This window comes from Erythrolamprus reginae, chromosome 1 (genome assembly GCF_031021105.1).
Source record: "Erythrolamprus reginae isolate rEryReg1 chromosome 1, rEryReg1.hap1, whole genome shotgun sequence".
Classification (NCBI taxonomy): domain Eukaryota; kingdom Metazoa; phylum Chordata; class Lepidosauria; order Squamata; family Dipsadidae; genus Erythrolamprus; species Erythrolamprus reginae.
The window spans coordinates 15,490,223-15,634,401 of NC_091950.1; the positions used below are offsets into that span (position 1 = coordinate 15,490,223).

General features: G+C 44.3%; 1 protein-coding gene across 9 annotated transcripts; it reads right to left on the minus strand.

Annotated features, from left to right (window-relative positions):
* Positions 1-43,412: 43,412 nt before the first annotated feature.
* On the minus strand, positions 43,413-116,113 carry MIDN (midnolin). 9 transcript variants are annotated; one of them, XM_070745222.1, is made up of 9 exons: positions 115,691-115,774; positions 90,342-90,405; positions 89,442-89,668; positions 85,885-85,972; positions 85,685-85,747; positions 69,354-69,809; positions 67,317-67,449; positions 65,418-65,696; positions 43,413-48,163 (listed from the first exon to the last, which is right to left on the minus strand). In XM_070745222.1, exons 3-9 carry the CDS (start codon positions 89,657-89,659, stop codon positions 47,901-47,903), a joined length of 1,500 nt encoding a protein of 499 aa, XP_070601323.1. In that variant the 5' UTR covers positions 89,660-89,668; positions 90,342-90,405; positions 115,691-115,774; the 3' UTR covers positions 43,413-47,900. The 9 variants fall into 9 exon arrangements, with proteins under 9 accessions (XP_070601323.1, XP_070601342.1, XP_070601362.1 ...); XM_070745241.1 differs by having other exon boundaries at positions 90,297-90,405; XM_070745261.1 differs by lacking the exons at positions 90,342-90,405; positions 115,691-115,774 and adding an exon at positions 115,781-116,113.
* Positions 116,114-144,179: the final 28,066 nt, after the last annotated feature.

The window sequence follows — 144,179 nt, forward strand, 5'->3', positions numbered from 1 at the left end:
ACCACTTTTGTAGCCCGTCTTTGGACCCGTTCAATTTTGTCAATATCTTTTTGTAGGTGAGGTCTCCAGAACTGGACACAGTACTCCAAATGTGGTCTCACCAGCATTCTATATAGCGGGATCATAATCTCCCTCTTCCTGTTTGTTATACCTCTAGCTATGCAGCCAAGCATCCTACTTGCTTTCCCTTCCCTATTATTATTTATTTGTTCCAATCTCCTGATTTTGTCCCCACAGAGATTTTTAATTTTATTTATTTCTTTATTTTGTCCAATACACAATACATATAGAAGAGAATAGACATGAGGTAATATATATAAAGAAAAATATAAAATAGAGGAGAAGATATATGAAAGGAAGAAAAGATAAAGGAGATAAAGGAAAGACAATTGGACAAGGGACGGAGGGCACACTAGTGCACTTATGCACGCCCCTTACTGACCTCTTAGGAACCTGGAGAGGTCAATCATGGATAGTCTAAGGGAGAAATGTTGGGGGTTAGGGATTGACACTATTGAGTCTGGTAATGAGTTCCATGCTTCGACAACTCGATTGCTAAAGTCCTATTTTTTACAGTCAAGTTTGTAGCGGTTAATATTAAGTTTGAATCTGTTGCGGGCTCTTGTGTTGTTGCGGTTGAAGCTGAAGTAGTTATTGACAGGTAGGACGTTGCAGCATATGATTTTGTGGGCAATACTTAAATCGTGTTTTAGGCATCGTAGTTCTAAGCTTTCTAGACCCAGGATTGTTAGTCTATTTTCGTAGGGTATTCTGTTTCGAGTGGAGGAGTGAAGGGCTCTTCTGGTGAAATATTTTTGGACGTTTTCAAGGGTGTTGATGTCCGAGATGTGGTATGGGTTCCAGACAGATGAGCTTTATTCTAGGATGGGTCTGGCAAAAGTTTTGTAGGTCCGGACGGTTGGCACATTTCTGTACTAGAATGCGGCGTTTCTTCACTTTGGCAACTTTTAAGACGCCCGGACATGGGATAGAAAAGGGGGATAAGGCAGCAAGTGTTGTATTGCCTCTGTACAAATCGATGGCAAGACCACACTTGTGTACAGTTCTGGTCACCGCACCTCAAGAAGGATATAATGGAACTGGAAAAGGTGCAAAAAAGGGCAACAAGAGTGATAAAGGAAATGGAGCCCCTCCCTTATGAAACCAGGTTGCAACGCCTTGGTCTCTTCAGACTTGAAAGACGGCGTTTAAGGGCTGACTTGATTGAAGTGTATAAAATCATGCATGGGATAGAAAAGGTGGATAGAGAAAAATTGTTTTCTCTATCACACAATACTAGGACGAGGGGGCCCTCCCTGAAGGTCATAGGTAAGAAAGCAAGGACAAATCAAGGGAAATATTTCTTCACCCACAGGGTCCTTAGTTGATGGAATTCCCTTCCAGAAGAGGTCATGACAGCTGTCAGCCTTGATAGCTTCAAGGCAGGATTAGACAGATTCATGGATGCCAAGTGTATCGGTGGTCATTGAAACAGATGTGCCGCCTCTATATTGGTTGAGGCAGGCAGGCTTCCCTTGAGTACCATTTGTTGGGGGTCAGGGGAAAAGGGAGGGTCTTGCCTTCTCTCTCTGCTCAAGATCCCCATGGACAATTGGTGGGCCCCTGTGGGACACAGGATGCTGGACTCGATGGGCTTTGGCCCGATTCAGCATGGCTCTTCTTAGGGATGGCGAACCGTTTTTGGTTCGCGTGCCAAAAGGGTGTGTGTTTGTGTGTGCGCTAGCATGTGTGCACATGCCCACTGCCCTTCCCTCCCCCACATGTACACACACCCCCGCTGACCCCCCAAGCAGGTGCACAGGCCTTACTGAAAGCTGGTAGGTGAAAAAAAATACCCAAACGGGCAAACCAGAAGGTTGGGAAAACATACTTCTGGCTTGCCATTGTGCTGTTTTTTGCACACAGGAGTGTATGAGGAAGCTTCCTGAAGTTCCAGAGTGTGAAAAACAGGCAAACAGGAAATTCGGAAAACGCACTTCCGGTTTGCTGGTGTGCTGTTTTTTCACACTCAGGGAAGATTCTTGAAGTTCCAGAGTGCAAAAATATAACACAACCTTCATCATGTATTTTATTATGTGTATACCCACTAAAACCCTCATTGTGTATTGGACAAAATCAATCAATCAATAAAAATAAATAACAAACAATGGGCAAACCCGAAATTTATCCATCCTAAGATAAAATACAGGAAATAGTATAAGGGCAGACTAGATGGACCAGGAGGTCTTTTTCTGCCGCCAATCTTCTATGTTTCTAAGACCACAACTGGGACCAGAATTTCCACTGCTGAGCAAGGCTGACTTCGGTCATTTTACCTGAGTCCTCGAACTGAGATTTATTCTGGTAGTCCTTGACCTATGACTACTATTGGAACCTGGCTTCCCATGGTTTAACAATAAAAGCCCTACATGGCCTCGGGCCAGATTACTTGCCTTCTGTCGACACAGTTCAAGGCGGCATTAACAGAGGGGTAGAATCAAGATCACGCGAAGTGCTAGTGCCACTTTATAAGGCCTTGGTAAGGCCACACTTAGAATACTGCAGCCAGTTTTGGTCGCCACAATGAAAAAAGGATGTTGAGACTCTAGAAAGGGTGCAGAGAAGAGCAACAATGATGATTAGGGGACTGGAGGCTAAAACATATGAAGAGCGGTTGCAGGAACTGGGCATGGCTGGTTTAATGAAAAGAAGGACTAAGGGAGACATGATAGCAGTCTTCCAATATCTCAGGGGTTCCACAAAGAAGAAGGAGTCAAGCTATTTTCCAAAGCACCTGAGGGTAGAACAAGAAGCAATGGGTGGAAACTAAACAAGGAGAGAAGTAACTTATAACTAAGGAGAAATTTCCTGCGAAATTAATAATAATAATAATAATAATAATAATAATAATAATAATAATTTATTGGATTTGTATGCCGCCCCTCTCCGTAGACTCGGGGCGGCTAACAACAATAATAAACACGACATGTATAATCCAATAATAAAAACAACTACAAACCCCTATTATAAAACCAGACATACACACAAACATACCATGCATAACTTGTAATGGCCTAGGGGGAAGAGCTATCTCAACTCCCCCATGGCTGGCGGTATAAATGAGTCTTGAGTAGTTTACGAAAGACAGGGAGGGTGGGGGCAGTTCTAATCTCCGGGGGAGTTGGTTCCAGAGGGCCGGGGCCGCCGCAGAGAAGGCTCTTCCCCTGGGGCCCGCCAAACGACATTGTTTAGTCGATGGGACCCGGAGAAGGCCAACTCTGTGGGATCTTATCGGTCGCTGGGAATTGTGCGGTAGCAGGCGGTTCCGGAGGTAATCTGGTCCATTCATTAACCAGTGGAACAGCTTGCCTCCAGAAGTTGTGAATGCTCCAACATTGGAAGTTTTTGAGAGGAAGTTGGATAACCATTTGTCTGAAGTAGTTTCCTGCATAAGGGGGGGGGGGGGTTTGGACTAGAAGACCTCCAAGGTCCCTTCCACCTTTGTTATTCTATTCTATACTAAATGAGAAAAAACAGAAACCCAGAACGACAATGGGGTTCCTTCATTTGATCTTTCTTGTAAACCACTTAGGTGTCTTCACTATTCAGTAAACTTTCATAGTGTATTATCTTCGCTTCGGTGCATCCCCTTCGCTGCCCTTTATGTATTGTTCCAGTGCCCATTTTCTTCTTCAACTGTCTGGTGTACTTGTAACATTCCACACCCACCTATGTTCCTTGGTATGTAGACTGTTGCTGCGTGGATGAAGGGCATGATTCATTGTCATCATTTTTCCGGTTTTCCTATCCAGGGCTTTTAGTTCTGCTTGAGTCCAGTCCACTGTTCCGGTGGATGTATCGTATAAGTGGAATTCCTCCAGTGTTAATTGCCTTGATGGCATTTCCTCCACTGAATTTGGATGGTAAGATCTTCAGCCTCGCGATGTGTTCGTTTCTAATCATCTTCTTGGCTTCAATCTGTCTACTGCTCATCTGTCTGGAACCCATACCACATCTCAGACATCAACAGCCTTGAAAATGTCCAAAGATATTTCACCAGAAGAGCCCTTCACTCCTCCACTCGAAACAGAATATCCTACGAAAATAGACTAACAATCCTGGGCCTAGAAAGCCTAGAACTACGGCGCCCTAAAACACGATTTGAGTATTGCCCACAAGATCATATGCTGCAACGTCCTACCGGTCAATGACTACTTCAGCTTCAATCGCAACAACACAAGAGCACGCAACACATTCAAACTTAATACGAACTGCTCAAAACTTGACTGTAAAAAATATGATTTCAACAATCGAGTTATCGAAGCGTGGAACTCATTGCCGGACTCAATTGTGTCAACCCCTAACCCCCAACATTTCTCCCTTAGACTCCCCCACGATTGACCTCTCCAGGTTCCTAAGAGGCCAGTAAGGGGCGTACATAAGTGCACAGGTGTGCCTTTCGTCCCCTGTCCAATTTCTTTCTTTCTTTCACCTATCATATATATTCTCTTCCTTTTATATATCATCTCCTGTAAGTTCACTTTTACCCCTTATATATATTACCACATGTCTATTTTTCTTCCTAAGTATTTGTGTATTGGATGAATGAATGAATGAATGAATGAATGAATGAATAAATGAATGAATAAATAAATAAATGTTGTCAGCTCGAAGGATGCTCAGGTATTTGTAGTCATGGTCATTATACAGATCTTCCTTGTAAAAAAGGAAATTCGATTCTGACTGGCTCAAGGTTGGCTCAGCTTTCCATCCTTCCAAGGTCAGTAAAACGAAGATCCCGATTGTTGTGGGCAATATGCTAAAAGCTATAAAATGAGGCAGGCTTCAAGCTGTCCTTATTCCACCATTGTAGTCCATGCAAATGTGAGAGGTCACTCCCACAATGATGACCACCAATTTTTCTCTATCAGCTGTTTTCGCCAATACTTGAAAGAAAAGATTGGTTTTCTCCCAAAAGGTTCCTTACATGACTGTGGGGAACAACAAATGACCATAAATTTAAGATGATTTCCAAGCAACTGGTTGTTTTGGGGAGTCCGTTGTAACATGGCTTACCAAGCGAGTTATCATCATCATCATTCACTTCATCATCATCATCATCAACATCATCATCATAACAGAGTTGGAAGGGGCCTTGGAGGTCTTCTAGTCCAACCCCCTGCTTAGGCGGGAAACCCCACCCTACGTCAGACAGATGGTTATCCAACATCTTCTTAAAAAGTTCCAGTGTTGGAGCATTCACAACCTCTGGAGGCAGGCTGTTCCACTGATCAACCGTTCTGACTGTCAGGAAATTTCTCCTTAGTTCTAAGTTATAATATAATAATAATAATTTATTAGATTTGTATGCCGCCCCTCTCCGTAAACTCGAAGCGGCTACATCTCTCCTTTAGTTTCCACCCATTGCTTCTTGTTCTACCCTCAGGTGCTTTGGAGAATAGGTTGACTCCCTCTTCTTTGTGGCAGCCTCTGAGATACTGGAAGGCTGCTATCACGTCTCCCCTGGTCCTTCTTTTCATTAAACTAGCCATGCCCAGTTCCTGCAACCGTTCTTCATATGTTTTAGCCTCCAGCCCCCTAATCATCTTTGTCGCTCTTCTTTGCACTCTTTCTAGAGTCTCAACATCCTTTTTGCATCGTGGCGACCAAAACTGAATGCGGTATTCCAAGTGTGGCCTTACCAAGGCCTTATAGAGGGGTATTAACACTTTCCATGATCTTGATTCTATCCCTCTGTTAATGCAGCCTAGAACTGCATTGGCTTTTTTGGCAGCTGCTGCACACGGCTGGCTCATATTTAAATGGTTGTCCACTCAGACTCCAAGATAATAATAATAAAAGTAATAATAATAATAATAATAATAATAATTTATTAGATTTGTATGCTGCCCCTCTCCGAAGACTCGGGCCAACATCCCTTTCATAGTTACTACTGTTGATCAATGTACCAGTGCATTTTGTTATTTTTGCCTAAATATAGAACCTTACTTATAAGTTGAAGCTGTAGCATAAAATGATGTGTTTTAGAAACATAGAAACATAGAAGATTGACAGCAGAAAAAGACCTCATGGTCCATCTAGTCTGCCCTTATACTATTTCCTGTATTTTATCTTAGGATGGATATATGTTTATCCCAGGCATGTTTAAATTCATTTACTGTAGATTTATCTACCACGTCTGCTAGAAGTTTGTTCCAAGGATCTACTACTCTTTCAGTAAAATAATATTTTCTCATGTTGCTTTTGATCTTTCCCCCAACTAACTTCAGATTGTGTCCCCTTGTTCTTGTGTTCACTTCCCTCCTGGAACTTATTTAACCCTTTAACATATTTAAATGTTTCAGTCATGTCCCCCTTTTCCAGACTATACAGATTGAGTTCATTAAGTCTTTCCTGATACGTTTTATGCTTAAGACCTTCTACCATTCTTGTAGCACGTCTTTGGGCCCGTTCAATTTTGTCAATATCTTTTTGTAGGTGAGGTCTCCAGAACTGAACACAGTACTCCAAATGTGGTCTCATCAGCATTCTATATAGCGGGATCATAATCTCCATAATTTTAAAGCCAGAGGTCTTGAAAGATGACAACTTTAAGAGTTGCGGGCTTCAACTCCCATAATTCTTGAGCTAGCTATGCTCGATTAATGTTAAAGAAAGAACTAAAACCTGAACTCTTTTTATTGGGTCTTACTATAGATAAATATAATAAGGGAACAATATATTTAATATATGACTGCTGCTAGATTGCACAAAAATGGGAAAACAACGAAATCCCCTCCGAGGAAAAGAGATTGTATAAAATATTATCTTGCGCAGAAGTGGAAAGACTCACAAAGGAACTAAAAGATAAAAATGAATCGGAGTATTTTGAAATCTGGGACAAATTATATTATTGGTGGGAATCAAAGAGGAATGTTGGGATTATGATTTAATAATACGTTGGAGGTGTGTATACTTTTCTATTACTAAATAAGGAAAATAGCTTTATGACTGTACATAAAAATATCTATATAGAGATAAATAATTGTATTTAGCAAGAGAAATAACTTGATAAAAATGTGTAAATTGGAATGTTGCATGCCTTTTGTTTGTTTGTTTGTTTATTCTTAATTGTACTATAAATAAAAAACTTTTTTAAAAGGGCATCTTAAAGTTGGCAAGTTTGAAGACCTCTGTTTAAAGCCTTAATGAAAAGTATGGATTTATAATGAATAAATCAGTCCAGATATTAGAAACATAGAAGACTGACGGCAGAAAAAGACCTCATGATCCATCTAGTCTGCCCTTATACTATTTTTTGTATTTTATCTTAGGATGGATATTGGATATATGTTTATCCCAGGCATGTTTAAATTCAGTTACTGTGGATTTACCAACCACGTCTGCTGGAAGTTTGTTCCAAGGATCTACTACTCTTTCAGTAAAATAATATTTTCTCATATTGCTTTTGATCTTTCCCCCAACTAATCTCAGATTGTGCCCCTTGTTCTTGTGTTCAGTTTCCTACCGTGTTTCCCCGATAGTAAGGCAGTGTCTTACTATCTTTTTACCCCCAAAAGCCCCACTGTGTCTTACTTTGGGGGTATGTCTTATATTGTCCTGGGCAATTTTTTAATTTCTTATTTTAAAATATGTAATAAATAAAATCTAGAAGTGGCAGAAGCGCGGGTGAGTGGAGGCGGGCAGGAAAGGCACGAACCGAGGGTTTTAAGCAGAAGGCGGGGGGCGGTTCAAGCAGCGTTCCGCCGTCGCCGCCGCTCCTGCGTCTTTCGCAGAAGTTCTTGAATGGTGGCGGCGGCCCTTGATCGCAGCCGATGAGGATCGGCTTTCTTCGCTTCTCCTGCTGCTTCCTTTGCTTTTCCGCTGCTGACTAAGGCGACGCCGGCCGGGCAATTGGAAGGTACCCGATAGCCCTTTTCGTCGCCTTTCCCGGCGGGGGAGAGCAAAGGCGGCGGCGGGAGTAGTGGAGGCGAGGCGGAGAAGAAAGAAGCGGCGGATAGCCGGCGAGGCGCCGGCTAGAGGGCTGGACCCCGCCGCCGCCTTTGCCTCTTGCCCGGCAGGAAAGGCGACGAAAAGGGCTATCGGGTCCCTTCCAATTGCCCGGCTGGCGTCGCCTTAGTCAGCAGCGGAAAAGCAAAGGAAGCAGCAGGAGAAGCGAAGAAAGCCGAACCTCATCGGCTGCGATCAAGGGCCGCCACCATCATTCAAGAACTTCGCTTCTCCTGCTGCTTCCTTTGCTTTTCCGCTGCTGACTAAGGCGACGCCGGCCGGGCAATTGGAAGGGACCCGATAGCCCCTTTCGTCGCCTTTCCCGGCGGCAAAGCGGCGGGGTCCAGCCCTCTAGTCGGCGCCTCGCCAGCTATCCGCCGCTTCTTTCTTCTCCGCCTTCTCCGCCTCGCCTCCAGTACTCCCGCCGCCGCCTTTGCTCTTCCCGCCGGGCAAGAGGCTGGGCGAGCAGGCCGAGGTGCTGGAACTGGGGGTGCCTGTCCTTGGCATGAACGGCGGGCAGGTGGCGCTCGGCACCCGGAATCCCGTCTTCTCGCCACCGCCCGAGCTCCCTCCGGAGCCTGCTGCCGCCGCCGCGCTTCCTCTGCCGGCCGAGGAGTCCTTATCCGCGCCGCGAACTGCTCCGACGCCTCCCTCGCTTTTAGTACCGTGTTTCCCCGAAAGTAAGACATATGTCTTACTTTCGGGGTATGGCTTATATTAGCCAACCCCCCTGAAACCCCCCATATGTCTTACAATCGGGGGGGTCTTACTATCGGGGAAACACGGTATTAAAAACACTTCTCTCCTGAACCTTATTTAACCCTTGAACATATTTAAATGTTTCGATCATGTCCCCCCTTTCTCTTCTGTCCTCCAGACTATACAGATGGAGTTCATGAAGTCTTTCCTGATACGTTTTATGCTGAAGACCTTCCACCATTCTTGTAGCCCGTCTTTGGACCTGTTCAATTTTGTCAATATCTTTTTGTAGGTGAGGTCTCCAGAACTGAACACAGTATTCCAAATGTGGTATCACCAGCGCTCTATACAGCGGGATCACAATCTCCCTCTTCCTGCTTGTTATACCTCTAGCTATGCAGCCAAGCATCCTCCTTGCTTTTCCTACCGCTTGACCACACTGCTCACCCATTTTGAGACTGTCAGAAAACACTACCCCTAAATCCTGCTCTTCTGAAGTTTTTGCTAACACAGAACTGCCAATACAAAAATATTGTCCTTCAAGGGGAGAAAACCCTAGCATTTTACAGTAATGGGCTGCTGCCCCCATGGGGAGGGGGGAGGGACACGCAGCGGGGTAGTAAGTTTATGCACTATTTATTGAAAATAGTTTTTTTAATTGTTCTCCTTTCTCCAGTACCTTAGTACAATGCTTACTTACTTTTAAAATAAGAAATAATCCAATAGTATGTTTTTACCCATAAACGTTTCAATCATTTTAATCATTATCTAGAACGGAACTTTTATAGCAATTAAAGAAAATTGAGCTACTTGCCTAATCTGTTATCATGCCGAACCTTATGGGTTCAGTACAAAACCTTAAAATGTTCCTGTGCTCCTGAACAAATAATGCTGTCTATTATTTGTCCTGTTTGTGCCTATTCAAATAATGGGACTCAATCGACCGAAAAAGAGTCCAAGCACTTATTTGAAAACTTATCTTGGTCGGTAAACCACTCCCACCCAGTCACATGACCTTTAAGCCACTCCTCTGGTCACATGATTGCCAAGCCACTCCTACCTGGTCACATGGCCGGCAAGCCACACCCACAAAATAAGCCACGCCCACCGCTTGGCAGTAAAAATTTTGCCAGCCCATCACTGGTATTTTACAATATCGGTTTTCGGAATTCTAGCTTTTACTGGGGCTTTTTGACATGATTTGACGTGACAACAGGACTGGCACATCTTTAAAAAAGGTGACAAAGTGATAGGCATGTCTGATTCTAATGGACTTGTACACACTCGGCGGCCTGTGGGAGAAAGAATCCGTGCCCTGCTTCTTGCACGCTTATGCCATGCTCAATGTAGAAAAAGCTTGGGGGTGGTTGGGTTGGGGGGTGACATCACTTTTTATTTATTTATTTATTTATTTTATTTATTTATTCATTTGTCCAATACACAAATACATAGGAAGAAAAATAGACATGTAGTAATATATATAAGGGTAAAGTGAACTTAGAGGAGAGGATATATGAAAGGAAGAGAATATATATGATATACAGTATGAGAGAAAGGAAAGACAATTGGACAGGGGACGAAAGGCACACCAGTGCACTTATGTACGCCCCTTACTGGCCTCTTAGGAACCTGGAGAGGTCAATCGTGGAGAGTCTAAGGGAGAAATGTTGGGGGTTAGGGGTTGACACAATTGAGTCCGGCAATGAGTTCCACGCTTCGATAACTCGATTGTTGAAATCATATTTTTTACAGTCACGTTTGGAGCGGTTCGTATTAAGTTTGAATCTGCTGCATGCTCTTGTGTTGTTGCGGTTGAAGCTGAAGTAGTCATTGACCGGTAGGACGTTGCAGCATATGATCTTGTGGGCAATACTCAAATCGTGTTTTAGGCGCCGTAGTTCTAGGCTTTCTAGGCCCAGGATTGTTAGTCTATTTTCGTAGGATATTCTGTTTCGAGTGGAGGAGTGAAGGGCTCTTCTTGAGGTCCTGAAGGACAGTGGAAAAAGCAGGGGGGGGGCAGTTGATTGGATTCTTGCACGCCGAGATGCCAACTGAGCCAGCAGCTTAAGAAGAAGAAAAAAAACCGAGAGAGAAAAAGTTTTGTGTGAACACTAGTGGGCGATTGTTAGGTGTCAAGGTGGGCGGCTGCTGGAACAGTTCTGTTCACACCATGTCTGTGTGTGTGTGTTTGTGTGTCTATGTCTGTGTGTTGAGGCCCTCCCCCCTCCTGCCCGCATGTGCTGTGCCACAACAGATGGCTGGCACGTAGGGAATGCCAGTTCAGGGCGTCTTTTGAAACAACCACAATAGTGTTCGGTCCAACAACTGACCTATTTTTGCCATGCTACGCCATCGTGGTCGGGCGGTAGGAAAAGCAAGTAGGACGCTTGGCTGCATAGCTAGAGGTATAACAAGCAGGAAGAGGGAGATTATGATCCCGCGCTATAGATTGCTGGTGAGACCACATTTGGAATACTGTGTTCAGTTCTTGAGACCTCACCATGTTTAAATTCAGTTACTGTGGATTTACCAACCACGTCTGCTGGAAGTTTGTTCCAAGGATCTACTACTCTTTCAGTAAAATAATATTTTCTCATGTTGCTTCTGATCTTTCCCCCAACTAACTTCAGATTGTGTCCCCTTGTTCTTGTGTTCACTTTCCTACTAAAAACACTTCCCTCCTGGACCTTATTTAACCCTTTAACATATTTAAATGTTTCAATCATGTCCCCCCTTTTCCTTCTGTCCTCCAGACTATACAGATTGAGTTCATGAAGTCTTTCCTGATACGTTTTATGCTTAAGACCTTCCACCATTCTTGTAGCTCGTCTTTGGACTCGTTCAATTTTGTCAATATCTTTTTGTAGGTGAGGTCTCCAGAACTGAACACAGTATTATTCCAAATGGGGTCTCACCAGCACTCTATATAGCGGGATCATAATCTCCCTCTTCCTGCTTGTTATACCTCTAGCTATGCAGCCAAGCATCCTACTTACTTTCCCTATTTATTTATATCCGAAAAACTCCCCACCAAAGTTGGAAGGGACCTTGGAGGTCTTCTAGTCCAACCCCCTGCTTGGGCAGGAGACGCTACACTACTTCAGACAAATGGTTATCCAACATCATCTTAAAACAATGATCACAAACCTATGGCATGGGTGCCAAAGGTGGCATAGGGAACTATATCTGCTGGTATACAAGCCATTTCTCTAGCTCAGCTCCAACATACATGTACATGCTGGTCAGTTCATTTTTGGCTCATACAGAGGCTATGAGAGGGCATTTTTGGCTTCCGGAGGGGATGGGAGAGGGCATTTTTGCCCTCTCCAGGCTCCAGGGAAGCCTCTAAAGCCTGGGGAGGGTGAAAAACAGGTCTACTGGGCCCATCAGAAGTTGGGAAATGGACCATTTCTAGCCTCCAGGGCGGCTTCGGGGAGAGGGGGAGGCTGTTTTCACTCTCCCCAGGCATTGAATTATGAGGATGGGCACTCACATGCACAATAGTGGTACACCATCACTGTTGTGGTTGGCTCTGGGCCAGCTCCTGCAACGGGGAATTTGGATGTTGGTTTAGGCCAATCTTCAGGTTTCCAGAGACTTGTCTTACTGCCATCAGCTTCGGACAGTGAGGATTCCTTGCCAAGGTCAGACACTGGGGAAGAAGAAGAATCAGATAAAGAGATGGATGCAGCCAGCCCATTAGTTAATGACCCCGTTAGTGGGTCATCGGACTCGGACTCGGAGGATCGGTGGATAGATGCCAGAATGCGCAGGCTCATGGCTTGAAGGGACCAACTGCGCGGGTATCGTCGGAGATAAGGGAGAACACCTGTGGCTGAGGCCATTAGGCTAATGGGGTTGCTGATAAATTACCAGCATTGCAGAGAGCGCATGTGGGAGTTTATCTGTTTGGACAAGGATAGTCGTGCTTGCTTTGTTCCTGGACTTTCACAGACTTTTTGGGATATTTCACAGCTAAGTAAATCTTGTGGACTGACTCGAAGAGGTTTGGCTGTGATGCTCTCGCAGCTGCTCTTATCTGCTCTGTTTGTTTTTGTCTCTCACAGCTTTCAAGGACTGTTATCTGTGTGTGAGCTAATTTGCTCAGTTTAAAGTTTGTGTGCACGGCTTTATTTTGGATAAACTGCTTTTCTGTTTACTATACAAGAGCGTGTGTGCTTGAATTTACATTTCTGACTTAATTGGGGCTCATAACGTGAAGCCCAGCATAGCACATCACTGTCTTAAAAGCTTCCAGGGTTGGAGCATTCACAACTTGTGGAGGCAAGATGTTCCACTGATTCATTCTTCTAACTGTTAGGAATTTTCTCCTTAGTTCTAAATTGCTTCTCTCCTTGTTTAGTTTCCACCCAATTTTTTCTTCTTCTACCCCCAGGTGCTTTGGAGTATAGGTTGACTTCCTCTTCTTTATGGCAACCCCTGAGATATTGGAACACTACTATCATGTCTCCCCTGATCCTTCTTTTCCTTAAACTTGACCTATCTAGTTCCTGCAACCATTCTTCATGTGTTTTAGCCTCCAGTCTCCTAATCACCTTTGTTGCTCTTCTCTGCACTCTTTCTAGAGTCTCAATATCCTTTTTACATTGTGGTGACCAAAACTAAATGCAGTATTTCAAGTGTGGCCTAATGTGTTCTATTAAAGTTTGTTACAAAATCAAAACCAGAAGCACACACAGATTGGCTGATTCAGCTGGGTTCAACAACCTCTTTATAAACATAATAACAGATGAATTTAAAATACCATTAGCAGAGTTCTTTTAATCTTCAAGCAGTTACAGGCAGGAGAGAACAATTAGTTTCATTTCAGAAGAGTACAGAGCGAAGAGTGAGCCACGCCCATCCCTAAGCTTCCCAGTTTCGATTCTCTGCGCAGACTCAGAAGTGGTTAGCTCCCATTGGCTGACTCAATCGCTAGGCCTATTCATTGGCTGACCTTGTTATCATTGGTTCTCCCAGTTCATGAATATTCTAACAAACCCCTTCAGGTTTATTTTTTTTTTAATTAAAAAGACCTGAATATAGAAAGATAGCATCTCAAGGGCCAAAGGAAGAGGCAGCGTAGGAAACTCAACCTTTTCTCCAAAGGAGCTGAAGGCAGGACAAGAAGCAATGGATGGAAACTAATCAAAGAGAGAAATTTCCTGACAGTGAATTAATCAATCAATCAGTGGAACGGCTTGCCTCCGGAAGTTATGGGTACTCCAACGAGGTTTTTAAAGAAGGGATAACAACCATTTTATAGGATCTTTTATAGGATCTCCGAGTCCTGGTTGGATAGTGCCTGGATTTTGCCTGAGCAGGTCTGATTTGCTTTTATAAAAAGTTTGGGCCAATCCCCAGGACACTAGGAGTTCTAGTCCCACTTTAGGCAGCTGGTTGGGTGATTTTGGTTGGTAACTCTTTTCCAGCGGAGCCGACCTCCCAGGGTTGTTGTCGTGGGGAAAATAGGAGAAGGAAGGGACATGGGACATGTTCACTGCTTTGAGTAACTTCTAAAAAAAAATAAAGTGGGATAGAAATAAATAAAAGCACTGTGCCTCGGTGGTGCAGTAGTTAAAGTGCAGCACTGCAAACTAGTTCTGCGGATCATGGGCTGCCAGCAGTTTGGCAGATCGAATCTCACCAGGCTCAAGGTTGACTCAGCCTTCCAGCCTTCCAAGGTAAAATGGGGACCCAGATTGTTGGGGGCAAAAGACTGACTCTCTGTAAGCCGCTTAGAGAGGGCTGTAAAGCACTGTGAAGCGGTACATAAGTCTAAATGCTATTGCTATTGCTAAAAATGATTTTTCTTGGGGGGGAGAGGAGAAAGAGAAAGAGATTCAAATTCAATGAAAACTGCTCAAAACACGACTGCAGAGAATACGACTTCAGCAACAGAGGGATCAATGCCTGGAATGTACTACCTGACACTGCGGTTTCTTCCCCAAACCCAAAAAACTTTCTTTCTTTTTCTTTCTTTCTTTTTTCTTTCTCTCTCTCCCTCCCTCTTTTTTTCTTTCTTTTCTTTCTTTCTCTTTTTCTCTCCTCCCTCCCTCTTTCTTTCTTTCCTTCTTCCCTTCCTTCCTTCCTCTCTCTCCTCCCTCCCTCCTTCCCTCTTTCTTTCTTTCTTTCTTTCCTTCCTTCTTCCCTTCCTTTCTCTCTCACTCCTCCCACCCTCCTTCCCTCTTTCTTTCTTTCTTTCCTTCCTTCCTTCTTCCCTTCCTTCTTTCCTTCCTTTCTCTCTCTCTCCTCCCTCCCTCCTTGCCTCATTCTTTCTTTCTTTCTTTCCTTCCTTCTTCCCTTCCTTCTTTCCTTCCTTTCTCTCTCTCTCCTCCCTCCCTCCTTCCCTCTTTCTTTCTTTCCTTCCTTCCTTTCTCTCTCTCTCTCTCCTCCCTCCTTCCCTCTTTCTTTCTTTCTTTCTTTCTTTCTGCCACCCTTCTCCTTGCAGTCTCAAGACATCTCACAATAGTAACTTTCCCCTTACATTGTCTACCATTGACCTCACCCCATTCCTAAGAGGTCTGTAAGGAGCGTGCATAAGCGCACCATCGTGCCTACCGTCCCTGTCTCCCTTTTCTATTGTCCTAATTTACCTGCACCTACTTTGCTTTGGTTTATGTTTACACCTTTACCTGCTATCTTGTACATGCTTTGATAAATAAATAAAATAAATAAAATAGACTGTGGGTGTGCTTGTGCCCTTGTGCATTGCCGCATAAGCAGAAAACATGCCTTGCCTTGGCATGCACATCCATGCTTGTCTAAGTCGGCCACCGAAACGCATCCCGCCCAAGGCCTCCTCCTCCTCCTCCTCCTAGCTTCCCTCAGCGTTCCTCTCCCCCTCCTCCAACCCCACAGCCAAATTTGGTGTAGGATAAAGGAGGCCCCGTAGGGTTTGTTCTCTTGGAAATGACGTCAAGAACCGACTGGGCAGGCCGAGAGTGGATCTCGCTGGGGCGGGGAAGTGCGCTCTCTGCAAACGGCTTCCTCCCTTTCACACTTTGTTCTGGCTTGTCAGTGTCCATGGCCCCACACATCTAACGGAGGAAGACCACTAGACAGCCTGTGCAAAGACTGCAATCCCTTTCCCCTCAGCCAAAGCCCACTGCAACAATATAGCCAATATAGCTTCAAGAATTGTAAACCTAATCCTACGTAGCTTCTGCTCTGGCAATCTCACACTACTTACCAGAGTTTACAAAACTTTTGCCAGACCCATCCTTGAATACAGCTCATCTGTTTGGAACCCATATCGCATCTCAGACATTAACACCCTTGAAAATGTCCAAAGATACTTCACCAGAAGAGCCCATCAATCCTCCACTCGAAACAGAATACCCTATGAGACTAGACTTTCAATCCTGGGCCTAGAAAGTTTAGAACTAAGACGCCTTAAACAAGATCTAAGTATTGCCCACAACAAGATCAAATGCTGCAAGGTCCTGCCTGTCGGCGACTACTTCAGCTTCAACCACAACAACACAAGAGCACACAACAGATTTAAACTTAATATTAACCGCTCCAAACTTGACTGTAAAAAATATGACTTCAGTAACCGAGTTGTCGAAGCGTGGAACTCATTACCGGATTCCATAGTGTCATCCCCAAACCCCCAACACTTTACCCTTAGATTATCTACGGTTGACCTATCCAGATTCCTAAGAGGTCAGTAAGGGGCGAGTACAAGTGCCCTAGAGTGCCTTCCGTCCCCTGTCCTATTGCTCTCCTATATCTCCTATACCTTTCTTCTATTCCTATATCTCTTCTATTCTTTCATTGATATGTTCTATTACTGTACCTTCTTTTCTATTCTTTCTTAGATATATTTTACTATGAGTATCTCCTCTATAACCTTCATCATGTATTTTACGATGTGTAAATAGATATATACCCACTAAAACCCTCATTGTGTATTGGACTAAATAAATAAACAAACAAACAAACAAACAAACCAAACGCGGTGCAATATTTTATTTGTTCGATTTTGGCGATTTGCTGGCTTTCTATGTTTTACTCTCCAGCCCCCTAATCATCCTGGTTGCTCTCCTCTGCACTTTCTCACGAGTTTCAATGTCTTTTTTTTTGTAGTGTGGTGACCAAAACTGGATGCAGTCCTCTTGATGTGGTCTAACTAAGATTTTATAGAATTGTATTAATACCTCCCTAATCATAGAAACATAGAAGACTGACGGCAGAAAAAGACCTCATGGTCCATCTAGTCTGCCCTTATACTATTTCCTGTATTTTATCTTAGGATGGATATATGTTTATCCCAGGCATGTTTAAATTCAGTTACTGTGGATTTACCAACCACGTCTGCTGGAAGTTTGTTCCAAGGATCTACTACTCTTTCAGTAAAATAATATTTTCTCATGTTGCTTCTGATCTTTCCCCCAACTAACTTCAGATTGTGTCCCCTTGTTCTTGTGTTCACTTTCCTATTAAAAACACTTCCCTCCTGAACCCTATTTAACCCTTTAACATATTTAAATGTTTCGATCATGTCCCCCCTTTTCCTTCTGTCCTCCAGACCAGTGTTTTTCAACCAGTGTGCCGCGAGACATGGTCAGGTGTGCCGCGAAGCTCAGCAAGAGAGAGAAAAAGAGAGAGAGAAAGAAAGCAAGAGAGAGAAAGAGTGAGAGAAAGCAAGAGAGAAAGAGAAAGAGAGAGTAAGCAAGCAAGCAAGAGAGAGAGAGAGAAAGAGAGGCAGGGAAGGAGGGAAGGAAGGAGGGAGAGATAGAAAGAGCAAAAAAGAGGAAGGAAGGAAGAGAGAAAGAGGGATGGAGAGAGAGAGGAAGGAAGGAAGAGAGAGAAAGAGGGAGAGAAATAGGGTGAAAGGGAGGAAGAGAGAGATATAATTTTTTTGTTTTTTTAGCCCCCCCACTTTTTTTTTATCCCCCCCACTCCCCTCCACTCAATGTGCCCCATGATTTTGTATATGTAAAAAATGTGCCGCAGCTCAAAAAAGGTTGAAAATCACTGCTCCAGACTATACAGATGGAGTTCACTGAGTCTTTCCTGATACGTTTTATACTTAAGACCTTCCACCATTCTTGTAGCCCGTCTTTGGACCCGTTCAATTTTGTCAATATCTTTTTGTAGGTGAGGTCTCCAGAACTGAACACAGTACTCCAAATGTGGTCTCACCAGCGCTCTATATAAGGGGGTCACAATCTCCCTCTTCCTGCTTGTTATACCTCTAGCTATGCAGCCAATCCTTGATTGTATCCATCTGTTGATGCAATTTAGCATTGCATTGGCTTTTTTGGCTGCAGCTGCACATTGCCGGCTCATATTTAGTTGGTTATCCACTAAGATTCCGGGATCCCTCTCACAGTCACTGCCATGGGGTGTGGTTTCACCCAATATATATGTACAGTATATCTTTGTTTTTTCTTACCTAGGTGCAGGATTTAACTTTTCTCTGCACTGTACTGAGGGGTTCCTCGGAGAGAGGCAGCATACAAGTCTAATAAATAATATTAAATAACTTTATTTGATTGGCCCCAGTGTTCACATCATGTGAGTGAAGATGATGATCTTAAAGTCTAAACTCAGTAGAGGAAATATTTTATTTATTTATTTTTTATTTATTTATTTTGTCCAATACACAATGAAGGTTTTAGTGGGTATATATCTATACACACATAGTAAAATACGTGATGAAGGTTATAGAGGAGATACTCATAGTAAAATATATCTAAGAAAGAATAGAAAAGAAGATATAGGAATAGAACATATCAATGAAAGGATAGAAGAAGAGATATAGGAATAGAAGAAAGGTATAGGAGATATAGGAGAGCAAAAGGACAGGGGATGGAAGGCACTCTAGTGCACTTGTACTCGCTCCTTACTGACCTCTTAGGAATCTGGATAGGTCAACTGTGGATAATCTAAGGGTAAAGTGTTGGGGGGTGGGGGATGACACTATGGAGTCCAGTAATGAGTTCCACGCTTCGACAACTCGGTGAGTGAAGTCATATTTTTTACAGTCAAGTTTGGAGCGGTTAATATTAAGTTTAAATCTGTTGTGTGCTCTTGTGTTGTTGTGGTTGAAGCTGAAGTAGTCGCCGACAGGCAGGACGTTGCAGCATATGATCTTGTGGGCAATACAGTACTTAGATCTTGTTTAAGGCTTCTTAGTTCTAGGCTTTCTAGGCCCAGGATTGAAAGTCTAGTCTCGTAGGGTATTCTGTTTCGAGTGGAGGAGTGAAGGGCTCTTCTGGTGAAGTATCTTTGGACATTTTCGAGGATGTTAATGACTGAGATGCAATATGGTTTCCAAACAGATGAGCTGTATTCGAGGATGGGTCAGGTGAAATGCTACCAGTTTGGGCCATTTTGGGTAGTAGCGGATGCTGGTGGTTTGGAGAACTGGTAGTGGTGGCTGTGGGAGGCTCCGCCCATTCACCCGGATATCGCCATTTTGTTTTTACCTCTGCGCATGAGCAAAGTGTTCTGCGCATGCACAGAGGGTGGAAAGGCATGCATTCAATGGTGGCGTTTCAATTCAGTTTCTGTGGATTTACCAACCATGTCTGCTGAAAGTTTGTTCCAAGCATCTAATACATTTTCAATAAAGTAATATTTTTTATTTTTTTATTTTTTTGTTTGTTTGTTTATTGGATTTGTATGCCACCCCTCTCCGCAGACTCAGGGCTGCTAACAACAGTGATAAAAAACAGCATGTAACAATCCAATACTAAACAACTAAAAAAAACCTTATTATAAAACCAAACATACATACAAACATTTTCTCATGTTGCTTCTGATCTTTCCTGCAACTAACCTCAGATTGTGCCCCTTGTTCTTGGGTTCACTTTCCTATTAAAAACACTTCTCTCCTGGACCTTATTTAACCCTTTAACATATTTCAATGTTTTGACCATGTCCCCCATTTCCCTTCTGTCCTCCAGACTATACAGACTGAGTTCATGAAGTCTTTCCTGATATGTTTTATGCTTAAGACCTTCCACCATTTTTGTCGCCCATCTTTGGTCCCGTTCAATTTTATCCATATCTTTTTGTAGGTGAGGTCTCCAGAACTGAACACAGCATGTAGGTAGGGCCCAAAGGTAACAGAAGGACCAGGGCCTGGAAGCTTTATAGATCAAGATCCAAATTTGAAATGAGGAATTTCCTAACCACGAAATGAACAGTCTAGGTTGGTCTGAGGATTATTGCTTGGGCAGGAAGGGAAGGTGTAGCTCATCTTTGGACCCGTTCAATTTTATCAATATCTTTTTGCAGGTGAGGTCTCCTGCGCATGTGGGTATCAAAAAGCACAAGATTATTCAACTCAAGTCATAAAAGAAACCGTTACTGCGATTTTTTTTAAATGTGAAAAAAACAGCAACAGCCACCCCACAGCAGCCTCCAAAAGGCTCGTTTTCACATCCGCTGCTCCTTTAACAACGGTTGCTGTTTTGTTTTTATTTTCTTGGAAGCGTGGAGGTTTCCGTCAGCCGAGCCTTTCAAGCAGATAGCAAAGAAAAAGCAAACTCATCTCGTAAGTAAACCAATGGTTTACACCACATGCAAGAGATAGCGGAGACATTTGCTGGCTCTCTTTTAAAAAAACTAGCAACCGCGCGAGCGATAGTGGGGCTCCCAAGACCTGCCCACATTTCAACATCACTCCGCGATCTGCACTGGTTGCCAATTGGTCTCTGGGCCCAATTCAAAGTGCTGGTTATTCAATTCAATTCAATTCAATTTATTAGATTTATATGCCGCCCCTCTCCGAAGACTCGGGGCGGCTCACAACAACAATAAAAACAATATTCTAGCGAAAACAAATCTAATATTAAAAAGCACATAAAACCCTATCATATTTAAAAAAGCAAACGACATACACATACCCAAACATAAATATAAAAAAGCCTGGGGGAAAGGTGTCTCAACTCCCCCATGCCTGGCGGTATAGATGGGTCTTGAGTTATGACCTATAAAGCCCTACATGGCTTAGGACCACATTATCTTTGGGGCCGTCTTCTGCCTCATGTATCCCAGCGGCCAGTTAGGTCCCACAGAGTCGGCCTTCTTCAGGTCCCGTCAGCCAGACAATGTCATCTGGCGGGGTCTATGGGAAGAGCCTTCTCTGTAGTGGCCCCGGCCCTCTGGAACGAAGTCCCTCTGGAGATATGTACCAACCCCTCCCTCCTGGTCTTTTGTGAAGCCTTAAAAACCTACCTCTGTCGGCGGGCATGGGGGCCGTGACTGATGAGACTGACTACAGCCAATAGTAGATATGATTGGAGTGGATGAATGTGTGTGAATGTACACGGGATCTTTTAAAATGTTTTTTTGTTAAATTTTCATAATTTTTATAGTTATTTAGATTTCTCGTACATTGTTTTTTAAAAAAAAATTAATAATGAAAAACAAACCAAAAATAAACCAAGAAACGCACCAAAAACATACAAGCATACAAATGTACTTACAAACATAAAACAAGCACAAAGTCAACCAATTTAATATTTAATATTCATTCATTCATTCATTCGATTTTTATGCCGCCCTTCTCCTTAGACTCAGGGCGGCTTACAACGTGTTAGCAATAGCACTTTTTCACAGAGCCAGCCTATTGCCACCACAATCCGGGTCCTCATTTGACCCACCTTGGAAGGATGGGAGGCTGAGTCAACCTTGAGCCGGGGATGAGATTTGAACCGCTGACCTACAGATCTAGCCAGCTTCAGTGGCCTGCAGTACTGCACTCTACCTGCTGCGCCACCCCAGCTCTTACTCTACTGTTTTCAACTACTGTATTCTTTCTTTTTTTAAAACATTAAATTCTTTTTTCTTTTCAATCCAGCTATATAATTTCCCCCATACATAATCATCTTTATTTTGTTTATTCTGTCATTCATATGTCAGTTTGCTTAATTTGGCACAATCTAGCATTTTCCTGATTACCATTTCTTCATTTGGTATACAGTATTTTGTTTTTTCCAGGTTTGGGAAAGCACCAATCTTGCTGATGTTAATATACACGTTATCAAATAGTAATCTTTCTTTCTGTGCTGTCCTGATATTAACATCAGCAACGCACAGGACAGTCCTCATATACAGTGGTACCTCTACTTAAAAACGCCTCTACTTAAGAACTTTTCTAGATAAGAACTGGGTGTTCAAGATTTTTTTTGCCTCTTCTCAAGAACCATTTTCTACTTAAGAACCTGAGTCCAGAAAAATTTCCCAGGAAATTTGAGAGCGTCACGAAGGCCCAGCCAGTGTCCTGCCATTCCCCCTTTAATCCCGGCCATCTCGGGCTTTTCTGGGCTGCCAGAGGAGCCTTTCGGTGGCGTTTAAGGAGGCTTTGGCAGTCCAGAGCGAACGGAGCGTTTTCCTTTCTCTGGCCGATTGGAGAGGGAATAAGACTATTACTCGTTTTTTAAAAAAATATTCTTTTCTATTTTCTGTTAATTTAACTATTTTTAATAATCAGCAATTCAGATTATTAAGTTATCTACAATTGGCTATAGAGAATGTATATAGTTAATATAGACCTGTACATAGTTAATACCACCATACAGACCTGTCGCGCACTCACCCGCTTCCGATCATGTTTTAATGTTTTTTTTTTCTTTTTAATTTTATGTTTGTATTGTTTTTGTATTGTTATTGTATATTTAGATATGTAAATAAAATTTATAATTTTAAAAAAAAGGAATAAACTTCGCCGCCTCAGAGTCCCTCTTTTTTTTTTTAAGCCTTAAAGTTTTGGATGTTTTTTATTCCCCTCCCCTTCTTCCTTCGACAGCAATTCTCCTCCTCTTCTTCTTCCTCCTCCTCCTCCTCCCACCCAAATTCTGAGCTTTTATTTCTTTCCTAATGGGTTTGCACACATTATTTGCTTTTACATTGATTCCTATGGGAAAAATGGCTTCTACTTACAAACTTTTCTACTTAACAACCTGGTCACGGAACGAATTAAGTTCTTAAGTAGAGGGACCGCCTTCTGCCACAAGAATCCCAGCAACCGGTTAGGTCCCACGGAGTTGGCTTTCTCCAGGTCCCGTCGACAAAACAACGTTGTCTGGCAGGACCCAGGGGAAGATCCTTCTCTGTGGCGGCCCCGACCCTCTGAAATCAACTCCCCCCCGGAGATTAGGACTGCCCCCACCCTCCTTGCCTTTCGTAAACTCCTCAAAACCCACCTTTGTCATCAGGCATGGGGAAATTGATTCCCCTGGGCCGTTCCAGCTTTATAGAAACATAGAAACATAGAAGTCTGACGGTAGAAAAAGACCTCATGGTCCATCTAGTCTGCCCTTATACTATTTTCTGTATTTTATCTTAGGATGGATATATGTTTATCCCAGGCATGTTTAAATTCAGTTACTGTGGATTTATCTAGCACATCTGCTGGAAGTTTGTTCCAAGGATCTACTACTCTTTCAGTAAAATAATATTTTCTCATGTTGCTTTTGATCTTTCCCCCATTAATTAATAATAATAATAATAATAATAATAATAATTATTATTATTATTATTATTATTATTATTATTATTATTATTATATAGAGCGCTAGTGAGACCACATTTGGAGTACTGTGTTCAGTTCTGGAGACCTCACCTACAAAAAGATATTGACAAAATTGAACGGGTCCAAAGACGGGCTACAAGAATGGTGGAAGGTCTTAAGTATAAAACGTATCAGGAAAGACTTAATGAACTCAATCTGTATAGTCTGGAAGACAGAAGGAAAAGGGGGGACATGATCGAAACATTTAAATATGTTAAAGGGTTAAATAAGGTTCAGGAGGGAAGTGTTTTTAATAGGAAAGTGAACACAAGAACAAAGGGACACAATCTGAAGTTAGTTGGGGGAAAGATCAAAGGCAACATGAGAAAATATTATTTTACTGAAAGAGTAGTAGATCCTTGGAACAAACTTCCAGCAGACGTGGTTGGTAAATCCACAGTAACCGAATTTAAACATGCCTGGGATAAACATATATCCATTGTAAGATAAAATACAGGAAATAGTATAAGGGCAGACTAGATGGACCATGAGGTCTTTTTCTGCCGTCAGTCTTCTATGTTTCTATGTTTCTATGTTTCTATTATTATTATTATTATTATTATTATTATTATTATTATTATTATTATTTATTAGATTTGTATGCTGCTTTGTGTATGGTATGTATGAAATGCATGATTGTCTTTTAAATTAAGGGATTTAAGGTGTTTTTAAGTAAAAAATAATGCACTTGGGGAAAAGGAATCCTCAATCTGAGTATTGTATTGGCAGTTCTGTGTTAGCAAAAACTTCAGAAGAGAAGGATTTAGGGGTAGTGATTTCTGACAGTCTCAAAATGGGTGAACAGTGCAGTCAGATGGTAGGGAAAGCAAGTAGGATGCTTGGCTGCATAACTAGAGGTATAACAAGCAGGACGAGGGAGATTGTGATCCCGCTATATAGAGCGCTGGTGAGATCACATTTGGAATACTGTGTTCAGTTCTGGAGACCTCACCTACAAAAAGGTATTGACAAAATTGAACGGGTCCAAAGATGGGCTACAAGAATGGTGGAAGGTCTTAAGCATAAAACGTATCAGGAAAAACTTAATGAACTCAATCTGTATAGTCTGGAGGACAGAAGAGAAAGGGGGGACATGATCGAAACATTTAAATATGTTAAAGGGTTAAATAAGGTTCAGGAGGGAAGTGTTTTTAATAGGAAAGTGAACACAAGAACAAGGGGACACAATCTGAAGTTAGTTGGGGGTAAGATCAAAAGCAACATGAGAAAATATTATTTTACTGAAAGAGTAGTAGATCCTTGGAACAAACTTCCAGCAGACGTGGTAGATAAATCCACAGTAACTGAATTTAAACATGCCTGGGATAAACATATATCCATCCTAAGATAAAATACAGAAAATAGTATAAGGGCAGACTAGATGGACCATGAGGTCTTTTTCTGCCATCAGTCTTCTATGTTTCTATTGGATTTGTACTGTTTCTTGTTGTGAGCCGCTCCGATTCTATGGAGAGGGGCGGCATACAAATCTAATAAATAAATAAATAAATAAATTGTTATACTTAATGTTCTCCACTGCCCTGAGTCGCCTCGAGAAGGGAGGCATAGAAATCTAATCAATAAAAATAAATAAATAATAAAATGTTGGCTCAGCCCGATTTCGGTCCTGCAGCTGAGAGCAGCGCACCTGTTGCAGATTTCAAGTGGGGCTTCCAACCTGCGTAGGACCGAGTTGTGTTTTGTGGGTGTGAGAATGCACGTGGGCGGATGTCGCTTCCTTTCGAAAAAGCAGAAGGAGGAACAGCCAGTAGCAAGAAAAGAGAGCAGGCATTTCTGTCAATGAGAGTGGGTGACACTCTCTCCTTCCCTCAAGCAGAGGTCAGGACCCCCACGCCACCTCCATAATAACGGGAACAAGGTATTGCCACATGTCGGAAGGAGTGAAGCAACAGGCCTTACCAGCGAAGCACACCAGCCATTTCAAAGAATACCGAGAACATCTGTAACTATAGAATGAAAGGTCATTTTGTACTTGGGCAAATGTATTGGTGTGAAAGGTGGACCATACTGAGCGCCAAAGAATGGAGGCCCTTGAACTCTGGTGCTGGAGAAGATTCATAGAAACATAGAAAAGATTGACGGCAGAAAAAGACCTTATGGTCCATCTAGTCTGCCCTTATACTATTTTTATTTTTATTTATTTATTTATTTTGTCCAATACACATTAATACACAATGAAGGTTATAGAGGTAGGAGAGGCTATAGGACAGGGGACGGAAGGCACTCTAGTGCGCTTATGTACGCCCCTTACTGACTTCTTAGGAATCTGGAGAGGTCAACAGTGGACAGTCTAAGGGTAAAATGTTGGGGGTTAGGGGATGATACTACGGAGTCCGGTAATGAGTTCCACGCTTCAACAACCCGATTACTGAAGTCATATTTTTTACAGTCACGTTTGGAGCGGTTAATGTTAAGCTTGAATCTGTTGTGTGCTCTTATGTTGTTATGGTTGAAGCTGAAGTAGTCATTGACAGGCAGGACATTGCAGCATATGAACTTGTGGGCAATACTTAGATCATGTTTAAGGCGTCTTAGTTCTAAGCTTTCTAGGCCCAGGATTGTAAGCCTAGTTTCATACGGTTTCTGTTACGGGAGGAGGAATGGAAAAGGCTCTGATGTTGGGAAAGATTGAAGGCAAAAAGGACAAGACAGGACAGGATTCTTAAGTAGCCAAGTGTGATTGGACACGCACAAGGAATCCAATGCGTGAGCTCTCATGCAGGACAACAAGTGAATAATCATGATCCTAATCATAAAATACAACCATAAATCATAAGATACAGCACTCAGTGACAGTCATAAGATACTAAATAAAGCAATCAGCATAAATCATAAGATACAAACAACAAGTTATAGTCATGCTAAAGGAACAGATAATAGGAAAGATGAGAAGGATAATAGTCACAATAATAATGGTGATTATTGGTTAGATCAGGGGTAGGCAAAGTTGGCTCTTCTATGACATGTGGACTTCAACTCCCAGAATTCCTGAGCCAAACAGGCTAGTTCAGGAATTCTGGGAGTTGAAGTCCACATGTCACAGAAGAGTCAACTTTGTCTACACTTGAGTTAGATGCAGTAATGGGTTGTAGTGGGAGAAGGAATGAAAGGAAAGGAAAGGAAAGGAAAGGAAAGGGAAGGAAGGAGGACAAAAGAGGAAGGAAGAAAGAAAGAAAAGGAAGGAAGAAGAAAGGAAGGAAGGAGAAGGAAGGAAAGGAAAGAAAGAAAAGAAAGAAAAAAGAAATAGGAAGAAGGATGAAAGAGGAGGAAAGAAAGATGAAAGGAAGGAAGGAAAGGAAAGAAAGAAAAAGGAAGAAGGACGAGAGAGCAAGAAAGAACAGAGGGAGGGAGGAAAGAAAGAAAGATGGAAGGAAGGAAGAAGGAAAGGAAGGAAAGAAAGAAAAAGGAAGGATGAAAGAGGAAGAAAGGAGGAAAGAAAGGAAGGAAGAAGAAAGTCGAGAAAGACCATTAAACCCAGAGTCCAGCATTATCCAACTACACCCCTGCCTCAGTTTGCTCTCTGATGCTCTTCCAGGGTTTCTTTGTGTGTCCCCCTCCCCCACGTTTCTGGCCCAACCTTTTGATAAATGCAAGGGAGAAAGCAGAAACAAACGAAACCCTTCAAATCCGCGCAGTGACGTCCTCAAGCGCTGACTGAGGCGATTCAAGAAGACAGGCCCAACAACCGCGCTGGCTTGCACGAAAAGGGGACAGTTTTGGTTTCCCCGCTCCGTCTGAGGACTTCCCGGCTCTGAACAGAAACCACCTTCCGGCCTCTACACGGGCCTTGGCGGCCGCAGATTCTGAAGGAACCGAAGTCACGAAAAGCATTTTTACTGTTGAGGGCCAATTGTTGCGGTGTGTGTGTGTGTGTGTCTGTCTGTCTGCTCATCTGATGGAGGCCAAATGAAGGGGGGAGGGTTGAAGACGAAAGAAAGAAAGATTTGCCAGCCAGCCAAGGTTTGTTTTGTGGTGACTGGATGCAAGCCCGAGAAACTTGTTGTCAGTTACTGTTTTGATAGTAATAAAAGCTGTGGGGTTCCTTCCCAGCAGTCGGAGGAAACTCAACAACCCTGCGGTTTTCCTTTCTCGCTTCTTTTTTTCTCTTTTAGAATGAAACACATGTGTGCCAGAAACAGAAGCTGTTTCCCCCCCTTCACCTTGGACTTGTGGAACTGCCTGCCACTAGAGCAGGGGTGGGCAATTAATTTTGCCAGGGGGCCGCATGAGAAATTGGGATGGTTTTAGAGGGCTGGACTAATATAATTACAGTAACTCATTTCTACCCAATACTGTATATTATTGGGAAGAACTGAGTTAATTATAATTATAAATTATAATTATAATATTATATATTATATATTATACTGTATATATAAAATTATATACTATATTATATTATATATTTTCCTTCCTCCCTCCCTCCATTTCTCCTTCCTTCCTTCCTTCCTTCCTTCCTTGTTCCCTCTATTTCTGTTTCCTTCCTTCCTCCCTCTCTCCATTTCTCCTTCCTTCCTTCCTTCCTTCCTTCCTTCCTTCCTTCCTTCCTTCCTTCCTTCCTTCCTTCCTTCCTCTCTCCATTACTCCTCCCTCCCTCCATTTCTCCTTCCTCCCTCCATTTCTCCTTCCTTCCTTCCTTCCTTGTTCCCTCCATTTCTCCTTTCTCCCTCCCTCCCTCCATTTCTCCTCCCTTCCTCCCTCCCTCCATTTCTCCTTCCTCCCTCCATTTCTCCTTCCGTCCTTCCTTCCGTCCTTCCTTCCTTCCTTGTTCCCTCCATTCCTCTTTCCTTCCTTCCTCCCTTCCTCTCTCCATTTCTCCTTCCTTCCTCCCTCCCTCCCTCCATTTCTCCTCCCTCCTTCCATTTCTCCTTCCTTCCTTCCTTCCTTCCTTCCTTCCTTGTTCCCTCCATTTCTCTTTCCTCCCTCCCTCCCTCTCTCCATTTCTCCTTCCTTCTTCCCTCCCTCCCTCCATTTCTCCTTCCTTCCTTCCTCCCTCATTTCTCCTTCCTGGCTGGACCAGCCTCTGCGGGCCGGTCACAGAGAGCGGGCAGGCCGCATGCGGCCCCCGGGCCACCACTTGCCCAGGTCTAGCCTAGAGAGTCAAGATAACTGAATTTCCAATCCCGCATGTAGTTACGGTAGGTGCAGTGACTCAGGGTCACACATTTATTTCTCTTTAATATTTTTTTTAATTTTTTTAATTGAAAACAAAACACAAACAAAAAAGACATATAAACGCAACAAGGTCAACGAGCTTAAAAAATAAATGGAATACTGTATACTAATAAACTCCAATGGAAGTGGAAGTGGCTATGGAAGTGGCTCCAATAAATTTAAAACAAAGAAGCCCAAACGGTACATCAACCAAACAGAACACATCCTAATCCCAGCGACCAGTTAGGTCCCACAGAGTTGGCCTTCTCCGGGTCCCGTTGACTAAACAATGTCATCTGGCGGGACCCAGGGGAAGAGCCTTCTCTGTGGCGGCCCCGACCCTCTGGAATCAGCTCCCCCCCGGATATTAGGACTGCCCCCACCCTCTTTGCCTTTCGTAAACTCCTTAAAACCCACCTCTGCCGTCAGGCATGGGGGAATTGAGACATCTCCTACAGGCCTATATAGTTTATGCATGGTATGTTTGTGTGTATGTTCTTGCTTTTAAAATAAGGGTTTTTTAGATACTGTATTTTTAAATATTAGATTTGTTGTACATTGTTTTTATTATTGCTGTGAGTCTACGGAGAGGGGCGGCATACAAATCTAATTAATAAATAAATACTAAAATTTGCTTTTACATTGATTCCTATGGGAAAAATTACTTCTTACAAACTTTTCTACTTACAAACCTAGTCACGGAACAAATTAAGTTTGTAAGTAGAGGTACCACTGTATATCCAACTATAATGTTTCCCCCATGCGGTACAATGTTCTTTTTCTGTAATTCCAATGTACATTTGCTTAATTTCACATGTGATTGCCATGCGCGATCTTCCCAGCTGGTTTCCAACAAGCAAAGTCAACGGGGAGGGGGGGCAGATTCGTTTACTGACTGCACGATTCACTTAACAACCACAGAGCTTTGCTTAATGACAGTGGCCCAAAAGGCTGTAAAATTGGCCACAATGGACTTAACAGCCGCCTTGCTTAGCAAGGGGAACTCTGGCTCCCATCTGCGGTTGTAAGTTGAGTGCTGGAAATTTGTTCCAAGCATCTACTACTCTCAGTAAAATAATATTTTCTCGCGTTGCTTCTGATCTTTCCCACAACTAACCTCAGATTGTGCCTCCTTGTTCTTGGGTTCACTTTCCTATTAAAAACACTTCCCTCCTGAACCTTATTTAACCCTTTAACACACAGCCCTTTAACATAAATGCGGCAAGGAAGGCTGTACAAAACTTGCTGGACGGATTTCTCACCTAGCCACAGAAATACTAAATTGTGGGTCGTAAGTCAAGGACGCCCTGCACTACCGCCTCCAGGAGAACTAGAAGCCGAAGGAGCCATGCCACCTCCAAGTTGCCAATGTGTGGTGTGTGGGTTGTGTAACACCTTCCCTCAAATCTGTCTTGCAGATCAGGTTTCTAGAGATAACTGGTTTGTGTAGGGAGCTGCAGCCTGGAGGATTTTATTGTCATTTTAAAAAAAACAAAAAAACCCCAAGGTATGAGTCAAAAGTGATGATGAGGTGAGTGACATCCTTCTGGTAGGTGACTGGTGAAAAGGTCACCCGGCAGTCAGAAAACAGGTTAGGCCGCTTCCAGCTTTAGCGGTGTGTGACTGAAAGACGGAGTTGTGACAGAGTTTAGTCAAAACTCCCGCATAGGACAACAATTCCCCGCAGGGTGAGAACTAGCTGGGAGGGGCTGCCATCTTCTTACCTTCCTTAACCAGAAGGAAAAGTGAGTGGAAGCTTTATCGCAGCTACCCAGCCAGCTCCAGGTTTTCGACAGCGTCCTTTGCAAGCGGCTGTCTGGGCCACATTATCCACCCTTGGGTTTTTCTGGCTCTGAAGAGGCTGACGTTGAATTTTCCCAGCATTCCGATAGGAAAGTTCGACTACTGTAACGCTCTCTACATGGGGCTACCTTTGAAAAGTGTTCGGAAACTTCAGATTGTGCAGAATGCAGCTGCGAGAGCAATCATGGGCTTCCCCAAATATGCCCATGTTACACCAACACTCCGCAGTCTGCATTGGTTGCCGATCAATTTCTGGTCACAATTCAAAGTGTTGGTTATGACCTATAAAGCCCTTCATGGCAACGGACCAGAATATCTACGAGACCGCTTTCTGCCGCACGAATCCCAGCAACCGGTTAGGTCCCACAGAGTCGGCCTTCTCCGGGTCCCGTCAACTAAACAATGTCGGTTGGCGGGCCCCAGGGGAAGAGCCTTTTCTGTGGCGGCCCCGACTCTCTGGAACCAGCTCCCCCCAGAGATTAGAACTGCCCCTACCCTCCTTGCCTTTCCTAAACTCCTCAAAATCCACCTTTGTTGTCAGGCATGGGGGAAATGAGCTATCTCCCCCAGGCTTATATAATTTATGTATGGTATGTTTGTAGGTATGTCTGCTTAAAAATGGTTTTTTTAAAAACTATTTTAAATTTTAAATTGTATATTATTAGATTTGTCATGAATTGTTTTATTGTGTTGTGAGCCACCCCGAGTCCACGGAAAGGGGCGGCATACAAATCTAATAAATAATAATAATAATAATAAAGTTACATCGGTGGCATTTCGGATGTTAAAACGGGACCCCTGGGGTCGCTAGCAGTGGCCGCCATTTATTTTTTCCTATAAATGCGTATAAACGGGGACAGGTTCCCCATTAAGAATATCGACATGTCCTAAAGCCAAACTATACTGGAATATGATTGAGAAATTATTAAAAGAAATTACAAAATATGAAATAAAAAAGGCCCCAGAATTTTTCTTAATGGGCATATTTTCCAAAAACTATACAAAAGAAATTTGATATTTGATAATATATATCCTAACGGCGGCTAGAATAATTTTTGTACAAAAATGGAAAGGGGAAGAAATCCCACAAGAAGAAGAATTAATTAAGAAAATTGTAGAATGCACCGAAATGGACATGATGACGAGAAGGTTAAAAGATCAAGAAAAAACGGAATATTATAAAGTGTGGGACAAGGTTTACAATTGGTTAGAACAAAAGATTAAGAGAAACATAAATAATGTTTAACCAATAGATAATGATAGAGAATATTCCTAGAAACATGGTAGAAGATTGATGGCAGAAAAAGACCTCATGGTCCATCTAGTCTGCCCTTATACTATTTCCTTTATTTTATCTTAGAATGGATATGTTTATCCCAGGCATGTTTCAATTCAGTTCCTGTGGATTTACCAACCACGTCTGCTGGAAGTTTGTTCCAAGCATCTACTACTCTTTCAAATAATATTTTCTCATGTTACTTTAATCTTTCTCCCAACTAACCTCAGATTGTGTCCCCTTGTTCTTGTGTTCACTTTCCTATTAAAAACACTTAACCCCCCTTTTCCTTCTGTCTTCCAGACTATACAGATGGAGTTCATGAAGTCTTTCCTGATAAGTTTCATTCTTAAGACCTTCCACCATTCTTGTAGCTCGTCTTTGGGCCCGTTCAATTTGATCAATATCTTTTTGTAGGTGAGGTCCCCAGAACTGAACGCAGTATTCCAAATGTGGTCTCACCGGCGCTGTATACAACAGGATCACAATCTCCCTTTTCCTGCTTGTTATACCTCTAGCTAGCTATGCAGCCAAGCATTCTACTTGCTTTCCCTACCGCCTGACCACACTGCTCACCCATTTTGAGACTGTCAGAAATCACTATCCCTTATTCCTTCTCTTCTGAAGTTTTTGCTAATTATATAGAATATCTCCCGGAAACATGCTTTTAGGCAGAAAAAAGACTCATTCTGGTCTCCTCTCGTAACACTGCGAAGTGCAAAGTTATGCATATGGGGCCAAAACCCCCCCAATTATACCTACCAACTGATGGGGACCAAGCTAGGGACATTACCATAGTTATGTGGAAAATGGTTGCATCACTTTTTTCGGTTCTGTTGTATGAGGGTCGCCCAGAAAGGAATGTTCCACATTTTTTTTCTCCGCCTACAGTAATGGTACGAATGCGAAACTTTAAATATACGTTACTGTATTTGAACTGTCAGGAGTGCGTGTGCAAAGTTTGTGTTTCTTCAGACAGATTGCGTAGCTGCAGCAGTGTTTCAAAATGGTGTCTGTAAGTGATGAGCATTACAAGCAGCGTGTTATCATTTAATTTCTCACTGCGGAGAAAGAAACTGTTGCGAACATTCACAAATGTTTTGTGTACAGTTTATGGAGAATCTACAGTCGACAGAAGTATGGTTGGTCACTGGACACAGAGGGGGAGGCCATTAGAAGACGGTTTGGCAAAGCTACAAGGCTTCGCGACCTGAACAAGGAGTGGTACCGACAGGGCATACGCACCCTTGTGTCTCGCTGGAGGAAGGCCATAGAACGGGACGGAGATTTTGTGGAAAAATAGGGAGTGTAGAAGAAACATTATTCTTTCTTGTGTGTAAGTTTCATTGTGTTCAATAAATAATTGTTGAAGAAAAAAATGTGATGCGTTACTTTCTGGGCGACTCTCATAACTTCATACGGTCGTTAAACGAACTATTTGCAAGTCCTCTATTAAAACCTGCATAGCATTTTTGTGGGTGTCTTAACGGACCGTGTGGAACGAGCCTGTTCATGATTCATTTCTTTTGAAACTGAGCAGAGTCAGTGGCTTTGGTCACCGAGTTCAGTGTGCGTCATGGCAGCCCCACAAAAGCACTACCAGGGGCACAGCTCAGCTTAACTTGTGTAACCTCATAGTCCCAAACCTGGTTGACTAATGTGTGGTTCAGTTGTGTTGCATCCGCCTAGCCAGGGTGGCTCCCTGTGTGATGGGAACCTGGGCAGTTGCATAAACACACCAAACTATTATCTGTGGTTTAGTAAATTGCACAAACATGGCCTTTGACGGCTGACGGAGGGTCCTTTCAGACAGTACAGTGAGAGGTTGATTTTAATCAATCCTGGACAATAAGTACAAGTCAGGGGGTGGGTTATGACATTGCACGCTGAGTGGGCGTATACGTGCAGTGCTAAAACCCCAGCTTCTGCCCACGCACGGAAACCATGAACAGCTTCTGCGCACGCATAGAAGTGAAAAACAAGATGGCGGTGCCTATGGGTGGCTGAGGAATTCTGGGAGTTGAAGTCCACACGTCTTTAAAGTTGCCAAATTTGAAGACTTCTGAGGTAAATGATACACAAGGATCATGGCTGGCTGAGGAATTCTGGGAGTTGAAGTCCATAAGTCTTTAAAGTTACCAAGTTTGAAGATCTCAGGTAAATGGCGAGGATCATGGCTGGCTGAGGAATTCTGGGAGTTGAAGTCCACAAGTGTTTAAAGTTGCCAAGTTTTGAGATCTCTGAGGTAAATGGTAAATGGCGAGGACTATGGCTGGCTGAGGAATTCTGGGAGTTGAAGTCCACAAGTCTTTAAAGTTACCAAGTTTGAAGATCTCTGAGGTAAATGGCGAGGATCATGGCTGGCTGAGGAATTCTGGGTGTTGAAGTCCACAAGTCTTTAAAGTTACCAAGTTTGAAGACTTCTGCCCAACGGTCTTGCACTTTAACTCAATGTTAAGATCTGGACGGATCCTTTCTCAGCCCTGTGGCCTAGCTGGGCCTCCAGATCATCTGGGAAACGATTTATTTCGGCTGATCCCAAGACGAAATCCAGTGGTGGAAGAAAAAACGAGAAGGAAGACCCAAAGAGGAGTTTCTCTTCCCCTTCGTCACTGGAGGCCTCAGGCCGCCGGCTGTGGGTGGGACGCTGCCAACACATGAAATCCGAAAGCAGCGTGAAGGATGAAGACAGGAAGAGCCGCGGCTCTTTTTCTGGGAAATAAGAAGACACCCATGTTTCCTCGCTCTGGTCGCCAGGGGTTCAATGTTTGTTATTTGCCCTCTGTGAACTACAGAAAGTTTCAGTGGTTGAGAAATGGTGCGCCTGTGGCTCTCGGGTTATTTCGACAAAAACTTCGTCCCCACCTCTTACGAGTAGGAGAAACAAAGGCTGTGTAAAACCCAGAGAGCAGCTGAATTCAAGAGAAAGGAGGAGGAGGAGGTTGGGGGATGGGAAGGGGAAGGAAACAGAGAAGGAGGAAGAAGAGGGGGAAGAGAAAACCAGGAGGGGGAGGAAGGAGAGGAAGAGGAGGGGGAGGGGAGGAGAAGAAGGAAACAGGAGAGGGAGGAGGAGGGGAGGGAGGGGAGGAGAGGAAGAGAAGGAGGGGAGGGGAAGAGGAGATGGAAACAAAAGAAGGAGAGGAAAGAGAAAAAGAGGAGAGGAAGAAGAAATTGGGAAATGGAGAAGAGGAGGAAGGAGAGGAAGAGAAGGGAAAATGGGAGGAGGAGGGGGAGGGGAGGAGGTAAAGGAGAAGAAGAGGAGGAGGGGAAGGGGAGGAAGAGGAGGAGGAATGGAATAGTTGTGCAAATGAAATATTCAATGAGAATATTTCATTCATTCAGATCTAGGATGTGTTATTTGAGTGTTCCCTTTATTTATTTTTTTGAGCAGCATATTAAATATCCCTATATGGTTTTACTTCATTTATCGTTACTTTCTTTTAACCAATTGTAAAATTTGCCCCATATTTTATAATAATCAAAATCTTCTTCCCCTTTCAATTTCTTTCTGAGCAGGTCAATTTCTGTGCAATGTATAATTTTTTAAAATTATCATCCCCTCTTTCGGTGTTTCTCCATTTTTCCATTGCTGCACATAAACCATTCTCGCCACCGTCAAGATACAAATAATCAAGTATTGAATTTCCTTTTTGTAAACCTTGTTGAAAATACCTAATAAAACTTTCCCCCCCTCAATTTCTTCTTTCATACTTTCTTTAAACCAATGTAGCTACTCTATTCCAATATATTTTTGCTTCGGGGCAAGTCCACCACAGGTGGTAAAGAGTTCCATTTTCTGGTTTGCACTTCCAACACTTTGGTGATGTATTTGGAAACCTCTTTCAATATTCTTTTTTTTTATTAGACATACACAAAACAAACAAAACATATATAAGGGCTTTTATCCACCCCCGCTCTTTTTAGTTGTTTAGAGTAAAATTTTGTTATGCGTAACATTTCTAGAAACAATACAGTATATACTCTTATTTACCTACTACTTCTTTTACAAATGTTCAATTTATTTGAATAATTATTTAATATTCTTTTTAATTTAATGGGGCAATTTAATTTAATTCCTTTTTGATTGATATTGAGATATCAGGGTTGATATTCCCGGAGGCATCTGTAATATGGCAAATGATTTAGCTTTACTAGACAAGTGGTCAAAGCAATGGAAACTGCAGTTTAATGTTTCCAAATGTAAAATAATGCACTTGGACAAAAGGAATCCTCAATCTGAGTATTGTATTGGCAGTTCTGTGTTAGCAAAAACTTCAGAAGAGAAGGGTTTAGGGGTAGTGATTTCTGACAAAGTGGGTGAACAGTGTGGTCAGGCGGTAGGGAAAGTGAAATATATCAACGAAAGAATAGAAGAGAAAATATAGAAATAGGATAAATCAGTGAGGAATAGAATAAAAGTTAGAGGGACAGAAGAGAAGATATAGGAGATACAGTATAGGAGAGACAATAGGACTGGACAGGGGACGGAAGGCACATTGGTGCACTTATGCATGCCCCTTACTGACCTCTTAGGAATCAGGAGAGGTCAACAGTGGATAGTCTAGGAGTAAAATGTTGGGGGTTAGGTGATGACACCACCGAGTCCGGTGATGAGTTCCACGCGTCGCCAACTTGATTACTAAAGTTGTATTTTTTACAGTCATGTCCGAGATGCGGTATGGGTTCCAAACAGATGACAGTGTCATGAAACATGTGCAAGCACATAACCAAGCTGAGATAACACCAAGGAGCCCCTTCATTTCAACTCTATTGCAAATATTCTCCTTCATTGGGATTGCAAAGGTTTTCATCCAAGGCGGTGGGGGGGGGACCAAGCTGGTCAGGGGTCCAGCCTCCAAGGCTCTGCCAGTGACTTGCCATGTTAATATGTAAACAGGACTTTCCAGGAAGCCTGAAATGGCCCCAGGGGAGCTTAAAAAGAGATTGCGGAGGGAGGGCTATGAAACTCAAAAGTTGCCTGACCGGGAGCCCTGTTTCTGGGTTTCTGTTTCTTACCTAAAATTATTCCAGCCTGGTAGTTGGAAAAATATGATTGGACTAGAAACTTGTGTTTGAGAAAGAGCACGTAGCTGAACTTTGAACTGGAAGAGGAGAATGTGATCCATCACATTATTATTTTTATTTTATTTATTATTATTATTATTATTATTATTATTATTAATTATTAATGATGATAATAATAATTATCATCATCATCATCATCACCATCATTATTATTATTATTCAACAATACAACACAGCAAACGAGATCACTATGCTGGATTTCGTATTTTATCACCAGTCGGGCGCTTCCCAAGCACCTAGGACTGCGTGATGTAGCGGCGAATTATGTTTGCCGATCCCAGTAAAGCATCCTTTTGCAATTGACAGATGGAGATTTTGTCAATTCCGATGGTTTTCAAATGTCCACTGAGATCCTTTGGCACTGCGCCCAGCGTGCCAAGTACGGGACCCCTTTCATTGGCTTATGCCAGAGTCATTGCAGCTCGATTTTCAGATTTTATTATTATTTATTTATTATTTATATTTGTATGTTGCCCCTCTCCGCAGACTTGGGGCGGCTCACAACAGAATGCAACAATTCATGACAAATCTAAATTATAGTTTAAAATATTTTAAAAACCCCATTTACTAAGCAAACATACACACAAACATACCATGCATAAATTGTATATGCCCGGGGGAGATGTCTCAGTTCCCCCATGCCTGACGACAAAGGTGGGTTTTAAGGAGCTTACGAAAGGCAAGGAGAGTAGGGGCAGTTCTAATCTCTGGGGGGAGTTGGTTCCAGAGAGTCGGGGCCACTATAGAGAAGGCTCTTCCCCTGGGGCCCGCCAACCGACATTGTTTAGTTGACGGGACCCGGAGAAGGCCCACTCTGTGGGACCTAATCGGTCGCTGGGATTCGTGCGGCAGAAGGCGGCCTCAGAGATATTCTGGTCCAGTGCCATGAAGGGCTTTAAAGGTCATAACCAACACTTTGAATTGTGACCGGAAATTGATCGACAACCAATGCAGACTGCGGAGTGTTGGTGAAACATCAGCATACCTAGGTAAGCCAATGACTGCTCTTCGTATTTCGCAGATTTCTCTAGCTGCTTCTCAATTCTGCTGTCACCTGGGATTGTGATGTCGGTGACCCACACTTTCTTTTTCTCCACAATCAGGATGTCTGGTGTGTTATGTTCCAAAATTTGGTCAATCTGAACTTATCCCACAGTAGTTTTGCTTGCTCATTTTCAACCACTTTTTTGGGATTATTATTATTATTATTATTATTATTATTATTATTATTATTATTAAAATTGGGGATGCTATCACATCAACCTTTGAGGGGAGGGGTACATGCAGAATATTTCATTCCAGGAAGCACTAATGGCTAATGTCTTTAGGAAACCACCGCAAGAAAAGCCTCCTTTCCCCTGATTTTAATTGCGCTCGCCTCATTTCCACCCTCTCTCGGGAATGGTAGAGAAACGGTCCCGGAACATGAGGGTCCAACAGGGAAGTCAAAGCTTTAAGAGAGTTGTGCAAAGCAAAGGTTAGCAGGGGAAAAGGCTTCGCGCAGCAGAAGTCACAAGAGGAAAAATTCAGAAAGAGGAGAAGAGGGGAGGGAGGAGGAAGAGAAGAGGAGGAGAAGGAGGAAAAGACAAGAAGGAGGAAGAGAAAGAGAAAAGAGGAGGTGGAGGAGGAAGAGGGGAGAGAAAAGGAGAGGAGAAAGAAAAGGAGGGGAGGAGGAAGATGGGAGGAGGGGGAAACAACAGGAGGAGGAAGAGAAGGAAAAAAGAAGAAGGGAGGAGAAAAAAGGAAAAAAGAGAAAGGAGGATGAAGGAAGAGAAAAAGGATGGGGAAGCGAAGGAAACAGAGAGAAGGAGGAAGAGGCGGAGGAAGGGTGGAAAAAGAAAGAAAAGGAGGAAGAGGGGAGAAGAAGAAAAGGAGAGAAAAGGAGGAAGAAGAGAAGGGGTAGGAGGGGAGGAGAAAAAGGAAAAGGAGAAGAAGAGGGGGGAGAAGGAGAAGGAAACAGAGGAAAGAGGAGGAAGAGGAGATGGTGATCCAGGCCAATTGTCGCTTTCCAGTAGTGCACCAATCTCTGGGTTCATGCTTTCACCATCAAATCTAATGGAGAAAGAGAAGGAAAATTAAAGTTAAGAACATAATAGACTTAAGCTAGTGATATGTAATGCTGTAATACACACAGATAAACTTTTTCCTTTTTTAAAATATATGTTGGTCTTGTATGTATGTATATTTCTGTATTTTGTATATATGTATAACTTGTATTTTGTACACATGTATATATGTATATTTTGTGTGTTGTATATATGTATATGTTGTATATATGTATACAGTATTTTGTATCTATATATTTTGTATATGTATATTTTGTATTTTGTATATACATATATTTTGTATATATGCATATTTTGTATATGTATATTTATACAGTGGTACCTCTACTTACAAACTTAATTCATTCCCATGACCAGGTTCTTAAGTAGAAAAGTTTGTAAGAAGAAGCAATTTTCCCCATAGGAATCAATGTAAAACAAATAATGCATGCGATTGGGGAAACCACACGGAGGCTAGAGGCCCTATTTCCTCCCAGGAGATTCCTAGAGAGGCCCCACAGAGGCTTCTCTCCCCATTTTCCGGCCCTGTTTCTTCCCAGGAGATTCCTAGAGAGGCCCATGGAGGGCTTCTCTCCACCTTTTCTGGCTCTGTTTCCTCCCAGGAGGTTCCTAGAGAGGCCCCACAGAGGCTTCTCTCACCATTTTCCGGCCCGGTTTCTTCCCAGGAGATTCCTAGAGAGGCCCATGGAGGGCTTCTCCCCACCTTTTCTGGCTCTGTTTCCTCCCAGGAGATTCCTAGAGAGGCCCCAGGGAGGCTTCTCCCTGCCTTTTCAAGTTACAGTTTTGGAGGCTCAGGTTTGTAAGTGGAAAATGGTTCTTGAGAAGAGGCAAAAAACCCTTTAACATCCGGTTCTTATCTAGAAAAATTCGTAAGTAGAGGTGTTCATAGGTAGAGGTACCACTGCATACAGTATATATATTGTATTTTGTATATTGATACTCCACATCTCTTTACCTATAAATCCTCACTTATATACTGTCTGGGTGTGGTCAACTGTTTCCTAAAGATATTCACTGTCTGGACTTTTCTTCCATAGACTCACCTTCAAGAACTTTTGCCATAAAGATATTCCTATCTATAGTGATGGGATGCTGCCTCCACGGGGGATGGGAAGCAGTGGGGGTGGTATGTTTATGCACTATTTATTGAATACTTAATAGGTTTTTTTATTGTCCTTCCTTCTCTAGTACTAGATCCTTAATTACTTTTAAAATAGGAAATAATTAAATAGTATGTTTTTACTCATAAACGCTTTAATCATTTTAATTATCTAGAACTGAACTTTTATAGCAATGAAAGAAAATTGAGCTACTTGCCTAATCTATTATCATACTGAACCTTGTGGGTTCAGTTATTACCTATAAAACCCTATATGGCTCATGGCGAGACTATCTACGGGACCGCCTCTTGCCACATACCTCCAATAAGAGCACAGAGTTGTCCTCCTCCAAGTCCCATCGACTAAGCAATGCAGGTTGGTGGGACCATGAGCAGGGCCTTCTCTGTGGCTGCCCCGGCTCTATGGAACCAATTACCCCCCGATGTCCATACTGCTCCCACCCTATTGCCCTTCCGTAAGGCCATGAAGACCTGGCTTTGCTGGCAGGCCTGGGGGCCATGAATGGTACATTTTTCATGGCCAAACTGTATGAATGGTGTGTATGCATGCAATTATGACTATTTTTATAACAAATCACTTCTATTCTTTCTCTAATATATTTTACTCGAGTATAATCTCTATAACCTTCATTGTGTATTGTTGTGTATTGGACAAAATAAATAAATAAAAATAAATACTAAATAATAAATGGGTTTTTATTACAGGGTTTTAGTTTTGGATCTTATATTCGACTTCCTATTGCTCTGTATCTTTTTGCATTTGTATTATATCATTTTGTAAGCCGCCCTTAGTCCTTCAGGATTGGGCGGCATAGAAGTTGAATAAATAAATAATAAAACCTTCAAATGTTACTGTGCTCCTCAACAAATAATGCTGTCTATCATTTGCCCTTTTTGTGGCTATTGAAATAATGTGACTTAATCAACTGAAAAAGAGTTCAAGCCCCTATTTGAAAACATCTCCTGGTTGGTAAGCCACTCCCACCCAGTCACATGACCTTTAAGCCACCCCCCCCCCAGTCACATGATTGTCAAGCCACTCTCACCTGGTCACATGGCCAGCAAGCCAACCCTATCTGGTCACATGACCATCAAGCCACACCCAGTAAAAATTTTGGCAGCCATCACTGCCTGTCTGCTTCGTGACCTAATAGGGGCTCCTGGTCCCCAATGTCCCCCTCCTCCTCAAATATTACCATAATTGGGGTCTCTACAGTCTCTGGAGGTTCCTCAGGTTCGCATTCTCCCTCTCTCTCTGACTCAACTGTCAAGAACACTGGCCAAGGGTACAAAGACGGACCCGATTCATCCTCCTCAGAATCTGTGACTAACTGAGCTGGTTGTGGACCACTCACAACATCATCACGGGGCAACTTGTAGGAAAGGAAATTTGTGTTTCCAGATCACTCTTATATTTTCCTTCCCATGTGCAAACTGGGCATGAGGCACATTGCCTCAAACACAAGTGCCTAGAATCATAGAGTTGGAAGGGACCTCCAGGGTCATCGGGTCCAGCCCCTTGCTCAATGCAGGATTCACTAAACCATTCCAGAAAGATGACTGTCCAGACTCTGTTTGAAGACCTCCAGTGAAGGCGAGCCCACCACCTCCTGTGGCAAACTGTGTCACCCTTACTGTTAGAAATTTTTTTCCCTGATATCTCATCTAGATCTACTCTCTTGCAGTTTCTCTTGTGATCCCCTTATATAGAGCGCTGGTGAGACCCCATTTGGAGTACTGTGTTCAGTTCTGGAGACCTCGCCTACAAAAAGATATTGACAAAATTGAACGGGTCCAAAGACGGGCTACAAGAATGGTGGAAGGTCTTAAGCATAAAACGTATCAGGAAAGACTTCATGAACTCCATCTGTATAGTCTGGAGGACAGAAGGAAAAGGGGGGACATGATCGAAACATTTAAATAGGTTAAAGGGTTAAATAAGGTTCAGGAGGGAAGTGTTTTTAATAGGAAAGTGAACACAAGAACAAGGGGACACAATCTGAAGTTAGTTGGGGGAAAGATCAAAAGCAACGTGAGAAAATATTATTTTACTGAAAGAGTAGTAGATCCTTGGAACAAACTTCCAGCAGACGTGGTTGGTAATTCCACAGTAACTGAATTTAAAAATGCCTGGGATAAACATATATCCATTGTAAGATAAAATACAGGAAATAGTATAAGGGCAGACTAGATGGACCATGAGGTCTTTTTCTGCCGTCAGTCTTCTATGTTTCTATGTTTCATTCCATTGTTTCTAGTCCTTCCATGTGCTAATGAGAACAATGCTGATCCCTCTGCTCTGTGACAGCCCTTCAGATATTTGTAGACAGTTATCAAGTCTCCTCTCAGTCTTCTCCTTTGCAGACTAAACCTCCCTAGATCCTTTAACTGTTCCTCATAGGACGTGGTTTCCAGACCACTCACCATCCTTGTATCTCTCCTTTGAACTTGCTCTAGTTAATCAATGTCCTCTTTAAATTGGGCGCCACAGAACTGAACACAGGATTCTAAGTGTGGCTATACCAAAGTACTGTAGAGAGGAATAATGACTTCACGTGAGCGAGTTACTCAAGACCCACCTATATCGCCAGGCATGGGGGAATTAAGACATCTCCCCCAGGCTTTCTTATATTTTATGTTTGGTATGTGTTGTGATTCCGTCTGAGGCCCCTCAGGGAACGGCTGATCCTCTGCCGGCTTCCTGCTCAGAGGGGGAGGATGAGGAACAGGAGGTTCAGGCAGACGGGGAGGAGGAATCTCAGGCTGAGGGAGAGGGAGGACAGCCAGAGTCCCCCGAGAGGGAGCTCTCCCCAGCAAGCAGCCTGGATTCCTTAGATGAAAATGCACAAGCAATCATCGATCTCCGGCAGAGAAGAGCAACACAACGAAGGGGACAACTAGCCAGGTACTTTCAGCACTAAAGAGGCAACAGCTGGGTTTGGGTGTGGTGCTCTCTGGAAAGGCTGAAAAGGCAGACCCACCCTTCCTGGCTTGTGGAGTATTATCTTTGGGAGTCCTGGGACCTGGCTGTGATCTTTGGCGTCTTGGAATTCTGGTTTGTGACTTTGAATACTGAAACCTTGGGGGGAAAAGGTGTGGGTCTTATTCTCTACAGTGGTGGGTGTGCCAGCAAGAAGTCTGCTGTATTGTCTGGCCACCAGGACTCTGCTGTGAAGTCTCATATCCTGCCTGTTGGGAAGAACAGGTTTTTCTCTGTGTTTATTTTTCAAACTATAAAGTGCTTTTGCTTTTACCAGCGTGTCTGGCTGCTTTTTCCAGTTGGTGTTGAAGTCTGGGGGCACCCAGACAGAACAGTATGTATGTGTTGTATGGTTTTTAAATTGTTGGGGGGTTTTAATGTAATTTTATTATTAGATTTGTTCCATTGTTATACTGTTTTTATTGTTGTTGTGAGCTGCCCCGAGTCTTCGGAGAGGGGCGGCATACAAATCTAATAAATTGAATTGAATTGAGATTCTATGCTCCTTTTGATGCATCCCAGGATTGTGTTTGCCTTTTTTGCAGCTGTACATTTGTGAACAAACCAAACCACAGAAAAACGATTTAAAAATGATCTTTCTCTCGCTTTCCCAAAGTTTAATTTTATACCAAAATGAAAGAAAATCACTTAGGCTACAACCCATGTGTGGCTCAAGCAATCTTTATTTTGTGTTTATTATTTTTTAAACCATTTTAAAAGTTTCTTTTTTTTTAATACAGGTAACTTAAATGAGGTGATAAAACAAGTCTATGCATTTTCCCCTTGCGCCTCCCCCCCAAAAAACATTCTTTCAACTCACACATACAGGAGGATCTTTAATTTTTTTTTTTAAATAATGCTTCTGGGATTCATTTTTTTTTTGCTGTTACCTAAACGTTAGCATGGGGTGAAAACAGCTGATCCCCCCCACAAGTGGGGAAAAAATTGGGTGAATTAGGGAAGGGCAAGAAGTAAGGATATATACACTCACACACACCATACAAAAAGTAGTACATTTAAATACACACTTAAAAAAAACATTTTAAAAACCTTTAAAAAAAAAAATCCCACTACAGCATCACATACAAAGGAAATTTCACATCTAGGGGAAAGAAAAGAGGAAGTGTAATGACACAATTTAACCAGAGGGGGAGTGGTTGCCCACTTCCCTTGGTTGGCAAGAATGTTCCAGAAACGGATGCAAATTTTTGGTGGCCTTTGAGGGTGGGGAAGGCGAAGAACTGTGCAACTGTCTTTAAAAATACAAGTTAAACATGAGATGAAAGGGTTACCCTGGATCTTTGCTAAACACAAGGTTGGGGGGACCAACAGAGAGAAATATACACGGAGTCATTTAAAAGCAAAACCCTGACATCGTGCAGGCACCCCAAAAAATTGTTATTTGTATGAGCTCTCCCCAAGACGTCTGCAACCCATCCAAACGTGTTGGATCTATCCAGATGTGTTGCTGCGCCTCGTTGGAACAGCTGGCTAACACATCTGAAGAATGGCAAGTGTGACTTCCCATTCTCTAACTTTGTTTTCCTTTTAAGAAGTTGTTGGAATTGTCATTAACCTACAAAGGAGGGGGGGAAAGCCATGTCTTCAACCTGACTTCTAACTATGAAATGCTGCAAAATTATAGCCGGAAGTCCAATGCAAAAGTTTGCCCCCTTCTATTCTTGGGTATCCTATTTCCCATGAAGTTGAATGGAGAACTGAAAACCAAGTTTAGTTAAACTTTTTACAAACTTCTTTGATAGCCAGAAGAGTTGATTAACTTTTCTCTAATCACAAATCTCCCGAGTTGAAGATGGAGAGAGGGGGGAAAAAATGAAAAGTATCAGGACACAGAACGGCACGTAGCTTTGAACAGGCAAGAATATTCCCACAGAGTTACAAAAAGTGTTTTGCGCATTGGCCCCTCCAAAAGGGGAAAACTCAAGAATATCCTAGTTGCAACCTTCTAAGAGGACCCCACCTCTTGGTCTCAGCTGCGCTTTAAGGCACCAACAGCTGGGGAGGAAAAAAAATCATTTCAAGAGCAGGTGCGAATTTGGCACAAACTAAAGAGAAAAGACGAGAGAGGGAAGATAGTGGAGCAATTGATAGGAAAACCTCTTTCTAAATTAAAAAAAGGCATTTGACTGGGAGATTTGGATTGCTTTTTTTTTTTTTAAAGGGGAAGGAGAATTAACACTGGGTACTTAGTAGTGTCGCAATCTATAAATTTAATAAATAAATAAAATCTCCTTAGAGGCCAGAGGTCTCTTCAAACTTGGCAACTTCAAGACTTGTGGATTTCAATTCCCATGGATTTTAACTCTAGTCAGCATAGCTGGCTTGAGAATTCTGGAAGTTGGAAGTCCTCGAGTCTTAAAGTGGCCAAGTTTGGGGACCCCGTTCCCCTTTGTCCTACGCCGTGGATGAAGCTAACCATGGATGGAGACGTGTCTTTTTCTCTTGTGCCCAAACATTTATTCGATTACCTGAACTATGGAAAAAGTTTGCATAAAAGGATGGGAATGGTGAATAATCAAGAAAAAAATGATACATTTTTTCTTCCAAGTTGAGGTTTTGCTGTGATTTAATGTCTGCAAAATTCACTTGAACTGTCATGAAAACTCAAAATGGCTCAGACATTTAAAAGGAAGAGGTGATGAAGAGCCTGCACAAGCTTCATCCATGGTCATTTGTGAAAAAGGCAATCCAACCTCTTTGCAAGTCAGGAATTGCTTATTTATTTGCTCTAAGAGACATCTCACAAAGCTATCGCCTCCTCCACTTCTCATAAATCTGAGTTTACTGTAAGTTGGGGAACTTAAGAAAGAAATTCGCGGGAAATGTAGACATCGAAAATACGATTTGTCAAAGATCCAGCAGCTATGAGTCACCGTTATAACCTCTGGCCTCATTTTCAGGGAGAGCTGTGATATTTTTATAAACATATGTTTATATTCAAGTCACCACCCAGAGTTGCTCAGCCAGGGACCTTCCTTGTTAGGTTTTCATAGAGAGGGACTTGATAGATTAAATCCCGTTATTTCCAAAGTTAGATCTATGGACGATCCCAAGTTACTCTCCACACAGTCATTTCTTTGAAACTCAATCACACACAAACACACACACACATCCACAAACATACTTGTGGTTGCTAGGTCTCCAAAAAGAATGAGAACTAATTTCTACCGCCTACGAAAAATTACTGGCTCAGATCATCAATCAGCAACTAAAAAAACCCCAAACGCACGCACCACCCCTAGTATTTAAGTTTCCAGGGATTACTTTTGTTCCTTTAATGAAAAATTTAAAATTAAAAAAAAAATTAATGGATGAGAATCACGTCTTGGTCTCTATAACCAGATCTCTATAATGGATGGGAACAAGGTCTTGGTCTCTATAACCAGAAGGTGTAGTTTGGGTTTGTGTGTGTATGTGCCTTGCCAAAATGGACAGAAAGCCTGAGTTTTTTTTCCATGGAGGACATGGGAAGCAGGATCAAGGACGCAGGGCATTTTTAAGGGGCTAAAAGAGGCACTGAAACACCACTCAGCAGCTACCCAACACAGGTGAGCTAAACACAAAAGAGGACCAGGTGAGAATTCTGCCACAGAGAGAACCAAGGGGTCAAATATTAGGGTTGCATTTTGGGTGCAGTTAGGCAAAAAACAGAAATGGCACAAATATTTTAAAAACAAAATGCCTTTCTAGCTGTCCGATGGTGCTCCAGAATGGTAGGTTGTAAATCTTACACTCTCCCTCCGCTGCCTATCTTGTAACATACTTGGTTGGTTCTTTTAAAAAAACAAAAACAAACCCCAGGCAAGATCGAATCCCCTTACGTTTAATGCACGGAATTTATTTTTTTTTTGAAAAAACCAACCCTGCAGAATCTTGCATTCACGTTGTACAATGTGAAAGAGAGGAAGCCCTCAAAATGGAGGGCGTACAGTATTCTTTTTAACTCTGTGGCCCCCACTCCATATCCCCTTCTCACTCCTACAATTGTTTGAGAACCAGTCCCAGCCCCAAATTTAAAGGGGTTTGGTCTCCTAGCCCCCCCCCCTTTCCGGGCACGAGTCACCCCTCTTTAAAATGCCCGTGGCGAAAAGCATCCTTGTAAGTGAGAATAGGGGAGAAAAGTGGGGTCCTTTAAGGGGAGATTGGACAGGTGAAGAATAATTTCAGAAATGCTACATATCCAGGAAGAGAAAGAAACACACACAAAAGACGTGTGCGCGCACACACACATACAAACGTACACCCTAATTTCTTTTTTTCGACCCACCCACCCTCCAATCGGGGCCCTCCTCCCTCAAGTCTGAAGAATGCGCAGCGCTTTCCGTTACACAAAAGTCACCCAAATAAAAAATAATTATTTTTGTTTTTTAAAAAAAGGAGGAAGCATTCCGCGACAACCCTGCCTCCAGTTTCAAACACACACACCCCTTTTGCCAAAATGCTTGGGTGGGGCAGGAAGCAAACTTTTCGGCCCACGTAAACCGTTGGGTGGGTCCGCCCCACCTTCCTCTCTGGCCCTCCGATCCCCCCGCCCCCCCCCCCATGATAAAAGTAAAATTAGGACGTCAAGAGGGTTAAAAGTCTTTGTCTCTCTCTCTCTTGTGCGCTCTCCGTTCAAATCCACGATCGGTCCGGCTTTTCTCTCTCTCTACGTTTTTTTAATTTTTCTAAGGCAGCCATTGAAGATTCTTCGCTCCGAAATAAAAAAAAAAGGTATAAGCCCTCCCAAAGAAGTGGATTTGCCATCTTTGCTCTCCGAATTGTCTCTCGCTCGCCCGCTTTCAGCCCCCCACCCCTCCCCAAGCTGTTTCAGTTCTTAAAATAAAAGCAGAACAGGGTTTTTGTTTTTTGTGAAAATAGAAAATACTGTTCCAAGGCTGATCCATTTCGGCGCATCAGAAGACGAGGTTCGCTCGACGCAATAATCCACAGCAATCCAGTCTTGTGTTAGAATCAAGCACCCAAAAACTTTGCTCTCACGGACCAAAAAAAAAAAATTGTTATTATTATTATTATTATTACTAAATGGTCTCTCGATTCTTTTCTTTTTTTCGCCCCCGACACTCCCTTGCCCCACCCGGCACCCACCCCGAAAGATGCCACTTCCCCCTAAACCCAAGGTTTGTGATGTTTTATGCTACGACAAATTCGGATTTCAGGTCCGCTTTGACTTCGGGTTTCCAAACCGAATCTTCGAAGTCCAGATCGAGGCTGCCTTCGCTGGAAACGCTGCTGTTGCTGCTGGTGCGGCTGGATTTCCGGTTGGGCATCCAGTGGTAAGGGGCCCGGGCGTCCCGCCTCGCCTTCCGGCGTAGCCTCTTCTGCTGCATCAAAAGCTGGAGGCGCTCCACTTTGCAACGGGTGGCGCGGTTCTCCGTCTGCCGCAAGCGGTCGCCTGGAAGCGGAGAGACACAGAGAAGCGAAGGTTATTAGAGCAGTGATTTTCAACCTTTTTTGAGTCGCGGCACATTTTTTACATTTACAAAACCATGGGGCACATTGAGTGGGGGGAGGGTGGGGGGGCTAAAAAAAGTTTGGACAAAAAAATTCTCTCTCTCTCTCTCTCTTCCTCCCTTTCGCTCTATTTCTCTCTCCCTCCCTCTTTCTCTCCCTTCCTCTTTTTTGCTCTCTCTCTCCATCCCTCCCTCTTTCTCTCTTCCTTCTTTCCTCTTTTTTGCTCTTTCTCTCTCCCTCCCTACCTCCCTCTATGTCTTTCTCTCTCCCACCTTCCTTCCCTCTCTTTCTCCCTCTCTCTCTCTTTCTTTCCCTCTTTCTCTCTCTCTCTTGCTTTCTTTCTCTCTTGTTCTCTTGCTTTCTCTCTCTCTTTCTTTCTCTCTCTCTTTCTTTCTCTCTCTTTCTCTCTCTCTTGTTTTCTTTCTCTCTCTCTTGCTTGCTTGCTCTCCCTCTTGCTCTTTCTTTCTCTCCCTCTCTCTTTCTCTCTCTCTTGTTTTCTTTCTTTCTCTCTTGCTTGCCTGCTTTCTCTCCCTCTTGCTCTTTCTCTCTCTCTCTTTCTTTCTCTCTCTCTCTTGTTTTCTTTCTCTCTCTGAGCTTCGCGGCACACCTGACCATGTCTCACGGCACACTAGTGTGCTGCGGCACACTGGTTGAAAAACACTATATTAGAGGAACGGTGGAGATGGAATCGGATCGCTCAGTCAAGCTGTGAAAAAGTGGGGTTTTATATAGGGATCCACTATTATTTTTACCTTGTACTCATAGGGCTGACACAACCCCCCCATCCAAACACACACAAAATTACTGTATTTTCCAGAGTATAAAACGCACTTTTTTCCTCCCCAAAAGAGGCTGAAAATTCGGGTGCGTCTTATACTCCGAATGTAGCTTTCACGAAGCCTTTCCCCCCCCAGCCCTAATGACGTGCAAACACCCAGCTTGCAGGATTTTTTTCATTGCTATTCCAAAGAAGTGTTTTTCCAGCCCTAAGTTATTACTGGCTTGTTTTCATTGCTACTCCTTCCAAAGAAGTTTTTCCGAAGCTTCCCACCCCTCCCAGCCTTAACAAGATGCTAACAATCTTTTAGGCTTGTAGGGTTTTTTTTCATGGCTACTCCGAAGGAGTTTTTTTTCCAGCCCTAAATTCTTGGCAGGCTTGTTTTCATTCCTACTCCTCCTGAAAAAGATTTTTTCAGCCCCAACCAGGGGATAAAATAATGTGCTGAAGCTGAACAGCCTAAGGATGCTAGCCAGATATCTGGTAGGTACCTTTCCCCCCAATTTTATTTATTTATTTATTAGATTTGTATGCCGCCCCTCTCCGTAGACTCCCGAAAATGAAGGTGCATCTTATATTCTGAAAAATATGGTAATCCTCGACTTACAACCATTCATTTAGTGGCCAGTTAAAAATTACAACACTTTGATTGACACTTTGATCCTTATACCTATGGCCATTATCCTTGGACAGAGGCGGCATAAAAGTCCAATTAATAAATTAATAAAAGTCCAATTAATAAATTCTGCGGCACGAATCCCAGTGACCAGTTAGGTCCCACAGAGTTGGCCTTCTCCGGGTCCCGTCAACTAAACAATGCCGCTTGGCGGAACCCAGGGGAAGAGCCTTCTCTGTGGCGGCCCCGCCCCCCTCTGGAACCAACTCCTCCCAGAGATTAGAATTGCCCCCACCCTCCTTGCCTTTCGTAAGCTACTTAAAACCTACCTCTGCCGCCAGGCATGGGGGAATTAAGATTCCCTTTTACCCCTAGGCCTTTACAATTTTATGCATGGTATGTTTGTATGTATGTTTGGTTTTTTATATTAAGGGTTTTTTAATCGTTTTTAGTATTGGATTATTATTGTACGCTGTTTTTATGATTGCTGTTAGCCGCCCCGAGTCTTCGGAGAGGGGCGGCATATAAATAAATAAATAAATAAATAAATAAATAAATAAATAAATAAATAAATAAATAAATTAAATAAATTAAATAAATAAATAATTAAATAAATAAATAACAGAGCCACAGAATTTGGATTTTGGGCAGCCAGGCTGTATTTATTGAGAGTTGAAGCGTTGGGGAGGCGAGGGATGTCAAATCATTGCTATTTGCGACCTTCCCAAACAGCTTCTGACAAACGTTAATGAGGGAACGACCGTATGATTCATTTAACAGCTGTGGCAAAAGAGGTTGTTGAAAAAAAAATCGGATGTGGTTCACTGAAAACTTGCTTTGCTTAGCAATGCAAATTCTGGTTCCAACTGTGGTCGTAAGTCGAGGACCACCTATACATGTCATCAAGGCATTGTCAGCTCCTAGCTAGACCCGATCCAGGGCAAGTTGTCCCCAGTGTCGCCTTTCTGGTGCCTTAATGGTGCATTCACCCATCCCGGATCAAGTTCATTCACCAAGTGGTTCACATCAGGAAGTAAAATAATGCAACACAAGAGTCTTTATTTTAGTCATCCCCTCTTGTTGCCCAAGGAATAGAAACCACACAAAGTAAACTTTAAAAAAAAGTTTTTCTTCCTGTACTCCAGGTGTGCCTCCCTTGGAGGGGAGAAGACGCGAAATCTATCTATCTATCTATCTATCTATCTATCTATCTATCTATCTATCTATCTATCTATCTATCTATCTATCTACTTACCTACCTACTTACCTACTTACCTACCTACCTACCTATCATCTGTCTGTCTCTCTATTAGATTTCTATGCTGTCTATGATGGAAGGTCTTAAGCATAAAACGTATCAGGAAAGACTTCATGAACTCAATCTGTATAGTCTGGAAGACAGAAGGCAAAGGGGGGGACATGATCGAATTAAATACGTTAAAAGGGTTCAATAAGGTCCAGGAGGGAAGTGTTTTTAATAGGAAAGTGAACACAAGAACACGGGGGAACAATCTGAGGTGAGTTGGGGGAAAGATCAGAAGCAACGTGAGAAAATATTATTTTACTGAAAGAGTAGTAGATCCTTGGAACAAACTTCCAGCAGACGTGGTTGGTAAATCCACAGTAACTGAATTTAAACATGCCTGGGATAAACATATATCCATCATAAGATAAAAATACAGGAAATAGTATAAGGGCAGACTAGATGGATCATGAGGTCTTTTTCTGCCGTCAGACTTCTATGTTTCTATGTTTCTAAGAAAACAGCCAAGGACCCCTGACATTCACACCTTGAGCTACAAATATCCTCTTTGATTGAAAGGCTCACTTTTCCTAACTGTTGTGGCACTTAGATACAACTCAAAGACAGGCAGATGAATGAGGCAATTTGGAAAGGTTGCAAAATTCTGAAGACCGCACCTTTTGTAAAAGGGCCTGGGAGGCAGGGTGAAGAGAGGCTATGGTCTGAGAGATGGTCAGAAAGAAGAGAGAGGGCTTAGCCTGCGGGTGTCAAACTCAATTTCATTGAGGTCCACATCAAATTTGATCTGCTTAAGCACCATGTAATTCGCTTAACAAGATTTACTTAACCACCTTGGCAAAACAATACAGTGGTACCTCTACTTATGAACTTAATTCGTTCCATGACCAGGTTTTTAAGTAGAAAAGTTTGTAAGAAGAAGCAATTTTTCCCATCGGAATAAATGTAAAAGCAAATAATGCGTGCGACTGGGGAAACCACAGGGAGGGTGGAGGCCCTGTTTCTTCCTAGGAGATTCCTAGAAGCCCCACAGATGCTTCTCCCCACCTTTTCTGGCCCTGTTTCCTCCCAGAAGATTCCTAAAGAGGCCCCACGGAGGCTTCTCCCTGCCTTTTCCAGTTACAGTTTCAGAAGCTTGGGTTTTTAAGTGGAAAATGGTTCTTGAGAAGAGGCAAAATAATCTTGAACAACCGGTTCTTATCTAGAAAGGTTTGTAAGTAGAGGCGTTCTTAGGTAGAGGTACCATTGTACAAAAAAATAAGGCATAAGATTGGGAGTGGTTCGCTTAACTGCCTTGCGTAGTGATGTTAATTCTGGCTCCAATTGTGGTTATAAGTTGAGGACTACTTGCATCAGCTGCTGGAGGAGTGTTACAAAAGTGACTTGTTTTGCTTTCGGCTCCCCAGTTTCACAGGCTGACCACTTCCCTTCCTGGATATATTGGATAACCAAGTTAAAATCAGGCCACTTTCTTCCCCAAGGCCCTGGTCTGTCATGTGAGACTCCCCTCCCATGCACTTAGAGGTCTACTAGGCCTCCCAACCACGGGTGGGGCTTCATCTATTCAGGGGTCCCCAGCCTTGGCCACTTTTAAGACTTGTGGATCAGCTTCCAGAATTCAGCAGAATTCATAATTCGGATTTGCTGGCTGAGGAATTCTGGGACTTGAAGTCCACAAGTCTTAAAAGTTGCCAAGGCTGGGGACCCCTGATGGAGGTCACCGTCTCCATGGCAGCAGAGTCAGGATGATGAAGCAGCTCGTAAACAATGGTGCTGGGCATTCATTCTGACCCTTTCCCAAGTTTAGTTGGCTTCCCCATTAAAAAAAAAACCCATAGTTTTTTTTTTGAAAGAAACTACTACTACTACTTCTTCTTCTTCTTCTTCTTCTTCTTCTTCTTCTTCTTCTTCTTCTTCTTCTTCTTCTTCTTCTCCTCCTCCTCCTCCTCCTCCTCCTCCTCTTTTTTTCTTCTTCTACTTCTTTCTGTCTCTTTGTCTCTATCTCTTCTTCTTCTCCTCCTCCTCTTCCTCCTCCTCCTCTTCTCTTCTCTTTAGTAGACCATGTGTAGGTGAACAATTGAACATTTACGAAAATGAAGACAGAAAAAAATGGACCGCACTCAAACAATTCTTGCCCGTGGCCTTCTCTTTCCCCTGCGTCAATGATCCCAGGGGCACCAGTGCGAGAGAATATATACCATATGTTTCGGAGTATAAGACGCATCCTTTTGCCCCCTAAAGGAGACTGAAAATTTGGGTGAGTCTCATACTCCAAATGTAGCTTTTCCGAAGCTTTTCCCCCCAGCCCTAATGACGTACTAACTCCTGGCTTGCAGGATTTTTTCATTGCTACTCCAAAGAAGTGTTTTTCCAGGCCCAAGTCTTTACAAGCTTGTTTTCATTGCTACTCCTTCTGAAGAAGGTTTCCCCCCCCAGCTCTAAACAGGGGATAAAATAATGTGCTGAATCCGACCAGACTAAAGATGGTAGCCAGATGAATACCTGGAAGGCCAATTTTCCCCACTATTTTCCTCCCCCAAACTAATGTGTGTCTTATACTCCGAAATAATTTTTGAAAGGGGGAGTTAAGACAGAACGAAGGGTTTGCTAAAAAGTTGAAATAACAGGGCATCAGGCCTTATTCTGCCATTACAAGTAGCCTTCGACAACAATTTGAATTTAAACCTCGGTTTTGCTTAAAACGGGTAGGGAATGTTGCCTGTTCTATGACATGTGGACTTCAACTCCCAGAATTCCTGAGCTAGTATGATTGGCTCAGGAATTCTGGGAACTGAAGTCCACAAGTCACAGAAGTGCCAATGTTCCCTACCCCTGGCTTAAAGGCTAAAACCTGAAGCCTCAGAGAACCTTTCTTTTTTATTCTGCCATTATTTAAACCTTGTTTTCCCTCCCCAGACCGAGCATGGGAAAATAATGGAAAAAAATAGGCATTTGTGGATGGGCCCTGGCATCAGGAAAAAGGAGGAAACACACCTGTGAGAGGAAAGCCACGCTAGGTCAGTTTTCGAAGGCCCGAAAGCAGCCAAGCGTGTTAAGAATTAACTAGCTGATTTCGTGCCCTAAAGTGTAGAAGGGCATTTTTAATCTGTACTGGTGACAGGCAAGACAGAAGCTGGAGGCGGCATTTATTTCGGAGGAATTCACCCGAAGAGACCACAAGTGTGCAAACACCCCTGAAGAGAAAAAACCTGACTTGGTGGACAGGCTGAGGAAAGCAGTGGGGACGAGGGGGTGGAAGAGGGGATTCATTCTCTCCATCAACGTTTTAATTCATGAAACGATGGCTCTGTCATGACTTGTGGACTTCAACTCCCAGAATCCCTGAGCTTAGCATAGCTGCCTCAGGAATTCTGGGAGTTGAAGTCCACAAGTCATGACAGAGCCATCGTTTCATGAATTAAAACGTCGATTGAAGTCATCAAGGGGCATTGTTCTCTCCTCAGCTTTAACTGGCCGGCTTTTTATTCCTGCTGCCAAGACACTCTAGGAATAGATCTCTACTTTCCTTTGGCGTCTACCACCAGCCTGCAAGGTAGACCAGGATGAGACTCTGCCAGACTCAAGTCCCCCCACCCCAGTCAGATTTATGGTGGATGGGAAGATTTGAACTGGGATCTCCTCATTCTTAATCTAGGCCTGTCGTGCAGTGTTCCCAAACTGGGCTTCTGTGACAGGAGTGGACTTCAACTCCCAGAATTCTCAGCCATGGCCCATCTGACTAGGCAAAGTTGGCTCTTCTATGACTTGTGGACTTCAACTCCCAGAATTCTTGAGCCAATCATGCTAGCTCAGGAATTCTGGGAGTTGAAGTCCACAAGTCATAGAAGAGCCAACTTTGCCTAACCCTGGACTGGGGGATTCTGGGAGTTGAAGTCCAAGCATCTGAGAATTAATCAGGTTGGGAAATACTGCGGCATCTCCAGGAATTGGGAAACGGAGACGATGCTAACCAGTCCTTTTTCTTTGCAAAATTAGCACAGCAATGGAGGAACAGCAGCAACAGCGACATTCGAATGTCCAGACTACAAGTGTCCTGAACTACAATTCCCACCATGCTTTTGAACATTGAAGTAGGCCCCTATGCACATGTTAGTGGACAACTCTCAAATTGAATCCATCAGTTGAATCCATCATTGTATTCAATTCAAAATCTTTTATTATAGTCAAAGATCAGGGTAAAGTTGAGCCAATGGTTAGAAACCATCCCAAAAAGAAGGGGGGGGGGAGTAGCATAATCTGAGAAATAATTCACTAGAACAATTAATCAATGGAACAACTTGAATCCGGAATTTGTGAGTGCTCCAACACCGGAGGTGTTAAAGAAGAGATTGGACAGCCATTTGTCTGAAATTTGTCATACTAGAGTTTCCTGCCTGAGCAAGGGGTTGGACTAGAGGACCTCCAAGGACCCTTCCAACTCTGTTGTTATTCTCAGAGAAGCAGATTGTAGAGCCCTTCCAAGTAAGTAGAAAAATCATTCCAAGCCTTCCTCTCCCAGATCTCATAGAAACATAGAAGACTGATGGCAGAAAAAGACCTCATGGTCCATCTAGTCTGCCCTTAAACTATTTCCTGTATTTTATCTTAGGTTGGATATATGTTTATCCCAGGCATGTTTCAATTCAGTGACTATGGATTTACCAACCACGTCTGCTGGAAGTTTGTTCCAAAAATCTATAACTCTTTCAGTCAAATATTTTCTCATGTTACTTCTGATCTTTCCCCCAATGTCTGCTTAAAAATGGGGTTTTCTTAACTACTTTAAATTTTAAATTATTAGATTTGTTATGAATTGTTTTATTATGTTGTGAGCCGCCCCGAGTCTACTGAAAGGGGCGGCATACAAATCTAATAAATAAGTAAGTAAGTAAGTAAGTAAGTAAGTAAGTAAGTAAGTAAGTAAGTAAGTAAGTAAGTAAGTAAGTAAGTAATAACCTCAGATTGTGCCCCCTGTTTCTTGTGTTCACTTTCCTATTAAAAACACTTCCCTCCTGAACCTTATTTAACCCTTTAACATATTTAAATGTTTCGATCATGTCCCCCCTTTCCCTTCTGTCCTCCAGACTATACAGACTGAGTTCATTAAGTCTTTCCTGATACGTTTTATGCTTAAGACCTTCCACCATTCTTGTAGCCCGTCTTTGGACCCGTTGGAATATTATCAATATATTTTTAGATTTAATTGGATTTGTATGCCACCCCTCTCCGAGGACTTTTGTAGGTGAGGTCTCCAGAACTGGACACAGTATTCCAAATGGGGTCTTACTAGCGCTCTATACAGCGGGATCACAACCTCCCTCTTCCTGCTTGTCATAAGGATTCAGGGGGGGCTTAATTTGAGGACCCCCAACCCAGGTTATGAGGTCACTGATTCCTTTCTTACCCCAGTTAATATCTAATTGGGCAATGTTAACTTTCCCCTTTTCAAAGGCAACCCAAGCTGATAAGTGACCAGTGAATCCTTCCTTTTTTAGCCACCAAAATGATTTCAGAACGGCTGAAGGATGCCGCACTCTGCCTATGCTCAGAGAGGGCATCTTCTGACCCCTTTTCTTTCCTCTGCAGGATAGAAGCAGTGGAGAGCAGATACCAAAACAACAACAAGAAGAAAGGGGCCTTTGTGTCCTAAATTTGTGCTTATGAAAAATGTGATTCGCCCCAAGGACTGACCCTTCCCGCCCCCTTACACTGCCCAATATTATGAAGGGAGTGGGTATATAGAGCAATCGCCCACCCCCACAACTGGTTTGTGCATCCCTCCCACATGGCAGTAGACAACTGCCCAAACAGTGTGCGTGTGTGTGTGTGTGTGTGTGTGTGTGTGTGAGAGAGAGAGAGAGAGAGAGAGAGAGAGACAAAGTTTGTGATCTCAAAACCCTCCTTGCTCTAGTTTTCTCCCTTGCTTCCTTCCGTTCCCTCCCCATTCATTCCGGGGCCCTTTGTTTGGGGAAGAGAAAAATACCCTGTGTGTAAGTGTGTTGCTGCTGGAGGGAGTAGGGGGGAGGACATATAGGAACTAGACCACGAAGCAGCAATTTGAGATGCCAGGCGTGTCCGTTTGGACACACCTGGCATCTCGAATTGCTGCTTCATGGTCTAGTTCCTATATGTCCCCCCCCTACTCCCTCCCGCAGCAAAGGAAACAGGCAACACGAGCCCACTTCCTTTGCAGTACCCATTTAACAAAAAAACCTGGCTCCCACCCCGCCTCTCACTCGCAACCGTTGGAGTTTGGGGGTTTCACGCAGGTGGTGGCAACTGCTGGTCTTCTGTCATCAGCTGGACATCTTCCTCTGTTGAGTTTTGCTTTTTTTAACATAGAAACACGGAAGGAAAAGGGGGGACATGATCAAAACATTTAAATATGTCAAAGGGTTAAATAAGGTCCAGGAGGGAAGTGTTTTTAATAGGAAAGTGAACACAAGAACAAGGGGGCACAATCTGAAGTTAGTTGGGGGAAAGATCAAAAGCAACGTGAGACAATATTATTTGACCGAAAGAGTAGTAGATGCTTGGAACAAACTTCCAGCAGACGTGGTTGGTAAATCCACAGTAACTGAATTGAAACATGCCTGGGATAAACATATATCCATCCTAAGATAAAACACAGGAAATAGTATAAGGGCAGACTAGATGGAGCATGAGGTCTTTTTCTGCCGTCAGTCTTCTATGTTTCTTCTAAGATTGATGGCAGAAAAAGACCTCCTAGTCTGCCCTTATACTATTCCCTGTATTTTACCTTAGGATGGATCTATGTTTACCCCAGGCAGGTTTCAATCCAGTCACTGTGGATTTACCAACCACGTCTGCTGGGAAGTTTGTTCCAAGCATCTACTACTCTTTCGGTCAAATAATATTTTCTCACGTTGCTTCTGATCTTTCCCCCAACTAACCTCAGATTGTGCCCCGTTTCTTGCGTTCTCTTTCCTATTTAAAAACACTGCCCTGCTGAACCTTATTTAACCCTTTAATGTATTTAAATGTTTCGATCATGTCTCCTCTTTCTTGCTAGATGTTTCATTGTACGCTGTGAGCCGCCCCGAGTCTACGGAGAGGGGCGACATTCAAATCAAATCAAATCAAATCAAATCAAATCAAATCAAATCAAATAAAAAAATAAATAGGAAAAAAATAGCTAAAGAAACATAGAAACATAGGAGACTGATGGCAGAAAAAGTCCTCCTGGTCCATCTAGTCTGCCCTTATACTATTCCCTGTATTTTAGCTTAGGATGGATCTATGTCTATCCCGGGCATGTTTAAATTCAGTGACAAGGAGTGAGCCTGGATGGTTGCCAAACTTCCCAGGCATTGTGTGTGTGTGTGTGTGTGTGTGTGACATCCTAGCTCAGCCAATGTGCGTGCCAAGGAATGGGGTAGCTTTGGTGCGTGAGAAGGGGGAAGCTGGGGAGAAGGCTGTGAATTCCCAGAAAACGGGAAGGAGGGAGGAAGTGGAGGCTGCCGGTTCCGTAGAGCAGCCTTGAAAAGGCGGGACAGCCATTCGTAGGTTGCCATGACCCTGCCGCGGGATCAGCAGAGCTGAGAAAGAGACGACACTAGGCCTGGTTCTGACGCAAGCAGGCAAGAGGCTCCCGGCCGGCCTTCGCCGGCTCCAGCTGGTTGCTCAAGCGAAGGAGGCGGTTGGGAGGGGATGGATCTCAAGATCTCGCCCTTGACTTGAGGAAGAGCGCGAGCCATCCCAGATAGCTGTAGAAACCAGCCCTGAGTGTCGCAACATCCAGCACATGGCTGGATTCATGTGGGCAAAGGGAGGCGTCCTGCGGGTTTCTCACCCCTTTCTCACTATGGGGACAGGGTAGGAAGGGGGATATTCGCTTACGTTCCCTACTGGTTCGCAAACGGGAGTGCGTGCTCTGCATGTGCCTGCACATGCGCTTTGCACATGTGTGCCCCTTCTGCGCATATTTATTTATTTTATTTATTTATTGGATTTATATGCCGCCCCTCTCCGAAGACTCGGGGCGGCTAACAGCAATCATAAAACAGCGTACAATAATAATCCAATGCTAAAAACGATTAAAAACCCATTAATATAAAAAAACCAAACATACATACACACATAGCATGCATAAAATTGTAAAGGCCTAGGGGGAAAGGGAATCTCAGTTCCCCCATGCCTGACGGCAGAGGTGGGTTTTAAGTAGCTTACGAAAGGCAAGGAGGGTGGGGGCAATTCTAATCTCTGGGGGGAGTTGGTTCCAGAGGGCCGGGGCCGCCACAGAGAAGGCTCTTCCCCTGGATCCCGCCAAGCGGCATTGTTTAGTTGACGGGATCCGGAGAAGACCCACTCTGTGGGACCTAACTGGTCGCTGGGATTCGTGCAGCAGAAGGCGGTCCCTGAGATACCTCCAACAACCTGCAACCCTGGGGTGAAAGCCGGTTTTATTGATTTTGGCAATTTTTTGGCCCGTCAAAATATCCCATGCGGGAACGTCCTCATGTGAGATTTCACGTGCTGCGCATGTGCAGAAGTGAAATGTCACACCGGTGGGCGCTCATGCCCACGGCAATCCCAGAGGGTGTAGCGGTAGCAGCCAGTCAGTGGAAAAACCCTCGCCTGCCTTGAAAACGTGGCTAAACAGAAAAGCATTCCTTCTGGGTGGGCCCAGAATATCTCCGGGACCGCCTTCTGCCGCACGAATCCCAGCGACTGGTCAGGTCCCACAGAATTGGCCTTCTCCAGGTCCCGTCGACTAAACAATGTCATTTGGCGGGACCCACGAGAAGAGCCTTCTCTGTGGTGGCCCCGACCCTCTGGAACCAGCTCCCCCCTGATATCAGAGTTGCCCCCACCCTCCTTGCGTTTTGCAAGCTCCTTAAAACCCACCTCTGTCGTCAGGCATGGGGGAATTGAATTTTTTCCCCTTCCCCCTAGGCTTATAGAATTTATACATGGTATGCTTGTTTGTATGATTGGTCTCTTAAACTGGGGTTTTTTTAGATTACTTTTTAATATTAGATTTGTTACATTGTTTTCTTTATTGTTGTTAGCCGCCCCGAGTCTTCGGAGAGGGGCGGCATACAAATCAAATCAAATCAAATCAATCAATCAATCAATAAATAAATAAATCTGGAGTCGCCACTACCTGTTCGTCTGACTTCAGCTCCCAGAATTCCTCATCTGGCTTCACACTCAAAGCACAAATGACCAGGCTCAAATTATATTGACACATGTCTCTTTTCTTTGATACACACTGAGAGCGCATGCACCAAAGACAAATTCCTTGTGTGTCCAATCTCCCTTGGCCAATAAAGAATTCTATTTCATTAAGTCTACTTTGAACACATGACACAAAGACTAATGGATCACTAAGAGCTTAAACCCACTTGACGGCACAAAATGAATCTACACTAGGGTTTCTCAACGGTAGCAACTTGGAAGATGGGTGGACTTCAACTCCCAGAATTCTGTAGCCAGCTTTGCTGACCGGAGAATTCTGGGAGTTGAAGTCCATCCATCTTCAAGCTACCAGAGAAACACTGTGTTCAGAGCACTAAAACGTATGAATGCTAAACACTGTGTTTTTCAAACCAGGTACAGTGTTCCCTCGATTTTTGCGGGTTCGAACTTCGCATATAGCTTATACCACGGTTTTTCAAAAAATATTAATTAAAAAATACTTTGCGGGGTTTTTTTTCTATACCACGGTTTTTCCCACCTGATGATGTCATACGTCATCGCCAAACCTTCGTTTGCCATTGCTGATTGGCCGAAATCTCGGCCAATCAGCGTTTTTATCGCAAAAGAAATAATTATTGTTAATAAATAATTATGTTTATAAATATCAGGATCACTAAGTGTCTCATTCAATGGTGAGTACCAGTAATAATGGTGAACAAATGGTTTTTAAGGGAATGGGAAATGGTAATTTAGGGGTTTAAAGTGTTAAGGGATGGCTTGTGATACTGTTCATAGCCAAAAATGGTGTATTTACTTCCGCATCTCTACTTCGCGGACGTTTGACTTTCGCGGGCAGTCTCGGAACGTATCCCCTGCGAAAACTGAGGGAACACTGTAGATCCAAAATTGAATTCCAGGGCTGAGAGTATTTATTTTTTTATTTATTTATTACTTAGATTTGTATGCCGCCCCTCTCTGAAGAGAGTAGCTATTGAGATGGATTTAGATGGGCAAATATTTTGAACACACTCAACGACTCCAAATGAACGTCCTCTACCTAGGCTGGGACTACAATTCCCATACTTTCTTTTGAACTCAGCCTCCGACATCAAGGAACCTTAAAAGGAGATTCTGATTGCAAGAACTTTATGACCCTGCCTGTTTCAACCAAATGCACCTTTATTATTATTCATTCCCAAATCAATTCCCAAACTTACGCCATGTCAAGGAATTTTTTTTAAAAAAAAAAAAGCCATAATCCACTTCCACTGAGAAAAGATGCACAGGATACTCGTGCAGGAGGAGGGGAGGGAAGTATGAATGGGAAAAGGGCTGTTTTTACATATACAAACACACTCATGGAACATTGGTGAAGAAAGGGTGATAGTCATTGAGCAATATTCAATAGGTGTATTTGCATATGTGAAAAATATCTACATACTTTAATCCAGTTAACATTTCTCCACTAAGCAACAGGCAGTCTATTTACACATGCAAACTCAAAGCTGATAAAATAGATTTCTTGACGGAAGAAAAATTCAAGGTCTTTTGGGCAGACAATGGTTTAATCCCATCTATTTGCAAAAGCAAATAGACAATCTATTGTTCCATTATGCTCCAGGGGCCAGTGACCTAGGCCTCACTAGGTTGATAGATGGAATATCTTAGATAGTTGCAAAACAATTTCAGAGAAAGAGCTGAGGTGTGACTCTAAACCAACATGCTGGCTGAGGGGAATTCTGGGATTTGAGAATCTAGTTGAGAAATGCTGCTTTAAACCAGGATTTATTTAATGTCCGAATTCACACCCCATGTAAGTCATATTTAATTCCTGACTACATAGCAAATATATCCTAGCAGTTTTCTCAGCAGTGATATAGAAGAGGAAGATTTTCATTCCTCCACGATCTAGTTTTGAATTTCTTGGTGGCCTCCTTTCCTGAGAATTAAATCAACCCAGGCTGTGCTTTCTGACTTCAGCAAAAGTCAATCAGATAAACAGGAGGAAGTGTTGGGGGTGATCTTCAAGGAAATGTAGGTCTGCTTTGATTTCACAACTCCTTTGTTGGATTTGAGGGCTGGAGTGGATTATGGGGTGGAGGCTTTGCAAGCCTGCGGGAAGAGCTGACACTTGAGGTAGGGACCAAAGCAAGACACTTTGACACCTATGCCAGAACACCCATAAAGAAACAAACATAAAAACACCCATAATTAAAAGCAACAAACCAATAATATTTCATCAATCAAGGTCACACTTAAAGTATTTCTCAATCTTAGCCACTTGGAGATATCTGGACTTCAACTCCCAGAATTCCTCAGTCAGTATTCTGGAATTCTGGGAGTTGAAGTCCAGACATCTTCACATTGCCAAAGTGGAGAACCATTACAACAAGGGCTGGACAAGGCAATCTAGAAGACTAAGATCACGTGGCCTAGATCAGTGTTTCCCAACCTTAGCAACTTGAAGATATTTGGACTTCAACTCTCAGAATTCCCCAGCCAGCGAATGCTGGCTGGTGAATTCTGGGAGTTGAAGTCCAAATATCTTCAAGTTGCCAAGGTTAGGAAACACTGGCCTAGATCACAAGCCATCCTACCTCACAGGGTTGTATCCAGCCACACCTACTTGTGACGGGAAGAAAAGTTAATGGCATGCTTTAGAAAAAAGTCCCGGTTGTGAGAACCATAACCTGTGGAGGTTATTTTCCAGGAATGGAACTAATGCAATACCAGTCCAAGGATTCTGAAAACGAGGTCAAAGCTCTGGAAAAATTAATCATAATTCCTTATAGCGCTTATTATTTTTAAAGCTTTTTTTTAAAAAAAGTCCTGAAGTACAAATAACCCCCTATAATTTGCAATATTCCTCTACTGCATAGTCAGGGATTCCGTTTGCTCATTTCAGATAGATGTTTTAAATGTTAATGTTTTTTATCATGGTTGAGGCAATCATCCACTTCCTCATGAATGTATCATGGTCATAATCAATCTATGGTTTGCTGAGTCTTTTCCTCCTTCGGGGCATTTATTTATTTATTTATTTATTTATTATTTAGATTTGTATGCCACCCCTCTCCGCAGACACGGGGCGGCTCACAACAAGATACAGCAATTCATGACAAATCCAAATAAATTTACAATATTTAAAAAGATTTAAAAAGAACCCCATTTTACTAGCAAACACACACACAAACATACCATGCATAAATTGTACATGCCCGGGGGAGGTGTTTCAGTTCCCCCATGCTTGACGGCAAAGGTGGGTTTTAAGGAGTTTACGGAAGGCAGGGAGAGTAGGGGCAGTTCTAATCTCTGGGGGGGGGGGGAGTTGGTTCCAGAGAGTCGGGGCCGCCACAGAGAAGGCTCTTCCCCTGGGGCCCGCCAACCGACATTGTTTAGTTGACGGGACCCGGAGAAGACCCACTCTGTGGGACCTAATCGGTCGCTGGGATTCCTGCAACTCTGGTAATAACTGGACTTTCTTACATTTCTAAAACTGGCTCCTGCCCCAACCATAATTTTCTTTGGCAAAGGATTAAACAGGAACAAATCAAGGGGAGGGGGAAACACATTACATCAGGGGCAACGCTGGCTTATAGAGGGAAGCCCTCTTTTTTCCCCTCCTTTCCGGCAATTTTTCTGGATGAGTAACGACAAATCGCACCAATTCTACCCTGCCTGAGGAATTCAACATACGGATCCAATTAAGTCATTCAGAAAAGTTCACTCCAACTTAAATTCCTTTGGCCGTCTATTCATCTCAAGTTGCCCAATGTCACGGGCCCGATGGAAATCCAAACGCAAGAGTAACACGACGGAAAACAGCTGAAATCAGCCTCTCTTTAAACCAGGATTCTTCCTACAGAGAAGGGCAGCTTAGAAATTGAAATAATAAATTCCCCAAACTCTTTTTCAACCCTAAATACACCCGGTTCACCACCTTTGAAAGGATTGTGCATCAGCCCCCAAACATTTATTACTTGAAAACAACTTAACAACTACTACAAATAACAACACTGCTAATCCTCAATTTATGACCATAATTGGAATACCAGTCACTAAGTGAGACAGATTAAGTGAGTCACACCCAATTTTACATTAAAAGAAAATAATGAATGTGGATTCCCCCATTGATTGGGGGAACATTAGCTGGGGAGGTTGATATTAATTATAAACCACCCAGAGTTACTTTCCAAGGTGAGGTGAGTCGCAGGACGTTTTAATAAATAAATGGGGATCACATGACACACACACACACACCAGGCCGCTGCCGGAATTGGGGTCAGGGGATGTTGTGACAGTAAGTATGAAAAAATCAGTCGTAAGTCACATTACTCAGTGCTATCACAACAGTCGCTAAATGAATGGTTGACCATAAGTTGAGGAATAATGCTGTTAGCAAAAATACAGTGGTACCTCTACGAACTTAATTCGTTTCATGACCAGGTTCTTAAGTAGAAAAGTTTGTAAGAAGAAGCAATTTTCCCCATAGGAATAAATGTAAAAGCAAATAATGTGTGCGAATGGGGAAACCACAGGGAGGGTAGAGGCCCTGTTTCCTCCCAGGAGTTTCCTAGAGAGGCCCCACGGAGGCTTCTCCCTGCCTTTTCCGGTCCTGTTTCCTCCCAGGAGATTCCTAGAGAGGCCCCACAGAGGCTTCTCCCCGCCTTTTCCGGTCCTGTTTCCTCCCAGGAGATTCCTAGAGAGGCCCCACGGAGGCTTCTCCCTGCCTTTTCTGGCCCCGTTTCCTCGCAGGAGATTCCTAGAGAGGCCCCACGGAGGCTTCTCTCTGCCTTTTCCGGCCCTGTTTCTTCTCAGGAGATTCCTAGAGAGGCCTCATAGAGGCTTCTCCCCGCCTTTCCCGGTTACAGTTTCGGAGGCTCAGGTTTGTAAGTAGAAAATGGTTCTTGAGAATAGGCAAAAAAAAATCTTGAACACCCAGTTCTTATCTAGAAAAGTTCATAAGTAGAGGCATTTGTAGGTAGAGGTACCACTGTACTGGATATTCAATTGATGCTGCTATGAACTCCTGCAGAACTAGGACAGCCCCAATCCAAGCCATCACTGACCCTGCCCACTTTGTACATGCCCCTCCAAAGAAAAAGACACGCCCCCCAAAATAAGACCCGCCCCCAAGCCCCTGCAGAATTAGGACAGCCCCAATCCCAAACCATCACTGACCCTGCCCACTTTGTACATGCCCCTCCCAAGAAAAAGACCCGCCCCCAAGAATAAGACCCGCCCCCAAGCCCCACCCACCGGAAGGACTTCCTATCCTACTCAAAGACCAGTCTGCAAAAAAAACAGCTGATTTCTCCGAAAGACGAGGAAGTGGGGACACAAGGAAAAGGACCCCAAAATCCAGTTTGCGAACTCACCGGTGGGCTTGCCGGCGGCTGCTTGGCTCGGGCACGGGACCCCCAAGTGCAAGGGCTGGTTAGCAGCAGCTGCCGTTCTTTCTGAGGTAGTGTGGTTGTTGAGATCCAGGGAAGGGGTGGACAAGGAGCATTGCGTCTGGCACCGCAGCTGGGTCAGCGACTGGGGCATGCCCTGGTAGTGCCGTGTGGCGCTCAGGAGGTCGTTCAGGATCTGCAGGATGGTGCCGATGTCTCGGCGCGGCCGGCCGCTGCTGTCTTGGCAGTTGGGGTGCAAAGTGCCTGCAGGAGGAGTTGGAAAAGTTGTAGCAGCGGGAAAAAACAGGGCTGTATCGTTTCACAGCTGTGTTTTTCAACACTCGGAAGCAGTGAAGGCCTGCATTTTTTTTTTACTACCACTGTGGGCGTGGCTAATTTTGTGGGTGTGGCTTGCCGGCCATGTGACCAGCTGGGAGTGACTTGATCATGTTTCAAGTTTTATTGGATTTATATGCCGCCCCTCTCCGAAAACTCGGGGCGGCTAACAACAGTCATGAACAATATACAATAATAATCCAATACTAAAAGCAAATTAAAACCCCTTAATATATAAAACCCAACATACATACAAACATACCATGCATACAATTGTAAGGGCCTAGGGGGAGAAGAAGTCTCAATTCCCCCATGCCTGGCGGCAGAGGTGGGTTTTAAGTAGCTTACGAAAGGCAAGGAGGGTGGGGGGCAATTCTAATCTCTGGGGGGAGTTGGTTCCAGGGGGCCGGGGCCACCACAGAGAAGGCTCTTCTCCTGGGTCCCGCCAAGTGGCATTGTTTAGTTGACGGGACCCGGAGAAGACCCATGCATACAATTATAACGGCCTAGGGGGAGAAGAAGTCTTAATTCCCCCATGCATTCTGTGGGACCTAACTGGCCGCTGGGATCCGTGCAGCAGAAGGCGGTCCCTGAGATAATCTGACCAGGCAGCGGCTTAAAGGTCATGTGACTGGCTTAAAGATGGCCAACTTGACGTCACTCACATCAAGGATAAAGGTGCCTGGCCTCTCCTCGCCTCAAAGCGATACAATTTCCCCATCTATTTACTATTACTGAACATCCAAAATATACTATTTAATTCTATGTATACATGCCATATGCATATGCATAGCTTAGCGAGCTCAGCCAAGGCTTACCAACCACGTCTGCCGGAAGTTTGTCCCAAGCTTCTACTACTTTCAGTAAAATAATATTTTCTTATGTTACACATAGGCACATACGTAGGAGCCCATCACTGCTTGGAAGGTGTGTGGACTTCAACTCCCAGAATTCCCCAGCCGGGCAGAATTAGAGCTGGCTGTGGAATTCTGGGAGTTGAAATGTTCAAGTGCCTAATGTTGAAAAACGACGTTATATAGGGTTGTGAGGCTTTTTCAAGGAGTCGCCCGGGATGCCTTGCGAGCTCAGCTAAGGCTTACCAACCACGTCTGCTGGAAGTTTGTCCCAAGCATCTACTACTTTCCGTAAAAAGACCTCCTGGTCCATCTAGTCTGCCCTTATACTATTTCCTGTATTTTATCTTAGGATGGATCTATGTTTATCCCAGGAATGTTTAAATTCAGTTACTGTGGATTTACCAACTAGGTCTGCTGGAAGTTTGTTCCAAGCATCTACTACTCTTTCGGTAAAATAATATTTTCTCACGTTGCTTCTGATCTTTCCCCCAACTAACCTCAGATTGTGCCCCTTTGTTCTTGTGTTCACTTTCCTATTAAAAACACTTCCCTCCTGAACCTTATTTAACCCTTTAACGTATTTAAATAAATTTCGATCATGTCCCCCCTTTCCCTTCTGTCCTCTGAAATTTGCATGTATTACCTTCTACACGTATTTGGGGCAGACGAGAGAAACGCAACGGAGACTTACCAGAAAACGTTCCCGAAAAAACCCCCGGGGCGTGGTTAACAAAGCTTTCTATCACAGCGCCATGCTTCCGGTTCCGAGAGGCCTGAGTTGGGCTGCTGCTGGGTGAACCTTTACTTCTTGAGGCACAGTCTACCTGCAAAAGCCAAAGAACAGATGCTAAGCAGGGCTGGAGAACCATTTTTTTTCAGACAAGGTTGACTTTGTTCCTTGCCAGAAATACATTTCTATTAAGCAAAGAACATAAGAACATAAGAAGAGCCCTGCTGAATCGGACCAAAGCCCATCGAGTCCAGCATTCTGTGTCCCACAGGGGCCCATCAATTGTCCATGGGGATCTGGAGCAGAAAGAGAAGGCAAGACCCTCCCTTTCCCTTGACCCCCAACAAATGGTACTCAAGGGAATCCTGCCTGCCTAAACCAACATAGAGGCAGCACATGGACATCCATTTCAATAACCACCGATACACTTGGCATCCATGAATCTGTCTAATCCTGCCTTGAAGCTATCCAGGCTGACAGCTGTCACGACCTCTTCTGGAAGGGAATTCCATCAACCAAGGACCCTCTGGGTGAAGAAATATTTCCCTTTATTTGTCCTCACTTTCTTACCTATGAGCTTTAGGGAGGGCCCCCTCGCCCTAATATTGTGTGATACAGAAAATACTTTTTCTCTATCCACCTTTTCTATCCCATGCATGATTTTATACCCTTCGATCAAGTCACCCCTTAAACGCCGTCTTTCGAGGCTGAAGAGACCAAGGCGTTGCAATCTGGTTTCCTAAAGCAGGGGCTCCATTTCCTTGATCGTACTTGTTGGTTTGTGAAAAAGAGTCTTCCCCATCATTTATTTTTTATTTTTTATATTAAAATGTATTTGCCGCCCATCTCGTATCCAATGACTCTATTAATTGGTCTTTTTCCATGGGAGTTTTTGGGGAAAGAGACCTTTTACGTACGAACAAAGAAAAACAACGTTGTTTGAAAAACAACAAGGTTCTGGCTGATGGGATTTGGAGAAGGCTGACTCTATAGGATCTGACCAGCCGCTGGGATATATGAGGCAGAAGACGGTCCCGTAGGTAATCTGGTCCGAGGCCATGTAGGGCTTTATAGGCCATAACAAATGCGGCCGCATGAGTGGTCATGGGCCTTTCTAGACATGCCCGTGTTTCTCCAACACTCCGTGAACTGCATTGGTTGCTGATTGGTTTTCGGACACAATTCAAAGTGTTGGTAATGACCTATAAAGCCCTACATGACATCGGGCCAGATTACTTGCGGGACCGCCTTCTGCCATATGAATCCCAGCGACTGGTCAGGTCCCACAGAATCAGCCTTCTCCAGGTCCCGTCAGCTAGACAATGTCACTTGGTGGGGCCTAGGGGAAGAGCCTTCTCTGTGGTGGCCCCGGCCCTCTGGAATCAGCTCCCCCCCCGGAGATTTGCTTTAATTCTTGGAGCGTTGGTTCTTGAAGCCAAGCCTTGCGGGCGGACAAGACCACCCTAACTCGCCCAAGGGGGGAGGAGCTGAGGGCATTGTTGGGTCAGGGGGCCGTTGCTTATTGCCGCCTGCCACTGCCGCCTCTTCTTCCCCCACCCACCTAAGCCGTTTCCCTTAGTGGTAGCGTCCGACCTCCCAGCTGACCGGCCTGGAATCATGGCTTTGAGTCCTGGCCTGGATCCCTCTTGCCTTGAGCTTCCCCTGCCCTGACCCTGAGCACCGATGCTGCCATCGCCACCACCAAGGGAAACGCCGGCAGTGAGCGCAGCAAAGCCCCCAGCTTGCCGCCTCGTTGCCCCTGCGGGCTCTGGGGAGTAAGTAAAACCAGGAATGGAGGAGGGAGGGGGAGGAAGGAAGGGAAATTTGACTTTTGCGGGCGGTCTTGGAACGTATTCCCCGCGAAAGTCAAGGGACCACTGTAATAAATAAAATAAATAACCAACACTTTGAATTGCGTTCAGCAACCAATCGGCAACCAACGCAGCTGGCTCAACCCTCGTTGGTTTCAATGCCCTGCAAAAACTCCCCGGGACTGACCTCTGAACACGAAGACATGACGCTGCCGCTCCCGCCTCCGTTGACCGTCTGTGCGCTGGTCCCGTGTGAATGGAACATCCCTGCCGTGACGGGGGTCGGGTTAGCGGTGGTACAGTAGAGAGGCATAGTCTGCGTTGGCGACGGAGAAGCAGCAGGGCTGGGCACAGGGCCCGGTGGGCAAGCGGGCGCCGTAGGGAGCCGGGCAAAAGTAGGGGAGGTGGCGGGAGTGCTCCCGGGTAGGGTGCGGCAACTGGAGGCAGTTGGTCCGGCTGTCGGCACTGGCGTGGAAGCCGTGGCGGTGCCTCCGGCTTGTTCCCCACGGCTGGCAATCACGTGGCGGTGCTGGAGCTGCCCGCTGTTCTGCTGAGCTGCCAGCTGCAGCTGGACAAACATCATGTGGTCGCCGACCCGCAGGGCAAGGGTCAGGGGGGACCTCCCGGACAGGAAGTCATTTACCTGGAAAAGAGAGCGGCAGGTGGAGTGGTTAGCTCAGAGGGCTGATTTTAACATAGAAACACAGAAACATAGAAGATTGACGGCAGAAAAAGACCTCATGGTCCATCTAGTCTGCTCTTATACTATTTCCTGTATTTTATCTTGGGATGGATTTATGTTTATCCCAGGCATGTTTAATTCAGTTACTGTGGATTTACCAACCACGTCTGCTGGAAGTTTGTTCCAAGGATCTACTACTCTTTCAGTGAAATAATATTTTCTCACGTTGCTTTTGATCTTTCCCCCAACTAACTTCAGATTGTGTCCCCTTGTTCTTGTGCTCACTTTCCTATTAAAAACACTTCCCTCCTGGACCTTATTTAACCCTTTAACATATTTAAATGTTTCGATCATGTCCCCCCTTTCCCTTCTGTCCTCCAGACTATACAGATTGAGTTCATTAAGTCTTTCCTGATACGTTTTATGCTTAAGACCTTCCACCATTCTTGTAGCCCGTCTTTGGACCCGTTCAATTTTGTCCATATCTTTTTTGTAGGTGAGGTCTCCAGAACTGAACACAGTATTATTCCAAATGTGGTCTCACCAGCACTCTACATAGCGGGATCACAATCTCCCTCTTCCTGCTTGTTATACCTCTAGCTATGCAGCCAAGCATCCTACTTGCTTTTCCTACCGCCCAACCACACTGCTCACCCATTTTGAGACTGTCAGAAATCACTACCCCTAAATCCTTCTCTTCTGAAGTTTTTGCTAACACAGAACTGCCAATGCAATACTCAGATTGAGGATTCCTTTTCCCCAACAGGGTGTCCAAGGGGAAAACATTTTGAAATCCCCTGGTATTTCCTTGTAACTTGCGATCTAGTTAAGACGCAATCGTAGATGACGTCAAACCAAACGGCTAAGCCATGGAGAAATATCGGTAGCTGAGGAAGTAAATTGTTGCCACAGTTATGCTCATTTTTGCTTGACTCTGCCAGGCAGCGCAATCCGGGGTTTTTTAAAAATGATTTTCCCCTGGCTTTTAAACATTTTAATACAGTTTGGTTCCCCCCCCCAACCCGATTTATTCTGTTTTTTTCACGAATTCCCTGATAGTTCCCTGATATTTCCCGAACCGATTTCTCTGATAATTCCCTGATTTCCTGTGGTTTCAACGGGGCACAAAGATATTCCTGGACCCCCCACCCCACCAAGACAAGTAGTAGATGGAAATTAGTGCTACCAGGTGCAGGAGTAGATTAAATTAAACCTTAAGTTACTGCAGTTACAAATAGCATCCAAAATTAAATCAAGAGTCCGAGTCCACATTCCTCAATGTTCCAATTTATTAGCAAAGCCATGTTGGCACACCTGTGAGAAACCCGAATCTAAAGCTACCAGGGTTTCTCCACCCAGTTTGAAGTTCAATCCCTGGTTCCCACACCCACAAGTTCGTCGCCAACGTGTCCAATGCTTCCGGGCAGGTGTCGAACAAAGGATGACCTTGAGAATCTAAGAAGGAATTTGTCATGGCTACTTCCTCCCTGCAGCAACTCCTCCCAAATTCCCACAGCATGAATACAGTCCAATGCATAATATGTGGCAGGCCAAAGTCTCCAAATCAAACAATCCCTGACAACTACATAAGTACTATAGAAGCGGTCCTTGACTTATGACCGTTCACTTAGTGATATTTTCAAGTCACCACTGATCTGGAAAAAAAGAAATTTGCTACTCAATGTTTGACATGGTCAGACTCGGTCACATGGCTCAGGAATTTTGGGAATTGAAGTCCACAGGTCTACGGAGAGGGGCGGCATACAAATCCAGTAAATAATAATAATAATAATAATAATAATAATAATAATAATGGGGCCATAATTCCCCACTGCAGAACAAGAGGCCAAAGAGAATGAAAAATGTCCCTAATTTAATAATAATAATAATAATAATAATAATAATAATAATAATTTATTAGATTTGTATGCCGCCCACAACAGAATACAATGTCACAAATCCAATATATTAAAAAACACATAAAAAACCCATTATTAAAACCATACAACTCAGTCATACCATTCACAAATCTACCGTAGCCTACGGGTAACTCAGTTACCCCATGCCTGGCGACACAGGTGGGTTTTAAGTGGCTTACGAAAGGCAAGGAGGGTGGGGGCGGTTCTAATCTCTGGGAGGAGTTGATTCCAGAGGGTTGGGGCCGCCACAGAGAAGGTTCTTCCCCTGGGTCCTGTCTGACGACATTGTTTAGTCAATAGGACCTGGAGAAGGCTGACTCTGTGGGACTGGTATCATCTGGCGGGCCCCAGGGGAAGAGGCTTCTCTGTGGTGGCCCTGGCCCTCTGGAATCAACTGCCCCCAGAGACCTAAACTGCCCCCACCCTCCTTGTCTTTCGTAAATTGCTTAAGACCCACCTGTATTGCCAGGCATGGGGGAACTGCCCCAAGCTTATATAGTTTTATGTATGGTATGCTTGCGTTGTATGGTTTTAATGATGGGTTTTCTTTAGATGTTTTTTAAATATTAGATTTGTTACATTGTTATCATTGTTGTTGTGAGCCGCTCCGAGTCTCCGGAGAGGGGCGACATACAAATCTAATAAATTATAATAATACTAATATTAATATTAATATTATTATTATTATTATTGGGGTGCTCCTGATCTCATTGGTAAGCAAACCCTTGCACCAGCTGAGCTACTTTTACAACCCGACATACACCCAGCAAGCGGCTAGACCTCACGGAGGACACCACATCCTTCAGCAACGCCACGTGGGCAAGAGATGGGAGGATGAGCAAGGACGACGGCAGCAAGGACGTGAGAAACGGAGCAGCGCAAATGATGCGCGAGCCCTCAAAGAAGGTGGCAACCTCCAGCTTCCGAAAACAAAGCGTGCCGAAAGAAAAAGGACGCGTCCCACCTCGTTGACGGAGAATCGGCCCTTCTGCACAACTTCCTGTCAACGCACAATCAACAACACCCGCCCCCCTCTTCCTTCGCCTCTGCAAAAAACGTCAGCAAAAAACCAGAGAGAGAGAGAAAGACGAAAGGCGGACGGATTATGCTGTTATCCATGCCTCCAGCTTAAAACACCCAAGTTTATTCTGCTGCACGAATCCCAGCGACCAGTTGGCCTTCTCCGGGTCCCGTCGACTAAGCAATGTCGTTTGGTGGGACCCAGAGGAAGAGCCTTCTCTGTGGCGGCCCCAACCCTCTGGAACCAGCTCCCCCCAGAGATCAGAATTGCCCCCACCCTCCTCGCCTTTCGTAAGCTCCTTAAAGCCCACCTCTGTCGTCAGGCATGGGGGAATTGAGATACTCCTTTCCCCCTAGGCCTATACAATTTATGCATGGTATGTTTGTGTGTATGCTTGGTTTTTAATAAGGGTTTTTAGTTATTTTAAATATTAGATTTGTTATATGTTGTTTTATTATTGTTGTTAGCCGCCCCGAGTTTAGGAGAGGGGCGGCATACAAATCTGATTAATAATAATAATAATAATAATTTATTTTATTTATTATTTATTTATTAGATTTGTATGCCGCCCCTCTCCGTAGACTCGGGGCGGCTCACAACACAATAAAACAGTTCATGACAAATCTAATAATTTACAATTTAAAATATTTTTAAAAACCCATTATTAAAAAAACATACATACAAACATACCATACATAAATTATATAGGCCTGGGAAATAATAATAATAATAATAATAAAATAATAATATAAACTAATAATAATAAAATAAAATAATATAAAATAATAATAATAAAATAATAAAATAATAAAAATATAAAATAATAATAATAAAATAAAATAATAATAATAATAATAATGTAAAATAATAATAATAAAATAATAAAATAATAATGAAATAATAATAATAATAATAATATAAAATAATAAAAATAAAATAATAAAATAATAATAATAAAATAATAAAATAATAAAATAATAATAATAATTAAAAAAAATAAAGCCTTCTCCCACTTCTGCCTTTCTTTCTATCCTTCCTTTCCTCCCTTCCCCCAGCCCGGCTTTGTGCCTCAATGCAAAGACGGAAGCGCGGATGGGGAGGGCGGATGGGGAGGGCGGGTGGGAGGTTTCTGAGAAACCCGTGGGAACGGCAGCTCGAGGAAAGGTGGCGGTCTGAGAGATGCAGCCGGCTGTGCCGAGCAGAGCCTCTTACGGGAGGAAGAGGTGGGTGGGGAGGCGAGTTTCGGACACCAGGTAGGAAAAAACGATTGGGGTGGAGGTGGGGGAGCCAGCAACCTTTGAGTAGGACTTTTGAAGAAAAGAAACTTAATTTTTATTTTTTTGGTCCATGCATATAAATATAAAACAAGAGTGGGAGGGAGCTAGAGAAAAACCTACGTCCTGTTGTCCCAAGAGGGCACCTGGGCATGTGCAGAAGACTCCCCTCCATGCCACCCCAGCAAAAGGAAGGGCGATTGCGTAATTCACACCTCTGCTCCTTCCTCTCCTGTTATTATATAGCCTGCTTTTTGAGATCCAGAGACCTCAAAATCACGGCTGAATAATCCTTTAAACCAGGGGTTCTCAGCCTTTCTAATGCCGCGACCCCTTAATACAGTTCACCATCTGAAGTTAGTTGGGGGAAAGATCAAAAGCAACGTGAGAAAATATTATTTTACTGAAAGAGTAGTAGATGCTTGGAACAAACTTCCAGCAGACGTGGTTGGTAAATCCACAGCAACTGAATTTAAACATGCCTGGGATAAACATAGATCCATCCTAAGATAAAAATACAGAAAATAGTATAAGGGCAGACTAGATGGATCATGAGGTCTTTTTCTGCCGTCAGACTTCTATGTTTCTATGTTTCCTCATGTTGTGGTGACCCCCAACCATAAGTCTAGCACCAATTATCCTAGCAGGGCTTTAAGCTGATTGGCAGGAAGGTCAGAGGGACACCCCCACTGTAAACACCTGATTGGTTTGATTGTAAAAATATGTTCCAAGGTGCCAGAATAGAAGCTTTAGTTCCTAACACAGTGGGGAATTTATCTTTTCCCAGGGTCTTAGGGGACCCCTGTGACCCCCAAAGAGGTCCCGAGTCCGACCCCCAGGTTGAGAACCACTGCTTTAAACAAACCGACTTCCATTACTGCCCTGGCTTTAAAATCCAAGCAAGGTTAATCACAGAGGATCGCAGAATACGGTAAGGACTTTTGCAATACTTAACCAGGAAGCGGAGCCTCCATTTACAAGGGCAGTCTATCCCCAAAAGCAAAGCAGCACTTTAAGGATTGAGAGTCTTTTCAAATGCATCAAAATTACGATCAAAATAGAGGGTCAAATGAGACCTCCATCACACACCAGCATCAAGAGTTGTGGTTTTCATTGTGGGTCTAAAAGGCATTAATGGAGTAGAACAGCGAACCCTAATTGCAATAGTGTGTAGAACTTACTTATTTATTAATTTATTATTTAGATTTGTATGCCGCCCCTCTCCACAGACTCGGGGCGGCTCACAACAAAGTGAAAACAATTTACAACAAATCTAAATTACTGTTTAAAAATATTTAAAAGACCCCATTTTCTAAACACACATACATACAAACATACCATTCATAAATTGTATATGCCCGGGGGAGATGTCTCAGTTCCCCTATGCCTGACGACAAAGGTGGGTCTTAAGGAGCTTACGAAAGGCAAGGAGGGTAGGGGCAGTTCTAATCTCCGGGGGGAGTTGCTTCCAGAGGGCCGGGGCCGCCACAGAGAAGGCTCTTCCCCTGGGGCCCGGCAACCGACATTGTTTAGTTGACGGGATCCGGAGAAGGCCCACTCTGTGGGACCTAATCGGTCGCTGGGATTCGTGCGGCAGCAGGCGGTCTCGGAGATATTCTGGTCCAGTGCCATGAAGGGCTTTAAAGGTCATAACCAACACTTCCATCGCAGTTCAAGCAGAACTGCGATGGGGAAAAAAAATTAAAATCTTCTCCAACTTGGTGCCCCCCCTGCAGGAATGCTAGACTACAATTCCCATTGTCCTTAGCCAGGCCAGCACATAAATAAATAAATATAAATAAATGGGACCGCCAGATTAAATTGTCAAGGAACAAAGGAAACCCCCCCCCTCGAAAAAAGTATCCCCACGGGCTGCAGACAAAATGCAGCCCTCGGAGGCACAAACTGGTGGTACCACTGTCAGTCTGGGCCACACCAGGTGATTCCTGGGCCTTAAAACCTCAGGCCTCCCACTCTGGTTTACCCTGAAATTTGAGAGCATTGGTTAAAACCTTTATATATAGCATGTATGGATGGATATACGCATGTATGTATGTGCAACATATTTTTGCTGAATTGAAAAGGAAGATTAGTATAGACCTATTTCGAGATTATTTCCTCTCATCAGCTAGCCATACCCTTACTGGGATTTGAACCTGCAGTTTCTGTGTTGCAAGGCAGAGAATTAACCTCTAGACCACAGGATCTCCTCCTTTCAGTTTTGTACCAGGGAAGTGTTATATGTTTCTTTTCCTTCTGTCAAATCACTCTGGTATAGCCAAATATGGGAGGAGCTTAATGCTTTCTTTTGCCTCTCTCTCTCTATAAATATTGCATGTGTGTGTGTGTGTATGTGCGTGTGTGTGTATGATTTTTTTTGTTAATTCTCCCTTCCATTTCATTATTAGGTAGAAGATAGAGTAGATAGGATAGATAGGATAGATAGACAGACAGACAGACAGACAGGATAGATAGATATTATTATTATTATTATTATTAATATTATTAATATTATTATTAATTAGATTTGTATGCCGCCCCTCTCCGAAGACTCCGAAGATAGATAGATCATAGATAGATCATATATAACATATCTTAATAATATCATATATATATGATATCTATGACCTATCTATGATCTATCTATATCTATCTAGTCCGTCCGTCCGTCCATCCATCCCTCTCTCTATCTATTTATCTATCTATCTATTTATCTCTATCTCTCTCTTTATCTATGATCTCTCTCTCTGATTTCTCTCTCTATATCTATCTATCTATCTATCTATCTATCATCTCTCTCTATCTATCCATCTCTCTCTCTCTCTATGATCTATCTATCTATCTATCTATCTATCTATCTATCATCTCTCTCTATCTATCCATCTCTCTCTCTCTCTATGATCTATCTATCTATCTATCTATCTATCTATCTATCTATCTATCCATCTCTCTCTCTATATGATCTATCTATCTATCTATCTATCTATCTATCTATCTATCTATCTATCTATCTATCTATCTATCTATCTATCAATCATCTATCTATCATCTCTCTATCTATCTATCTATCTATCATCCCTCTCTCTATCTCTATCTCTCTATCTATCATCTATCTCTGTCTGTCTGTCTGTCTGTCTGTCTGTCTGTCTGTCTGTCTCTCTCTCTCTCTATCTATCTTTCTATCTATCCAAACAAATAAGATCTCTGCCTCCTGACCTTCCCTCTCCGATCGCCCTGCTTTTGTATTACCAGTCACGAAATCCCAGATCCGGCCGAGTCACAAAAGCCCCCCCCCCTTACCAGCAGGCTGCTCTTTCCTTGCAGTCACGACATCCGCACTCAGCTCCCTCCCTCCCCTCCCCCCTTCCCCGTGCGCAAGGCAAGGTGCCCGCCGAGCACCCACCCAAGACAGTGCCCCCACCGCAAGCGGTTAAAAAGGGAAGGGAGGGGGGAAGGGCCTCCTTTAAGGAGAACAAGAGCCCCAGCTGCACGGGGGACCCCTCTGCACCCCCTCCCCTTCGTCTCCATGTTCATACATGCACACATGTCGTTTTGATGGGCTTCGGCCCTCCCCCTCCTTCCCCCCTCCCTCTCCGGAATTCCCTCTTCTTGGTGTCTGAATGCAAATCATTCCTTTGTTCTCCCAGGAACATCCAGAACAGATGGTAATTACCATACACACACACACACACAGCCAGCAAGGTTTGATTGACTGGGGGGTCCTCGGCTGGGGAGTCCCCCCCCCTGATCTTCTTTGTCTTGGTTGCCAAGCGCAGAGTTTTTAATTTAATTTAATTTTTGTTCAGAACGGGAAGCAGGTTAGGATACCAGAGAAAAGCCAGGGTTAGGTTTCCAAACGGCTTTTTCTTTTAAAATATTCTCTTTCCGGATCTTGGAGAAACTTCAGCGGCAGGAAGGGACACACACAAAGTAGGGTGGAGAGGAGACTGTATCTCAACCCCACAGGATGGAGAGGACACAATTTATTATTATTATTATTATTATTATTATTATTATTATTATTATTATTATTATAAGCCGCCCATTCCTGACGGACTCAGGGCAGTGTACCGTGTTCCCTCGATTTTCGTGGGTTCAAACTTCGCGAAACGTCTATACCACGGTTTTTCAAAAATGTTAATTAAAAAATACTTTGCGGTTTTCCCCCCTACACCACGGTTTTTCCTGCCCGATGACGTCATATATCATCGCCAAACTTTCGTCCACCTTTAATAAATATTTTTAAAAATAAACTTCAATAAATAAACATGGTGAGTAATAATCTAAATGGTTGCTAAGGGAATGGGAAATTGCAATTTAGGGGTTCAAAGTGTTAAGGGAAGGCTTGTGATACTGTTCATAGGCAAAAATAGTGTATTTACTTCCGCATCTCTACTTCGCGGAAATTCGACTTTCGCGGGCGGTCTCGGAACGCATCCCCCGCAAAAATCGAGGGAACATTGTACATAGATAAAACAAGAAATTATAATAAAGCCCCATATAAAACATTCTTCCATTCTAGGCTGGAACAGAATACTATTACCTGCTGGCAAAGCTATTATTTAAGGCCTTCCGGAAGGCTAGGAGAGTGGGGGCGGTGCGAATCTCAGGGGTTAGTTGGTTCCATAAGGCTGGAGCAGCCACAGAGAAGGCCCTCCCCCCACGATCCCGGATACTGTCTAGCCGACGGGACCCGGTGAAGGCCAACCCTGTGGGGTCTGATCAGGTGCTGGGAACTGTTAAGCAAAAGAGGGTTTCTCAACCCTCGGGGACTTTTAAGGGGTACGGATTTCCAACTTGGAGACTTTTAAGGGGTACGTGAGGAAGGGGGGATTCTGGGAGTTGAAGTCCAGGCCCCTTCAAAGTTGCCAAGGTCCAACGAAAAACAACAGCTCAAGGGCCGCCCACGCCTGCTTTATTCTAAGCCAAAGGAGCTTAAAGCTGGGCCTCCAACCCAGGAAGGGATTCGCGGAAATCTCTCCGAAAACAACCTGCCCCAAGACTTGATCCTTACAATCCCACTTCCACGCACCCAAAGCGGGAACATAGAAACATAGAACTCTGACGGCAGAAAAAGACCTCATGGTCCATCTAGTCTGCCCTTATACTATTTCCTGTATTTTATCTTAGGATGGATATATGTTCATCCCAGGCACGTTTAAATTCAGTTACTGTGGATTTATCAACCACGTCTGCTGGAAGTTTGTTCCAAGCATCTACTACTTTCAGTCAAATAATATTTTCTCATATTGCTTTTGATCTTTCCCCCAACTAACTTCAGATTGTGTCCCCCTTGTTCTTGTGTTCACTTTCTTATTAAAAACACTTCCCTCCTGGACCTTATTTAACTAAATTATCCTCTGAGATCTCGGTCTCCAGCTTCTCATTTTGGCCATCTTAAGACCTCTCCGTTTGCCCGCTAGGGATCAAGGCCGGAAAAAGAAAAAGACCTCATGGTCCATCTAGTCTGCCGTTATACTATTTCCTGTATTTTATCTTAGGATGGATATATGTTCATCCCAGGCAATGTTTAAATTCAGTGACTGTGGATTTACCTACCACGTCTGCTGGAAGTTTGTTCCAAGGATCTACTACTCTTTCAGTCAAATAATATTTTCTCATGTTGCTTTTGATCTTTCCCCCAACTAACTTCAGATTGTGCCCCCCTTGTTCTTGTGTTCACTTTCCTATTAAAAACACTTCCCTAACTAAATTATCCTCTGAGATCTCGCCTCCAGCTTCTCATTTTGGCCATCTTAAGACCTCTCCGTTTGTCCACTAGGGATCAAGGCCGGCTTGGACAGTTCCAAGAAGGGCCCCCTTTTTCCCTCCTTCCCATCCGTTCTGCTCTCCTCCAGATCCCTTTGACGTCAAGAGACCAACAATCTTCCGTTCACGGAGATTTCCTCCCCCCCCTCCCCCCCCGTCTTTGCTGGGATGACTCAGGTCCTGGCGTGCCACAGAATTCTTGGCAACGTCAACATGTCCTTTTCCTAAGCCGCCAGCCTCCCCCTGCGAGGACATGGGATGGGGGAGCAGGGAGGGGAAACGTTTCCAACACCCACAATTTTGCACACCACAAAGTGGTCACAAAAAACCCTGTCCGGGCCAATCAATAACAGGCCTGGTTTGATTCAGGCAACCCTTTCAAGGAGGGACCTCCAAAGGTATCTAGAGGTATGCATAGCTAGAGGTATAACAAGCAGGAAGAGGGAGATTATGATCCCCTTATATAGAGCACTGGTGAGACCACATTTGGAATACTGTGTTCAGTTCTGGAGACCTCACCTACAAAAAGATATTGACAAAACTGAACGGGTCCAAAGATGGGCTACAAGAATGGTGGAAGGTCTTAAGCATAAAACGTATCAGGAAAGACTTCATGAACTCAATCTGTATAGTCTGGAGGACAGAAGGAAAAGGGGGGACATGATCGAAACAGTTAAATATGTTAAAGAGTTAAATAAGGTCCAGGAGGGAAGTGTTTTTAATAGGAAAGTGAACACAAGAACAAGGGGACACAATCTGAAGTTAGTTGGGGGAAAGATCAAAAGCAACGTGAGAAAATATTATTTCACTGAAAGAGTAGTAGATCCTTGGAACAAACTTCCAGCAGACGTGGTTGGTAAATCCACAGTAACTGAATTTAAACATGCCTGGGATAAACACATATCCATCCTAAGATAAAACACAGGAAATAGTATAAGGGCAGACTAGATGGACCATGAGATCTTTTTCTGCCGTCAGTCTTCTATGTTTCTATGTTTCTAGACCAGAGGTCTCCAATGTTGGCAACTTTAAGCCTGGCGGACTTCAACTCCCAGAATTCCTGTGCTAACCAGTCAAGCGAGCGTTCAGCCCTAATCACCTCTCCTAGTGATTGACAGCACTCAGCTTCCAACAAATCTATCCTAAATCTGAAGCCTGACATTCATTCTCTGTAGGTGCAATTCCCAAATTTTCATGCAGAACGAGTGGGGTGCTAGAGTTTTTTAAATAAAGGTTTATTTGTTTATTTGTTTGATTGATAAGCAGCCGAACTCCCGCCTACAGCAACTAAAGCAATTAAAAAAAACAATTTAAAAATAAATCACTCCTATCCTCTTAGCCAGGGCTAGATGGTATATAGCTCACCATCCCAAGTTTTTCAGGTTTAAAGTTTTCAGGTTTAGGCTGCAACAGCGGAGTTTCAGAAGAAAAAAAAAATAACAAAAAAAAAATCATAAATCATAAATCACCGGAACTGGAAAATGCCCTTGAGGTCATCTAGTCTGACCTCCTTCCCCTGCCCAAAGGCGAATGAACTTGAGCCTCTTCAGCAAAAGGAAGACAACTCCATTCAGAGATAGGCCACACCAGACCAACACTGTGAAGCCTTTACTAATGTAAGAAAATAAATCAATCTATTTCCCCATTGATCAGACTTCTGCCCTTTAAACCAGTGTTTCCCAACCTTGGCAACTTGAAGATATTTGGACTTCAACTCCCAGAATTCCCCAGCCAGCGAATGCTGGCTGGGGAATTCTGGGAGTTGAAGTCCAAATATCTTCAAGTTGCCAAGGTTGGGAAACACTGCTTTAAACCAAAACAGAACAGGTCTGGTTCCTCTTAGGTGTGACAAAACTCTTTAAATGTTTACCTTACTTTGGACACACACACTTTATAGACCTTTTGCGCTTCCCCCCCCCCATCACCATCACCTTGCCAACATATAAGATAATCCTCAACTTATGACCATCTGTTTAACAACCATTTAAAATTATGATGGAACTGGGGTGGGTGGGAAGGTGACTTATGATCAGTTATCACACCACTGCAATGTCCCAACAGTCACATCATCAAATCTGGAAGGCATGTACAGTGGTACCCCTTCTTACAAACACCTCTACCTAAGAACTTTTCTAGATAAGAAGCGGGTGTTCGAGATTTTTTTTGCCTCTTCTCAAGAGCCATTTTCTACTTAAGAACCCGAGCTTCCGAAACTGTAACCAGAAAATGCAAGGAGAAGCCTCCGTGGGGCCTCTCTAGGAATCTCCTGGGAGGAAACAGGGCTGGAAAAGGCAGGGAGAAGCCTCCGTGGGGCCTCTCTAGGAATCTCCTGGGAGGAAACAGGGCTGGAAAAGGCAGGGAGAAGCCTCCATGGGGCCTCTCTAGGAATCTCCTGGGAGGAAACAGGGCTGGAAAAGGCAGGGAGAAGCCTCCGTGGGGCCTATCTAGGAATCTCCTGGGAGGAAACAGAGCTGGAAAAGGCAGGGAGAAGCCTCCGTGGGGCCTATCTAGGAATCTCCTGGGAGGAAACAGGGCCGGAAAAGGCAGGGAGAAGCCTCCATAGAGCCTATCTAGGAATCTCCTGGGAGGAAACAGGGCCGGAAAAGGCAGGGAGAAGCCTCCGTGGGGCCTATCTAGGAATCTCCTGGGAGGAAACAGAGCTGGAAAAGGCAGGGAGAAGCCTCCGTGGGGCCTATCTAGGAATCTCCTGGGAGGAAACAGAGCTGGAAAAGGCAGGGAGAAGCCTCCGTGGGGCCTATCTAGGAATCTCCTGGGAGGAAACAGGGCCGGAAAAGGCAGGGAGAAGCCTCCATAGAGCCTATCTAGGAATCTCCTGGGAGGAAACAGGGCCGGAAAAGGCAGGGAGAAGCCTCCATGGGGCCTCTCTAGGAATCTCCTGGGAGGAAACAGGGCCTCCACCCTCCCTGTGGTTTCCCCAATCGCACGCATTATTTGCTTTTACATTTATTCCTATGAGAAAAATTGCTTCTTCTTACAAACTTTTATAATAATAATAATAATAATAATAATAATAATAATAATAATAATAATTTATTAGAGTTGTATGCTGCCCCTCTCAGAAGACTCGCAGAGAAGAACCTGGTCACGGAACAAATTCAGTTCGTAAGTAGAGGTGGTTGCAATGTCTGGATCACCAATTGGTGACCTTCCCAGCTGGCTTCCAACAAGCCAAACCAATAGGGAAGCTGGATAACAGATGAATTCTGGGAGTTGAAGTCCAGAAATCTATAAAGTTACTTATAGATTGAGAAACATTGCTCCAAAGGGACCGAAAGGTTGGGAAACTAGTAAAAGAGGAAGGAAATCTAGAGCAAAGTTTCGTTGGGACAGAAAGCAAAGTCCAACTTCCAAAACGGAGAGAGAGAATTTAGATTAGACTCCATTCAATCACGCCTGGCCTAAATTAACCCTGGTTTCTTCCCTGACTGGGGATGGGGGCATTGTAAACACAGAGCGAGCTGGGCTTGGTAATCTTGGCAGCAATGCGAGCGGCCTCGTTTCGTAATCAGGAAGGTCCTCCAGTGTCAGATGATACACCCCCCCCCACCAATCCCAGCATCCACAGCCAGAGGAAACAATGGGATTTGTAATACAACCAGGAATATCACCAGTCTACTGGTTGTTTCTTAGTTGAATAGATGGGGCAAAAGGAAGAGAGGAATAGGCCCCACACTAAGAAGCTCCTCCTCCTTTTCTTCTTAGCCATCCATTGGTGGGGCTGAGGAATTCTGGGAGATGGAGTCCACAAGTCTTAAGATGACTGAGGAATTCTGGGAATTGGAGTCCACCAATCTTAAGGTGACTGAGGAATTCTGGGAATTGGAGTCCATCAATCTTAAGATGACTGAGGAATTCTGGGAATTGGAGTCCACCAATCTTAAGATGACTGAGGAATTCTGGGAATTGGAGTCCATCAATCTTAAGGTGACTGAGGAATTCTGGGAATTGGAGTCCATCAATCTTAAAATGAGTGAGGAATTCTGGGAGTTGAAATCCATCAGTCTTAAGGTGACAGGAATTCTGGGAGTTGAAGTCCACCAGTCTTAAGGTGACTGAGGAATTCTGGGAATTGGAGTCCACCAGTCTTAAGGTGACTGAGGAATTCTGGGAGTTGGAGTCCACCAATCTTACACTAACCGAGGAATTCTGGGAGTTTTAGTCCACCAGTCTTACGCTGACTGAGGGATTCTGGGAGTTGAAGTCCACCAGTCTTAAAAGTTGCCAAGTTTGGAGACCTCTGTCCTATCCCAACCAACCCTCCCTCTTTTGCATTTTAAATACAGTAAACTTAACTTCCGTATCCCTCCCTCCTCCCACCCTCCCCCTCTGGGCAATCCCTTAAAACTCCTCTTGCAACTCGGTTTTCTAAAATTGCAAAAGAACAGGAAGGGGTGTTATTATGTTGGGTTAAAAAAATATTTTTTAAAAAAGAGAAGAGTCACACACAACAAGGGAAGGGACAGGACTAAGGGAAGGAAAAGTAGGAAACGAAGAAGCCTTTTTTGGTGGTGGGGGAGGGCTGGGGGCAGGCTGGGGGAGGGCTGGGGGAGGGCTGGGGGAGGGCTGGGGGCAGAAGGGAAGGATGCAAAAAAAAAAACAATAGGGAGGAACAAATGGGCAAATTGCTTATGCAAACATGTTAAGGCAGTGTTTCCCAACCTTGGCAACTTGAAGATATTTGGACTTCAACTCCCAGAATTCCCCAGCCAGCCAGCAACTTTTCTAAATAAATAAATAAGTAAAATAAAATACAGTGGTACCTCTACCTATGAATGCCTCTACTTATGAACTTTTCTAGATAAGAACTGGCTGTTCAAGATGTTTTTGCCTCTTCTCAAGAACCATTTTCCACTTACAAACCCGAGCATCCAAATCTGTAACCGGAAAAAGCAGGGAGAAGCCTCTGTGGGGCCTCTCTAGGAATCTCCTGGGAGGAAACAGGGCCGGAAAAGGCAGGGAGAAGCCTCCGTGAGGCCTCTCTGGGAATCTCCTGGGAGGAAACAGTTCTGGAAAAGGCAGGGAGAAGCCTCCGTGAGGCCTCTCTAGGAATCTCCTGGGAGGAAACAGTTCTGGAAAAGGCAGGGAGAAGCCTCCGTTGGGCCTCTCTAGGAATCTCCTGGGAGGAAACAGGTCTGGAAAAGGTGGGGAGAAGCCTCCGTATGGCCTCTCTAGGAACCTCTTGGGAGGAAACAGGGCTGGAAAAGGCGAGGAGAAGCCTACGAAGGGCCTCTCTATGAATCTCCTGGGAGGAAACAGGGCCATGTATCTATGACCTATAAAGCCCTACATGGAATAGGACCGGAATATCTCCGAGACCGCCTTCTGCCGCATGAATCCCAGCGACCGGCAAGGTCCCAGAGTTGGTTTCCTTAGGGTCCCGTCGACCAAACAATGCCGGCTGGCGGGATCTAGGGGAAGAGCCTTCTCTGTGGTGGCCCCGGCCCTCTGGAATCAGCTCCCCCCAGAGATTCGCACTGCTCCCACCCTCATCGCCTTTCAAAAGAGTTTGAAAACTCATCTTTGCCGCCAAGCCTGGGCTTTTTATATCATCCCCCCTGACCAATGAACGTTATGATTGTTGAATGAATGGTAATGACAACTTCTTAAATTAGATTTTTTAAAGCATTGTTGTTTAAAAGTATTATTGATTGGATTTACTATTGGTTTTTTTTTTTTGTATGTGTGGTGAACTGCCCCGAGTCCCCAGAGAGGGGCAGCATACAAATCTAAAAAATCTAAAAAATCTCCTAAAAGATGGAAGAATTGGCCCAACCACAGCCTTTTAAAAGAAAAAAAGACAACTTCGCGGTCTCTACCTGAGTTGCATCTTACCTGAGTTTCAGTTAAACTTTCTAACGCTTGCATCACCGACTGTTCTGGCTTGGATGCTTGAGACTGTGGAAGGAAGAGAGAGAGGAAGTTTAGGTTCCTAATTTTCCTGCCCCTCGAGTGACCTCGGCCAGACCCTCACAGCATCCGGCCCGAAACCACGAATCCGCAAGAGGCTCAAGAAAAAAAAAAAATAAACTCACCATCAAGCCCGCTTCCACCATGGGTACCAAAGTCAGCTTGCTCCCTTCGCCGACCCCCAAATCTTGCAGCTTGCCTGAATTCAGACGACTGGAGGAGAGGGAAAAAAACAGTGGAAGGGGAAGAAAAAGTGAAGTTTTTTTTTAACAATGTCAGGAGTCACACGGATGACCAAAAAAACCCACCCACTTCCTCAAACATTTTTTTTAAAGGCCACTGTTATAAAAGACAGGGAAAAAAACTGCTAAGGAGGTTGTGATTAAAAAATAAAAAATTAAAATAAAATGTGAGAGGGCTGCTGTTTGCTTTTAAAAAAATATATGATTAAAATGGTATCCTGGGACAAAATTAGTTTCTTCCGATCGCTAATAAAAATGCAGCCAACTCCGAGAAATCTCTTTTTTTTCCTTCCTTTTTTTTTCATTTCTGTCCCACCCACCCAACAGGCGCTCCACTTTCCGCTCCTTATGTAAACATAATATTATAAGTCTCTCTCTCTCTCTCTTCCCTCGGCTGCCCCCATGAGAGAGAGACAGGCTGTGATTCTGCAGGCAAAAAAACCCTCTTGCTTTTTTCTAACAGGCTATGGTTCCAGACAATTGAATTGACAGATCTGGGCAGTTAAGGAAGGTTAAAATAAAGGTGGGGGTGGGATAGAGAAGGCTGATAAAAGAATCCCATCAGCATCTATTGAATATTTTGGGTTGGGTGGTGGTGGGTTCTAGGAGAGAACTTGAAGGTGGGTGAATTATATTTTCATTTTTTTTCCAGTCAAAGGGGTTGGGGGTGCGAACGGGAACAGATACTTAATGGATAAAACCCGGCACCTTTGCCCATTGAATTCCAAATAAATCAGAATATCTTCCCTAAGCTTGTGCAGAGACTTGGAACTTCTTAATTGCCAGAAAGACTGGAAGAATTAAAATGACACTTTAAAAAAAAAGACAAATTTAAAGCTAGATTTTTAAGATCTTATTTCCAGTGGCCTTCAGTTTTGGAGGGGGGTGGGAAGGAGGATAAATAAAAGGAGAGGTTTGGGGGGCAGACTTTTTTTTTTAAAAAAAGGAAATAATTTTAAAGATAGATGGGAGAAGATTTTCAGATCTTTGTTCAGTGGCCTTCGGCTGGGGAGGGGAAGCATTATAAATAAGAGGAGTGGGTGGGAGTGGGGAGGGGGTTTGGGGCCCTCTTGCAGCAGCAAAGCAAGCAATGGAGTTGATTGTACAAAGCCAAGAGCTGTTTTGCATCTAAAGGGTTTGAGCCCTTCGGCATTCTCTAACAAAGCTAAGGGGGGGGGGGGTGTTAGTTAAACAAAGAGAGTGGCTCAGACAAATCCAGATAGCCCTGTCCTCCCCACCCCCAGACCAAACCCTTCCCCCACCCCCCTCCTCACAAAGGCCCAGCCAGCCTCCAGGATTTCTCTCTCCTCTCCTCCAGGAATATCATTTTTTCCTTTTATTTTTTATTTTTTAAAAAAAGCAATTGGAAGGCCTGCCTGCATAAGAGGCAGCCTGCAACCCATGGGAAAGCGGGTGTGTGTGCGCGTAGGTGTGCACGCTACCCAAATTCAACCTTCAGAACAAAGGGCAGAGACCGACAGAAAGGGGGATCCGAATTCTCCAATAAACCTCTTTTTTTGGGGGGGGGGGAGAGAGGAAGAGAAAAGGCTGGCTTAAAAGAGGGTTTTGCCTTTTATTCTCCTAAGTCTTCCTCCTTGGGCAAAAGGCTGCCAGGACAAAATTATTATTATTATTATTACTATTATTATTATTATTATTATTATTATTATTATTATTTATTAGATTTGTATGCCACCCCTCTCCGGAGACTCGGAGCGACAGAAACTGAGATCAAATCAAAAGATATGAATATTTCTTCTCTCCCCCCCCAGGGAGAAAAAGAGGAGGGGGGGGAAAGAGAGAGGTTGAATGGGGAAGGGGAGGGCTAACTCTGCCAATTAAGGCTACCCAGCATGTTATTTATGGCGGGGAGGTGGGCTACACTCTTCTACTCTTTACAAAAGGCTTCTGAGTGGTTTTTTAAAAAAAAACCAAGGGGATAAATCAGGAATAAGGTATTTTGCAGAAATTCACAAAAGAGATTCAAGCTGAATTTTTCGCTTCTAGCTAATTACTCTATCAAGTCCCTCTGGCTATTTTATGATATATGCCTGGACATTTAAAAAAAAAGAATTGCCACTGCAGACCCTCCCTCTCTCTCTCTTTCTCTGTATATATATATCTAGATAGAGAGAGAGAGACGGAGGGAGGGAGGGAGAGAGAGAGAGAGAGAGAGAGAGAGAGAGAGAATGAGAGAGAGAGAATTCCTTCTGTAAAGATACATGGATTCTTATCTTAAACAGTATTCCACAATCAGCACATTTCCAACGTTTTTTGTAAAAGAAAATAAAAGAGATATAATAGACAGGCACCCACAAAGGTTTCTGTAGACGTTCCCACGCACACAAATACCCCAGAAAGTTCAAGGCAATCGCTGAGCAGCCAAGAGGCTTGTACCCTGTCTACTTTCCTCCATAGGCTTCTGGGCTGCAGTTCAAAAGAACCCCCCCACCCCAAAGCCCCAGAAAAAAACCCTCCAGGAGCTCCTAAGCAGTTCTGGAGCAATACTGCCTTCTCTACCGCCCCGCTACCACCACCACCACCACCGGAACTCAAGGAGGTTTCCTGAGGCGCCAAGCGACTTAGCAAAAAAATAAAAAAGCTTTTAATTAAGGTCCCTCCCAGTTTAAAAAAGGAAAAAAAAAAGAAATGGGTTCAAATGCTAACTTCCCACTATCTCCTACGCCCCCACCAAAAGGGGGGGAGGGAGATGGGAAAGGGATGAAAGACTCCAGAGAGAGAGAGAGAAAGAAAGGAAGGGAGGGAGGGAGGGGAGGAAAGAAAGAAGGAAAGGGGGAAAGAAAGAAAGAAGGGGGAGGAAGGAAGGAAGGAAAGGAAGAAAAAAGGAAAAAGAAAGAAAGAAGGGGAGGGAGGGAAGGAAGGAAAGCAAGAAGGGGAGAGAGAAGGAAAGAAGGAAGAAGGGGAGAGGGAAGGAAGGAAAGAAGGAAGAAAAGAAGGAAAAAAGAAAGAGGGGGGGAGGGAAGGAAAGAAAGAAAGAAAGGGAGGAAAAGAAAGAAAGAAGGGGAGGGAAGGAAGGAAGGAAAGGAAGAAAAAAGGAAAAAGAAAGAAAGAAGGGGAGGGAGGGAAGGAAGGAAAGCAAGAAGGGGAGAGAGAAGGAAAGAAGGAAGAAGGGGAGAGGGAAGGAAGGAAAGAAGGAAGAAAAGAAGGAAAAAAGAAAGAGGGGGGGAGGGAAGGAAAGAAAGAAAGAAAGGGAGGAAAAGAAAGAAAGAAGGGGAGGGAAGGAAGGAAGGAAAGGAGGAAGGAAGGAAGGAAAAAAGAAAGGGAGGGAGGGGAGGAAAGAAAGAAAGAAGGGGAGGGAGGAGAGGAAGGAAAGAAGGAAGGAAGGAAAAAAAGAAAGGGAGGGAAGGAAGGAAGGAAGGGGGAAGAAAGAGAAAGAAAGAAAGAAAAGACCCCCCCCTCCAAGAAGAGACCGCCTGTACCTTTCTTTATGCAGGAGAGCCAGCCGCTCCTTGGGGACTTTCAGCCTCTGAGACAGCCTCCTCTTCAGACCTTCCACCGTCTCTTCCACGGGCACAGAGAGCTCATACCGGGCCCCGGTGGTCGTGTGAATGAAAACATTCATAGGAGGCTCACTCTGGACGGCGTCGCAGGCTGGGGGTCCCCGGCTGCAGCTTCTGGGGGTGGGTTGGTGGTCCATTCGAGTCACCTGGGGCCGGGAGGGGGGGCAGAGGAGGAGGAGGCGGAGATGAGGCCAAGGGAAGCTGGCAGACGGGGCTGCCCCGCAGACAAAGGAGCCCCTTCCTCTCCCCCCAGCCCCCCCCCCCCCGCCGCCTTTACCCGACCCCGGAGCGACCCACGCCGTCTCCTTCCTTTCTCTCCCCCCCCCCTCCCTCGGCCGGCCGCAAATTCAAGTCCAACTCAACATCTCGGGCGCTTTTAAAAAAGGGAAAGTTCCGCTCCGCCAAAATAGGGAGCAGCGATGGGGCAGAGGGGGGATGGGGGGTGTCTTTCGTCCTTTCACTCATCCTTTTCTCCTTTCACTTATTCCTATCCTTTCACTTATTTTTCTCCTCTCCTTTCACTTACTCTTCTCCTTTCACTTGTTCCTATCCTTTCGTCCTTTCACTTGTTCCCCCCTCCCACTCGCGTGTCCTTAAGAGGGGGGGAGGACAGCCTTGTTAGTTCTCCCAGGCCAGTCGATCCCCCTATCCCCCCCAAAAAATAATACGATCTACCTTCTCTACCTTATGGTTTTAAAATCGTCAGAAAGAAAGAAAGAATGAAAAAAAACCCAAAAGGAGGAAACGAAAGCAGGGCGAGCTCGGTTTCCCCACCTGGCTTTCGAACCCCCTTGCGCTCCAAAACGCTCGCAAACCCACCGAGCCAAGCGAAGCAGCCGGGCTCCCCGCCGCCGCTGCTGCTCCTGCTGCTGCTGCTGAGTGTCTGGTGTGTGTGAAAGTAACCAAGTGCCGGGAAAGAGACACACACACATACACACGCAAGCAAGCGAAGGGAGGAGGGAAGATGAAAGAGGAGGGGGTAAAAAAAAGAAAGAAGTTAGAATGTAGCAACGTTCGAAAGGGGCGGAGCCGGCCTCCTCCGCCCCCTCCATCCCTCCCCATTCATTCTTTTTTTTTCTCTCGCTCGCCAGCCCTCTCCTCCCCCCCTCCCGCACTCCGGCGCAGCCAATCGGAGCGCTCCTCCCGCTCGCGGACGCCAACCCGGCTCGACCAATGAGCGTCGCTTCGCGGCTCTGCCCCCACGTGGAAGGAGGACCGGATGCTTCGCCTCGCCGCTCGCCTGCCCCCCTCCCTTACCTCCGCCCCGCCCGCCAGCAAAGCGATAGTGGGCGGGGCTTCGGGGGAGCCAGAATGGAAGTTTTTCCTCCGCCCACTCGCTTCGGCGAAGCCCGCCCCCGTCTTTCCTCGCCCTCCGCTCCCCCCCCGCTCAGCTCTTTTTTTTTTTAAAGGGCCATTCATGATGTATGAGCGCTGCAACAAAGAGCTGGATGGGTGTAAAAGGACGGCGCGGCGGGCGAGGGGGGGTTGATTCCAACGTCATCATTCGGCTTTTTCTTTTTCTTTTTGCTTTCCCCAAAAAAATGGGCTTTAAAAAAAAAAAAAAAAAGCAAACGCCACCCCAGGTTTTGCTAGTGTTATTATTTAGGAGGGTTTTCATTTGGGCCCTTGGATTAAATCTTCTTTGGTGCTGAAACAAACGCTGGGCTACTTGCACGGTTTTTTCTCCCCCCCTCTCGGGAAATAACTTCTAATTTAATTTAATTTAATTTTTAAGCCGCTCAACTCTTAGAGGACTACTTGTTCCCTGTTGGGGCTTTCTCCTGACCGGTCCTTTTTATGTTGCCTATTTCCACTGTCTGCCTGGGTAAAATAGGCTTTCTTTCTTTCTTTCTTTCTTTCTTCCCTTTCCTCCCTTCTTTCTTTTCTTTCTTTCCTTCCTTCCCTTTCTTTCTTTTTCTTCCTTTTCTTCCCTTTCTTTTTCTTCCTTTTCTTCCTTCCTTCTTTCCTTTCCTTCCCTTTCTTGCTTCCTTTCCTTCCCTTTCTTTCTTCCTTCCCTTCTTTCTTTGCTATCTTTCTTCCTTCCCTTCGTTCTCTTTCCTTCTTCCTCCCTCCCTCCATCTATTTATCTATCTGAGTTGGGAGGGACCTTGTAGGTCATCTAATCCATCCCCTTCCCCCCCCACTCCCGCTCAAGCAGGAGTCTCTACATCAGTGAGTAGGCAAAGTTGGCTCTTCTATGAAATCTGGACTTCAACTCCCAGAATTCTCGAGCTAGCATGATTGGGCCGGGAATTCTGGGAGATGAAGTCCACAACTCATAGAAGAGCCTACTTTGCCTACTACCCCTGTGGCCTGCACCATTTCAGATAAATGTCCCTCCAATCTCCTCTTGGAAAGGCTCAAGCAATGGAGCTCTCACAACCTCTGCAGGCAAGATTTCTCCTGATTTCCAGGTTGAATCTCTCCTTGGTCAGCTTCCATTAGTTATGCCTTGTCTGCCCTTCTGGTGCTTTGGAAAACAGCCTGACCCCCCTCCTCTCTGTGGCAGCCCCCCAAGTATTGAAAGACTGCTCTCATGTCTCCCCTGGTCCTTCTCTTTGCCAGACTCACCATGCCCAGTTCCTGCAACCGCTCTTCCTATGTTATAGTCCAGTGTTTCCCAACCTTGGCAACTTGAAGAGATCTGGACTTCAACTCCCAGAATTCCCCAGCCAGCGAATGCTGGCTGGGGAACTCTGGGAGTTGAAGTCCAGATCTCTTCAAGTTGCCAAGGTTGGGAAACACTGTTATAGTCTCCAGTCCCCTAATCATCGTTGCTGCTCTCTTCTGCACTTACTCTAGAATTTCTATTTCATTTTTGTAGTGTGGTGACCCAAACTGGATGCAATACTCTAGGTGTGCTCTAACTTAAAACTGGGAAAGAATAGAATCAACCAGAAAACTTGTATAATGCAATTGTTCTCGCTGGGGGTGGTAGGAACAAGAGGGGCTAGAAACTTTAATGGAGGGGGTGGTGGTGGTGGAACCCAAATAGTTAGCAAGTTGTTGTTAAGTCACAATAGAATGAAGGCAAAAACCCAAAGGATTTCAATGGATCAAAGTCTCATTAAATGCCCTTTTTAAAAAGAAGGATGAGTGACAAGTAAACCCACATTCCCGTTCCATTGTAATCTCTTTTCTTTTGATAACTTGAAATTCTTCACATCTCAGAGGCAGAATTTACAGAGTAGGAGGCGTTGAGTAGCAAAGGTATGGAATTTACAGGGAGTCCTCAACTTACAGCCACTCATTTAGTGACTGAAGTTAGCTATGGCACTGAAAAAGGGACTTATAAACATAAAAATATAGAAACGGCAGAAAAAGACCTCATGGTCCATCTAGTCTGCTCTTATACTATTTCCTGTATTTTATCTTAGGATGGATATGTTTATCCCAGGCATGTTTAAATTCAATTACTATGGAATTACCAACCACATTTGCTGGAAGTTTGTTCCAGGCATCTATTACTCTTTCAGTAAAATAATATTTTCTCACGTTGCTTCTGATCTTTCCCCCAACTAACCTCAGATTGTGCCCTCTTGTTCTTGTGTTCACTTTCCTATTAAAAACACTTTTAAGTATATAAGTCTAAATCCTATTGCTTTCTGGCCCTCCTCCATTTTATGGGCGGGGGGGGGGGGGGTAGGCAGTATTCCAGTATTTGAGGGGCTGCCACAAAGAAGAGGGTGGGTCAACTTATTTTCCAAAGCACCAGAAGTCAAAACAAGAAACAATAGATGGAAACTAATCAAGGAAAGAAACAACCTGGAATTGAAGAGAAACAAGGACAATTAAGCAGTGGAACAGCTTGCCACCAGAAGTGGCAGGCACTTAATCACTGGAGATTTTAAAGAAGAGACTGGACAGCTACTTGTCTCAAATTGTATAGGGCAGGGGTAGGCAAAGTTGGCTCTTCTATGACATGTGGACTTCAACTCCCAGAATTCCTGAGCTAGCATGATTGGCTCAGGAATTCTGGGAGTTGAAGTCCTCAAGTCATAGAAGAGCCAACATTGCCTAGACCTGGTATAGGGTCTCCTGCTTGAGCAAGGGGTTGGTCCAGAAGACCTCTAAGTTCCCCTCCAGCTCTATTCTGATTGATAGACGCTTCAACTCTCTAGATTGACCAGCATATACAAGGCAATGATAATAAAAACCTCTAAACCTGAATTTCGATGCAGCTTTTTGCTTAGTGCATCAAGAACCACAAGAGAATCCTCTTCTTGGTCTCATAATACACAAACCCACCAAACAGAGCCCATTCACTGCACCCCCCCCAAAACTGTTTTTTTTAAAAAAAAATTAAATTTTTTACAATATAAAGATACACACAACATAAAACAGGTGTTTGTGAACTGTGCCCACCACCCGACAAACATTCATACCCCACCACCAAATCAGGGGTATTTCTTGTATACACCATTTTAACCCAAGAGCAAAGTATTTATTTACATATTATAAAGTGATTCCAATTTATTTCTTGCAGCTTGGTCTCGGATTCTACTCGCCATATATCGTCTTCCCTTGTCCCACCTTCCCATCAGTTGTCTCAAAAGTCAGTTTCATTAACCAAATTCATCCTTTTATCCATAATCTCCAATTGAATGTGGTCCACCATGTACCTATACCAATTTGGCATTGTCCATTTTGTCGCGTCCTTCCAACCCAAGACTATGACCGCCTGAGCGCTTTCTATCGCTGCTTGTTTTATTTCTCTAAATTCTCCCATCTCATTACTTTTGACTAATACTGCCATTTCCTTAGTAATTATCTTTTTGTTTTAAAAAAACTATTTTTTAATTAATTTTTAACAAGTTTAATATACACACAACACAAAACAGTGCATAGTGAAATGTGTTTCCTTAGTAATTATCCATCGTATATTTAACATCCTATTAATATCCTCTTGCACTTTTTGCCAAAAATTCTGCACTATCGGGCATTCCCAAAACATATGCATAAACACTCCTTTATCTTGACACCCGTGCCAACAACCCCCCCCCCCCAAAAAAAACCCAACAACCCCTGTTTGCTCAGGTGGTGAACAAGAACCGGAAATCGAAAACTCTAAATTCCCTTTGGGGAAGGCAGGAAACAGGCAGAAATGGCTTGCACGCTTAGCTTCTTTTAACACCAGCAAAAGTTACAAACCCCAATTGTTTGGGAGAAAAGAGTTCAAATAGTATAGCTCTTCGGTGTCACAAACATGCAGCCGGGAGGGGGCAGCGATCCATGGGGGTGTCATAACCCGCTTGCTGAGTTCTCCCATCCAGATGTGTTCTGGATTTAAAACTCTCCAAATTCTTCCCTCCGTATCAAGAAGAGGCCAAGTATTTGGGGGGCTGCCACAAAAAAAGAAGGGGGTCAACTTATTCTCCAAAGCACTGGAAGGCAGGTCGAGAAATAATGAATGGAAACTAACCAAAGAGAGAAGCAACTTGGAATTAAGGAGAAACTTCCTAGCAGTGAAGAGAATTAACCAGTGGAACAGCCGGCCACCAGAAGTGGTGGGTGCTTCATCACTGGAGGTTTTTAAAGAAGAGTCTAGAGCAGTGATGGTGAACCTTTTCCTCGGGGGCCAAAAGTAGTGCACGAGCGTGCTATCGCACAGACGCGCATGCCCACCCCCATGTTCAATGACCCTCACACCATCATCATTATCATCATCATCATTATTATTATTAATTAGATTTGAATGCCGCAGACTCAGGGCGGCTCAAAGCAATGATAAAAACAATGTACAGTGGTACCTCGAGATACGAGTTTAATTCATTCCGGACCTGGGCTCTTAAGTCGAGCAGCTCTTATCTCGAACGACTTTTCCCCATAGGAATTAATGTAAATAATTTTAATTGGTTCCAGCCCTCAAAAAACTCACAAAGTTAGTCTAAATTATGCAGAAAGACAAGTTTTTAATGAAGAAATGTACATGTACATATAAATGAATAATGAAGTTTCTTTCACTTAACTTGTAAACTTTCTTAAACTTTTAAATTTACATATGTTCAACTTCTCTGCTACCCAATCCTGTAGGACAGAGGTCCCCAACCCTTTTTGCACCAGGGACCGGCTTTAAGCGATCAAGAGGGGAATGGGATAAATGAATGGACGGAGGGTGGGAAGGAAGGAAGGAAAGAGGGAAGGGATAGGAACAGAGGAAGGAAGCAAGGAAATTTATGAAAGGGGAGAGTAAGAGAGGAATGAGTGAAGGGAGGGAGGGAGGGAAGAAGGTGGGAAGGAGAAAGAAAAGAAGAAATAGAGGAAGGGAAGGTAAAAGAGAGAAAGAAAAAGAGCTAACTTCCGCGTTCAGCTTCAGGAGACAGCTGCGAAGCCGCGCGCGTGTTTTAAAAGGTTGCAGCCGGCCTGGGGGGCTCGGGGGGGTGCTGGCAAGCCCCCCAGGCCGGCTGCAAGCACCCCCCGAGCCCCCCAGGCCGGCTGCAACCTTTTAAAACACGTGCGCCGCTTCGCAGCTGTCTCCTGAAGCCGAACGCAGAAGTTAGCGTTCGGCTTCAGGAGACAGCTCCTTGGCGCTTGTATCCCGAATTTGGGCTTGTAAGTAGAACAAAAATATCTCTCCCCTCCCAGCTCTTATCTCGAGTTGCTCGTAAGTAGAGCAGCTCGTATGTCGGGGTTCCACTGTACAACAAATCTAATATTTTAAAATATCTAAAAACCCCTTATTTAAAAAGCAAGACATACACACACACACAAACATACCATGCATAAACTATATGGGCCCCGGGGGAGATGTCTCAATTCCCCCATGCCTGACGGCAGAGGTGGGTTTTAAGGAGTTTACGAAAGGCAAGGAGGGTGGGGGAAATCCTAATCTCCGGGGGGAGCTGGTTCCAGAGGGTTGGGGCCACCAGAGAGAAGGCTCTTCCCCTGGGTCCTTCCAGACGACTTTGTTTAGTCGAGGGGACCCGGAGAAGGCCAACTCTGTGGGGCCTAACATGCCCCTGCTCCCCCATTTTATTACTTCTGCTGGGCCCCGTAGGCCCATTTTTCACCCTCCCCAGGATCCAGAGGCTTTCTTGGAGCTTAGGGAGGGCAAAAATTCCCTCTCCTGCCCTGCTGGAGGCCCTCCGGAAGCCAAAAATGCCATCCCAGGGCCTCCGTTCAAGCCAAAAATCAGTTGGCTACGGCAGCAGCTCACGTGCCAGCAGATATGGCTCCGTGTGCCACCTGTGGCACTTGTGTCATAGGTTTGCCATCATGGGTCGAGAGCAGTGTTTCCCGACCTTGGCAACTTGAAGATATTTGGACTTCAAACTCCCAGAATTCCCTAGCCAGCGAATGCTGGCTGGGGAATTCTGGGAGTTGAAGTCCAGATATCTTCAAGTTGCCAAGGTTGGGAAACACTGATCTAGAGTCTAGACAGTCATATCTAAACTGGAATAGGTTCTCCTGTTTTAGGCAGGAGGCTGGACTAGAAGATCTCCAAGGTCCCTTCCAGCTCATTCTATTCTATTCCTATTTGACCAAGATTTGAGAAACACTGATAAAATATAATGATTTTAGCCTTGTAGTTGGCAGGCTGAGCAAGAGATGGCTCATCATCCAAAGTTCAGATGCTGCCCTACACTTCTTTTGGTTTTGAATCAGCATGGTGGGCAGACAGCCCCCTTGCGATGTCAACAAACCACAATTAAAACAAACCACGGTTTACGAGTGGTGCTCTCCATCTTCCCAGGTTTTCGTATCCTTGTAAGGAGGCCATGATTTACCCAAGAAGGAAAAGGATCTCCTGCTTTTGAGGGGGGGGGGGGGGGGTTGGACTAGCACAGTGATGGCAAATCTTGTTTTGCTCGGGGCCAAAATGGTGCACGCGTGTGCGATAGCGTGCAGGATGTGTCCACACCCATAATACAATGACTTCCCGTCCACCAATGCACACGCAAGTCCCCCACCCCACCTCCTGTGCTGGCATCCAGGCCTCACTAAAGACTCCATACTTCTGGGAGGCTCAACAGGCCTACCGGAAGTTCCTTTCCAAATTTCCAGGAGGCTCAACAAGCCTACCAGACATCCCTTTCAAACTTCCAGGAGGCTCAACAGGCCTACCGGAAGTTCCTTTCCAAACTTCCGGGAGGCTTAACAGGCCTACCAGAAGTTCCTTTCCAAATTTCCAGAAGGCTCAACAAGCCTACCAGACATCCCTTTCAAACTTCCGGGAGGCTCAACAGGCCTACCGGAAGTTCCTTTCCAAACTTCCGGGAGGCTTAACAGGCCTACCAGAAGTTCCTTTCCAAATTTCCAGGAGGCTCAACAAGCCTACCAGACATCCCTTTCAAACTTCCGGGAGGCTCAACAGGCCTACCGGAAGTTCCTTTCCAAACTTCCGGGAGGCTTAACAGGCCTACCAGAAGTTCCTTTCCAAATTTCCAGAAGGCTCAACAAGCCTACCAGACATTCCTTTCAAACTTCCAGGAGGCTCAACAGTGCTGGTAATGACCTATAAAGCCCTACATGGCATCGGACCAGAATAACTCCGGGACCGCCTTCTGCTGCTCGAATCCCTGCGGCCAATCAGGTCCCACAGAGTTGGCCTTCTCCGGGTCCCGTCGACTAAACAATGTCGTTTGGCGGGACCCAGGGGAAGAGCCTTCTCTGTGGTGGCCCCGGTCCCCTGGAATCAATTCCCCCCCAGAGATTCAAACTGCCCCTACTCTTCCCACCTTCCGCAAGATGTTGAAGACCTATCTATGTCGCCAGGCATGGGGGGAATAACTATCTTGTCCTCCCAGCACCACCTTTTTCTGACTGTAATATATGAGAATGGTATGATTATGTAGTAATGATCGTTTTATAATTTTTAGGGGTTTTAAATTGCTTTTAACTTATATTGGATTTGTACTTTGTATATTGTATTGCTGTTGTTGTGAGCCGCTCCGAGTCTTCGGAGAGGGGCGGCATACAAAGCTAATAAAACTAAACTAAACTACCAGAAGTTCCTTTCCAAACTTCCGGCAGGCTCAACAGGCCTACCGGAAGTTCCTTTAAAAACTTCCAGTAGGCCTGTTGAGTCTGTTCTTTACCATCCACAGGCTCTGGAGGCTTTCCTGAAGCCCTGGAAGGGCGAAAACGGCCTCCCTCTCTATTCTCCAGGCCAAAAATCAGCTAACATAGGGCAACACCTCGTGTGCCCTCAGATATGGCTCTATGTGCCATCACAGGACTAGGAATTCCAAAGGTCCCTTCTAGCCCTCTGACTCTATAGCTTCCTCTCTACCTTAGCTTGCAAGGTTTCAGCCTTGGCTCCTGGCCTTGGGGAGCAAAAGGGGAGAGGAAGCAGGAACCAGCCAGAAATCTCCCTGCCAAGCCAGAAGGGCAACACCCTGGCTTTCCTCTGACCAATCCAGCCATAATTTGGCCCTTGTGCCAATCATATTCACAGGACATACCTAAGTGGGTTGATCACTCCATAGAGGAAGTGACTTATCTTCCTGGTTCTCACTTCCCTTTAAAACAAAGATGCAAATACAAACACCTGGTTTTAAAAAAAGAAAACCCAAATTTCTTTGCCTGCCCATCTTGCAATCTGAAACAATTTTGAGTGATTCTCAGGAAGTTAGACTTTTTAAAAAATTCATAGGGCTCCAACCAAATCAAACTTCTGGAGGGGAAACAGAATTTCTCTCTTTTTCTACACAAAAAAGGGCATTCAGCTGAGAAATCTCACATACAAAGTGACACCTGGATCAGAGCATATATCTTTTGCTCTCTAGGTAGTCTTTGACTTAAGGTCATTCATTTAGTGAATTCAAAGTTACAATGCCATTGGAAAATGTGACTTTCAAACCAGTCCTCATTCTTATGGTCATGAATCAAAATTCACACCTACTCTCTGCCCATGGAGTTTTTAAAAATGTGGGGGCAAATGACCTGGCTTTATGGTTATTGCAGCTTCCTTTTTGGGGGGGTGTCAAGGAGGAAAAATAAGGCATGGATATATACATAGAAACATAGAAGATTGACGGCAGGAAAAGACCTCATGGTCCATGTAGTCTGCCCTTATACTATTTCCTGTATTTTATCTTCGGATGGATCTATATTTATCCCAGACATGTTTTAAATTCAGTGACTGTGGATTTACCAACCACGTCTGCTGGAAGTTTGTTCCAAGCATCTACTACTCTATAGATTGCAGGAATTGGACATGGCTAGTCTAGAGAAAAGACAAACTCTTAATGACTTAATAACAGTATTCCAGTACAATGGTACCTCTACTTAGCAACTTAATTCGTTCGTGACCAGGTTCTTAAGTAGAAAAGTTTGTAAGTAGAAGCAATTTTTCCTATAGGAATCAATGTAGAAGCAAATAATGTGTGTAAATCCATTAGGAAAGAAATAAAAGCTCGGAATTTGGGTGGGAGGAGGAGGAGGAAGAAGAGGAGGGGGACAGTCGCTGCCCAGAGCAAAGGGAGTGTTTCTTTTCTCTGGGTGCTGGCAGAGGTTTATTCCCTCTCCAAGCGCCCAGATAAAAGAAAATACTTCATTCTCTCTAGACTGCCAAAGCCTCCTTAAGCACCACCGAAAGGCTCCTCTGGCAGCCCAGAAAAGCCCAAGATGGCTGGGATTAAAGGGGGAATGGCAGGAAACCGGCCGGGCCTTTGTGCCACTCTCAAATTTCCTGGGAGGTTTTTCAGGGCTCGGATTCTTAAGTAGAAAATTGTTCTTAAGAAGCAGCAAAAAATCTTAAACACCCAGTTCTTATCTAGAAAAGTTCTTAAGTAGAGGGACCACTGTATTTAAGGGGTTGCCACAAAGAAGAGTGGGTGAACTTACCTTGCTTCCCCCAAAAAATAAGACGTCCTCTGATAATAAGCCCAATCAGGCTTTAATGCAGAGCAATAAGGCCAAGGTGTAATGGATGGAAACTAATCATGGGGGAAAAGCAACCTGGAATTAAGGAGAAGCTTCCTAACAGTGAGAGCAATTAACCAGTGGAACGGCTTGCCACCAGAAGTTATCACTGGAGGTTTTTAAGAAAAGACTGGACAGAGACTTGTTTGAAATGGGATAGGGTCTCCCTGCCTGAGCAGGGGGTTGGATTAGAAGACCTCCAAGGTCTCTTCCAGTTCTATTACAAACATAGAAACATAGAAGTCTGATGGCAGAAAAAAGACCTCATGGTCCATCTAGTCTGCCCTTATACTATTTTCTGTATTTTATCTTAGGATGGATATATGTTTATCCCAGGCATGTTTAAATTCAGTTACTGTGGATTGATCTACCACGTCTGCTGGAAGTTTGTTCCAAGGATCTACTACTCTTTCAGTAAAATAATATTTTCTCATGTTGCTTTTGATCTTTCCCCCCAACTAACTTCAGATTGTGTCCCCTTGTTCTTGTGTGATTGATTCTGATTGAAACTGGGATACTGGCTGGGTACTCACCAAAGATAACCAAGATGAATGCTAACCAGGTTTAATAAGATGGGCTGGAAATACAGCTGCCTGGCGCTCGCTCAACCAGTTAAGCTTTTTAGCATATTGTGGTTTGCTGGGTGCTGGCAATGTAAGAGCTGAAAACGAATTACAGTCATTTGTAAACCATGACTAACAGTTTACTGCAGTTTTTCCCCCCCTCAACCTTGGCAGCTTGTAGTTGTGTGGATTACAGCTCCCAGAATTTGGGAGTCGAAATCCCTGCATCTCCAAGCTGCCAAGGTTGAGAAAGACTGACTTAGTATGAGGCACGCCAGGGCAACGGGTTAAGGCATGATCTGTTAAATCGTGGTTTGTTGAACAAACCACGATTTAACAGATCACGCCTTAATCCGTTGCCCTGGCATGATGTATTCCATGTGATAGCAATTTATATCCGTGAGCAAAAGACTATCAGAGGAATATGGAGTGGGCATGAGTTCATGATGACTGGAGATAAATGGAAGCATCATAAATGATGCTTCATTTTAAGATTTGGGAAGTTTTTATTATCTGCTGTGTGTCTGAAGATTAACCCACAACCCCAGACTGAACTGAGTCACTGAGAAAATGTGTTGAAAGTATCAGGGAAAATTCTTTGAACCTAATGCTGTACGTGTAAATTAGATTAAAATCAGAAATAGCGGGAAACACTTAAGACTTATGTACCGCTTCTTTGGTGCTTTTATAGTGCCCAGTTTCTAAGCAGTTTACAAAGTCAGCCTATTGCCCCCAACAATCTCTGTAGACCAGTGTTTCTCAACCTTGGCAACTGGAAGAGATCTGGACTTCAACTCCCAGAATTCCCCAGCCAGCATTCGCTGGCTGGGGAATTCTGGGAGTTGAAGTCCAGATCTCTTCCAGTTGCCAAGGTTGGGAAACACTGCTGTAGACTTTTGGGCTTGTCTGAAATGAATTTAGAATTAGAATTCCACTTTCAGGTGGGAAATGGTGACTTAATATTGAGGACAAGAGTGAAATGCTCCTGGTTAACTCAGAACACTTTTTAAAATTATTATTATTTTTTATTAATTAGATTTCTACGCTGCCCTTCTCAAGACGACTCAGAGCAGCGTATAACATTATAAATGCAACAATATGTAAATAAATCTAAATTGCCATAAAAGAATCATACAAATTACAAAAATGTATTTAAAAACCCCATAGAGTCATACGCATTCATCCAATTCAATCATTCATAATATCATCGCTCACGGCCCCCAGGCCCACTAGCAAACGTAGGTCTTAAGAGCTTTATGAAAGACCAGGAGGGAGGGGGCGGTAAGTATCTCCCCGAGTTTGCGGAGAGGGGCGGCATATAAATCCAATAAACCTAACCATCTCCAGAGGGAGTTCGTTCCAGACGGCCGGGGCCACCACTGAGAAGGCGCTTCCCTTAGGCCCCGCCAGCCAACACTGCCTGGCCGACGGGACCTGGAGAAGGCCAACTCTGTGGGACCTAACTGGCCGCTAGGATACATGAGGCAGAAGACGAAGATAATCTGGTCCAGAGCGCATGCGCAGAGGGTAAAAGAACCCAAATGGCAGATCTGCGTAGATAGGCGGAGCCTCGCGCTCCCTTCGCAACCGGCTCTCCGACAATTGACAGGCAGGAACAAACCAGGAGCATTTTACCACTGCTTTAGGTGGGGTAAAAAGATGCTTACAAGAGACCAGAGAAACAATAGCTGGATTCCTGTTTTAAAGCAAGTCATGCTGTGTGGTTTGTTCAGTTCCTGCTTAAAAGGCGATGTGTGAACCAGATCATCTCCAAGAGATTTTATCTCGGCAAAGACTTTCTAGACAAAATCATCACGTGGTAAAAACAATAAGTGTACATGAGAAAAAAACAACAACAACAAAAGAAACTTTGGATGGATTATAAACGACTTCCGATGATCTTGAAAAACCTGGATTGTGTATGGAGAACAACCAAGGTCAGAAAGCATCCAGGATTCCACAGTTCAGCCCTATGGTACAAATATTCTCTTCTATCAAGATCACATGAAGTGTTAACACCACTTTTATAAGGCCTTGGTAAGGCCACACTTGGAATACGGCATTCAGTTTTGGTCACCACGATGCAAAGAGGATGTTGAGATGTTGAGCAACAAAGATGATTAGGGGACTGGAGGCTAAAACCTATGAAGAGCGGTTGCAGGAACTGGGCATGGCTGGTTTAATGAAAAGAAGGACCAGGGGAGACAGGATAGCAGTCTTCCAATATCTCAGGGGTTGCCACAAAGAAGAGGGAGTCAACCTATTCTCCAAAGCATCTGAGGGTAGAACAAGAAACAATGGGTGGAAATTAAACAAGGAGAGAAGCAACTTAGAACTAAGGAGAAACTTCCTGACAGTCAGAACGGTTGATCAGTGGAACAGCTTGCCTCCAGAAGTTGTGAATGCTCCGACACTGGAAGTTTTTAAGATGTTGGATAACCATCTGTTTGAAGTGGTGTAGGGTTTCCTGCCTAAGCAGGGGGTTGGACTAGAAGACCTCCAAGGTCCCCTCCAACTCTGTTGTTGTTGTTGCTGTTGTTGTTATTATTATTAGCACGTATAGCTAATTACCATTCTCCTAAGAAATTAGGTCATTCTTACCAGTTTAGGCCATCAATGGGAGGATAATTTGGATGGACATAATTTTTTTTTTTAAAGTCCAGATCTGATTTCTCTGACCATTATTAGTGCTTTGAGGATGCAACGAAAACTTACACTGGGTCTTTTGTCTTTAAAAGGGACTAAAAACAGAGGTCAGGCCTAGAATGTGCGCCTAACGCAGAGGTCTTCAAACTTGGCAATTCTCAGACTTGTGGACTTCAACTCCCACAATTCTCCAGCCAGCATAGCTTATAGCAACATAACTGGCTGGAGGATTCTGGGAGTTGAAGTCCACAAGTATTAAAGTTCTCAAGTTTGAAGACCTCTAGTAGCCAAGGACCCATTCTGGTTTTATTGCAAAAAGCCCAATTGGGAAATGTTTGTCCACCTTGGGAACTGGTGTGGACTTCAACTCCCAGAATTCCCCAGCACATTAAATAGGATGTAAAGACCGAACACAAATCTAAAGTAGTATTGGGAGAGGGACTTCAACTCCCAGAATTCCCCAAAATGTCCATGGCCAGGGAATTCTGGGAGTTGAAGTCCCGATCTCTTAAAAGCTTCCAAGACTGAGCAACCTTGCTCTAGGGCTTCAGTCTGCTTTCCTTGCTACAGATGTTGCTTGCTATGGTTGTTTCCTTGTTACAGATTGACTACAGATGTTCTGGATTAATTTGGTCGTTTACAGGCAGGAAGCCAAAAGGGGGATTATCAAGAATGAGTCAGCAAAGCAACAGCGCCCTCTGCTGGGAGAAACTCAAATGGGTTGGGGAACAATAGGATTGAGGGAGAGAGACTCCAAGGAGGTGAATGGTTGGACAATGGCAGAGAAACTTTTTTTGCGGGGATCCATGAACTGGATCAGGGGTCTCCAATCGTGGTAACTTTAAGATTTGTGGACTTCTACTCCCAGAATTCCTCAGCCAGCTTTGCTGGGAGGAATTCTGGGAGTTGAAGTCCACAAATCCTAAAGCAAAACTAGCTGAGGAATTCTGGGAGTTGAAGTCCACAAGTCTTAACGCAAAGCAGGCTGAGGAATTCTGGGAGTTGAAGTACGGAGGTGGGGTTTCCCATGGAAGGGAGCCTCAGGGAAATCCCAGCAGCGCAAAAAACGGGCGCTTCGGCTGGCAAAGGGGGTGAGTTTTGGGCTTGCATGCATTAATTGCTTTTCCATTGATTCCTATGGGAAACATTGTTTCGTCTTACAAACTTTTCACCTTACAAACCTCGTCCCAGAACCAATTAAGTTCGTAAGATGAGGTATCACTGTATTTGTTTTATTACTAGAAAAATCAATATATTTTTTTTTAAAGGAGCACAAGGCTCCGCCCACCCGCTTGGACACTGCCACTTGGGTTCTTTTACCCTCTGCACATGCCCAGAAAGCTTTGCGCATATGCAGAGGGTAAAAGAAGCCCAAATGGCGGCATCTGGCCAGAGTCTCGCACTCCCTTCATGACCAGCTTTCCGTCTACTGACAGGCACCAGCAAACGGTGAGAATTTCACCCCCTGTTTTGCCTCCAAAGTGACCTCGTAAGTTTGAACCGGTCAGGAAAGGAACAGGACTTGGCGTGTCTGGGTGTGTGGAGGGCGTTTTAATTCCACATAATCTCCCTCACAGAGGAAATTCCCATCCCCCCCTCTTCCTTTTGAAGCAGGGCCCTTCTGTGCGTCACCCAAAAGTCTCCCAACGGGAACGCCCACTGCGGAGTTGGGTTCCTACCAGTGCGGTCTGGTGCGCCGCTCTGGAAGTGGCCTTCCGGCTGCGCAATTTTGATGCGACAGCTCCAGTGCTGCCTGTGAGCACTGCCACATATTTTTCCTGCTAATTTTGGGTGATTAAGGGGCGTACATAAGTGCACTGGTGTGCCTTTCGTCCCCTGTCCAATTGTCTTTCCTTTCTTTCACTTATCATATATATTTTCTTTCTTTCATATATCCTCTAAGTTCACTTTTACCCTTATATATATTACTACATGTCTATTTTTGTTCCTATGTATTTGTGTATTGGACAAATGAATGAATAAATAAATAAATTATTCACCTCTCTGAGCGTGCGCAGCAGGATAATCATCCCTCTGCGCATGCGCAGAAGCAAAACCGCGCTTGGGGAACACATGTGCAAATCGGTCATGATGCGCACGTAACGCACTAGTAGGAAGGTGAGAGGAACCCGCCCAGTATTGAGGTTCCTACCGGTGCACTTGACAATATCACAGAGGTAGAGAAAATGGAGTTTTGCGTGCAGCTCTGGGTGATGGAGGGGGGGCCGTGCACACCTGTGTGAGATTTGGATTCTGCGCAAGTGCAGGGAGTCAAACTTGGTGCGCGGGCGCTTGCGTTGCGCGTGTGAGATTTCACCAATGTTCATTGGGGGTTTTTGCTTCCGCGTAGCAAAAAAAAATGGCGCACAAGCATTCTCACGCAAGATTTGGCTTATTGCGCAGTGCAGAAAACAAATCTCGCACGGGCGCACACCCACCGATCACCCAGAGCTGCGGGCGCAACCGCACTGGTAAGGGCCCCCGGCCTGAGCCCACTCCTGACCGACTCCTCTTTTAAGAGGAAAGGAGAGAGGGCGCTCCCAGTTCCAAATGTCCAAAGGCCTGCAGGCCATTCGCTCCAGCCTGCAAAAACTAGACTGGAAATTTTCCAACCCCCGCTGCATTTTTTCCAGGTGGGATGGATGGGGTGGACGGGGCTGCAAGCTGAAGTCTCCTTCCTCACCCACAACTAAGCTTGCAAGGCGAAGGGGCTTGATTTATGTTCAAACCAAGGAAAAATAAAGTCAACAACATGCTCTCCGGACCATCCATTCCCCACTGTGGGTGGGTGTATTTCCCCACTCCCCAAGGCCACCCTCCAGAAAAAATAGGGCCAGAAAGGTTAGAGCAAAGGCAGAGAGAGAGAGAAGGAAAGAGAGAAAGGAAGGGAGGGAGAGAGGGAGAAAGAGAGAGGAGAGAAAGAGAGAGAGAAAGGAAGAGAGGGAGAGAGTAAGGGAGGAAGAGAGAGAAAGAAAGAGAGAAAGAAAGAGAGAAAGAGAGGAGAGAGAAAGAAAGAGAGAAAAAGAGTGAAAGAAAGAGAGAGAGAGAGAAAGAGAGGAGAGAGAAAGAAAGAGAGAAAAAGAGAGTGAAAGAAAGAGAGAGAGAAAGAAAGAGAGAGAGAGAAAAAAGAAGAGAGAGAAAGAGAAAGAGCAGGAGAGAAAGAAAGAGAGAGAAAGAGAGGATAGAGAAAGAAAGAGAGAAAAAGAGAGTGAAAGAAAGAGAGAGAGAAAAAGAAGAGAGAAAGAGAGAGAAAGAGCAGGAGAGAGAGAAAGAGAGGAGAGAGAAAGAAAGAGAGAAAAAGAGTGAAAGAAAGAGAGAGAGAAAGAAAGAGAGAGAGAGAGAAAAAGAAGAGAGAAAGAGAGAGAGAAAGAGCAGGAGAGAAAGAAAGAGAGAGAAAGAGAGGAAAGAGAAAGAAAGAGAAAAAGAGAGTGAAAGAAAGAGAGAGAGAAAAAGAAGAGAGAGAAAGAGAGAGAAAAAGAGCAGGAGAGAGAGAAAGAGAGGAGAGAGAAAGAAAGAGAGAGAGAAAAAGAGAGTGAAAGAAAGAAAGAGAGAGAGAGAGAGAGAGAAAGAAAGAAAGAAAGAAAGAAAGAAAGAAAGAGAGAATCCCTTTGCCATTAGCAAATCCGTACCACTATTCCTGTTTTTCTTTTTCCTTCTTTTAATTACAAAAGGAGCACCACTAACATTCAGGAGCATTCAAGGTCCTTCCATCAAATGTGTTCTGGCTGATTCAGCCTCCACCAACCCAGACCTGCAAACTGAGGTGCAGAAACATGGGTTACGGAGTGAGAATACCCAGATCTGTGAAGATGCTGCCACAGGGAATAATCCAAGAGACCAACGTTTGCCTCATCCTCACCAAATCCGCAATTCTTTAAAAATCAAGGGGCGGGGAGGGGGGGAATACTTTTTTTCTTTTAAAAAATTGGCCTCAGCAACCTATTCTAAAACAAATGAGGTGGCAGGATCTGGAAGGTGGAAGATGGCTTTGCAAACGCATGTCTTTCTCAGTCCTGAAAGGACAATTCCCCCCTTCCCATCAACGCTCATAAAGGAGAGGTCTCCAACCTTGGCAACTTTAAGACTGCTGGACTTCAACTCCCAGAATACCTCAGTCTGCTTTGCTTTAAGGCCGGTGGACTTCAACTCCCAGAATTCCTCAGCCTACTTTGCTTTAAGACTTGTGGACTTCAACTCCCAGAATTCCTCAGCCTGCTTTGCTTTAGGATTTGTGGACTTCAACTCCCAGAATTCCTCAGCCTGCTTTGCTTTAAGGCCGGTGGACTTCAACTCCCAGAATTCCTCAGCCTGCTTTGCTTTAGGATTTGTGGACTTCAACTCCCAGAATTCCTCAGCCTGCTTTGCTTTAAGGCCGGTGGACTTCAACTCCCAGAATTCCTCAGCCTGCTTTGCTTTAGGATTTGTGGACTTCAACTCCCAGAATTCCTCAGCCTGCTTTGCTTTAAGACTTGTGGACTTCAACTCCCAGAATTCCACAGCCTGCTTTGCTTTAGGATTTGTGGACTTCAACTCCCAGAATTCCTCAGCCTGCTTTGCTTTAGGATTTGTGGACTTCAACTCCCAGAATTCCTCAGCCTGCTTTGCTTTAAGATTTGAAGCCCACCAGTCTTAAAGTTGCCAAGGTAGTTCTGGGCCCTCCTTACCAAGCCAGCATTTTGCACAAGGAAACCTATAATTCCAAGCAAGATTCCAGGCGGGCAGAAAAGAGCTCAGGATCTGCGTGACTCAGGCAGGGAAGCTCTCCGATGGCCTGAGATTCCTTCTGTCCCCCCCCCCCCGATCCCCAGCCTCTGCCAATGCGCAGGGCGTTGCGCGCGTGGCCAGAGACTTTTAATTTTCTGAATGCTTCAGTGACACATCTTTGGAGTCACCCACCTTCCCGCTTCCAGCCAGCCTCCACTCCTCGCCCAGTGCCAAACGACGCCTTCAATCTCCACCCCGCCTGCCTTCCGGGATTGGGAGAGAACGGGGGGGGGGGGCAGGGGGGGCAGCCCAATCCCGAGGACACCCAAGTTGAGTGGCCTGCGAAGCAGTGACGGGGAAAGGAAGGGAGAGAACAGCGTCTGCAAGTCCAGCCCAGTGGCAGAGAGATGCGTGGTAGGGAAGGCCATCTCGAGGAAGGGAGGGGTTAAATGGGGGGGGGGAGAGAAGAGGAGGAGGAGGAGGAAGAGGAGGAAAACAGCAGCAGTTTGCTGAAAGGTGACCTCTCTGCCCACGAATCCAAACCTCATCAACGAAAGGAAATATGTGTGTCCCAGGAGTCTTTCTTTCTTTCTTTGTTTCTTTCTTCCTTTTTCTTTCTTTCTTTTCTTCTTTCTCCTTCCTTCCTTCTTTCTTCCTTTCCTTCTTTCCTTCCTCTTTCTTTCTTTCTCCTTCGTTCTTCCTTTCCTCGTTTTTCTTTCTTTCCTTTTTCTTCCTCCCCTTCCTTTCTCTTTTTCTTTCTTCCTTTCTTTCTTCCCCTCTTTCCTTTCTCTTTCTTTCTTTTATTTTTTCTCCTTCCTTCCTTCTTTCTTCCTTTCCTTCCTTTCCTTCTTTTCCTTCCTTTCTTTCTTTCTCCTTCCCTCCTTCTTCCTTTCTTTCCTTCCTTTCCTTCCTCTTTTTTCTTTCTTTCCTTTTCCTTCCTCCCCTTCCTTCCTTTCTTTCTTTCTTCCCCTCTTTCCTTTCTCTTTCTTTCTTTTATTTTTTCTCCTTCCTTCCTTCTTCCTTTCCTTTCTTTCCTTCTTTTCCTTCCTTCCTTTCTTTCCCTTTCTTTCTTTCTCCTTCCCTCCTTCTTCCTTTCTTTCCTTCCTTTCCTTCCCCTTTTTTCTTTCTTTCCTTTTCCTTCCTCCCCTTCCTGTAGGGCTTTAATGTTCCAGGACCCAATTTGGGACCAGAAGATTTGTCTTCTGAGTGTTGCATATTCAAGTGAGAGAGAAAGATTTCGAAAGCTCGGAAGACTAAAACCTCTGGTCACCCAGTGACCAACCAGGATTGTATCCTGCATTATTACTATTATTATTTATTAGATTTGTATGCCACCCCTCTCCGTAGACTCAGGGCGGCTCACAGCAATAATAAAAACAATGTAAAACAAATCTAATATTTAAAAATATCTAAAAAACCCTTATTTAAAAAGCAAGACACACACACAAACATACCATGCATAAACTATATGCATCATCATGGGGATCCAGTTCCCGTCCCCAAAGTGAATTCTTTCCAGATTGGCCTGAATTAAAAGTAACCCGCTGGTCATCCTCCCGAGCCTATTCCCAATACACACATCATGTCAACCAGAGAGTAAACAAAGATGTTCGAGCACACCCAGGTTTTCCAGGTCAGAAGCCACAAGGGAAAAAAATATCGCAATGAATATGTGTGTGTGTCTTAATCTATTTGCCTAGAAGGAGGCATCGGACTCTGGCCTCCCACGCTGTTACTCCCACCCTATCGTAAGAGTTTCTGGGAAGCCTGAAAACTGAGTGGGCACACGACAGAAGCAAACTCAAAGTAAACCGCTCCAGACTCGACTGCAGGAAATACAACTTTAGCAACCAAGTAGTTAATGCACCGAACTCTATAGTATCATCGCCTGACCCCCAAAACTTTACCCTTAGACTATGAACTGTTGACCTCCCACCGATTCCTAAGAGGTCAGTAAGGGGCGTGCATAAGTGCACCAGCGTGCCTTCCGTCCCCTGTCCTAATAGAAACATAGAAACATAGAAGACTGACGGCAGAAAAAGACCCCGTGGTCCATCTAGTCTGCCCTTATACTATTTCCTGTATTTTATCTTACAATGGATATATGTTTATCCCAGGCATGTTTAAATTCAGTTACTGTGGATTGACCAACCACGTCTGCTGGAAGTTTGTTCCAAGGATCTACAACTCTTCTAGTAAAATAATATTTTCTCATGTTGCCTTTGATCTTTCCCCCAACTAACTTCAGATTGTGTCCCCTTGTTCTTATGTTCACTTTCCTATTAAAAACAATTCCCTTCTGGACCTTATTTAACCCTTTGACATATTTAAATGTTTCTATCATGTCCCCCCTTTTCCTTCTGTCCCCCAGACTATACAGATTGAGTTCATTCAGTCTTTCCTGATACGTTTTATGCTTAAGACCATCCACCATTCTTGTAGCCCGTCTTTGGACCCGTTCAATTTTGTCAATATCTTTTTGTAGGTGAGGTCTCCAGAACTGAACACAGTACTCCAAATGTGGTCTCACCAGCGCTCTATATAAGGGGATCACAATCTCCCTCTTCCTGCTTCTTATACCTCTAGCTATGCAGCCAAGCATCCTACTTGCTTTTCCTACCGCCCGACCACACTGCTCACCCATTTTGAGACTGTCAGAAATCACTACCCTTAAATCCTTCTCTTCTGAAGTTTTTGCTAACACAGAACTGCCAATGCAATACTCAGATTGAGGATTCCTTTTCCCAAAGTGCATTATTTTACATTTGGAAACATTAAACTGCAGTTTCCATTGCTTTGACCATTTATCTAGTAAAGCTAAATCATTTACCATATTACAGACCCCTCCAGGAATATCAACCCTATTGCACACTATAGAGTCATCGGCAAATGTTTCTCTTTTACTAGTATCATGTATATAAATATTATTATATCTTTGTGTACCGCCAATACGTACTTGACAAAACAAATAAGTAAAAATGAATAGGAGATAGAGACAGAGAGAAAGCTGGGACAGCATAGATCATTTTTTGGTGGGTGGGAGAAACAGAGATGAATGGAAGAGATCCTGACAATGCAACAAAGGAAAAACAGGGGGAGGGGGAGTAGGGATAGAGTGGGCGCCAGACACGGGATTAAGTCAGATCCTGCTGACGTGGGAAAAAAAAATAATCAATGAGATGTGGAAAGGCCGCCCCCAGCTCTTCAAGCTTGCAGTATTCTTTGGGCAGAAAAAAAAAGGCATGGGCCCATAAAATCATCTGCTACAGCAACGACTACTTCAGCTTCAACCACAACAACACACGAGCACACAACAGGTCACAAGCTTAAAGTGAACCGCTCCAAGCTCGACTGTAGGAAATACGACTTTAGCAACTGAGTAGTTGATGCATGGAACTCACTACCAGACTTTATAGTATCATCACCTAACTCCCCAAAACTTTACCCTTAGACTATCCACTGTTGACCTCTCCTGATTCCTAAGAGGTCAGTAAGGGGCGTGCATAAGTGCACCAGGGTGCCTTCCATCCCCTGTCCTAATGTTTCTCTCTTACTAGTATCATGTATATAAATATTATGATATCTTTGTATACCACCAATACAATACTACAAACAAATAAATGAATGGGATTCCCTCCAAGAGAGATCACAGATCTGTCCTTAGCAGGTATCCCATTCTGGGGAATGAATGAATGAATGAATGAATGAATGAATGAATATTTATTTGTTTGTTTGTTTATTTATTTATTTGATTTTTTAATGCCGCCCGGTTTACAACATGTTAGCAATAGCATGTTCGCATATAGGTATGTTTTTCCCCCATCTGTGTTATTTTGTCTCTTAGGGAAAGAAGACAGGAAGGAAAAAAATGGACAATCTTTCTTTCTTCTTTGGACTTGTCTAAATGCCCCCACCTCCAAAAAAAAATCAGGACAGGGGAGAGGGTTTTTTTTGGTAAAAAATAATAATCTTAAATCCTTACGATATTCAGAAATGGATTGGGAAGGGTTGGAAAAGTTAAGAGTTTTAACTTAAGTCTTTGGAGAGGGGCGGCATACAATTATTATTATTATTATTATTATTATTATTATTATTATTATTATTATTATTATTATTATTATTATTATTGCCTCCAAGCCACAAGCTAAGATACTTGGTTCTTCGAATCAGGCTAAATGATATACTTATATGATATACTTATCATATATATTTTCTTTCTTTCATATATCCTCTCCTCTAAGTTCACTTTACCCTTATATATATTACTACATGTCTATTTTTCTTCCTATGTATTTGTGTATTGGATAAATGAATGAATGAATGAATGAATGAATGAATAAATTAAAAAAAAAAGTCTATGAAGATGGTTAAATCATTTAGATCAGGGGTCTCCAACCTTAACCCTGGAGGACTTCAACTCCCAGAATTCCTGGCTGGGGAATTCTGGGAGTTGAAGTCCTCCAGGCTTAAAATCGCCAAAGTTGGAGACCCTTGATTCAGATCCAAATTCCGTGATGAAAACTTGGGAGTCCTTACTTATTAACGACAAACCCTTTCATTGCCCGCTAGAGATGAACTCATTCCTAATATTTGCCGTTTACATTCATCGGGGTTGAGTGGATGAATGTACACGGCAAATATTTTTGCCTTTTCAAAAGGCCATAATCGTTTCCCTTCACATCCCAGAAATTTCTTCGGTTCTAACTGGAGCGGGCCTTCCCACCCCTTTACAGATGTTCCCAAGTACCTATAGAGAGAGGGAATCAAGGTACAGTGTTCCCTCGATTTTTGCGGGGGATGCGTTCCGAGACCGCCCGCGAAAGTCGAATTTCCGCGAAGTAGAGATGCGGAAGTAAATACACTATTTTTGGTTATGAACCGTATCCCAAGCCTTCCCTTAACACTTTAAACCCCTAAATTACAATTTCCCATTCCCTTCGCCACCATTTAGATTATTACTCCCCATGTTTATTTATTAAAGTTTATTAAAAAAATATTTTTTAAAGGCAGACGAAAGTTTGGCAATGACATATGACGTCATCTGACGGGAAAAACCGTGGTATAGGGGAAAAAAACGCAAAGTATTTTTTAATTAATATTTTTGAAAAACCGTGGTATAGACGTTCCGCGAAGTTTGAACCCGCGGAAAGCGAGGGAACACTGTACTTAGAAAACCAAGTCAAACCAACCTCCCTTCTTTCTTCTTCCCCGTGATTCTGTTCAATACAAGCAGGGCAGCTATTCTTTCTTTAATTCTTTCTTCCTTGTCAAATACAAACCACCGTAAAGTTTTGGTTCAGAGAGAGAGAGAGAGAGAAAAAACATCTGGCTGGTTGAGAATAAAACAAAAAATGCTTACAAAGGCTGGAGGGAGGAACACAGAGAGAGCTTTGTTCCCTGTCATGCTCGCCCATCCTTCGCTCGTCCGAAACCCCACATCTGTTTTATGTCCGTGGGGATTTGTGGGCCATTGTACTGATTTTTAATTTCTCCGTCCCCTGGAAAAGGGTGCGGAAAAAGTGGGGGAATATAAATTATATTTAATTAATTGGACCTGAAATGTTATGTATTGTTTTATTATATGTTCTGTGAGCAGCCTGGAGTCCTCCGAGAGGGGTGGCATAAAAAGTCCAATCAATCAATCAATCAATCAATCAATCTTTCTTGGATTAAAGAAGGAGAGAAAAAAAACAGCGTACAATTTTCGCCTCCCCACTCTCACCTGCAAAATGTGAAGAGCTCACTCTAGATTAATTTGGCCCAGGATGGGATCCCTTCCCTTGCGGCTGCCAGGCTTGCTTAATCTGGGTCGAATCCTCCATCCAGAACAATAAACTGGATCTTAACTCTTCAAGCAGTTGCCACCCTCAGATACAAAGGTTAGCCAAGGAGCATGGGGGGGTGGGGGGGGGTTGGTTGTTTTTTTAACCTGCTTCTTCCAGTGGCCGCCCATTGATTATTGGGACAACCCCCCCCTCTCATTCTCTCTCTCTCTCTCTCTCATTCTCTCTCTCTCATTCTCTCTCTCTCTCATTCTCTCTCTCTCTCATTCTATCTCTCTCTCATTCTCTCTCTCTCATTCTCTCTTTCTCTCTCTTTCTCATTCTCTCTCTCTCTCTCATTCTCTCTCTCTCTCATTCTATCTCTCTCTCATTCTCTCTCTCTCATTCTCTCATTCTCTCTCTCTCTCTCATTCTCTCTCTCTCTCATTCTCTCTCTCTCATTGTCTCTCTTTCTCATTCTCTCTCTCTCTCTCATTCTCTCTCTCTCTCTCATTCTCTCTCTCTCTCTCATTCTCTCTCTCTCTCATTCTCACTCTCTCATTCTCGCTCTCTCATTCTCGCTCTCTCTCTTTCTCTCTCTCTCTCTCTTTCCTCTCTCTTTCCTCTCTCCTTCTTCTTCTCTCTCCCTCCCTTCCTCCCTTTCCTCTCTCTTTCCTCTCTCCTTCTTCTTCTCTCTCTCTCCCTCCCTCCCTTTTCTCTCTCTTTTCCTTTCTATCCATCTCTCTCTCTCTCTCTCTCTCTCTGGTAGTGCCAGCCAAGTCTCCCACGGGGCCAAAGAGATCTTACTCAAGAGGAAGGGGCCCTAATATACTGCAATGTAAGCCCCCCCCCAATACAGTCCGTTGCTTAAAACAGTTTTGGGAAAGTAGTTTTACAAGATTGTGAAGAGTTGGAAGGGATTTTGTAGATCATCCAGTCCAACACCCCCACCCACGCCCACTGAAACAGTTTCGGATGGGTCTACTCACTCACTGCTCGGCTCTTACTGGGTTGAGTGGGATTTACTCCGAAGTAAAAAGAAAGACCGAAGTAACTTGGCCAGAATGCCAGGAAGGAAGGAGAGAAAGAGAGAGAGAGAGAGAAAGAAAGAAAGAAAGAAAGAAAGAGAAGGAAAGAAAGAAAGAAAAAAGAGGAGAAGGAAGAAATAAAGAAAGGAAAGAAAGAGAAGGGAGGAAGGAAGGAAAGAAAAGACAGGGAAGGAAGGAACAAAAGAAGGAAAGGAAAGAAAGAAAAAAGGAAGAGAAGGAAGAAATAAAGAAAGGAAAGAGAAGGAAGGAAAGAAAAGAAAGGGAAGGAAGGAAAGGAAAGGAAAGAAAGAAAAAGGAAGGAAAGAAAGAAAAGAAAAGAAAGAGAAGGAAAGAAATGAAGAAAGAGAAGGAAGAAAGGAAGGAAAGAAAGAGAAGGAAAGAAAGAAAAGAGAAGAAAAGAAAAGCTGACTCCGACCCGACCTCTTCCTTTCCCCACCAGGAGAGCTGACCCCGCGTCTCCTCCGCGTAACGTGGGAACCGAAGCCCGGCTTAAGCCCAAAAGTACCGAGGGAGTCGCGTTCCCAGGAGCACTGAGAGCGGGTTTTTTTTTTTACTCGCTTCCAATGGGACTCACTCACCGATGCCGTCAGACGCCTCTCCGCCGGATCGATTCCTCGAATCCAAACCCAAAAAGTGGAATTTTTTAAAAAAACAAAACAAACAAACACCTGGAATAATCGACAATCCGAAATGTCCTCTGGGCAGAAGTCCCAAGGGTGTCTCTGTGTGTGTATCCTAGGTCCGAATAAGCCCAGCGCCGGCAAAGATCCGTCCAACGGGAGGAGGCGAGAGTCAAGCCGGGTGATCGGTCGTGGGAAAGTGGCGGCGAGAATCTCTCGCTCTGCAAGCAAAGCAGCAGCAGCAGCCGCTGCCCGGTCCGCCCGAAAGGTTGTCCCCTTTTGCCAACCCCGGTGGCTTTTTTAATGTTCAAGGGAGGCGCTCCGAAAAGTTTTTTTTGTTTGCTTGTTTCATCCCACACGCGCGCCCGCCCGCCCGCGCGTGCGCACGAGGCGAGTCACACGGGGATGGGCGGGGCTTGCGAAAGAGGAGGGTGGGAGGGGAGAAAAAAGCGATCCCACTGGAAGAGAAGAAAGAGAAGGCGGGGCGGGGGAGAATAATGGGCGGAGCTGCGAAGTCAGCAGTGAGGGGGTTGCCCGCTGACGTCACTCGCGCCGCCGACCTCGCTGCGGCGGCGCTCGTGGGCGCCGCAAAGCGAATACAGGGAGGAGTTCGAGCCGGGTGGGGTACAGATCGCTTCTCTCCCCCCCTCCACTTTTGCCCCTCCCTCCGCACTTTTGCGGGACTGGCAGGCTCAGCTTTGCCTTTGCCCCGTTCGATGACGGTCGCAAAGCGAGGCTTTGGAGATGAAGGGGACGGGGAGGGGTGAAACGAGACCATCGTCCCGGGCACGAGAGCAAGACCTATCGGCTCTTTGACTCCCTTTTGCACCTCTGACCGACGGGGGTTTTTTTGCAGGCTTTGCCCCGATCTGTTTGGGTCGTAAAGCGAGGCTTGAAGGGGACGGGGAGGGGTTAAACTGTACGATCGTCTCTGGCTTTTCCTCCCTTTTTTGGAAGCTTCGACCGCCGGGATTTATGCGGGATAGCGGGCTGGGGTTTAGGCTTTCCCCGACCTCTTAACGTCGTAAAGCGAGGCTTAGAGATACGGGGAGGGATCCCGGGCAGGACGACGGGATCCAATCGCCTCTTTTTTCCTCCCCTTTTGCAGCTCCAACCCCCGGAGCTTTTGCGGGGTTTGCCGGCTCGGCTTTGGCTCGATCGCTTAGGGTCGCAAAGCGAGCCTTGGCGATTAAGAAGAGGGGGAGGGATTAAATTTAAACGATCGTCCCGCGATTTTTCCTCCCTTTTTTTTGCAAACTTCAACCGCCGTGTCTTTTGCGGGATTTGCCGGCTTGGCTTTGGCTTTGCCCCGATCTATTAGGGTCGCAAAGCGAGGTTTGGGGATGAAGGTTATGGGGAGGGGGTTAAACTGCATGAGTGTCCCCGACTCGATCGCCTCTTTTCCGCCTTTTTTTGCAGCCCCAACCCCCGGGATTTTTGCGGGACGACCTTAAAGTCGCAAAGTGAGGCTTGGAGATGAAGGAGACGGGGAGGGGTTAAACTGCACAGGAATCCCGGGCTTTTTCTCCTTTTTTTTTTTTTTTGCAAGCTTTGACTACCTGCGGAACCTTTGCCTTTGCCTGATCTATTAGAGTCGCAAAGCGAGGCTGAGAGATTAGGGGACGGGGAGAGGTCCCGAGTATGACAGCAGGACCGGATCGCCTTGTTGTCTCCCTTTGAACGGGTCCAAAGACGGGCTGCAAAAATGGTGGAAGGTCTTAAGCATCAAACTGATCAGGAAAGACTTCATGAACTCAATCTGTATAGTCTGGAGGACAGAAGGGAAAGTGGGGACATGATCGAAACATTTAAATGTGTTAAAGGGTTAAATAAAGTTCAGGAGGGAAGTGTTTTTAATAGGAAAGTGAACACAAGAACAAGGGGACACAATCTGAAGTTAGTTGGGGGAAAGATCAGAAGCAACGTGAGAAAATATTATTTTACTGAAAGTAGTAGATCCTTGGAACAAACTTCCAGCAGACGTGGTTGGTAAATCCACAGTAACTGAATTTAAACATGCCTGGGATAAACAGATCCATCCTAAGATAAAATGCAGGAAATAGTATAAGGGCAGACTAGGTGGACCATGAGGTCTTTTTCTGCCGCCAGTCTTCTATGTTTCTATGTTCTTGACAACTGGTAGCAAAAATTTTGAGTAGTTCAAAGAACCCACAAGTATTACCTCTGGCTGCCCCTGCCCCCATCTATTCTCTGCTTCCTGAGTTGGAGGAAAGGAAGATTTTGCAGTATCCTTCCCCTGGAGTGAGGAGAGAATGGATATTTTACAGATGGGCCCAGGGGTGAAATTCAATTTCCCCCCCTACTAGTTCTGCAGGTTTGGCTTGGTGGGCATGGCAGCGGAAGGATACTGCAAAATCTCCATTCTCTCCTCACTCCTGAGGGAAGGATACTGCAAAATCTCCATTCTCTCCCCAATCCTGAGGTAAAGATACTACAAAATCTCCATTCCCTCCCCACTCATGAGGGAAGGATACTGCAAAATCTCCATTCTCTCCTCACTCCTGAGGGAAGGATACTGCAAAATCTCCATTCTCTCCCCAATCCTGAGGTAAAGATACTACAAAATCTCCATTCCCTCCCCACTCATGAGGGAAGGATACTGCAAAATCTCCATTCCCTCCTCACTCCTGAGGGAAGGATACTACAAAATCTCCATTCTCTCCCCACTCCTGAGGGAAAGTTTCTACAAAATCTCCATTCCCTCCCCACTCATGAGGGAAGGATACTACAAAATCTCCATTCCCTCCTCACTCCTGAGGGAAGGATACTGCAAAATCTCCATTCCCTCCTCACTCCTGAGGGAAGGATACTGCAAAATCTCCATTTATTTATTTATTTATTTATTACTTAGATTTGTATGCCGCCCCTCTCCGAAGACTCGGGGCGGCTCACAACCATTCCCTCCTCACTCCTGAGGGAAGGATACTGCAAAATCTCCATTTATTTATTTATTTATTTATTACTTAGATTTGTATGCCGCCCCTCTCCGAAGACTCGGGGCGGCTCACAACCATTCCCTCCTCACTCCTGAGGGAAGGATACTACAAAATCTCCATTCTCTCCCCACTCCTGAGGGAAAGTTACTACAAAATCTCCATTCCCTCCCCACTCATGAGGGAAGGATACTGCAAAATCTCCATTCTCTCCCCACTCATGAGGTAAAGATACTGCAAAATCTCCATTCCCTCCGCACTCCTGGAGCCAGCCAGAGGTGGTATTTGCTGCTCATAGATGTCCTTGTGGCCTGTGACTCAGCTGGCAAAGGTCGTTTTTCTCTCCCTTTTTTCTTTGCTTTGGATTCACCCAGAGCTTGGGCCGGGGCTTCAAAGGGACCAGCGGAATATTCCAAAACATTTTGGGTGGGGTGGAACAGGGCAAACAGCAATGTTTGGATAAGGACTGCCTTTTAACCCCACATGAATTGCTTGCTCTCTGCTGCAGCTACTGCCTGTGCTAGCAAGACCAACACACACACACACAAACAGGTTAAAGAATGCCATTTTTGACTACTTTTGTACTTGGGCTGTGCCCGAAATTTGGCCCACCTGATGTTCTGGGAAAGGAGGGTAGGCAAGCTAAGGAAGCCATGGGAAGGTTACAAAGATAATAATAATAATAATAATAATAATAATAATAATAATAATGATGATGATGATGATGATGTATTAGATTTGTATGCCGCCCCTCTCCGAAGACTCGGGGCGGCTCACAACACAATACACCATGTACAAACCCAATATTAACAAAACAGATTAAAACCCTTATCATAAAAATTAATCACACAACCCAAGCAAACCATACATAAATCATAGTAGCTATGGAGAATATCAACTTCCCCAAGCCGGGTGACATAGGTGGGTTTTTAGGAGCTTGCGAAAGGCAAGGAGGGTGGGGGCAGTTCTAATTTCCGGGGGGAGTTGATTCCAGAGGGCGGGGGCCACCACAGAGAAGGCTCTTCCCCTTGGTCCTGCCAGACGGCATTGCTTAGTCGACGGGACCTGGAGAAAGCCAATTCTGTGGGATTTACCAACCACGTGTGCCAGAAGTTTGTTCCAAGCATCTACTACTCTTTACTAAAATAATATTATCTCATGTTGCTTCTGATCTTTCCCCCAGCTAACCTCAGATTGTGCCCCCTTGTTCTTGGGTTCACTTTCCTATTAAAAACACTTCCCTCCTGAACCTTATTTAACCCTTTAATATATTTAAATGTTTTGATCATGTCCCCCCTTTTCCTTCTGTCCTCCAGACCAGTGTTTCCCAACCTTGGCAACTTGAAGAGATCTGGACTTCAACTCCCAGAATTCCCCAGCCAGCATTTGCTGGCTGGGCAATTCTGGGAGTTGAAGTCCAGATCTCTTCAAGTTGCCAAGGTTGGGAAACACTGCTCCAGACTTCACAGATTGAGTCCAGACTATAAACCTATCTTGCTAAGCAACGGGAATTTGGGGCTCGATTGTGCTCGTAAATTGAGGGCTATCATTATTATTAGACAGCGGTTACACAGCAGTGACAGAATGGCTCTCTGTGCATGCTCAGAGGCCCTGATGCAATCTGTTTGTGCCTTTTAATAGAAGGTCACCTATGGGAAGCAATTGAGACCCAAGATAGAATCTTGATCACATCATATCTCCAGACTGGATGGCTTTTCTATCTTCCTGGAACTCTGAGGACTAAACCAGTATTAGTCATCGGAGAGGCTTCTCGGGGAATGCAAAAAAGCTTCCTCACATGCTGGAATGTGACTAAGAACTTCTTGTCCTTTTTTCCATGCTGAATTTGACCAAGTGGATTTCAAACCATGCTCAGATTCGTGCCACCTTGTCTGTCTGCTACTACGAATCAGCATGGTACAATAAAATAAATGTTGTTTGTTGTTTGTTGTTTGTTTTTGTTGTTGTTGTTCTTATTATTATTATTATTATTATTATTATTATTATTATTATAATATCAATGCAACACAGCAAACGAGATCACTATACTGGATTTCGTATTTCACCACCAGTCGGGCGCTTCCCAAGCACCTAGGACTGCGTGACGTAGCGGCAAATTATGTTTGCCGATCCCAGTAAAGATGGAGATTTTGTCAATTCCGATGGTTTTCAAATGTCCGCTGAGATCCTTTGGCACTGCGCCCAGCGTGCCAAGGACCCCTGGGACCACTTTCACTGGCTTATGCCAGAGTCGTTGCAGCTCGATTTTTAGATCTTCGTATTTCACTAATTTCTCTACAAAGATATTATTATTATTATTATTATTATTATTATTATTATTATTATTATTATTATTGGGGGAGATATCATCAATATGCCGATGATACCCAGCTATACATCTCCACCCCATGTCCAGTCAGCGAAGCAGTGAAAGTGATGTGGGTTTTAAAAGTCCAAACACATAAATATATAAAAATATATCTTTCCTCTACGTCATGGAAACTCGTTTTTCACGGGTGGTCTTGGAACGCATCCCTGCGAAAAACGAGGGATCACTGTATCGTATTTCATTATCAGTTCTTTACAAATTTGAATGCTTAAATTCGGTTACTGGGTTTAAATTCAGTTCCTGTGGATTTACCCACCACGTCTGCTGGAAGCTTTTTCCAAGCGTCTACTACTCTTTCGGTAAAATAATATTTTCTCACGCTGCTTCTGACCTTTCCCCCCAACTATTTCTGTTTGGAACCCATATTGCATCTCAGACATTAACACACTTGAAAATGTTCAAAGATACTTCACAAGGAGAGCCCTTCATTCCTCCACTCGAAGCAGAATACCCTACAAAACTAGACTTACAATCCTGGGTCTTGAAAGCTTAGAACTACGACGCCTTAAACATGATCTAAGTATTGCCCATAAGATCATCTGCTGCAATGTCCTGCCTGTCAATGACTACTTCAGCTTCAACCACAACAACACAAGAGCACACAACAGATTCAAGCTTAATATTAACCGCTCCAAACTTGACTGTAAAAAATATGACTTTAGTAATAGGGTTGTCGAAGCGTGGAACTCCTTACCCGACTCTATAGTATCATCCCCTAACCCCCAACATTTTACCCTTAGACTATCCACGGTTGACCTCTCCAGATTCCTAAGAGATCAGTAAGGGGTGTACATAAGTGCACTAGAGTGCCTTCCGTCCCCTGTCCTTTTGCTCTCCTATATCTCCTATTCCTTTCTTCTATTCCTATATCTCTTCTTCTATTCTTTCATTGATATGTTCTATTACTATACCTTCTTTTCTATTCTTTCTTAGATATATTTTACTATGAGTATCTCCTCTATAACCTTCATCATGTATTTTACTATGTGTATATATATATACTGTATACCCACTAAAACCCTCATTGTGTATTGGACTAACTAACTAACTAACTAACTAACTAACTAACTAACTAACTAAACAAACAAACAAACAAACAAACAAACAAACAAACAAACAAACCTGAAAATAAGGAGGAACTTTCTGACGGTGAGAGCCATCAACCAATGGAACAGAAATTGCCTGCGGAGGTTGAGAGAGCTCTAACACTTGGGACTTTCAAGGGAAGATTGGACTGCCATTTGTCCAAAATGGTGTAGAGGCTTCTGCTTGAGCGGGTGGGTTGGACTAGACTAGATGACCCGCAAGGTCCCTTCCAACTCTTAACTATCCACGGTTGACCTCTTCAGATTCCTAAGAGGTCAGTAAGGGGCGTACATAAGCGCACTAGAGTGCCTTCCGTCCCCTGTCCAATTGTCTCTCCTATATCTCATATTTCTTCTCTACTATATCCTCTATAACCTTCATTGTGTATTATTGTGTATTGGACAAAATAAATAAACAAAATAAATAAAATAAATAAATAAATAACCTCAGATTGTGTCCCCTTGTTCTCCGGTTCACTTTCCTATTAATACTGCCTGGATGGGGGTGACGGGGACGCAGTGGGGTAGCGAAAATGGAGCTCCACCCCAGAGCACCCAATTTGCACTGAAAGATGTTGAAAGAAAATGCAGGGCGTCCTGCATAAGCCACGCCCACAGCGTGGTAGTAAAATTTTTGGTAGCCCTTCAACTGGCCTGTAGTGCGAAATAAAAAAGGATGGTTTTTAATAATTAAAAAATGGGAAATAAAAAATCTCCTTTCCTCCTCCACCCCCACTTCACTGCAGGGCAAACAATTTTTGGTCTCGCCCACGGTAAGTGCCACGGCCCTGCCCACGTCACCTCTTTGGCTGCCCTGTGTCATCCTTCCTAGAATAAGCAGAGTGGCTCCTGCAGAGGTAGATAATGTGAAGGCACAGATCCGTGGGCGGGAGGAATAAATAAGACTTCGCCTCTCTGCTTCGGCTCCAAAGGAGTAGGTGGCAGCGGCCCAAATCCTGGCCTTGAATGATCTCCCACAATTAAAGTCGAGTCAGAACGGGCTGGATGTGGATGAGACACCACTAAGAAATCCCAGGGGATAATTTTAGAAGGAGGCAAGGAGAAGGCACACGTGCATCATTAGCCAAAAAAATAAATAAAAACAAATTGTACAGGGATTACCGTGCCCATTGTTATTATTGTCTTTGTCATCAGAGCTGCTGTCATTGGCAGTTGAATTTGACGTCAAGGCCATTAGAGAAACATAGAAACATAGAAGATTGACGGCAGAAAAAGACCTCCTAGTCCATCTTCCAACCCACGTTTCGCCCACGTTTCTACAACACTCCGTGGCCTGCGCTGGTTGCCGATCAGTTTCCGGTCACAATTCAAAGTGTTGGTTATGACCTTTAAAGCCCTACATGGCACTGGACCAGAATACCTCCGGAACCGCCTGCTGCCGCACGAATCCCAGCGACCGATAAGGTCCCACAGAGTTGGCCTTCTCCAGGTCCCGTCGACTAAACAATATCGTTTGGTGGTCCCCAGGGGAAGAGCCTTCTCTGTGGCGGCCCCGGCCCTCTGGAATCAACTCCCCCCGGAGATTAGAACTGCCCCCACCCTCCTTTGTCTTTCGTAAGTTACTCAAGGCCCACCTATACCGCCAGGCATGGGGGAACTGAGACACCTTACCCAGGTCGCTGGCATTCGTGCGGCAGAAGTTTGACAGTGTTGAGGGAATTATTTTTTTAGTAGAGGGATGGCGTTTGGGGGTGGGGAACTGTTCTTGTGTCTAGTTGTCTTGGTGTGCAGTGCTCTGTAGCGACGTTTTGAGGAGTTGAAACAGTTTATGTCCAGGATGTGAGCGGTCAGTAAATATTTTCACCTGCTCGTCCAAATGTGGCATTTTGAGACAAAAGATACCTTGGCTTTTATAGCAAAATTTTTGGGGGGAGAAAAAAAATTATTTTATTTTATTTTATTTTTAAAATACAACTGGATTTCCCTTGCTGGTTTTTTCCCCCCCTGTGAAAACATTTCACTTCCTTCCCTTCTCATCCAAGAACTTCTTCAGTTCTACAGCTGATTGTGTGGTATGTTGTAGAAACTGAAGAAGCTTCTGTGACGAGAAGCGAAAGGTTTTCAAAGAACAAAACCAAGAATGTCCAGTTGCCTTCTGAGGAAAAAAAATACACAAAAAGTCCCTTTGGAACAACCTTCCAATTCGTGCAAAACCCCAGAAGTAGTCGTATGGCTAACATTCTGAGCAGAGCCTGGCTACAAGTGGTGTGCCACAAGGGTCTGTTCTAGGTCCTATTCTTTTTAATATGTTTTTGAGTGATATAGGGGAAGGTTTGGTAGGGAAGGTTTGCCTATTTGCCGATGCAATAGGGTTGATATTCCTGGAGGCATCTGTAATATGGCAAATGACTTAGCTTTACTAGATAAGTGGTCAAAGCAATGGAAACTACAGTTTAATGTTTAGTGGTCAAAGCAATGGAAACTACAGTTTAATGTTTCCAAATGTAAAATAATGCACTTCGGGAAAAGGAATCCTCAATCTGAGTATTGTATTGGCAGTTCTGTGCTAGCAAAAACTTCGGGAGAGAAGGATTTAGGGGTAGTGATTTCTGACAGTCTCAAAATGGGTGAACAGTGAGGTCAGGTGGTAGGGAAAGCAAGTAGAATGCTTGGCTGCATAGCTAGAGGTATTTATTTATTGATTTGATTTGATTTGATTTGATTTGTATGCCGCCCCTCTCTGTAGACTCGGGGCGGCTAACAACAATGATAAGAACAGCATGTGACAATCCAATAATAAAACAACTAAAAACCCTTATTATAAAACCAAACATACACACAAACACCATGCATAACTTGTAATGGCCTGGGGGAAGGAACATCTCAACTCCCCCATGCCTGGCGGTATAAATGAGTCTTGAGTAGTTTACGAAAGACAGGGAGGGTGGGGGCAATTCTAATCTCCAGGGGGAGTTGGTTCCAGAGGGCCAAGGCCGCCACAGAGAAGGCTCTTCCCCTGGGGCCCGCCAAACGACATTGTTTAGACGACGGGACCCGGAGAACGCCAACTCTGTGGGACCTTATCGGTCGCTGGGATTCATGCGGTAGCAGATGGTTCCGGAGGTAATCTGGTCCAATGCCATGTAGGGCTTTAAAGGTCATGACCAACACTTTGAATTGTGACCGGAAACTGATCAGCAGCCAATGCAGGCCACAGAGTGTTGAGGAAACGTGGGCGAATCTTGGAAGCCCCACGATGGCTCTCGCGGCTGCGTTCTGCACGATCTGAAGTTTCCGAACACTTTTCAAAGGTAGCCCCATGTAGAGAGCGTTGCAGTAATCGAACCTCGAGGTGATGAGGGCATGAGTGACTGTGAGCAATGACAGTCAACAGGTATAACAAACAGGAAGAGGGAGATTGTGATCCCGCTGTATAGAGCGCTGGTGAGACCCCATTTGGAATACTGTGTTCAGTTCTGGAGACCTCACCTACAAAAAGACATTGATAAAACCGAGATCCCAAACGACGTCCCAAAACGAGCATTCAGAAACCATTTTCCCTTGAAATCCTGTCAGCCTTCCTCTATCCTGTTTCTCTCCTCCCCCACCTCTGCCTGAGGGGAGCAAATCCCTTAAAATATAATCCACTGATATTACAACTCCTGTCATTTTTATTATACCTTTACGTTGTCCGTGGGAGCAAGACAAAGTCATACATTGAACTGGCCTCTGGAGGTATCATTGAGAAGAGCTGGGTATTTCCCACACTCCCAACCATTAATCTTAGGATAAGGTCTTTGTTTCTTAATGAGTGATGTAGCAGCAAAGTGGACTCAGCTGGCTCAAAATATATTATGTTTATATTATATATTATGTTGTGAGCCGCCCCGAGTTTTCGGAGAGGGGTGGCATACAAGTCTAATAAATAGTAGTAGTAATAATAGTGGTAGTAGTAATAATAATAATAATAATAATAATAATAATAATAATAATAATAATATTATGTGAAGGGGAGCAAAGCATCAGCGTTGATGGAGGTCAATAATAGGAAGCTTCTCAAGGCGAAGCAAACTAAGGACCAGTACAGAAAAAATGTAACTCAATGTCGTATGGACAGTTGGCGGAACAAAGCATTGCATGGACAGTTCTTGGAGAAGATTGAAGGCAAAGTGGATAAGGAAAATACCTCGTCATGGCTTACAAGTGGAACACTCAAAAAGGAGACAGAAGGTCTAATACTGTCGCACAAGAACAGGCCATTAGAACAAATGCTGTCAAAGCCAGAATTGAAAAATCAACAGACGATCCAAAGTGCAGACTCTGTAAAGAAACAGATGAAACAATCGATCACATACTCAGCTGCTGCAAAAAGATCGCACAGACTGACTACAAGCATAGACATGATGCTGTGGCACAGATGATCCACTGGAACTTGTGCCAGAACTACCATTTCCCAGTGGCAAAGAACTGGTGGGATCATAAGCCCGGAAAAGTGGTCGAAAATGAGCAACCAAAACTACTGTGGGACTTCCGACTTCAGACTGACCGAATTCTGAAGCAAAACACACCAGACATCCTGATTGTGGAGAAAAAGAAAGTATGGATCACCGACATCGCAATCCCAGGAGACAGCAGAATTGAGGAGAAGCAGCTAGAGAAATTAGTGAAATACGAAGATCTAAAAATCGAGCTGCAACGATTCTGGCATAAGCCAGTGAAAGTGGTCCCAGTGGTACTTGGCACGCTGGGCGCAGTGCCAAAGGATCTCAGAGGACATTTGAAAACCATCGGAATTGACAAAATCTCCATCTGTCAATTGCAAAAGGCCGCTTTACTGGGATCGGCAAACGTAATTCGCCGCTACATCAAACAGTCCTGGGTGCTTGGGAAGCGCCCGACTGGTGATGAAATACGAAATCCAGCATAGTGATCTCGTTTGCTGTGTTGTACTGACATAATAATAATAATAATAATAACAACAACAACAACAACAACAACAATATTAATAATAATAATAATGTTGTTGTTGTTGTTGTTGTTGTTATTATTATTATTATTATTATTATTATTATTAACAAAAATTAAGTCCTGAGTTCTAACAAGGTGCCAGAAGAACTAGGGCAGTGATGGTGAACCTTTTCCCTCCCAAGTTGCCGAAAAAGCATGGGCGTGCACTATCACACATGTGTGAGTGCCCACATCCATAATTCAATGCCTTGGGAGGGTGAAAACAGCCTCCCACATCACCTGGAGGCCTCCTGGAGGCTGGAAATGGCCCATTTCCCAACTTCTGGTGGGTCCAGTAGCCTCCTCAGGCTACAAAGGCTTCTCTGGAGCCGGGGGAGGGTAAAAAAGCCCCCCATTGCCCCTGGAGTCTCTCTGGAAGCCAAAAATGCCCTCCCAGAGCCTCTGTGCAGGCCACAAATCTGCTGACCAGCCCACACATGCACGTTGGAACTTAGCTAGGGCAACGGATCCCCTGCCAGCAATAATAATAATAATAATAATAATAATAATAATAATAATAATAATAATAATAATAATTATTATTATTATTATTATTATTATTATTATTATTATTATTATTTAGGGGTAGTGATTTCTCAAAATGGGTGAACAGTGCAGTCAGGCAGTAGGGAAAGCAAGTAGGATGATTGGCTGCATAGCTAGAGGTATAACAAGCAGGAAGAGGGAGATTATGATCCCATTATATAGAGCGCTGGTGAGACCACATTTGGAATACTGTGTTCAGTTCTGGAGACCTCACCTACAAAAAGATATTGACAAAATTGAACGGGTCCAAAGACGGGCTACAAGAATGGTGGAAGGTCTGAAGCATAAAACGTATCAGGAAAGACTTCATGAACTCCATCTGTAGAGTCTGGAGGACAGAAGGAAAAGGGGGGACATGATCGAAACATTTAAATATGTTAAAGGGTTAAATAAGGTTCAGGAGGGAAGTGTTTTTAATAGGAAAGTGAACACAAGAACAAGGGGACACAATCTGAAGTTAGTTGGGGGAAAGATCAAAAGCAACATGAGAAAATGTTATTTTACTGAAAGAGTAGTAGATGCTTGGAACAAACTTCCAGCAGACGTGGTTGGTAAATCCACAGTAACTGAATTTAAACATGTCCGGAATAAACATATATCCATCCTAAGATAAAATACAGAAAATAGTATAAGGGCAGACTAGAGGTCTTTTTCTGCCGTCAATCTTCTATGTTTCTAGGTTTTCTAAAGCTGGAGAATTCCAGCAGAGAATCATGAGAAACTCTGTGGGAGAATTTTTTTTTTTTGCGGCCCAGCTTCGCCGGTGCCGAGGAAGGCAGCCTGGTTCTCGAACTCCCTTCCGCCTGGGGCCTTTGTGATCCTGAGGCCAGTGTGGTCGCGCTGAGCTGGCAGGTGTAGGTGAAACTCAGCCCAGCCCAGGAATTGCTGGAGGTGTGCTGCGAATCAGGATGCGCGGCTGTCGGCTTTCGCAAACCCAACGAGTGGGAGACTTTGAAAGCAAGCTGGAAAGGCTTCTTCTGGTGGCGGTCCGCACAGGGAAGGGATCGTGGGAGGCGCCAAGCTGGCAATAGCTGTGGGGAGGGGTGGGTGGGGGGAGATCCACAGGTCAGGGCCCAGGGTGGGGTACCTACAGGCCCCACAGGCAGGAAGGATGCCTGAGCCATGACGTTCGCCTAGGCACGGTTGCTTTGGGATCAAGTAAGCAGCTAGGAATGCTTTGTGCAGCCACACAACATTTGCCAACGTTCCTTCTGTCCAGGTGTGCATGCGGATGGCAGCTGTGGCAGGTGCCCTAGACAAACCACTCAAGGGAAAGCAAAGCTTTCTGCCGCACGAATCCCAGCGACCGGTTAGGTCCCACAGAGTTGGCCTTCTCTGGGTCCCGTTGACTAAACAATGTCATTTGGCGGGACCCAGGGGAAGAGCCTTCTCTGTGGTGGCCCCAACCCTCTGGAACCAGCTCCCCCCCGGAGATCAGAACTGCCCCCACCCTCCTTGCCTTTCGTAAAGTTGTTAAGACCCATCTCTGCCGTCAGGCATGGGGGAACTGAGACATCTCCCCCGGGCCTATACATTTTATACATGGTACGTTTGTGTGTATGCTTGCTTTTAATAATGGGGTTTTTAGTGTTTTTAAAATTATTAGATTTGTTCTTACATTGTCTTTGTTATTGTTGTGAGCCGCCCCAAGTCTCCGGAGAGGGGCGGCATACAAATCTAATAAATGAATAAATAAATAAAAATAAAAATAAAAATAAAAATAAAAATAATAAAAATAAAAATAAAAATAAAATAAAGCTGGCTTATAAAACCAAACTGGGTTTACTTAGGAACCTAGAAACATAGAAGATTGACGGCAGAAAAAGACCTCACGGTTCATCTAGTCTGCCCTTATAGTATTTCCATTATTTTATCTTAGGATGGATATATCTTTATCCCAGGCATGTTTAAATTCAGTGACTGTGGATTTACCAACCACGTCTGCTGGAAGTTTGTTCCAAGCATCTACTTCTCTTTCAGTAAAATAATATTTTCTCACGCTGCTTCTGATCTTCTGAACCTTATTTATTTGTTTGTTTGTTTGTTTGTTTGTCTATTTACTTACTTATTTATTTACTTACTTACTTACTTACTTACTTACTTACTTACTTACTTACTTACTTACTTACTTACTTACTTACTTACTTACTTATCAGATTTGTATGCCGCCCCTCTCCGTAGACTCCGGGCGGCTAACAGCAATAATAATACAATGTAAACAAATCTAATATTTAAGTTAATTAAAAAACCCCAATTTAAGAAACCAATCATACATACTGACAAAGCATGCATAAATTTATTTAACCCTTTAACATATTTAAATGTTTCGACTTTCCCCACTTTCCCTTCTGTCCTCCAGACTACACAGATTGAGTTCGTGAAGTCTTTCCTGATAAGTTTATGCTTAAGACCTTCCACCTTTTTAAAATTATTTCTAGCATTTTAATTCCACCTTTTATTTCTATTCAGTGGACTGTTTTTAATGGGAAAGTGAACACAAGAACAAGGGGGCACAATCTGAGGTTAGTTCCAAGCATCTACTACTCTTTCGGTAAAATAATATTTTCTCACGTTGCTTCTGATCTTTCCCCCAACTAACCTCAGATTGTGCCCCCTTGTTCTTGTGTTCACTTTCCTATTAAAAACACTTCCCTCCTGAACCTTATTTAACCCTTTAACATATTTAAATGTTTTGATCATGTCCCCCCTTTTCATTCTGTCCTCCAGACTATACAGATTGAGTTCGTGAAGTCTTTCCTGATATGTTTATGCTTAAGACCTTCCACCTTTTTGTAGCCTGTCCATAATATAAGAAATAACTGACGATTTCTTAGTTTTCTTAGGAATTCTCTGAAGAGTTCTCTGATGCTCTGAGGAATTAGATGTTCTACTGCCCCTCCCCACCTGAAAAGAACTCTGTTCCAACTGCCAGTGGGCATGGCCAGTTCCTGTGGCCATCCTGCCTGCTGGGAGCTTAGATATTCTACTCCATGCTAAGGAGTTAGATGTTCTACCCGCCCTCCTCCACCTGAAAGGGAGAGAAGAGGATAAGATAAGAGAGGCTTTTGTGGTGCAAGCCTGAGGGAGAGAAGGGGAAAGAAGAGGCTGATAGTAACTACTCATTAATGTTCCAGCTTTAACTGTCAATTTATCAAGCCCGATCACATATCTTCATAGGGAAGTAGGGGTAACCAGCTACTAGTTAAGTAATAAGCCAGCATGGATCTATTTATTTATTTAATGCACCTTCCCTGAGGGTTGGGGAGAACACATAAAAAAGACACCATTTTACCATTTTAAAGTATATATAGAGCGCTGGTGAGACCCCATTTGGAATTCTGTGTTCAGTTCTGGAGACCTCACCTACAAAAAGATATTGACAAAATTGAACGGGTCCAAAGACGGGCTACAAGAATGGTGGAAGGTCTTAAGCATAAAACGTATCAGGAAAGACTTCATGAACTCAATCTGTATAGTCTGGAGGACAGAAGGAAAAGGGGGGTGAAATGAATGAGACTCAGACAGGAGTACAAGATGGTTCCGTTTATTCAGCTCTCTCGAAAAGTGACTTCAGCAAGGAACGCATCTGAGCTGTCAGTGTCAGAACAGCCCTTTTTATACCTTTAAGGCTCGCGCCTAAAAGAAACGGCCGTGCGTCTTAGCCAATCAGACGCGGCCAAGGTTTATTCACAGTTTAAACAGTATTTACAAGGCATTTTCTTTTACAGATTTTACATTGGTTATATACAGACTTAACACCCCTCCCTCATTAGTTGAGACAACTGTCACTCAGTGAGCCAAGTGACGTAGTCCTCCAATCGATTGGGCCGGCGTGACGTGCGCTCAGACCTGCGCAGATCATTACCGGCTGGTATGTCTATGGTGGAGGTTGGTTCGTCGTTGTCTCCTGTCCGCGGCTGGGCCCAAGTTGGGGCTCTGGCCTGCGGAGATAAGTATGCTGATGGTGCTCCCTGCCCAGAAGAGGAGGAAGGCTCGGCATCGCTGGAGGAGGCATCTGGCCGTGGTAAGTCCTTTTGTAATTCCAAAAGTTCGAGTTGCGAATTAATGTCTGCTTGGGGGGAAGAATTTCCGTTAGCGGCCGGCATTCCATTTGATGTTATGCGCCCCCTTAAATGATCGATGTGCCGCCTCCATGTGCGGCCATCTTCCAGTTGAACCACATAAGACTTTGGGGCTGTTTGTTGCAATATTTTTCCTTTCAGCCAACTCAACCCCCCATCAAAATTTCTAGCAAAAACAAAAACAAAACCTTATTTTTCGACCCATTAAAATCTCTGCTGGGCTTTTATTTGTGATAGAATTTGGGGTGATATGCTGCATTAATAGAAACTGATCTAATTTGTGTTGTATTTCCCCTGGGCCTGCCCTGCGCAAGGCTTCTTTGGCCACACGTACATAACGTTCTGCAAGGCCATTAACCCATGGCGAGTAAGGGGATGTGAGTGCGTGTCTGACCCCCAAGTTGCTCAAAAAACACTCAAATTGTCTGGCAGTCAATTGTGGCCCGTTATCTGAAACCAGGATGTCTGGGCACCCATGTGTGGCAAACAAATGATATAGTGCCTTGATGGTGGCACAAGTAGTAATGTTTTGCATAGCAATGATTTCCACCCATCTGGAGAACGCGTCTACCACAATTAAAAAGTTTTGGGTTCCAATAGGCCCTGCGAAGTCAATATGAATGCGGGACCATGGCCCAGTGGGCCTTTCCCATTCCAGAGGTGTTGTTTTCGGGGGATTGGGTCGTGACTCCTGGCAAGGGTCACAGTTTGCTACCCATTGCTCAATGTCCCTATCTAAACCTGGCCACCACAAATAGCCCCTGGCCAACCCTTTCATTCTGACAATGCCTGGGTGGCCTGCATGCAACATACTTAGTACCTTCTGTTTTAAGGTATTGGGAATGACCACCCTGTCACCCCATAACACGCATCCCTTCAAGTAGGATAATTCCAACCTTTTAGATTTGAATTCTGACAGCCCAGTTTCTTCAGAGTCTCCCAACCATCCTTTTAGAATACAATTGATTACTTTTAACAATAATAAATCCTTCTTGGTGTGCTCAGCCACCTCTTTGGCAGTGGTCAGGCAGTTTTCCTCAAGGTCAATTAGTAAGACATCCTCTGTGGGGGTTGGATCTGAGACTAACTCGGGCATGGGGCATCTACTTAACCCGTCAGCATGATTTATTGATTTTCCCCCCTTATGTGTTAGATGGTATTGGTATCCTGACAGGAAAAGGGCCCATCTTATTAATCTGGGGGACATGAAGGGAGGAGTTGGTTTATTGGCAGCTAGAAGACCAAGCAGGGGTTTGTGATCTGTTATTAGTTCAAAACTCCTCCCACAGAGATAATAATGGAATTTCTTAACGCTAGAGACTAGGGCCAATGCCTCTTTGTCTAATTGGCTGTAGTTTCTCTCTGCCATGGACAATGTTTTAGAAAAGAAGGCGATGGGGGCCCTCTGTATTGTTTGGCATTATGTGAGCTAATACCCCACCTACCCCATACGCCGAAGCATCGCACGTGAGCCTTATTGGCAAAGTTGAGCTATATTGAACCACTACGCTCTTAGAGGTCAATAACTGTTTTATTTTATGAAAAGCTTCGCGCTCCATTGTGCCCCAGGTCCAGGGAACTCCCTTCTGCAGCAGTCGGTGTAGTGGTTCTGCTGCCATTGCCTTCTGTTTAAGGAAGACAGAATAAAAATTAAGGAGGCCCAGAAATGCTTGGAGTTCTGTCTTATTATTTGGCTCGGGTGCTTTGGTTATGGCCTCTAGTTTGTCTGCTGTGGGGTGTATTCCCTCACTGTCTATTCTATAGCCCAAAAATTCTATGCTACTTGCTCCCCACACACACTTGTCTGGTTTTACTTTTAACCCCTTAGCTTGCAGTCTAGCCAATACTTCTCTGATGCGCATGTTTAATTCTGCTTGGTTTTTTCCTGATATAAATATATCGTCAAAATATGGGGAGGTTCCTTTTATACCTGCCAATAATCGTTCCATGAAACTTTGGAAAATACCTGGGGCGGTACTGACCCCAAATTGCAGGCGGGTGCACCTAAAAGCACCCCTATGGGTTACTATGGTCTGGGCCAGGGATGTGGCCTCATCGACCGGAAGCTGTTGGTATGCCTGTGCCAGGTCGATTTTCGAAAATACTCTCCCTTCCCCCAAAGAATGAAGCAATTGTTGGACCACTGGGATCGGGTATGGATGGTGTTGAAGGGCCTTATTGATAGTGGCTTTGTAGTCTGCACAGACCCTTAAGGAGCCATCAGGTTTAACTGGAGTGACAATGGGGGTTTCCCATGGCGCTTGTTCTACAGGGACTAAGATGCCCTGGGCAATCAATTTGTCTAATTGGATGTCTAGTTTAGGCAATAGTGGTAGGGGTACCCTACGAGGCTTAAGTCTGACTGGGGGTACCTTGGGATCTAGAGAGAAGGAGATAGGGGCCCCATTATAGGTGCCCAAAGTAGGGCTGAAAACCTCAGGAAATTCTTGGATAAAGTTAGGAATATCAGGTTCAGCATTTACATGACACAGACCCAGTATTTCAATTCCCAAAGGAGACATCCATGTTAACCCCAGGAGGGAGTGTTTGGCTCCCTCAACCACAATCAGAGGAAGAAAATATTCACAATTTTTAAATTTCACAGGCACATCTACTTTCCCCAAAACAGGTATGACATTACCTTGAAAATCCCTTATTATTAAAGTTGAGTTAACAAAATCAGTTTTAAGAAAATTTGGCATATACATTTTGAATTTGTCCCAAGGCATAATAGAATGCTTAGAGCCTGTATCTAATTCTAGGTTACAAGGCTTGTTATTTAAAAGTAGTGAGATGATAATTTTGTTCCCTCCTTTAGCAGTTGCGCAATTTACGTAAGTTTGTGCTTTACCTCGTGCGTAGTCACGGTTAGCGGTAGAGTCGTTTCTGCGATTGAAGCCTCTGAAAAATTTGTTGTCTCGCGGTTGTTGTGCCTGGTTGTTGAAACGTTGTTGGCGGGGTGTAGAGAAGGACTCCTCTGGAAGGGGCGCTCTGCAAGCCTCGGCGATGTGCCTGCGTCGATTGCAGCGGCGGCAAACGGCGTCTCTGAAGGGGCAACGCTGTCGTGGGTGATTTCCTCGGCAACCGGGGCATGGGTTGGAGGGGCGTTGGTATCTGGGTTGTCTGGCTTGCTCGGAAGGCAGCAGGAGACAGGTGTCGTTGTCCGTAGCAGCTGGGCTGAGGTCATCTGTGGTTTCGGCGCGGGAAACAGCAACGGAGATTTTGGAGACGGTGTCTTTCTTTTCGTGTTCCTTGAGTTCTTTGGCGGCCGCGTCAGCTACTTCGGCTGTTTGAGCCAGCTTGATGACTGACTGAAGTGTTGGGTCGTCCTCTGTTAGGATTTTGTTCCGGACGGTCGCGTTCTTCATTCCGAAGATCAGAGCGTCTGTGAGGCGAGCTTCTGGGCTGTCAAATTTGCACTTTGACAGCACCGTGCGAAGTCTCGTGGCGAATTGATTGATTGTCTCAGACTCACGCTGGGTCATCCTGGAAAATTGATGTCTGTAGACTACGGCAGGCTTCGTTGGTTTGAAGTGGTTTGCCAGTCTTGCTTGGAGGTCGTCCCACGGAACGGATTTAGCTGGAAGCGGGTCGGTAAGCGTTTGGACGAGGTCAAAAATCTCAGTCCCGCAATAGTTCAAGAAGATCGCCCGCTTCCTGTCGTCTTCAGCTTCTCCCATTCCTGCCGCTTCCAGGAAGATTTCGAATTTCGCCATGTAGGCGTCCCAAGACGACTTCTCGGGGTCGAAGTAGTCGGGAGCCCGGCCGATCTGGAGGTGATTCATGCTTGACTCGTGGATTCTTCGTTCTCTCGTCGCCAGTGAAATGAATGAGACTCAGACAGGAGTACAAGATGGTTCCGTTTATTCAGCTCTCTCGAAAAGTGACTTCAGCAAGGAACGCATCTGAGCTGTCAGTGTCAGAACAGCCCTTTTTATACCTTTAAGGCTCGCGCCTAAAAGAAACGGCCGTGCGTCTTAGCCAATCAGACGCGGCCAAGGTTTATTCACAGTTTAAACAGTATTTACAAGGCATTTTCTTTTACAGATTTTACATTGGTTATATACAGACTTAACAGGGGGGACATGATTGAAACATTTAAATATGCTAAAGGGTTAAATAAGGTCCAGGAGGGAAGTGTTTTTAATAGGAAAGTGAACCCAAGAACAAGGGGGCACAATCTGAAGTTAGTTGGGGGAAAGATCAAAAGCAACGTGAGAAAATATTATTTCACTGAAAGAGTAGTAGATCCTTGGAACAAACGTCCAGCAGACATGGTTGGTAAATCCACAGTAACTGAATTTAAACATGCCTGGGATAAACTTTATTATTTATTATTTATTATTATTATTTATTATATTTGTATGCCGCCCCTCTCCGTAGACTCGGGGCGGCTCACAACAATAACAAGAACAATGTAAAAAACAAATCTAATAATTTAAAAAACACTAAAAACCCCATTATTAAAAGCAAACACACACACAAACATTCCATGTATAAACTGTATAGGCCCGGGGGAGATGTGTCAGTTCCCCCATGCCTGACGACAGAGATGGGTCTTAAACATAGATCCATCCTAAGATAAAATACAGGAAATAGTATAAGGGCAGACTAGATGGACCATGAGGTCTTTTTCTGCCGTCAATCTTCTATGTTTCTATGTTTCTAAGTTTAAATGACCCAATTCCAGGCATACGTAATTCTAGTGGAAGTCTGTTCCAAAGAACTGGAGCCAGGTAGAAAAAAAAATCTTCTTAACCACACAGTAGCTATTCTAGCACACTGCAGCTATATATTTCCTCCACCCTCTTCTCCTTCCAAGCTTAACCACTCAAGTGATTTTCCATTCAGCATTAAGTAATGTTTGAGGTCCGTTGCGGAACGGATCCTAAATTTTGTCCACCCGGGCCTGAAAATGGCTGTATGGTGATTGTGCATGTGCAAAATTTCACGTGCAACATTTATGAGTCAAAATAGAGAGCTGTGAAAATATTTACTGACCCCTCGCATCCTGGACATAAACTGTTTCAACTCCTCCCCTCAAAACGTCGCTATAGAGCACTGCACACTGTTGTGATTCAGTCTGAGGCTCCTCAGGGAACGGCTGGAACTCTGCCGGCTCCATGCTCAGAGGGGGAGGACGAGGAACAGGAGGAGGAGGAGGACCAGGCAGACGGGGAAGAGGAATGTCTGGACGAGGAGGAGGGAGAACAGCCAGAGACCCCCGGGGGGGAGCTCTCCCCAGCGAGTAGCTTGGAGTCATTAGATGAGAACGCACAAGCCATCATAGATATGAGGCAGAGAAGGGCAGCACAAAGAAGGGGACAATTAGCCAGGTATTTATTTATTTATTTATTACTTAGATTTGTATGCCGCCCCTCTCCGAAGACTCGGGGCGGCTCACAACATGTAAAAACAAATCATAAGCAATCAGACAAATTTAAAATATTTAAATATTTAAAAAAACCCATATGCTAACAGTCACACACACAGACATACCATGCATAAATTAAACGTGCCCAGGGGGAGATGTTTCAGTTCCCCCATGCCTGACGGCAAAGGTGGGTTTTAAGGAGTTTACGGAAGGCAGGAAGAGTAGGGGCAGTTCTAATCTCCGGGGGGAGTTGGTTCCAGAGGGCCGGGGCCGCCACAGAGAAGGCTCTTCCCCTGGGGCCCGCCAACCGACATTGTTTAGTTGACGGGACCCGGAGAAGGCCCACTCTGTGGGACCTAATCGGTCGCTGGGATTCCATCCCTAGGTATTTCCTAGGTATTTCCATCCCTAATAGGCAACAGCTGGGTTTGGGTGTGGTTCTCCTCAGAAAGGTTGAAAAGGCAGGCCCGCCCTGCCTGTATTGTGGAGAGTTATCTTTTGGGAGTCCTGTGACCTTGCTTCGATCCTTGGCGTCTCTGATTCTGGCTTGTGGCCTCGAAGGCTGAAAACTTGGGGGAGGCGTGGGTTTTATTATCCACAGTGGTGTGTGTGCCAGCAAGAAGCCTGTTGTATTGTCTGGCCGTCGTGACTCTTCTGTGAAGCTTCACAGCATTCCAGTTTGTAAGAACAGTTTTTGTTATCTGTGTTTGTTTTCAAAGATATAAAATGACTTTGCTTTTTACCAGCGTGTCTGGCTACTCTTTTTAGTTGGTGTTGGTGTCTGGGGGAACCCAGACAGAACAGCACACCAAGACAACTAGACACAAGAACCATTTTTTTCCATGAACGCCATCACTCTGCTAAACCAATTATTCCCTCACCGCTGTCAAACTATTTACTAAGCCTGCACAACTATTACTACTAGTTTTTTCTCATCATTGCTATCACCCATTTCGTCCCACTTACAGGTATGACTGTGTGACTGTAACTTGTTGCTTGTATCTTTACATTTTTTATTGATTGTTTCTTCATTGCTTATTTGACCTCTAATTAAGTGTTGTACCTCGTGATTCTTTACAAATGTATCTTTTTCTTTTATGTACACTGAGAGCATATGCACTAAAGACAAATTCTTTGTGTGTCCAATCACATTTGGCCAATAAAGAATTCTATTCTATTCTATTCTATTCTACTCTACCTCTACTCTACCTCTATTCTACTCTACTCTATTCCATATTTGATTTGATTCTATATTCTATTTCCTATTCTACATTCTACATTCTACATTCTACATTCTACATTCCATATTCCATATTCTATCCTATTCTATCCTACTCTATCCTATTCTATCCTATTTTCTATTGTATTCCATTTTGCATATTCCATATTCTATTCCATTCCATTCCATTCTATATTCCATATTCCATATTCCATATTCTATTCCATTCTATATTCTATATTCTATATTCTATATTCTATATTCTATATTCTATATTCTATATTCTATATTCTATATTCTATATTCTATATTCTATATTCTATATTCTATATTCTATATTCTGTCATCCTATTCTATTCTATTCTATTCTATTCTGTGGAGGACTTGGCTCTCATTGCAGGACTACCGACCACATGCCCTAACCTGGACATGGAGTTTGGATGAGCCACGAAAAGTAAGAATCGGAGGAGGAAAGGCTTTGGTGGACGAGGGGACCCCGAGTCTCGTTTGGGGTCCACTCTCCATATATCCTCAAGATTACAACCCTCAACCCCCGGGGGTAAATAATTCTGCTCAGCTAAACCGATTGCAGGCTTGCCTTCCTGGGAAGCCGCCTCCCTCCCTCCCTCCCTCCCGTCACAAAAGCAAAAGATTAAATTCCCTGCATCGCGTGGGATCCCATCTAATTCCATCCATCGTGCCACGGAGAAACCTCGCAGCTAGCAACGCCGTGTGCCAGGGTTTCTAGACTAACGGCAGATGGTTTCGTCTGCCTAGCTCTGCCTGTTTGGCCTGAAATGATCAGAAATGGCAGATGTTCCTGGCTGCATCATTCTACAGACACACACACACACATGCAAAAACCACCACCCCAAAACCCAACCCTCGTATGGCTCCTTTGCTAGATAGTCAGATGTTTGAGTTTGGGGTTTGCTGCTGGAGCTCACAGCCCTGGCGTCACACCCTCCTCCTCTGCTGAACACTGGGATCTATGTTACTGAGATGAATGGCAGAATTACAGCAGATGGCAATCGGCAATTACCCAGGGCCAAGGAGGCTAAGGGCCGGCCAGGGAAATCTCTGCAGAACCTGAGTTGTTAGCTTAAGGCATTCCTTTTGATCAAAGTTTAGAATTTGGGGCATGGCAATCAAAGATCTCTAGCTAATTTGTATTTCATAAGGAAAACTAACCAGGGCACCGAATGTAAGCTTGCTTGCTTTTCTTTCTTTCTTTCTTTCTTTCTTCCTTCCTTTTCTTTCTCATTCTTTCTCCTCTTTCTTGTCTTTCTTTCCTTCCTTCATTTCTCTTCCTTCCTTTCCCTCCTTCCCTCTCTATCCCTTTCTCTTTCTTCCTTTTTTCTTTCTCTTCCTCCCTCCCTCCTTCCTTCTATTTTTTCCCAACTACCCTCTCCCTCTTTCTTTCTTTCTTTCTTTCTTTCTTTCTTTCTTTCTTTCTTTCCTTCTTTTCTTTCTTTCTTTCCTTCCTTTCTCTTCCTTCCTTTCCCTCCTTCCCTTTTCTTCCTTTCTTTCTTTCTCTTCCTCCCTCCCTCCTTCCTTCTATTTTTCCCAACTACCCTCTCCCTCTTTCTTTCTTTCTTTCTTTCTTTCTTTCTTTCTTTCCTTCTTTTCTTTCTTTCTTTCCTTCCTTTCTCTCTCTTCCTTCCTTTCTTTCCCTCCCTCTCCCTTTCTCTTTTCCTCTCTCCCTCTCTTTCTTTTTTCTTTCTTTCCTTCCTTTCTCTCTCTTCCTTCCTTTCTTTCCCTCCCTCTCCCTTTCTCTCTTCCTCTCTTTCTTTCTTTCTTTCATTCCTTCTCTCCCTCCCTCCTTCCTTCCTTCCTTCCTTCCTTCCTTCTGTCCTTCCTTTTAAGGGTAAACTTTGCAGGAGGGAAGTTGCAGGGAGGAAACCAGAATTCACCGAGGCACTGTCCCTTCCGTAGGTTATCCGAGGTAAGCCAAAGAAAAACTTTGGACTGCGTTATCTCAGCTACCTAATTCCAACACTGATCTTTTGCCCTGCACATTAAAATAAACTTTGGATTACTTGAGTCATTAGAACTTGCGGGAATGGCTCAGAAGGAGCCGATTACGGATTTACTACGTGGGTTTTTCTGAATGAAACCAGAACACCTTTTGTACGCTGAGATTTTTTCAAGGAACTGATTCATGCTGTCACGGGTTTTTATGACATAAGTGGGGAGAGTTTGTGGCTTGTGATGAGATTCTTGACCAAAACGAAAGCCCAACATAGAACATAGAAACATAGAAGATTGGCGGCAGAAAAAGACCTCATCTAGTCTGCCCTTATACTATTTCCTGTATTTTATCTTAAGGTGGATACATGTTTATCCCAGGCATGTTTAAATTCAGTTCCTGTGGATTTACCAACCACGTCTGCTGGACGTTTGTTCCAAGCATCTACTACTCTTTCAGTAAACATAGCAATGGCTCGGTAGTGGGTTCTAAATAGGGATGGGTTCTGGATCCTTTTGCTGCCAGCTCACTCGCGTGAGCCCACAGCAATAAAAAAATAGCTCCTGCACATACGTAGAAGCAAAAATTGGCTTCTGTTCATGCGCAGAAGCAAAATCCAAGATGGCATCGCCCACAGAGACACCAACAAAACCGGCTCCATGATGTGATCGCCAAGTTACGAAGGGTTCTAAACAGTGATAGGCTGCCAAAGTTTTTACTGCCACACTATGTGTTGTGGTTAGCTCTGGCCCAGCTCCTGCCCCAAGGACTGTGGATGTGCGGGAGACATCCACATGCTGCAGGCCTGTTTTGCCCCCAGTGGAATCTGCTGATGAAAGCTCCTCTGACCAAGAAGACATGAGTGACAGGGAGGACGAGAGTGTGGCAGACAGCTCAGTAGGAGATCAATTATCTAGCTCCTCCTCGGATTCGGAACAAGAGTTAATGATACAGCCACGCATGCGAAGAGCGATACATAGGCAACAACAACTGAGAGATTATTATCATTATTATGTGGTTGGGTGGGGCTGTGGTGATTAGTGAGGCTGCTATAAAGAGCAGCCTGTGGGTTTGGCCATTGTGGAGGATTATCTGATCGTTGTGTTTCGTGACTGCTTTACTGACTTTGACTTTTTGTGTGCTGATTTTTCTACGCTTTGGAACTAAACCAGAGCAAAGTGTGTTTCACTTTGTGAAAGAAGAAGGACTGTGAATTGCCTCACAGCTGCAAGCTAAGTATCACAGAACTGATAAGTCTTTGGAGAGGGGCGGCATACAAATCTAAGTAATAAAATAAATAAATAAATAAATAAATAAATAAATAAATAAATAAATAAATAAATAAAGGGACTTGTACAAATTACCAGTTTGTTTGGAGACGAGTGCTCTTGGCTATACCAAAAGAGGGCTTGGTTTAAGTGAATTTTCATTATAAAGAACATTGTTTTGAATTTTCAAACGTGTGTGTGTCTAAAATTTGTACCTGTGAATTTTTGGGAGGAGTCTACCAGAGAGCCCGACAGAACACTATGGGTGTGGTTTGATGGTCATGTGACTAAGTAGGAGTGGCATGCTGGCCATGTGTCCTTTCAGTGGTTCCAAGAAGGCACCACACCCATTATTATGCGTTGTGGCTTCCAGACAGATGAGCTGTATTCAAGGATTGGTCTGGCGAAAGTTTTGTATGATCTGGTTAGTAGTGTGAGATTACCGGAGAAGGAGCAGGAGGAGATAGAGGAGGAGGAGGAGGAACAAGAGAAGGAGGAAGAGGTAGAAGAGGAGGAAGAAGAGAGGTAGAAAAGGAACAGCAGGAAGAAGTGGAAGTAGAAAAGGAGGAGGAGCAAGGGGAGGAGCAGGAGGAGGAGCAAGAGGAGGAGGTAGAAGAGGAGATAGAAGAAGAGGAGGAGCAAGAGCAGGAAGTAGAAGAGGAGGAGGAGCAAGGGGAGGAGCAGGAGGAGGAGCAAGAGCAGGAAGTAGAAGAGGAGGAGGAGAGTTAACGCTAACCAAGCTTAACATTCTGGGCTGAGATTTGTAAACCAGCTTCTCAAATTAGCTAGTCAAGCAGGTTGTGTGTGCGCATGCCTAAGGCCAGTCCTTGGGGCATTTTCCTCTCGCTTTTTGCACATGAGCTGTGAAACCTGGACTGGGGATGATGAGACAGATACCTGTTGAAATGCATCAGGCAATCTTATTTTTTATAACTTTATTGAGTTCGACCAGGTTTCGCTTGTTTAGACCCTGTCGTGCAGCGCAACTCACTGGAAAAAGCAATTAGACTTGGAAGAGTTAGCAGTGAAAGGGAGCAAGGATGCCAAAGAACAGGCGGGGAGAAGCCTCCATGGGGCCTCTCTAGGAATCTCCTGGGAGGAAACAGGGCCGGAAAAGGCCTGGAGAAGCCTCCGTGGGGCCTCTGTAGGAATCTCCTGGGAGGAAACAGGGCCGGAAAAGGCAGGGAGAAGCCTCCGTGGGGCCTCTCTAGGAATCTCCTGGGAGGAAACAGGGCGGGAAAAGGCGGGGAGAAGCCTCCGTGGGGCCTCTCTAGGAATCTCCTGGGAGGAAACAGGGCCAGAAAAGGCAGGGAGAAGCCTCCGTGGGGCCTCTCTAGGAATCTCCTGGGAGGAAACAGGGCCGGAAAAGGCGGGGAGAAGCCTCCGTGGGGCCGCTCTAGGAATCTCCCAGGAGGAAACAGGGCCAGAAAAGGCAGGGAGAAGCCTCCATGGGGCTTCTCTAGGAATCTCCTGGGAGGAAACAGGGCCTCCACCCTCCTTGTGGTTTCCCCAATCGCACACATTATTTGCTTTTACATTGATTCCTATGGGGAAAATTGCTTCTTCTTACAAACTTTTCTACTTAAGAACCTGGTCACGGAACGAATTAAGTTCGTAAGTAGAGGTACCACTGTACCTTCTATTCAGGTTACAATAAAAACAGTATTTCATTAATTAGTCATGTATAACCCCCAAAATGAATTTGTAATTCCAAATTATTTACTTTTGGCCCACATCAAACTCCCAAACCTCGATCTCTCGTTTTGACATCTCTCAAGGGCTCAACTGTCCTAGCCAGGAAAGGAAAGGTGTTGGATGAGTCGCTGTTGAAGGTCAGCCTCTCGGCCGCCTCCCTCTGAGTCAGAAGGGCCGGTGGGCGTCCCTCCCCCCCTCTCAAGGCGTGGCCTGGCCGTGACGCAACGGGGCTGTCACACAAAGCACAGGGACACACTCACAGCCCAGGCATTCCCACGCCAAGGCAAGGCGTGCCAGTGTCCCAGCTGGTGCCCAGCCAGAAATGTAACACGGCCCCTGTCATCCACCCAGCCCTGAGGAGGTGGGGAATTGCACCCGGGCACATCAATGCCCAGAGCATGCCTGCAACCAGTTCTCCCTCCCTCCCTCTCTCTCTCTCTATGTGCGTGTGTGTTTTCATTTTCTCCAAAGGTGTTAGCCTTAGTCTTTGCTATTATCCTACTCTTTGCTATTAACCTGATCCTACGTAGCTTCTGCTCTGGCAATCTCTCACTACTGACTAGAGCCTACAAAACCTATGCCAGACCCATTCTCAAATACAGCTCATCTGTCTGGAACCCACACCACATCTCAGACATCAACACTCTCGAAAACGTCCAAAGGTACTTCACCAGAAGAGCCCTTCACTCCTCCACTCGAAACAGAATACCCTACAAAAATAAACTAACTATCCTGGATCTTGAAAGCTTAGAACTGCGGCGCCTAAAACACGATTTAAGTATTGCCCACAAGATCATATGCTGCAACGTCCTTCCGGTCAACGACTACTTCAGCTTCAACAGCAACAACACAAGAGCACGCAACAGATTCAAACCTAATATTAACCGCTTCAAACTTG

Coding starts and splice junctions, on each gene's coding strand:
- MIDN (XM_070745212.1), bottom strand. CDS start 90,584: ATGGGGAGGGATGGAGGGGGCGGAGGAGGCCGGCTCCGCCCCTTTCGA. Junction 69,810..85,684: donor AAAGTTTAACTGAAACTCAG/GTAAGATGCAAC, acceptor TCTCTTTTCCAG/GTAAATGACTTCCTGTCCGG. Junction 67,450..69,353: donor TCATGTCTTCGTGTTCAGAG/GTCAGTCCCGGG, acceptor TGGCTTTTGCAG/GTAGACTGTGCCTCAAGAAG.